This window comes from Borostomias antarcticus (genome assembly GCF_949987555.1).
Source record: "Borostomias antarcticus genome assembly, chromosome: 5".
In the NCBI taxonomy this organism is placed as follows: Eukaryota; Metazoa; Chordata; class Actinopteri; order Stomiiformes; family Stomiidae; genus Borostomias; species Borostomias antarcticus.
The window spans coordinates 17489666-17610047 of NC_140238.1; the positions used below are offsets into that span (position 1 = coordinate 17489666).

General features: G+C 45.0%; 7 protein-coding genes across 20 annotated transcripts in view; 2 read left to right on the top strand and 5 right to left on the bottom strand.

Moving 5' to 3' along the window:
• The window catches only part of fgfr3 (fibroblast growth factor receptor 3), a gene marked incomplete at both ends in the record, with an annotated part of 15122 nt that extends 4339 nt beyond the window's left edge, over positions 1-10783 (top strand). The window contains 12 exons of the mRNA XM_084439157.1: positions 65-255; positions 2993-3137; positions 4217-4395; positions 5669-5814; positions 5979-6100; positions 6392-6502; positions 6717-6907; positions 7123-7245; positions 8254-8324; positions 10179-10316; positions 10415-10520; positions 10619-10783. Of these exons, the coding sequence (XP_084295283.1) occupies positions 65-255; positions 2993-3137; positions 4217-4395; positions 5669-5814; positions 5979-6100; positions 6392-6502; positions 6717-6907; positions 7123-7245; positions 8254-8324; positions 10179-10316; positions 10415-10520; positions 10619-10783 (1688 nt within the window). The remainder of the gene's footprint in view (positions 1-64; positions 256-2992; positions 3138-4216; positions 4396-5668; positions 5815-5978; positions 6101-6391; positions 6503-6716; positions 6908-7122; positions 7246-8253; positions 8325-10178; positions 10317-10414; positions 10521-10618) is intronic.
• Positions 10784-35999: 25216 nt separating this feature from the next.
• Positions 36000-55835, bottom strand: letm1 (leucine zipper-EF-hand containing transmembrane protein 1). 4 transcript variants are annotated; one of them, XM_084438783.1, is made up of 15 exons: positions 55624-55835; positions 51693-51750; positions 51049-51517; positions 47072-47215; positions 45631-45768; positions 45324-45527; positions 44926-45045; positions 44690-44821; positions 44192-44362; positions 43856-43987; positions 43559-43591; positions 40862-40996; positions 39732-39925; positions 38625-38763; positions 36000-36312 (listed from the first exon to the last, which is right to left on the bottom strand). In XM_084438783.1, exons 1-15 carry the CDS (start codon positions 55700-55702, stop codon positions 36163-36165), a joined length of 2298 nt encoding a protein of 765 aa, XP_084294909.1. In that variant the 5' UTR covers positions 55703-55835; the 3' UTR covers positions 36000-36162. The 4 variants fall into 4 exon arrangements, with proteins under 4 accessions (XP_084294909.1, XP_084294908.1, XP_084294911.1 ...); XM_084438782.1 differs by having other exon boundaries at positions 38625-38781; XM_084438785.1 differs by lacking the exon at positions 43559-43591.
• A 2653-nt stretch (positions 55836-58488) lies between these two features.
• Positions 58489-66248, top strand: nsd2 (nuclear receptor binding SET domain protein 2; the record flags this gene model as incomplete). Its single annotated transcript, XM_084438977.1, has 20 exons — positions 58489-59100; positions 59578-59749; positions 59843-60006; positions 60119-60467; positions 61001-61113; positions 61206-61308; positions 61405-61520; positions 61837-61929; positions 62076-62202; positions 62321-62521; positions 62807-62986; positions 63530-63686; positions 63847-64049; positions 64161-64264; positions 64373-64642; positions 64758-64874; positions 65235-65376; positions 65503-65609; positions 65717-65915; positions 66025-66248. The coding sequence occupies 20 exons, from the start codon at positions 58489-58491 to the stop codon at positions 66246-66248; spliced, it is 3753 nt and encodes a 1250-aa protein (XP_084295103.1).
• A 2267-nt stretch (positions 66249-68515) lies between these two features.
• On the bottom strand, positions 68516-77164 carry jade1 (jade family PHD finger 1). 3 transcript variants are annotated; one of them, XM_084438559.1, is made up of 11 exons: positions 77056-77164; positions 75905-76008; positions 75065-75135; positions 74776-74933; positions 73281-73465; positions 72931-73142; positions 72598-72765; positions 72079-72195; positions 71343-71933; positions 70463-70580; positions 68516-70259 (listed from the first exon to the last, which is right to left on the bottom strand). In XM_084438559.1, the coding sequence occupies exons 2-11, from the start codon at positions 75951-75953 to the stop codon at positions 69370-69372; spliced, it is 2559 nt and encodes an 852-aa protein (XP_084294685.1). In that variant the 5' UTR covers positions 75954-76008; positions 77056-77164; the 3' UTR covers positions 68516-69369. The 3 variants fall into 3 exon arrangements, with proteins under 3 accessions (XP_084294685.1, XP_084294684.1, XP_084294683.1); XM_084438558.1 differs by having other exon boundaries at positions 77052-77150; XM_084438557.1 differs by having other exon boundaries at positions 75905-77144.
• Positions 77165-79546: 2382 nt separating this feature from the next.
• Positions 79547-88480, bottom strand: asmt2 (acetylserotonin O-methyltransferase 2). Its single transcript, XM_084438871.1, has 9 exons — positions 88378-88480; positions 82673-82764; positions 82326-82500; positions 81274-81403; positions 81104-81172; positions 80861-80979; positions 80498-80635; positions 80244-80366; positions 79547-80116 (listed from the first exon to the last, which is right to left on the bottom strand). The coding sequence occupies exons 2-9, from the start codon at positions 82751-82753 to the stop codon at positions 79905-79907; spliced, it is 1047 nt and encodes a 348-aa protein (XP_084294997.1). The 5' UTR covers positions 82754-82764; positions 88378-88480; the 3' UTR covers positions 79547-79904.
• A 1740-nt stretch (positions 88481-90220) lies between these two features.
• pgrmc2 (progesterone receptor membrane component 2) lies at positions 90221-94039 on the bottom strand (the record flags this gene model as incomplete). Its single annotated transcript, XM_084437981.1, has 3 exons — positions 90221-92130; positions 92239-92394; positions 93697-94039. 3 exons carry the CDS (start codon positions 94037-94039, stop codon positions 92033-92035), a joined length of 597 nt encoding a protein of 198 aa, XP_084294107.1. The 3' UTR covers positions 90221-92032.
• A 2099-nt stretch (positions 94040-96138) lies between these two features.
• Positions 96139-119154, bottom strand: larp1b (La ribonucleoprotein 1B). Of its 9 annotated transcripts, XM_084437650.1 has the most exons (20): positions 118978-119154; positions 118380-118755; positions 117274-117335; positions 116614-116670; positions 116221-116479; positions 115285-115392; positions 114897-115050; positions 113838-113982; positions 113271-113451; positions 112472-112683; positions 112243-112314; positions 111631-111996; positions 102199-102319; positions 101747-101937; positions 99176-99282; positions 98910-99070; positions 98618-98762; positions 98012-98121; positions 97676-97824; positions 96139-97480 (listed from the first exon to the last, which is right to left on the bottom strand). In XM_084437650.1, the coding sequence occupies exons 2-20, from the start codon at positions 118741-118743 to the stop codon at positions 97190-97192; spliced, it is 3255 nt and encodes a 1084-aa protein (XP_084293776.1). In that variant the 5' UTR covers positions 118744-118755; positions 118978-119154; the 3' UTR covers positions 96139-97189. The 9 variants fall into 9 exon arrangements, with proteins under 9 accessions (XP_084293776.1, XP_084293781.1, XP_084293778.1 ...); XM_084437655.1 differs by having other exon boundaries at positions 116260-116479; positions 118380-119154; XM_084437652.1 differs by having other exon boundaries at positions 112243-112311; positions 118380-119154.
• Positions 119155-120382: the final 1228 nt, after the last annotated feature.

Sequence of the window (120382 nt, forward strand, 5' to 3'; positions counted from 1 at the left end):
AACTGAGAATTCTCCCCTCTTCAATAAAGTATTTTTCCCACCTTCCTCCCTGACCCCCAATCAGAGCGCGCCCCTCACAGGCCCATCCTCCAGGCAGGCCTGCCAGCCAATCAGACGGTGGTGCTGGGCAGCGACGTGGAGTTCCACTGTAAGGTGTACAGCGACGCCCAGCCGCACATCCAGTGGCTGAAGCACATCGAGGTCAACGGCAGCCGGTTCGGCCCCGACGGAGTGCCATACGTCAACGTCCTCAAGGTGGGTGTGGCTGCGTCGTCCACCGGGCCAATAGGACCCGTCGGAACATACGCTCAGATTTTTCTTCTAACGTATATTAGGTATTATGTATTTGAAAGTCGTCGATATCATGAATACCATTTCAGCACTGGCCTTGGATGTTTTTGTCGATTGTTTTCTGTGAATGAGGACAGAGACCACAGATGAGGTTCTCCGTAGCCTGCCAGGCAGCTTAGAACGAAGCAGTCTAGAAAACATTCCACCGTCGGGACAACACCCTACCCACCCGCGCTTCAAAACCACCCTTTTATTTCAGCACCGAGGAAGACTCCCATCGACATAAAGAATGGTCTCGCTTTTTCATTTTGGTCTCTCTCTCTCTCTCTTTTTTTTCTCTAAGGCGAGGGAATAAAAGTAAACATCTGGTTTGGACTAAGTTAACTGCCGTGGTGGCGGCACGCAGGGAGAGAGAGACGGGCCTGTTAACCGCCTCGCTCGCTCTCATTCCCCTCAGATGTGCTGCGTCGCGCGGTTTGATGGAGGAGGCAGAAGAGAGAGAGAGAGAGAGAGAGAGTGGAGGGGGGGGGGGGGGTGGAGGGAAGAGGCACCCGAAAAAGCCATGGAAAAACTGAGCGGGATGGAGGAACGCGGGGAAGGGCAGAGTCAGCAGAGAGAGAGAGAAGAGAGAGAGAGAGAGAGAGAGAGAAAGAGAGAGAGCGTCGGGTGCCCAGACCGCGGCTCCACACTCTATTTTCGACTCCCACATAATTGAAACAGTATTTACTGGGATCTGGGATCTGTGTGCTCTGAGATTTTTTTTTCATGGCCCCACCACAGTTCATTCTGACATCCTGCGACATCTCATGTGTGGCATAGAAGCTAAGCAGAGGGGGAGGGGTGGGTCGAGGGGCCGGTGGAAAAAAAAAGTTTGGTGGGGATGTTTTCAAGAAATGTATGAATAACATTTTGATGAATGGAAATAATTAACTCTACGTGATTAGCTAAGTAGAAAGCATTCAGTGTGTCTGGTCCATGACTTGTTGAGAGTCAAGCCCAAGGTTTTAATTAACCAGCCATAAAAACATGCTATGTTTTTTCTGTGTTCCACATGCTTAATTATTTATCAACAGTTTTTTTCATCTGTATCACTCTCATGTATAATTTGTTTAGTGTTTGCGTATGCTCTGTGTGTGTGTGTGTGTGTATGTGTGTGTGTGTGTGTGTGTGTGTGTGTGTGTGTGTGTTTGTGTGTGTGTGTGTGCGTGTGTGTGTTTACTGTGATTTCTTTATGCCTTCTACAAGCAAATAGCGAGCGTCACTGTCCTTTTTTAATATCCTTTTTGCAGAACCTTGTCAGTAAGCGAACCGAAGCCCATGATAAGTTGACTCTGTACAATGTGACAAAGAAAGACGCCGGGAAATACTGGTGTCGAGCGTCTAATTTTGTAGGACAGTCAGAAAATGCCTTCTGGCTTAAAATCCACCAACCAGGTAAATCCCACGCTACCTACCAAAAGTCCAACCTCCTCTCCTATCTGTCCCACCCCCCCTGGGCTGTCCTCCTGTCCTGTCCTCCTCTGTGTGTCCCCTGGGTCTGGGGCTGGGTCTGGCGGGGACCAGGGCTCCTGTCTTCTTGGCTGAGTTAGGGCTGAAAGCCGGGGCCACACCGAGTTACTTAACATGCCTCATCCATTACCTCCCCAGTCTGTCTCCCTTTTGTCCTCCCCCACCAGATCAATAGAAAACACAATATCACGCCTCTAATTACGGCTGGGACTTCAAAAAGGCTGCCATCTCCCCCGCTGAGCGCACGCGTGCACACGCAAACAAACAAACACACACACAGGAGTATTGATTTCCCCGAGAGCACATTCTTCAGCCTTATTAATGTTTCTTTATATGAAAGCGTGCAGCTGAACCCCCTGATTGATGACTGTGGCTGGATGTCACTGTTCATTACCGAGCTGCGAGAAGGAGGCAGCGACGCTGCTGGCGTGCCCCTCCCTCCCTCCCCGCCCCTCCCCTCCCTCAACCGCCAGTCATACGCTGCAGAATGCCACAGCAATGACGCCCTTCCTCTGAACACATTTGCGGTGGAACGTGTCGGGGCTGTCCTCCCTCCCCCCCCGTCCCCCGTCCCGAGTGTCTCCCTCTCCAGACCCCCTGTCTCTGAGCCCAAAGAGTGACAGGCTGCAGAGCGCTCCGGAGAACGGGCCACGCCCCAGAAAGCCGTTATGAATCGGCGCTCCCGGGATTTCCAACCCCTGGCCATTAAAAAAATAAAAATGTAACATGAAGTGTGAGATCTGCAGCATGAGAGATCTGCAGCAGTAACGTAGTTCGCCTAGCGTGTCAGCGTAAGAACTCTCACGGGTCTGGCGTTGAGACTACCCCGTCCCCAACCTCAAACCCCTCAACCCCGCCCCCAGTCCTCGCTTGGGTGGCCTTGGTGGCGGCCTGGCTCTGGTGAAGGGACCTCTTTGCTTGGGTGTGTCAGGTTTTCAGGTGGTGGTTATCGTCGTCTCGGTGACGAGGGTGGAGGGGGGGCGGGGGGGGGCGCTGCGCGGAGGGTCCTTCACCCCGCCTCCTCCTCTCTCCTCCCTCGTCTGGTGACTTCCTGGCTGGGGCTTCTCCTGTGGGACGTTTGGTGTTGGGATTTCCTCTTGGATCTTTGGCTTTATGAAATCTCTCTCTGTCTTTTCTCTCTCTCTCTCTCTCTCTCTCTCCCTCTTTTCTCTCTCCCTCTCTCCCTTTGCAGACGGCTGGTATTAACACCACTGATAAGGAGCTAGAGATTCTCTTCCTGACCAATGTGTCTCTGGAGGATGCGGGAGAATACACTTGTCTAGCGGGGAACTCTATTGGGTTTACGCACCACTCTGCTTGGCTGACGGTGCTTACAGGTATATGTTCTCTCTCTTCCTGGGTCTGTCTGTCTGTCTGCTGGTTCTCTGCTCTCCTCTAGGTACTAGCCGTTCAATTGCATTTGACTGTCAATCAAACATGTTGCACCGTTTCTTTAATTAGGAATGTGTTGAAACCATGCATAAATCTTCAGCCGTACTGGTGTGAAAATTACTGGCTTCATGTGATTACATAATTCTGAATTACTGTGAATTACAACAGTTTGTTACCTCATTAGTGCCCTTCATTTGTAAGGGGAGGTATGTAATCAGGCCTCACAAGAAAGTTGTATTTTTAATCAGAGTTAATCTGTGGTACCTTCAGGCTACAGAGCAGTTTAAGGTGTGTGTGTGAGGAGTTCAACACAGTAATCACCACTCCGGAGAGAGAGGTATAGCGCCTCTTTGGTAGGGGAATGTGGAAATACTGTAGTTAATTACATTACTGAAGATTTGTCAAAACACATGCAGTATATTGTGGTTGGAACTCAAATTTGAGGTTTCTGATCACTGTTGTAAACTGTTTGTCATGGTTTCAATGAACAAATCCAGCTTTTTAACTGATTAAAGATGATATAGATAACATTTTTATGTAGACAAATCAACAATAACAAAAAACATCCACAGAGCTTTTAGAAAGGTGCAGAATAAAAGTGTTGCTTTTCCCCCCAAAAAAATATTGGTTATGATTTATTTTATTTTATTGACAGGTCCTAAATTAATTATGTGTTTATCTTTGTGCTTTCTGACACGTCTGAGACTTGGTTCCCACCTCTAACCAGGCTTGTGACCCAGTAGTATCACGACGTTAGGTTAGACGGGGTAACCCCGTGTAACAACGGGGTATCAGGAGCAATCAGGAATCAGAATGCTATTGGCTCATAAGCCTCATTAAGAGTATTTTTTCTTTTATGATTAATCTGCATAAAAACGTTATCTATATCACCTTTCAAAGCGAATTAAAAAACATGATTCAAACTTTGCCAAACTTGGTAAGCGGTGTGTCTATTCGTGGGCCACCTCTGTTGGCTGTGAGGATGGACTGACGTTTGCTCCTCTCTCCCTGCGCACCCCGGTAGACATGGAAGGCGCCGACAAGGAGGACGACTACGCAGACATCCTGATCTACGTGACGGGCTGCGTGCTCTTCATCCTCGCCGTGGTCATCGTCATCCTCTGCCGTATGAGGATGACTACCCAGAAGACCCTGCCCACCCCGCCTGTTCAAAAACTCTCCAAGTTCCCCCTCAAAAGACAGGTAACAGAAAGTAGATACAAGATTCGTTGAAAACTCGACCTTTTTCTCACTCTTCTCCTGTCCATATGCTACCAAACATTCTAGATCAATGTAATAATTATTATTTCAGTGGCTTCAGTACAACTTGTTCATTGGGGCCTGTGTTAGTCAGTTGTGTCCAAGTGGATCTCGGTGTAGCCAGGGCTGGAAGGCACGGTGACATGTGTTCACATTTATCTTGGAGCAGATTCAGGGGGGGATATTTATGCCCTGCTGTGACTGTCAGTGTTAGTGTTGGATTTCACTCTCTGCGTAACACACTCGCCCGTCAACTGTTTGGGGCGAAATGTGAAGTGGAGCAGCTGCACGTCGACGGAGATGGGCCCGGGGCTCGGAGAGCGCCGCGTTTGTCACGCCGACCCGCTCCAAGCTGCACGCTCGTATGACGCACGGCGTGGCATCGAGCCTCTTCCCTCTCTGCTTTTGTTCTTCTGTCAGAATGAATGTTTTTGCCCCTCGTCCTTGATGTTAGTCCAGAGTTAACATGTCCTACCTTTTTTACATCGAGGTACACGTTTGTTATGCTAATCTCATCGTGCCTTTTGTAGGTTCTCATGCCTCTGACTCAGTCTAGCATAAAAGCTGATGGCGTGGTATGTCATATCATCATACTTTCAGCCCTTTGAAATCGTGGCCAGGGATTTTCTTTCCCAGCAGTTGAGAAGCTGGGGGGTGGGGGGGTAGGGTGTGGTGGGGGTGGCTATCAGGTAAGCGGACATGTTTGTTTCCAGAGCATCCTGGAGGGATGGAGGTGGGAGACACGTTGACAATAACATTCATCAAGCCCGGCTGGCCCATCAGCCTCGGGCAGACTGACAAATGGGGGCGGAGATGTGGAGCCCAGGGGCCTGGCGGGAGCTACAGTTGTGGAAATGGACCTCGCTGATCGATAGACACATCTTCTCAACCTACCACACACTAGCCCCACCACCTGTCTCCTTCTCCATTTGTCTTTGTTAGCGGGTCCGACCGCCTGCTCCCAGCTATGGACCGGCTCACTAGAAAAGAAAATCGACCGGTGTTGTGAGAAACATCAGTCAGTTTTTCATGGGATTTTTATGGCTGTGAAAAGAACTAGACAGTATATTCTTTATTAATAGCATCCTGTCTGTTGTCTCTCTCTCTCTCTCTTTCTCTCTCTCTGTCTCCCTCTCTTTCTCTGCGAGTTCTCTTTCTACTCTATCACCCTGGCCTATTCAGAGACTATAACAGTCTGTCTTTTGCACCCAAGCAGGTGTCCTTGGAGTCCAACTCCTCCATGAATTCCAACACCCCATTGGTCAGGATCGCCCGCCTGTCATCCAGCGACGGGCCAATGCTGGCCAACGTCTCAGAACTGGAACTTCCTTCCGACCCCAAATGGGAGTTCTCTCGAACGAGGTGAGACAGGACGAGTCTTACCAACAAATCTGCAATCATTTACAATCATCGGATAATCACATCAGAAAGAACGAAGAAGTACTTGAATGAATGGCGTTACTGTATAGAAGCATATCCAGTATGGGTGTGTTCTGTCCCTTACGTGGCATTGTCCTGTGTTTCAGACTGACCCTGGGGAAACCACTGGGAGAGGGTTGCTTCGGTCAGGTGGTCATGGCGGAGGCCATTGGGATCGACAAAGAGAAACCCAACAAACCGCTCACTGTTGCTGTGAAAATGCTGAAAGGTTTGTCTGAATACCTCCGACGCTTGGCCTTGGACATATGTCTGCCGAGAAGAACATGGCTGCCAATAATGATGTTTTTGTACTCATCATAAGGGTGCTTGAATGCCAAGGCCACTGTCAGCACTTTTTCTCATGTTTCTCTCTCTCTTTCTCACTCTGTCTCTCTCTCGCGCTCTCTTTCTCTATCTCTGTCTCTATCTCTCATTTTCTCTCTCCCTCTGTCTCTCTCTCTCTCCCTCTGTCTCTCTCACTCTCTCTCTTTCTCTCTCTCTCTCTTTCTCTACACCTCAGACGATGCCACCGACAAAGACTTGTCAGACCTGGTGTCTGAGATGGAAATGATGAAGATGATTGGAAAACACAAAAACATTATCAACCTACTGGGAGCGTGCACACAGGAGGGTGAGTTCACATATAGGTCAACAGTACATCCACTGATAAGCTACCACATATGAAGCTCATCATCGTGTTTTATCCAAAACCTAAGGAATGCGAATGTTACTTGATTAATATTAAAGAGTATCTGTATAAATGATCATTTATTTCCAATTGTCTGAGAGTGGTGAGATACAACATGGACCTGAGGTTGTGTGGTTGATGGTGTCGTACCTCGCAGGGCCCCTGTACGTGCTGGTGGAGTACGCCTCCAAAGGCAACTTGCGGGAGTACCTGAGGGCCCGCCGGCCCCCGGGCATGGACTACTCCTTCGACACCTGTAAGATCCCTGACGAGCAGCTCACCTTCAAAGACCTGGTGTCCTGTGCCTACCAGGTGGCCCGAGGCATGGAGTACCTGGCCTCACAGAAGGTGGGCAGCGCCCTGAGCCCGGGACGGGGGTTTCAGCGAAGCGGGCTGGGGGCCAAGCGGCCATTTTTATAGGCTTCACATGGATAACAGGAAACCCAATAGGGCGGTAGGAAATTGAAAGCAGCACAGTGTTAACTGTTATGGTCTGTGTGTGCTGTTGTGGTCTGTGTGTGTGGTGACGCATGTTTGATGGACGTGTGTCCCATCTCCCTTAGTGTATCCACAGAGACCTGGCAGCCAGGAACGTCCTCGTGACCGAGGACAACGTCATGAAGATCGCCGATTTCGGCCTGGCCAGAGACGTGCACAACATAGACTACTATAAAAAGACGACAAACGTGAGTGGGACACGACGTGCACCTCAGTGTTCTGCCACGCTGCAAATCATATCCATAGACGACCTCATGGACACATTCTCACACTCAGGGCTGAGGTGTTGGTCTAGAGCGGGCAGGACAGAGGGTAGGACAGAGGGTAGGACAGCGGGTAGGACAGAGGGTAGGACAGCGGGTAGGACAGCGGGCAGGACAGAGGGTAGGACAGCGGGTAGGACAGCGGGCAGGACAGCGGGCATGACAGCGGGTAGGACAGCGGGCAGGACAGCGGGTAGGACAGCGGGTAGGACAGCGGGCAGGACAGCGGGCAGGACAGCGGGTAGGACAGCGGGCAGGACAGCGGGCATGACAGCGGGTAGGACAGCGGGCAGGACAGCGGGTAGGACAGCGGGTAGGACAGCGGGCAGGACAGCGGGTAGGACAGCGGGCAGGACAGCGGGCAGGACAGAGGGTAGGACAGCGGGTAGGACAGCGGGCAGGACAGAGGGTAGGACAGCGGGTAGGACAGAGGGTAGGACAGCGGGCAGGACAGCGGGCAGGACAGCGGGCAGGACAGCGGGCAGGACAGCGGGTAGGACAGCGGGTAGGACAGCGGGCAGGACAGCGGGCAGGACAGCGGGCAGGACAGCGGGTAGAACAGCGGGTAGGACAGCGGGTAGGACAGCGGGCAGGACAGCGGGCAGGACAGCGGGCAGGACAGCGGGCAGGACAGAGGGTAGGACAGCGGGCAGGACAGCGGGCAGGACAGCGGGCAGGACAGCGGACAGGACAGCGGGTAGGACAGCGGGCAGGACAGAGGGTAGGACAGCGGGCAGGACAGAGGGTAGGACAGCGGGTAGGACAGCGGGTAGGACAGCGGGCAGGACAGCGGGTACAGTACAGTGGAGACGCTTCTCCTCGATGTGGACGCAGTGATGGGCCGGCCACGAAAACATCCCAGGGTGGGCAGTGGGGGGGGTTGCAGAACGGTCCTGCTGACACTGCGCTTCTGTTGTTCCTCTGTTGTTGCAGGGTCGTCTGCCCGTGAAATGGATGGCTCCGGAGGCCCTGTTTGACCGGGTCTACACGCACCAGAGCGACGTGTGAGTTTGCGCAACCCGGCCCGCCTTGCATGCCACTCCTTCACTCATGTGGAGAGAGCAAACGCGCCGGAGGCGGGGTCCGGGGCGTCCAAACGCGTCCGCCACGTAGCACGGCGTTAGCCTCAGACTCAATGTCCCGCGTGTGAATATGGATTCACGGCGTTCCACCGGCGTTTCCCACCCCTGGCATCTTCGCCGCCCGCTCGTCCCAGGCCCCTTGTACGGCAGCCAGCGCCACATTCCAGCGAGTGCTTGTTGCTTTAATCTTCCTCCAGAGAGAGGGAGACATGGCACACCGCCGCTGCCTCTTAACTTTGTTTTATCAGTATAAATCCACACATCATTGTAATTCCCTATCTGCCTCCCCCGGGGCCATTTTCAGGATAATTTCAAAGGCTGGGCAAAGCGGTGACCCCAAAGCGGGGCTCCTCACGGCTGCTAGGTCTCTCTTAATCTCTCCCGTGTTGACTGGTGATCAAGGAGGAGGAGGAGGAGGAGGAGGAGAGGGGTGCGAGGGCCGAGGGGGTCACAAAGTCAGCCTGTACCCGGCGGGTCGGGCCTGGGGTCATCAGGGCGGCTCCGCCCTCGCCCCCTTCCCGGGGCCAGACTCGCTGTCCCCAGCGGACCCGTCCAAGTCAAACACAGGCCCTGTCAACACTGGCTCCCTCTCCCTGTGATTACAGTAGGCTGGGAGAGGGCCGGGCAGAGAATCGGCCTGCTGTTATTTCAGCAGGTCCGGATTACAGTATTAGCCTTTTTATACAGTAGTCAGTCACACTCTGGCCAGTTTACACTCACGCCCATGGGAGGGGGGGGGGTGAGAACATTGTCTGCAGAGATCATTTGACCGCGTTAGTGCGCACACATTATTTTTGGACAGTCAGAAAATGTCAAGCATCTCCCACTGTAGTGTTATGAAACAGTAGTACCAGACAGAACTCGGGCAACTAGCAGAATTCGTTTGGACGAGGATTTTTTCCATGTTTTTTTTCCAGCGCACTAGTGTGAATAAAGAGATTCTCCATGATGTAAATCTAACCAATAAATTATGCCAAGATATCCTTAACTTTCTACTCTAAAATAACTTTGTAAGCCATCATTGCAAAAAACATTTTAAAAGTTAGGGTTAGGGTTGTCCTCATTGCTGCATCAGTCTAAGTGGTTCGCTGGCTGTGAATATTGATTATTTTGGGACAGCTTTTGAATATAAATCCCGTACTGTATGATGTGTATTTGGCTCTGTGGCTGGAGTGTTTCTGGTGATTCTAGTGGTGTTCATATTTGGGAGGAGGGGGTTGTGACTCACGGACATGCTGTATTTATCTCCACCTCACAGTGATAATGAGCATCTACTGAGTGTGTGTGTGTGTGTGTGTGTGTGTGTGTGTGTGTGTGTGTGTGTGTATATATGTGTGTGTGTGTGTGTGTGTGTGTGTGTGTGTGTGTGTGTGTGTGTGTGTGTGTAGCTCCTGTTTTCGGCCTCTGGAGCGGGGTATGGATAATTAGATTAGTCCCGCTGAGCGGTGGAGGAGGGAGGAGGGGCTGGATTGTGGACAGCCAAACAATAGAAGGCCGGCTTAATAGACTGGCCCCTTTTCTGATTATATACACTCACTTTAGCTGCTGAGCAGGAATCACAAACACCCACTTGAAAATGTGCTACTGGGGAGACAGGAAAACCACATGTTGTTGTTGTTGTTGTTGTATAGTACATGTTGTTGTATAGTACAGTGTCTGAAGCGTTGTCTTGTTGTGTTGCCGTAAGACGGCAGCTGACCTACCATGTCTGCATCGAGTAAAGAACCGTTTGACACCTGACTCCCCCCCCCCCCCCCCATTCTCTGGTGTGGCCAGGTGGTCCTACGGCGTGCTGCTGTGGGAGATCTTCACCCTGGGGGGCTCCCCCTACCCCGGCATCCCCGTGGAGGAGCTCTTCAAGCTGCTGAAGGAGGGGCATCGCATGGACAAGCCCGCCAACTGTACTCATGAGCTGTACGTCCAATCCGCACCGGATATCCCCACATATTTGATTTAGGTTTGAGTAACAGTGAGCAGTCATGGTGAATGCTCCGCCCCCTCTGCCGCTGCAGGTACATGATCATGAGGGAGTGTTGGCACGCCGTTCCCTCCCAGAGACCCACCTTCCGACAGCTGGTGGAGGACCATGACAGGGTCCTGTCTATGACCTCCACAGACGTAAGTGGCAGCCAGCTCCCTACCCACCTATCCTCCACCCCCCCCCCCCCCCCCCCCGTTCACCTGTTAAAATGGCTCCATGGTGTTTTGTTTAACAGGAGTATCTGGACCTGTCCGTTCCCTTCGAGCAGTACTCCCCCACCTGCCAGGACTCCAACAGCACCTGTTCGTCAGGGGACGACTCTGTGTTCGCCCACGACCCCCTCCCTGACGAGCCATGTCTTCCCAAACAGCACCAGACTAATGGGGTGATCAGGACATAGACCCAGAGGGAATCAACCCCCCCACACCCATCCCAGAGTGACTCCTCAGCTCTCAGTGACGTCCTGCGACCTGCTCAAGATATGGGGGGGACAATATGGCATGCAATACTACCAGACGGCTTCAGCGTCTTCCTCATGTTCCAGCTCTTTTCGTTGAAGGATGGATTATTTTTTTTCCGTTTGAATCACATTTTCCTTCAAAATGAACAAATCTATATTTTTGTACTTGGCCAGTCTTTTGTTATTGACAGAACGTAGGGTCAAACCATTCCGTGCCTACAGGGAAGCTCCTCAGACTGAAGGGCGCTGGACTGGAAGAGGACAAGGGGCATTGGAACAGTTCTTTTTACAAAGTTGTAACATACCAGCAGAGCCAGAAACAAAATGACGAAATGAGTTCTTCCGATGACACCTTGCTCTTTACCACAAGAACCCTCTGTAGAAGTGGAACCGGCAGTTGGATCATCTCAACTCTTACACCAGACAGAAACATTCATGTACAGAATGAATGATCACATGAATATGAGTGAATTAACAAAGGAAACCATAAAGAGAATCCCAAGTCGTGGGAGATCATACTTCAATGTTTCATAGTTCAATGTTTCAGTCAAGGTCATTAAGTGAAAGCTTTGGGGGTTTAATATGTATCTAAAAAGTTTTTTATTGTAAATATATAAATCCAAATATGTATAATATTGCTGTCAACAGCCATGTACTTAAAAGAAAAAAAAATACATTTTCTAAAATATTGTTTTAGAATCAAAGCATCGCAATCTAGAATACACTGTCTTGATCATGTAAACATTTAATCATTTAAAGTGATACAAAAGGTTTATTTTATTGATTAACATGTATATTTGTAAAGATATTTATAGACTTAACATGTGGTTCTTAAGTTTGAGAAATCCAGTTTAGAATTTTAGTACTGTAAGCAAATATTTTTATTTCAATTTTGTAACTTATTTTACAACAGAAATTTTCACAACTGGCAGATTTGACTTCTCTGGTTTTTGATCCATCTTTTTGTTTACAGTAAAAAGAATGTATGAAAACTTCAAAGATGATTTAGATGATGGTGTATGTGAAGGTTGTGTAAGCATGTGATTACCAGAGCAGCACTCTTTAGCTGAAACTGAGATGTAAATCAAGAGAGTAAAAAAGATGTGATTGAGTGTTTACCATGGTTGAAAAGTTGACCTTTGCAATATCAAAGCAATGATTAACTCTTGCTGGGCAAGAAAAAGCATCCTGTATGCACCAAGAGTTCTATATACACCCAAGATCGTTTAGTTACACTGAAGCACGCAAGGACATAATTATCAGTTATCAATTACATCCATTAGATGTCATCATTAACAGCTTGGTTACCAAATTTCAAACATGACATGAAATATTTCTTCAACACTTAGATGGATAAGATTGCCAACATTGGCACCTCACATATTATTCCAACACGTGGTCTTGTGTGCTGTCATGTATCTGAATCGTCTGCCCAGAAGATCAAGATTTATCGCTGCTCTTTAGTGCTAATATGAAGGCATGCTATGTGGTTCAACAATAACAAAGCAGGTAACTGTTGCTATAACAGTGACTATGAATCGTGTATTATGTATGTATGTCTGTAAGTCATGGATGTACAACCGTAGTGGAAGATTTTTAAATGCAAAATGTAAAAGTGCAAAATTCTGAAGCTTAGTTTGTCAAGAAAGTGCCAAATTAGTCTCAATTCTATTTCATCTTATTCTTGAGATCTCAGAAGCGAATCCTGCACTGTCATGGAGAATATCGGCAGAGACGCGTTGTGGCTTGATGTGCAGGAAAGAATTATGAGATTGCCAAATACCCCATATGCAGTTGTCTCTTCAGCTGAGCCCAAATGGCAAGGGTTTAAATGTATACAGAGTCTATATTTAGCTTAAGTCACAAAAGGGAAAGTGATGTTCAAGTGGCAGTGAAGGGTACAGTAATATGATCCACTTGCTGCTAGAAAAGAAGCCTAATGCTAAAGCTAAGCCAGAATGCAATTTGTTGTAATTGCAATGTATTTGTTTTTCTATTCTACAGTATCGTTTTCGGCCCTATTCTATTAAGTGCCTGGAATCATTGAGAGAAAAAAGGGGATTAATTGATTAAGTTTGATTGCATTTGAATGTATGATTACAAAAATAACCAGTAGTTGCAAAAGCAGGTCAATTTAGTGAGTCCTGAGATTATTTTAGTGAACAAGATGGACTAATGGCACTTCTCTAGTGATGGATGGATCCAGTGCTCATGATGTTTTCTTATTTATTCTTCCAAGCTGGGTAAAAGCTTTCCCTATGGTGAGAGTACTTTACTCAAATCTGCTTTTGTTGTTTTCATGAAGAGCCAGCCGTAGATTAGTAGAGTAGTCCTTTATTAGTTATATATGTGTGTGTGTGGGGCCTCTGGTCTCACAGCGGGTAAAATTGAGACTTGTAGAGAGTTTAGTTGTCTTCCTATCTTTTGGTTTTACCCCTCTGGCCTTCGTGTGCCCAGTTTAGCTCCTTCCTCTGCTACTGATGATGGCCTCTGCAGATGAGAGTCCCTTCGCGTGGAACGGAACAGGTCAGGAAGGGACTCACTGTCTGAGTGGATCTGTCACCCTGCTGTCTCAGCTCGGACACCTTATTTATTGTGTTTCTATTTAACAAACTGAAATCAGGATTGAAGAGGAGTCAGGTTTATCCTGGTTCATCAAAGGTCCTGGTCATCTGAGATACAGTAAGCCTATTCTTCGTCTCTGGAAAGTTAGCAAAACATTTTTCTCCTGTTTATCATCAGGTCACATGGTTTTGTCTGTTCTTTTCCTGTTCATTTTCATAGTGCCATGCAATTCTAACCAGATGAGATATTATAAATTAATTTATAGTTTGACATGTCTGAAATTGTTTATGTACAGTAGATTTTATGTAGTTGTGTGACTTATTTTGTAAGAATCATAGAAAGGAAATCCTTTTTCTTTACAGTATTTTCTTACAAACTACTCAAATAATTTGCATTCCACATAGGGGTTTCCAACAATTGAAGAACTCAACCATATTCTGTATGTGAGAACATGTTTTCATGGAATTAATTTAGCTACCAATATAATTTATTTTTTCCTCTGTATTCCTGTCTTTAACATAAATGTAGAGCAGGGTAACTAATCATTTGGTTAAAGTGCTTTTTTTTTGTAATTTCATGACTTTTTTGTGTCACCTTCCTGATGACTCCTCTGTAACATTCCTCCACAGAACTCCTTGGGCGACCACTCCCGCAAAGGGACAAAACTCCTTATTTTCATATCTCTCTGTGCCTGACAATGCTGTCAAAGTTTTTCAATAAACATGTTACAAAAGTATTCCATGTCACGGTTTTATTTCTTTCCACACATGCATTTAGTGTAGATTTGAAAATCTCCATTGCTACCCTATTGTTTCAGTGTGTTAATTAAACTCCCTGGTGCAGATGATCTGAACTGATAACCGAGGCTCAACGGCCTCGCATCACTTCACCTCCTAAAACAGCACGCCGCTCCGGTCCCTGCTAATCCTGCCATCCAGAGAACAAATGGCCCTCTCTGAGCGTCTGAGCAGCTCCTTCGCTGTGGAACGTGGCTCGGTGCGGAGAGGGGGGCGAGCCCTCTCCTGACGCCTCTCTGGCTGCCTGATGACGGTGTGGGCGCGGGGTTGTCAGGGCGGCTTGTATGTTTTGGGGAGCCAGCGGGCTGATGGTGTGGGAGCTGGCTGGTCGGGGTGGGTTGTATGTTTTGGGGCAGCAGCCCCCCTGGCGTCTGGACGGTGACAGAGAGAGGCCCCTGTGTTCGGGCCCTTGGCCCCCGGCCCGTCTGAAGTGCGTCCTGACGGGAACATCCTGCCCCTCAGTGGAACTTCCTCGGCCGGCTGAAGTGGCCTATTCACGGAGGTCTTGTGAGGGGGGCTTGTTTTCGCTGCTAAATGAATGTTTCTGTTTCGAAAGGTGTTTGCGCTTGTGGAGGCTTTCCATGCCCCCTCCACCTCCCCCCACTGCCCTCTCTCCTCCCCATCCCCATCATGCCCCATGCCTCTCCCTCTCTGACCCCTCCCCCATCCACCACCCGACCTTTACATCACCCTACACCCCACAGAGGGAGGAGGAGCCAACAACACAGCCAGATGGTTGGTGCTGTTTGGCTCTTCTACTGTAAATAAGAACCAAGCTAGTGCTCTAACGAGGGACTCTAGGGTACATGACTCTCACATGACTCCTAAACATTTTTAGAATGCAAGAGCTCCTTAGTTTGATAGATAGCTAGATACTTTATTTATCCCAGCGGGGGGAATTGCTGAAATTGTTGAATTGTTTGGTTGGGATGTTAGCAAAGTAAGGGTAACTAGAGATGCCTGGGTGATGGGCTCCTGGGAACCTTTCTGAGTGACAGCAATGTTTGCATTTAGGGTGGCATGCACTCTGATTCAGTCCTATATGGGGGGGGGGCAGAGCCCACCTCAATTAGAGCACACAGTATGAACATGTTCTATAGAAATAAAATTGAATTTGACTTTGACAGGACTGGGGACAGAGACGGGCTGCTCCATGAGCACCGCCTCGAACCTCAGTTAACAAAACAAGTTCTATTTTTGACAAAAGAGCAACAAAAGATGAATAAGAAAACATAAATGTACGCTGACTTGAAAATAATCTCATGAAAAAGATTCTCATAACTCAGCCCAGCCCAAACTGAGAAGGCTCAGCCCAGTTTTGAAAAACACGGCCCTTTCGATCAGTACCCAGCTTCATGTGGTGCCGAGTAGCACTTTAATTGTTTCTTGTTCACTCTGAACCACGCAGACTTGAGGTTTCCCTCAACATACACACAGTCTCCGTTTCAGAGAAGTGAAAATAATTACTAGTTTCAACCTGGCTTAAAAAGGGCAGTCCTTGACTCCTCGTTTGCAAGGAGAATATTCAGGGTTCTTCTAGAAGAGGAGGCAGAGGAGAAGAAAAACACAGAGGGAAATGGCTACATTGTGTTTAAAATCCTCTCTAAACTGGTTATACTCTATAATGATTTAGAAAAGGGGATGCTGCCAGCTCAGAGCTGTCAGTTTTCTTCTTCAAATACTGTACAGTACATACTGATGTGATTTCCTCTTTAGGTTCAGGTGGACAGAGCTACAGTACTGAAAGTCACTGTACTGTACTGTGCTCAGCTACTGTGTGTTTGTGTGTGTATGTTTGTGTGTATGTTTGTGTGTGTGTGTGTGTGCGTGCGTGTGTGTGTGTGCGCACGCGCATGCATGCATGCGTGCAAGTGTGTGCATATGCGCAGAAGGGATAAGTTCCTGAAATCGGACCTTGGAATGTTGTCACTGTAAGTGTGCCAAATCAGCGATTAACTGCGCTCTCTCCAAGACAGGCGTGTAGCTCCGTGAGCTTGGGCAACAGGTGCGTGTAAAACAATCCCGTTTTCAGGACCCTCTGAGTGGCCTGAGCCCCATCAGGCCTCAGCAACGGGCAGAAATAGAACTGATGATGGTTTTCAGACAGATACAGAACTGTTTATTGTTTGTATGCACTGGCTTTTTCTTACATTGCCGCAGCAGCATCGCAGTCATCAAGACCACCTCAGCTGACGAGTTGTGCTCTGAGGGACTGTCATGAAGACTTGTTTATCACACGGGGCTCTGGGTAAGTGGAGTTACACATTCTCTCTCTCTCTCTCTCTCTCTCTCTCTCTCTCTCTGGTCTCATGATGACCACAGTTAACGGCCCCTGACTGCCTGTCCAGCAGGAGTCGGGAGAGTTCTCCCCTATCCTGTATTGTCCATGGAGAGATTAGGAATACCGCTGCCAGCCAGGACTCCTGCTCACATTCCCATTTATGGAACATCTGTTCCATCTCCCTGGCCTTTTCCCTAATTGCTGGATTAGGGGGGTGACGGGGAGGCCCTGGTTGTCGAGAGCTGTCTCCGAGCTGTTTTGACATGCCCACTCATGATGTGTGATCATAAGGGAAAAATGTCTGTAGGTCATATTGTCTTGACGTTCAATAGTACTACTATGAGTGGGTTTTATGCTCAGACCGTGAATGGGGTGAATGGGGTGAGGGTCACAGAACATTTAGCACAAAGTGCACAGTATCGGCCACGTCTACATATTTGACATTAAAGGAAATCGAGATGAAAGTATTTGAGATAACAAATGTAAAAACAGAGTGCTGCGTGTGGCACCTGATGCTGGTGGCTGGAGGTGATACACGCTGTCGAATCATTGCCATATGCATGAATATGTGTGTGACGGTAACACGTATCAATGTGGTGAATCACAGAGAAGCTACTGTGACCTCAGCCTTGTTGATGACCGGTGGCTGGTCATAGCATGAGAGGGGGAATATGTTTGTCTTTCCGAACAGACAAACGAGATAAACAGTTCCCCTTAAAAGGTGAAAAACAAAAACCACATGAAGCCAGAGTGCATCCACAGTGTGGTGGTAATTATGGTGATAAGAAAAGGGACAGGCTCTACTTCAGCTCTAGTTAAACTGGAAAAGAATGCGATTTTATATTGTGGCCCTTCGTAAATGGGGCAAGATTCAAAGGCATCGTTGTTGACTTTATTTGCCATGAAATTAGAACTCATTAGGTTAGGGAAAATGGTTCCACATGCTAAACCTGTCCTCCATTTCTCTCAAGGTAAACAGAAAAAAAACTCTCTCTCTCTCACTCTCTCTCTCTCTCTCTCTCTCTCATTCTCCCTCTCTCATACAGAAGTTACATTTCACATTTCTGCTACGCCGTAGGTGTGCATCGGTCATCCAACAGGGAAAACCCCACCTTCGCGGCCAGATGAACATGACGGACGACACCGCGGGACAGCTACAATGTGGAATTTGAAATGGACACGTGAAACTCGTGTGATAGTCATCCCTTATGTATACAGAGACAGCAGAACTCTGATGGTGTGAACAGGAACTCACAGGCGGCCACAGGCAGCGGAGAAATCTCTTTCAGGGTAAACTAACACACCCTACAGCCTACACATAAGCATCTTCTGTACTAACACACCCTACAGCCTACACATAAGCAGCTTCTGTACTAACACACCATACAGCCTACACATAAGCAGCTTCTGTACTAACACACCATACAGCCTACACATACGCAGCTTCTGTACTAACACACCCTACAGCCTACACATAAGCAGCTTCTGTAGTAACACACCCTACAGCCTACATATAAGCAGCTTCTGTACTAACACACCCTACAGCCTACATATAAGCAGCTTCTGTACTAACACACCCTACAGCCTACACATAAGCAGTTTCTGTCGGAGAGGATTTTGTTAAAGACTGAAACCAATGCAAAGTTTCCTCTTCCCATAGAAGGCTTCCATATAGTAGAATGCCTGAAAAGTAGGGTCACAATTTTGACCCAAGTGTCGTCACTGGGTACCACAGCCCGACTGTACGCATGGGGGGTTACCCTGTTGAGATTAACACCGTCTATATGTAGCATGGCAGGATAAGCCGTACCTCAGTGACCCAACAGCCTTATAACCAAGCTCTGTGTTTGAGGTTCTGTGTGAGTCAGGGTCTCCAGGGCTGTCACAGGGGCGCTATCTGTGTGATGGATGGTCTGTGGGAGAGATTAAACAACGTTCAGTATTGCATGACAGGTGTGTCCAGGGGCCTCTGTGCTTCAGACTTTAAAAAAACTACAAAGACCCTCTGTCTCCTCTGTTCGATCAATATGGTCCAACTGAAGCAGGCACTGTTTGGTTCACCCAAATGTGTTATGGCATTTTCAGCGCAACCAGCGGCTGGTTTGCTAGTGTGCTGGTGTCTATATGGACCAGCATGCACAGCGTGCTTTCTTTTTTCTTTCTGTCATGACGAACAATGGCACAAAACAAATACGTACAACCACAAAACGCCTCGCAAAAAGCCAAGCGGGCCTGTGTGTCAGCCAGAGCGCCCCAGAGCAGCCCGAGGGCCCATTGTGCGGAGCCCCGGCCCCGGGAGCGGGCGGCCCAGAGGCCCAGCTTGTCTGACGGCAGCCAGCTCCCCCAGCGGCACCGCTGGGCCCAGTCAAAGGGCCACGGGGGGGGGAGGGACGTCTCTGGCCGCCGGTGTCCCTCTCCCGGACAACAGCAGACAGGCCAGAGGGGCCCCAGCCGGCCCCACTCAATAGTCCCCATTCAGCTCCCACTTCCTGCTGGCTGGGGCGGCCGGAGCGGAGGAGAGGTGTGGGGTACGAGGAGGCCGGAGCAGAGGAGAGGTGTGGGGTACGAGGAGGCCAGAGCGGAGGAGAGGTGTGGGGTACGAGGAGGCCGGAGCGGAGGAGAGGTGAGGGGTACGAGGCGGCTCTGGGGAGAGGAGGGGAAGAGTCGTAGCTGCAGAAGAGTTCGGTCAGGCCTCTCCTTCCTCCATGTCTGCTGTGTCATTTGCTTGTAACCCCACAAAGTCCCCCCCCCCCCTCCTCTTCTTTCCTCCTCTCTCAGTGTGTCCGACCACGGCCCCCTCGACTGTGAACAATTACCACATCTGGAACATTCTCTCCGACATCCCTGGGCTCCTGTATCAACAAACATCCGGCAGCTGCTCAGTGTTTCATCTGACCAGCTGACCTTGGAGCAATTACTGCTGATATAGGGGGCATTCTCCTCTCGTTTGTTAATTACTTTACACACAAGCAAGAAAGCATCGCACACAGGTTCATCAGACATCTAAGCCCGTTCCATCAGGAGGAGCTTGCATTCTTCTCACCTTCTCCCTGCAGTGAAGGGGAAGAGGTTGTGTGCTACTGTATTTACTTCCCAAGAAAAAAAAAAGCTAACTCTGTGGAACGTTTGGTCCAATATCTGCCCCGTACTGTTTAGTCTGAATTGCTTTTGAATAATTCCACACCTGATTCTGCATGGCTATAAGCGCCTCGCTGTTCATCTGTACGGCGAAAGAGGGAAGAAAGGCTTCAGTTCTACCCAGTGTGGCACCAGGCTGTCCACGCCGTAAAAACATACCTTTCCCCCGAGGTAGTAAAAAGCCCTTCGCTAAGCAGAACATGGTTGGTTTTTCCGAGGCATGCAAAAGCACTTTCAGGGATGAAGAGAAGCACAAAAGAGGACAGGGCCGAGCTGTTACCTAGCAACCGGCTGGGCCTGACAGGTGCTTTGTCGGGATTGGATGTTGGGTTCTTCTAGTTTTTCTTGTTTTTTGCCTGCCTCCCTTAAGTGCAGCTTCTCCTGTCTTATGAACACAGCTGTGTCCCAGTCTGGGAGCCAGACCATAGTAAAGAACCATTTGCATTCTACTCCTCCCCCCAGTTTAGATCACTTCCAGAACACCTTGATTTGAAAACTTCGTCTAGCAGAGAATCTCTAGCGCAGTTTCCCACTGTAGGCATCAGTGAAAAGGGCTTCACCTAAATGATGCTCCTTAATAGACCTATCCAGCAAATGGATGAGCAAACATGAAGTAATCCTCGACAATCTTCAAAAAACAAATTTCAACCACTGAAATGCCTTGACTTTTTCACATTTAAATCATTCTTCTGCCAAGAAACAGAGTAGATCTCAGACAGCTGGCTCCATCTCAGCACTTTTCATTCAGCTGTAACACCTCATCCCCTTAATGAGTTCCCTTCAGCAGCCTAGAGCAGAGGTGCTAAAAATACCATCACCATGATAACCATAACAAGATCATAACTGCCACTGTCATTAACAAAAATATGTGCGCGTGTTAAAAATAACACACGTTGCTCACATGGCCCTCTGGGCTGCTTTTAATGGGGGATCCTCTCTTGGCAAAAAACAGAATAAGGGGATGTTGGGGCTCGTGAACACTCGCCTGCTACCCCACGATGGAGGGGGATGGGCCGCCTCCTCTGAGCGGCGGGGTGAGGGGGTTAAGGCATGGGAGGGGTGCAAGGTGAGGGGGCAGGAGGGGGGCGGAATTGAGGGAAGCTGGGGGGGGGCTCAGGTGAATGGGAGAGAGAGTGGAGCACATGAGAGAGAGAGAGAGAGAGAGAGAGAGAAGCCCTGAGGTCATCCTGACTGCCAATACACCGCCTTTCATGCTCCCCTCATTCTCCCTTTCATCTCGGAGCGGAGAGCAGGAGCAACTTCCCGAGGGGAGAGGAGAGAGAGAGAGACAGAGAGAGAGAGAGAGAGAGAGAGAACCAGTGACTGAGAGAGAAAGGCTACAGGGAGAGATATGGGGAGTGACAGAGGGAGCGTTGGAAGCAGAGCGCAGAGGCAGGGAGGGATGAGGAGTTGTGTGGAACACAGACTGATGTTTCACATTGTAATAACGTGAAGTTCATGTTTTTTTGCTGTCAGATAAAGGGTGCAGGATAATCTGTCTTGACGAGCATAAATCAGACCCGCTCTTGATATTTCATCTCTATATTTTAAGCAAATATCTACAGGAGCTGGATGCCCCTTGTTCCAAACTGTAGTACCACTTACAAGTTGAACGTGCGTGACCTTTCTAGGAATACATGATGCTTTTTTCAGTGTCTGTTGGAAAACCAAAAGCAAAGTATTTCAGGAGAGCAGGTGGGAGCTAACCTTTAGCACCACCGTATGATCTGTGCTGAAATGTTGGGAGGAGTGTGCTGGTGGGGTCGGGGTGCTGTGGGGTGGGGGGTAGAGGTTCATAAGAGGCACAGCTGGACAGCTGTTTGAGAGAGCTGAGGGTCCCTCAAGTCCTTTAAAAGGCCTTTTCATACAACACTCACTCCAAGTACTCCAAGAGAGCGAGAGAGAGGAGGACAAGCGGACGGGAGAGGGGTATGTGGGGGGAGGGGGGTGGGGGGGGTGAGAGCAGAACTTCACAATAAACCAACCCTAAGTTAACGTTAATATTCAATCTTCTTTCATGATCAACACAAACGTTTTTCTTCTTCCTCCAAGTGGCGTCTGGCTCTTCTCCCAGGGCCAAGCAGCACAGGGAGAGAATGCAGACAGGAAACCAAAGCTGTGTCAGGGACGGAGAGACAGGGAGAAGGTGAAGGGAATGGAGGGACGAGGAGGAAGGGAAGGGATCCAGAGATTATGTTTATGAAGTGCCCTCATTATGTAACCCTATACGGCCACATTACAATCGCGGTCATTCCAGGAATTTCGCATGGGATTCATCGGGAGGAAAAATGGCCCCCGTTGTTTTCCGTCTTGGCAGCTGTCATCCTGGTCTACCCTGTGGTCGTTGAGTATTGAGCCCTGATGAGGCATCACATTGTTGATCGAGGAAATGTGCGGCAAAATCGCAAACCCCCTAAAATGGAACTCCGTCCCCGTCGGCGCTGGTCTCTTAACACACATGCTTACTCATCCTGGGCGTACGGTACACAAAGACAGAACAGCACTTGCACCAGGCTGTGATGTATGAGTCTGAGCTTCATATGCACACGCATTAATCAGTAAATTAAGTATTGAGGCTACTGTATAGCAGCACCCATTCAAAAATACTGAGACAATATTTACATGGCCATGCCATTTATCACCCTGTGCTTTTAACAGTCTACAGTAATTAGTTAGTTACATTTCTCAACCTAGTCCCACAGTTTGTGTCTTCTGTTCTTCCTGCTCTATGAATGGGGGTTTTATTCTCCCCCCTGAGCCTACAGTACTGTTTCCCAGAATGATGGCACTGCTGGTGGGTTCCAGTGGCACATGATATTGTGTATACTCCCAGAGATATCAGGATATTGTGTATACTTCCAGAGATATCAGGATATTATGTATACTCCCAGAGATATCAGGATATTGTGTATACTCTCAGAGATATCAGGATATTGTGTATACTCCCAGAGATATCAGGATATTGTGTATACTCTCAGAGATATCAGGATATTGTGTATACTCTCAGAGATATCAGGATATTGTGTATACTACCAGAGATATCAGGATATTGTGTATACTCTCAGAGATATCAGGATATTGTGTATACTCCCAGAGATATCAGGATATTGTGTATACTCTCAGAGATATCAGGATATTGTGTATACTCCCAGAGATATCAGGATATTGTGTATACTCCCAGAGATATCAGGATATTGTGTATACTCTCAGAGATATCAGGATATTGTGTATACTCTCAGAGATATCAGGATATTGTGTATACTCCCAGAGATATCAGGATATTGTGTATACTCTCAGAGATATCATGTGAGGCCCCTGCTGGACGTGGGACCTGCATATCGGCCCCCTCCCCGCACCCCCCCTCCCCCTCCCTCCAAAAGTCATGGCTAATCCTTGCCCCTCGGCCCCCTGTCAGCTGTCCCGACCCCCTTCCAGCTGTCTGCTTAATGATATAGCTAATGAGACATCTGGGGGGTCTCTCTCGCACCAGGACAGTATGGGTGTGTGTGTAGGGGGAGGGGGGGCACATGAACAGGACAGTATGTGTGTGTGGGGTGGGGGGGCACATGAACAGGACAGTATGTGTGTGTGGGGTGGGGGGGCACATGAACAGGACAGTATGTGTGTGGGGGGGGGGGCACATGAACAGGACAGTATGGGTGTGTGTGTGGGGGGGGGCACATGAACAGGACAGTATGTGTGTGTGTAGGGGGGGGCACATGAACAGGACAGTATGGGTGTGTGGGGTGGGGGGGCACATGAACAGGACAGTATGGGTGTGTGTATGGGGGGGGGCACATGAACAGGACAGTATGGGTGTGTGTATGGGGGGGGCCACATGAACAGGACAGTATGGGTGTGTGTATGGGGGGGGGCACATGAACAGGACAGTATGGGTGTGTGTATGGGGGGGGGCACATGAACAGGACAGTATGGGTGTGTGTATGGGGGGGGGCACATGAACAGGACAGTATGTGTGTGTGTGTGGGGGGGGCCACATGAACAGGACAGTATGTGTGTGTGTGTGGGGGGGGGGGCACATGAACAGGACAGTATGGGTGTGTGTGTGTAGGGGGGCACATGGACAGGACAGTATGGGTGTGTGTGTGTGTAGGGGGGGGCACATGAACAGGACAGTATGGGTGTGTGTGTGTGTGTGTGTGTGTGTAGGGGGGGGCACATGAACTTTCCCATGTCCTACTCCACTCATCATCTTCTCCTGAGATTTCATCAGCTGTTCTTTGAGGTTTTTTTGAGCTGTGACGCTTTAATTCAGAAGAGAGGGGGAATCCATGGGTGGAGTAATGTTACAGTGTTGAGGGATCCATGAAATCATCCAATATTTGAAATTCATGAACGACCTCAGAGATATGAGACTACATATAACAGATATGAGAATACATCTACGGCAATCAAATCAACCCCAAGAGTTCTGCATAATATCATGGCAATAAAGCCTTAGGCATTTTGTCTTATTACAAGTACTTTTTCTGAGACACGTGTGTGAACACTTCCACTAAAGCAAATCAGGAAACCTGTGTGTTTGATCAGAGTTGACTGTTTATACAGTGATAAAAGCATACAGCCCCTTAAGACTTTAGAAAGTAGAGATCTGAAGAGAGTATTTGAAGGTGCTCTTTCTCTCTTGTTCTCAAATGAGACAATATTCCGGTGTGTTGTTCCTTTAAAAAAATAAAAAATAAATCTTTCTAATGGCTGTTTGCCCATGTGCACAGATGAGACATGTCCTCTTGAGTACAACCCCATAACAAAAGCTGCAAACAGAGAATGAGACACTCTCCCAGTGAAGAGGATGGGGGTTGGGGGCAGGGAGCAGGTTTCGCGGTGGGGGGTGGGGGGGGGGTTGCGACACGTCCTGATGGTGGGGACATTTTGGAGGAGATGGTTAAAATGGTCACTCAGTTTGCCCAAGGAAATTGCATCGGGAAATCCGCTATGTATTTTCTGCCCCACTGGCCATGTCTGGGCCGTGACAGTGATGGAGATTTAGACTGGGCTGGCTAACATGTGACTGAGATTAATGAGGTATCTGTTGAGGGTGTGTCATTGACTGGGCGACACTTGCAGATTAAAGTCAACACTTGCTCGCATAGTAAACCTTGTGCTTTGACATGACGTGTGCTTTGTGGGAGAACTGCCCTGTTTTAGCACTTGGGATTTTCTTAAGCTTTTTGCCTGTTGTACTGTAGCTTTACTTTTGCTGTGGTCCAGCCTGTCTGTCCAATTGTGGCTTATAGGCTGTGTAATGAAAACAAATGGTGATGTAGTCAGGCCTCAGCAGATCCTTATAGTCTCATCTATCCCCATCTGAATGAGATCCATTTCTCATCGCAGGGAGAGTTCCTGGAGTTACAGGGTCCCCCTAACACATTACCATCCCCAACCTCCAATGTATGTGTGTGTGTGTGTTTGTGTGTGTGTGTGTGTGTGTGTGTGTGTTCTTCATGTGTCACCGCCCTTGTGTTGGAGTATCTAATGACGAATAAACAATTATTCTCTCTCTCTCTCTCTCTCTCTCTCTCTCTCTCTCACTCTCCAAACACGGTTGGGCGAGGTAGGAGGTGTGAACAGTACTTTTTCCCAACCTGAATTAGATCTCACAGACCATCAGTCGCGCAGTACCTGGGGAACGAGAGCTTGATCGGGACCAATCACCGCCTCGGGAACGCTGCGCACTGGTTCGCCTGAAGAGCCCGAAAGCCCCCGATCTATAAAATGAGTCCCATGTGAAATAATCTGACACGTATAAAGCAGATTAGGTCCAGCAGAGATTGGGTCTGCAGTACGAGCTGTTTACCACGGCTGCAATATCGACGACGGGGCTCCAGAGAGACGGCTGATTCATTTTGTTTTTCCGAAGGTAAACAACTGGGTGGTGTCCGTCTGTGTTGATGTGGGGGAGCTGCCTCGGGACCGCGCTCGACGCCGAGTCTCTTCAAGAGCAGAAATCTGGCACCTCTCCACAGGCAGAGCGGGGGAGGGGACGTCCTTCAAACCAGCCTTCTGCGCTGGGCGCAGCACCATAAATGAAAATGGATTCGGACAGAGAGGGCTCTCACCTGTCGCCTCGTCCCTCTGTACACCGTGCCAAACTGTGGGGGAGGGGGGGAGGTTGATGGCGGTAGGGGCTGAGGTAGGGGCGGGGGCAGCTGGAGAGACTACCTCAGCCCAAGGTGAGAGTTCCTCTTAGAGGGTGTCGTGTGTTCCCGTGCCAAGGTGCCAGCGGGTCGTCCAGGGGAGCTCTGCCAGGGCTGCCACTGCCCGCCGCCAGGCTCCTGTGAAAATACAGCGGAACTAAAGTGTTTGCGTCCCCTGTGGCTTCCCCGGGGTTAGGCCAACGCTGGCCCGTCTCACCACAGACAACTCTGACGTGCGCGTATGAACTACAAAGAGCCGTGGGTAGAGAGAGGTTTGTCGTATTCTACAGTGGGCGCCCCTTTTTAGCCCATCATCAGCCACACAAAAGAGCCCAGTACTGAAGACGGTCTGATAGAATTCATGCCCGATGCTGCCTGGGTCTCCGCTCCGTCCAACTACACCACTCACCTTTGATGATCCTGATACTACTGATGGAGAGCCCAAGAGTGTCTGCCTTTGAAACAACGCTACACTGTTGCATCAATGCGTCAGTGTGTCGTTGAATATGGGCTCTTTTAAGATCTCTGATTTCAGTGTTAGTTTTTTTCTTTTTTTTTCTTACCCTCTCGTCTTTCGTCATCGTCAAATTTGAACACATCAATCACACATTTGTTTTTCATTTAACTGAGCAGCTTTTATAAAGATGGAAATATCCACTTGGCAGCGCATTTGAGCTCTCTTCCTCTTTCGAGACTTCTTATTTAGCTCGTTTTCTTTTCCCTCTACAGCAGAGATCCACCACATCTGTAGAGTGGTTCAGAGAGGGAGAGAGAGGGACAGGGTTCAGAGAGGGAGAGAGAGGGACAGGGTTCAGAGAGGGAGAGAGAGGGACAGAGGAAACCATCCTCCCCTGACTACGAGGCCCACCATGCTGCTGAGAAGATGCTAGCTGCAGCAGGAGCAGCGTCGGTGCAGTTCTGTGTCTGATCCATTCCAGCCTCTCTCTGACCCTGACCTGGGACCTGTGGATGGAAGATCCATGGCCTTATGACCTACAAAAGTCAGATGTAGACTATCAATATCTATCCATGAAACTCACGTGTAACTGTTGTAGCCTACTTTTGAGCGTTGAACACTGTTATCAGTCGACGCAAATAGAAAAAGTCAAACTCAGCTTACAACATATTCCACAGTAGACTACAACAGGCGGTACTGTATATCTGTCGGCCTCCTAACCTCTGTCTGCCTTCCGATTGGTCAGTGATTATGTCATGGGAAGCTCTCTCTTTTATTTACATATTTCCATCTTGCTGATGACTCATCTTTCTCACCAGGCTCCCCAGTGCCAACCCAGGGCCAGAAACTGAATGCCCAGACGCCAGCATTGAGGAATGTGCTTATAAAACCCCCGCTTGTATCAGGAGGAGGGCGTGAATTCTCTCACTTCACCTGTGCTGCCTCTGCCTGCTTCCTCATAGGACTAACTGGATATTCATACTCTCTTCCCATCTAGTCAGGAAGTAAAGCAGGAATTATAAAAATCTAGTCTTTCCATAAGACAGCTCAACCAATAAGGATTTAGAAGCAGGGATTGATACAATATATTTCTTACAAGTAAGTTCCAGTACTGAGTACTGACAAGACAGTTTACTATAATGTAGCTTCACAGTTGAATCCCAATTGTATGTTACAGCCTTATTCCGAAATTGTTTTTTTTTTATCCTCAAAATTCTACACAATACCCCATAATGACAAAGTAAAAAAAAAGATTTTTGAAATTGACATGTGCACTCATATCACATCTGCACAATGTATTCACACCCCTTACTCAGCACTTTGTTGAAGCACCTTTGGCAGCAATTACAGACTCAAGTCCTCTTGAGTGTGATGCTACAAGCTTGGCACACCTATTTTGGGCAGTTTCTCCCATTCTTCTCAAGCTCAATCAGGTTGGATGGGGGCGTCAGTGCACAGCCATTTTCAGATCTCTCCAGAGATGTTCAATCGGGTTCAAGTCTGGTCTCTGGCTGGGCCACTTAAGGACATTCACAGACTTGTCCCAAAGCCACTCCTTTGTTATCTTGGCTGTGTGCTTAGGGTCGTGGTCCTGTTGGAAGGTGAACCTTTGCCCCAGTCTGAGGTCCAGAGCGGTCTGTAGCAGGTTTTCATCAAGGATCTCTCTGTACATTGCTGCATTCATCTTTCCCTCCATCTTAACTAGTCTCCCAGTTTCTGAATTTTTCTGCTGAAAATCATCCCCACAGCATGATGCTGCCACCACCATGCTTCACTATAGGGATGGTATTGGCCAGGTGATGATACCACCATGCTTCACTGTAGGGATGGTATTGGCCAGGTGATGATACCACCATGCTTCACTGTAGGGATGGTATTGGCCAGGTGATGATACCACCATGCTTCACTGTAGGGATGGTATTGGCCAGGTGATGATACCACCATGCTTCACTGTAGGGATGGTATTGGCCAGGTGATGATACCACCATGCTTCACTGTAGGGATGGTATTGGCCAGGTGATGAGCACTGCCTGGTTGACGCCTGACATTCAGGCCAAAGAGTTCAATCTTGGTTTTATCAGACCAGAGAATTTTGTTTCTGATAGTCTGAGAGTTCAAGCAGGCTGTCATGTGCCCTTTACTGAGGAGTGGCTTACGTCTGGCCTCTCTACCATAAAGGCCTGACTGGTGGAGTGCTGCAGAGATGGTTGTCCTTCTGGAAGGTTCTCACATCTCCACAGAGGAACGCTGGAGCTCTCTTAGTTTGGCCTTGCGGCCAGCTCTAGGAGGACTCTAGCCTGGTACGACCATTCCGTTCTCGCGAGCTCACATTCTGTTTCACTAACGCAGATATTGCGGAGCGAAGCAGTGAGCTCGCTAGATCGGGATGGTCATACCAGGCTAGGAAGACTCCTGGTGGGTCCAAACTTGTTCCATTTACGAATGATGGAGACCACTGTGCTCGTTGGGACCTCAAGTTCTAGAAACATCTCATGGATGATCAGTGGAAACAGGATGAACCTTCGCTCAATTTTGAGTGTCATAGCAAAGCCAGTGAATACTTATGTACATGTAATATTTTACTTTTTTTTTTTTTTAAATACATTTGCAAAATCTTCTTAAAAAAACGTTTTCACTTTGTCCTTATGGTGTATTGTGTAGAATTTTGAGGAAAATGTGAATTTATTCCATTTTGGAATAAGGCTGTAACATACCAAAATGTGGAAAAGGTTCTGGATGCACTGTCACACGACTATTACTCTGAAAAATAATGAATAAATAAATGAAATCTCACATGGATCCTCCTGTCATGAAAATCAAACTTTGTTTTCAAATAGACACTTTCTATTTTCACTGATCTCTTATGGTCTGAGATAAAGATGACGATTGATTGATTGATTGATTGATTGACGACCCTAAAAGGCGCTCAGGTAAAAAGGTTTGAGAATCACGGGTAATGATCTGCTTTGCCGCTGGTGTTGAGGCTGCCTGACTGGATCTGCTGAGACTCAACGTGTCCTGCTGCTGCTTCAGTTGTCAGCTGTATAGCTATTTCTCTGTGTTTGTCAGTAAGTGCATAGTGATGGTCACCAGACACTGAATGCCACTGTGAGTCTTAATGAGTCTCTTAGGGATGTCCAGCTGCCTGGCAGCCAGGAAATCCCATTTTAAAATATCATTTCACCCTGTTCTCTTGCACTTCCTTTCCAGACATGCCAACACTGCACCCTGCATCAGACCCAACCACCTGCTGAACAACGCAGCATTCTCCCTTCGCTAATGCTAAACACAAGGGCGGCAGAACGCCTGGCCCTTTTTCCCTAGTAAAACATCATCTACATTTGAGCTGAATATTACAATTTAGAACTTCAAATCATTATGGGGAATGGCAGGGTTGGTGGCACACATATTGGCGCCTGCAGAAAATATTTAGTGGGGGGGGGTCAGATGGGGCCAGTGAAAATCTTGGGCTCGCACACTGAAAAGGCTTAGGGAAGATTAGAGACCGGCTTGTCAGTTGGGCGGGGCCTGTGGGATGGCCCTTAGGGGCGCCCTTACATGAACTGTTTTTCAAATTGAACTCATGTTGTTTGTGCTTCGCCCTACTTAGTTCCTGACAGAATATTGATCGAAGGGATTGCAATAAAGAGATAAGCCACTCAGTGACAAAAGAGCACAATGGTGAGGGTGAGGCAGGGAGCTTCAGTAAATATTTATTTAATTTTTTTTACACTGAAACCAAACAGCACATGGTAAAGTGCATAAGTGCAGCTTTGTGCATTTGTTCACAGGCATTGATGATGATTGAGAATGAGATCATTCCCCAGCGCTCACAGAGGGGAGATATATCATGAGGCATTATTACTTAATGGTTGCTGTAAGGTGGTTGCGGTTCACATGGTGCCCTAATGTCACAAATATTCAGCCTTTAAGGACACAGTACAGAGAGAGCAAAGCATCTACGGAATGGTCTAGAAACTATCCAATCTAGACATTGCCATTGGATTCAGAGATGTGTTTCTTTCCCCCACTTTCTCCTGTAGGTCCTCACACCTCTTAAACGCTCCTCATCGTCAGCCAATAACAATCCCTGTTACTGACCACAGGCGCTGGGTGGCCCCCGAGTGTTTATAGACGCCAGAGAGATGCCAGATAGTGGAGGTCACCATGAGCCAGGGACTGAGATGGATCTGTGTTTGAGAAACAGACCTTCATACTACTGCCGCTCTCCCATGGGGAAGACTCAGGGCAGCTCAGAGCAGATATACAGACAACGGACCTCTATGTCCCCATACACTAGCTGAATTATGACCAGCCTCTCACTCCATGATCATGAAACTCACCTTAATGATACATTGCTACCTCTCTACTCAATGTGTACAATAGAGAGCCTAAAGTGTGCTAATATTGTCACCTTATAAGTCACCTAATCTAAATTCACATGAATTCACCCTGTTAATCATCATGCTTCCCCCTATAATTTCAAACATATTTCTACACCCTTGCATCATCTCATTATACAACTGCACAGGAAACCCCAATTTAACCAATCCCTGCAAATGAGATGCAATTGACAATCAGAGTGTTTGTGTGTGTGTGTGTGTGTGTGTAGTGTCTAGGGGACAAGTAGAGCCTGTTTGGTGAAGGAGCATGGAGAACCAGAGAACAGGAGCACCCAGAGATTTGCTCCAGCCGGGAGCACACAGAAGCTGTGGCATACTGCCACCTGGTGGCAGAGAATGATCACTGCTGACAAATCCATTGGGTTTGCCTCATTATTTTCAAAGAACAAAAAGAGAAGAACCTATGAGGAAATTCTAAATGAAATACAAGACAGGTTGTTGTTGTTGATGATCATTTTTATTGCATCTTACAAGCATTGTGAGTAACAGCTTAAATAGGATGGTGTGACAATCCAAGTGTCTTAATGTGTTGATGTATTTCTTCTGTAAGTGGTTTACACCTACAACCATTTACCAACTACCTTTTCATACTAGCATCATTATAAGAAATCCACTAACTGGCCTCATGCCATTCTATTGTAAATAATACTGTTCTCCCTGTGACTACATTCACCTGTTGTGAGTGATGAGGTCGACTATACATGAAGATCTAAGTCATTAGCAAAGTTTAAATCTGCATGAATGCATATAATCCACTAATAGTCTTCTCTTTCCTTCCCACAGTCTTCCCAAACAGAGCCTTCAGCAGTGAAAAGATATATTGCTAGATGCAGTTTAGAAACATTCTAAGCATTTTGTGAAGAGAACTTTGTTTTATAGTACATTTGGCAGAAAATTACGTCTCAAGTCTGAGTCTGAGATGATATGGTGTAAGCTTATAGTTCCCACAACAATATGCTCTGCATGAAGATGATACAAGAACTGATACCTGTATGTTCTGCATGCTACACATGCGTTTCACAACTAGTCTAAAACTAGTTTAACCAGTTGGCACATTTATTACATATTTCACAATAACAACACTTAATCATCTCTAAGCCTCTAAAGGGCTTACATTAAGTACACAGAAACTGAGAGAAAGTCTTGAAAGAACCTAAGTCACATAAATATATAACACATAGTCTTTCCCTTGAATTTTCCTTGTTTCAATACACAAGATTCAGTTATTGTAATCAAACATTATACATAGGCCTAGATCTTTTGAATATATCTGCCAACTGCATGCAACCCCCCCAACTATAAAGACTTCACTATGTTTGGTAGTAAGTTTAACTAAACTAATGGTTCTCTATGTACACAGTGGGCAGTCCCACACTAGAGCTGGACAATTCCAATGGAGAATATCCATTGAAGAGGCTTAGTCTAGGATTAGGCATGACCCAGGTGTCGGAAAACAGCCCTATAAGTGTGTATTCACATTACTGAATACGTACATACTAGTATTTACATATATGTACATCAGAACGGTTTATAAATCATGTTTGAACAGATCAGTGAACATTATACAGTTTGATATAGACTAGAATCATCTAGCACCTTCATGTTTCATATTAAATATCATTTGACATTCATTTGTTTGTGAAAAATGTGTCTCAAGTGTAACAGGACACATATCAGAGCAGAAGTGACTGGGTGGTCAGCTGATACGGGACTATCTGTCTGGGGTGAAGCAATACATTGAGGAAACTGATGTACACGTCATGGGATCATTTTTCATATCTCATCTACATATTTATCCATTAATCATACATATGGTATTCCACATCCTGTACTAATAGTGCTTTGACCTGTTAGTACATAGTGGTCTAGCAGTGACTTATAGAACCCTGTTTCCATCATAGAACCCTGTTTCCATGCAACTATTGAATAGGTGCTCATAATTATTGTAGAATAGCAACAGTCCTGTCCAATATTCAGATCCATAGTTGGGGTCAGTTAATTTCAATCCAGTTATTATTGTATTTGGCCTCTAAATCATTTCCTGAATTTAAATGCGATGTACCCCAACCAATTTCATACTTGAGTATACACGCACCCAGTATTCTGATCTTGCATCATTGAGGAGAATGCTAGCGATGGACGGTGCAGTCTGATACCCTACTAGACACATTGTCCCATTTTCTTAGAGACTTAAAATTCTCTTAAGCCTTTTTATCAACATCTTAACATCTGAATACCTCAAAAGAGCCAGTGAAAACAGCCAGCTCTGTCTTCCTGAGAAAAAAATTCATGCAAGACTTTTCTAAGTGTGCTTCACAAGTACAAGGCTCTACACATCGCCGTTGGCTGGTTTTGAGAGACCTACGTATCAATTAAACGTTCCGACAGGTAACCGAGGCAAACTGTTATTACATATTACTACAACACTGTATGTCTTTGTTTCTCTTGATCTGTGCGTATGGACCGGAGTCACAGAGGGATCTACGGCTCTGGTCAAACTGTTTCTCCCCCGTGGGGGGCAGGGACAGGTGTGGGAGTGGTGGTGAGTGTGGAAAGGTAAGGCAAGGTAAGGCGTGGTTATGGCACTTACACATGGTAGGAGAAGCACATGTGCGATGAACGATGAGGATGTGAAAATGTAAAATTAAAATAAACATGAACAAAAACCAAAGGCACAACTACTCAGGGATCAACCACATTTTATTCAACACCAACACGCCATTTTATGTAAATGTTATTTCTTTACATAAATGCTTGATTCGTGACACAAAAAGCTTTTCAATTTTTACAGAATTTTGTGATTCGCATTTCAAGTTAACTAGTATCAAATTCAATATATCTACTCAGTTACATAAAGTGTCAACGTTTCTTAAATGTCAAGTTGTTTTTTCAAATACTCAATTTGATCATATGAATAAATAACATGATATAGTGTCAGGAAATGAATACAATGATTCTATATTTTCCATATCTTAGGAGAAGGCTAGTGAAACCTGTGGATATAATACCATACACATTCTAAGCAGTTAATTTGAATATACTGCAGCATGTCTTGCCTTTCAAACCAGATTTCAAAATTTGATCCTCTCACCAAAGTTTGGTGTTATCCACCAGCACGCACAAAAAACAAAAGCAGAGTGCATTTACTTAGTTACATCTTATCTATGGAGATGTCTGCATAAGACAAGCTTCCAGTGAGTTCTCCATCATGCATTCCTGAAGCTATGCTCCATCAGTGCTGATGCGTGCTAATCTTCTGCTCTCTCCTCCTGCCAATCTCCATAAGTGCAGCTGCCATCTTTTCACTTAACCTCTAATACCTCCTTCTGAAAAAGTAAATAAATAGCTTTTCCTATCTCATAAAAACACTTGTGATGGGGAAAGGGCCTGTCCAATAAACCCTCTCAAAATGAAGAACATATTGTACACACCTCATTATTCTCCAAATAAAAACAATATCAAACTTAAAATTAAACTGTATGCTGAGTTATTGCTTCAAATATTGATGCATCTTATACCTATACTGCTGTCCAGTGTGGATAACCATGTTCCCCTACCTCATAGGACTTTTGGAAAGGCTTTCATTAAAGAGAACACCACCCTATCCTGCTAGTGGTCCCGGTCACCAAGCTATTCCAAACACATGAAAACAACTACTCCACAGTCCACAGTCAAGAAACATTTAGCAGACAAAACTACTAGTGCAATTACACATGGACACTCTCCTCTCCTTGAACGATTGAATGCACACTGAGGCCGAAACAATGGTGCAGATACACTTGAGCAACCGGCCACTCTACTCTTGCCAAGGTTAAACTATGACCTTGGCTTGACATGTCCAGAAGCGTTTGCACTCTGCTAATATACCTCCGAAACAAGCCTGTCAGACACCAGAATACAAACACCTCTCTCCCTCCCTCACTCTCTCTCTCTCTCTCTCCTGCAGGGGAACGAGACTCTCTCCCTCCCTCACTCTCACACACTCAGTGACATGTTTACTTTTCGTGCATGATTTATGCAGCAGCATGCATGCCACGTAGCTCTAGAGCACGTCTTCTAACCTAAACACAGCCCTCCCGTGTGGCTGGCTCTGGCCCATGTATGGGGCGAGTGTTTACCCTCCAGCCATCTGACTGACTGGTCTCAGGCAAACACAGCCAGTCTAGGAGGGAGTGCTCTGTCTCAACTCTCGACTCGGGACTACCTGATAGAAGACCGACAACCCTTTATCTTCATTACAGAACACCACTGACTCCAGGAATGGATTGAATCTATCACAACATCCATTTCAACTGGCACCTTCTCCCCTGTGCCTAAAACATGCCAATGCCCCTCTCTGACTCCAATAGCACCTAAATAAGGAGGGTCCAACTTGTACTCAAGACAGATCACTTCCCGATGTCTAATGCAATTCATCCAAATGCTGGACAGTTTAAAAAAAAAAACTTGGCATTTAGTTACAGTGTCAAGTGTTCAAGTCAAAGGTGGGAGGAATATCATAGCTTCACCTGAAAAACAAATAATATTCAACACTTTTCTGCAACACATTTTGACAGTATATTATTCATAACATAAACCTGGGTCTATTCAAGGCCACGTTGCACAAACTGGTCAAGCTCAAAATTATTCATTATTAATCTGTGCACATCCAAATGAATGGACCACTTCCTCAGATGACGTCATTCAATATTGGTTTGTTAATGAAAAGGTTGTGGTGTACAAAGGCATTATTCTGGGTCAAGTCTACTGAACCTCCAAATTTTCAAAGAGACCTATAGATAGATACCCCCTAGTTATGCGTATGTACAACCATCCTCTTTGGTTCCGAGCCCCTCCTAAGCACATTGTAGATTGCATACACAATAAATAACAAGTCAATTAACTACATCGCAATGAGGAGCTCTTAAAAAGCAAGTTATAATAAAGCCGAACAAAATAAAAGTGAAATAAACTTTAGTGGAATGATGAGATGATTGAGCGATTTAGTGTGCAAAGTCAAGAAATTATGTCCCATTTCTTTAAGATGGTTGCGTTTGAATGAAATGAAAGGCAAGATGAACATTAATCTCACTTTCAAAACCCATTTGATTTCTTTTTCCTTCTCCAGCAAATGTAAGATAGAAGAACCCTGCTTTCATGTAATTGTTTCCCCTATAAATAATACTTATATAATAATTAAAACCACAAATTAAGCCATATCTATCACCATAACTAACTATGACCAGTCTCAGATTTGACAGAATTGTAATAAAACACTTTTTTCTTCTTTTTTTTTTTTTTTTACATTTGTGCGCATACAAACTTGTTTTCCATTTTTGGGAGAAGTTTAAATAATTTTCTGGCAAAATAGCCTTTCTTTGTTAATAAAAAATAAACCCAAACTTATGATGGAACAAAATCTAGCTGGTAGCTGGTAGTGGTGGTTCGGCTCCAAACCTTTCAGTCATAGGTTTGGACCCCAAAACCAGTAGCTTACAGGGGATTCCTCTACCCCCCAAGGACCACCTTTCAGGCCCTAAACTATAGCAGTTTAGCTGCCTGCTCCTTCTCTGCCTTCTCCTTGGCTTTCTCCTTCTCCACCAGCTTCTCCTCCTTCTGGAGCATCACCATGAACTCGGCCACCTGGTTGGTGGAGATGTCTATGTCCTCCTTATCAATCAGCTCCACAACCTGCACATGGAAACCAACCCATGCAAGCACACACAAAAGACCGTCAGTACAAAGAGAGATGAGTCATTAAGAGAGCATTCCTACCCAAAGGTGCACCATTCCACAAGCCGCGACAGGCTATTCTCTCGACCAAGTTATTCACGCGACATAATGATGTGCATGGATGGGGGCGTCATTTGCAGAAGCCGCCGTCTTGCAGTTTTAAGATAGCACAGTACATTCAATAGCTTGTCGAAGCAATATTTATCATGCTCATATCAGCCGTTTTTGCAGTCTGCACATTCATTGAAATAGGCAAAGCAATATTAATCGGAATGCCTTTAATAGCTTATAGTGCTTTATAATGCGTTAATCCGGCCATTCGAATTTTGGGTTCATATGAAAGTCTGCAGAAGGCGTTCATTGCAGTCTGCACATTCAATTACTTGGCCATTTGTTCATTGTGAACGTTGGGTTCATATCAAAGTAGCATCCATTGAAATGTCTGTAGTTTATAATCGGTCTAGTCAATGACTGCCATTAAAATAGTGCGTTTTAAGAATTTATTTGTCTTCGTCAGCGATCTCTGAATCCATCCATCTCTGAATTCACAGCCTATGGAAATTAGGGTATATTAAGATAAAATAAGACTTTATTAATCCATCATTAATATAATGGGTGGACTATTTATACAGTTGTGGTCAAAAGTTTACATACACTTGTAAACTTGAGTTTCAAATAATTTCTCCAACTCTTATATTTCTGTGATAGAGTGATTGGAGCACATACTGTACTTCTTTGTCAAAAGAAAAACCATGAAGTTTGGTTCTTTTATTAATTTATTATGGGTCTTCAGAAAATGTGACCAAATCTGCTGGGTCAAAAATATACATAACGCAATGCTAATATTTGGTTAACCCTTGGCCATTTTCACCTCAATTAGGCATTTTTGGTAGCAATCCACAAGCTTCTGGCAGGCTTCTGGTTGAATCTTTGACCACTCCTCTTGACAATCGGTGCAGTTCAGCTAAATTTGTTGGCTTTCTGACATGGACTCGTTTCTTCAGCACTGTCCACGTGTTCTCCAGGCGTTCATTGCACCGAGTAGGCTGATAGTAGGCTGATAGTAGGCCGATAGTAGGCCGATAGTAGGCCGATAGTTTGCCAACAACAGACACTGGATATAGGCTTAACTATCTAATGCTTGGACATAAACATCTGTTGTTTTTACATTACATATTTAGAGAGAAAATTTGATTTAGAAAATCATTTGACTGTGCGGCCACCATTGTGCAGGCTATTTTGTTCTTATAAAAAGTTTCAGTCCTTTAAAAACTGGCCTTTTTGTTTAAAGGAGTAGTAAAGGGAAAATGCATGTTTAGCCCTGTTTTAAGGTTACTTATGATAATATACAATGGTTCAGATCAAAACGTTGACAAAACTAGCACTTTTGAGAAAGTCTGATAATTGCTCTACCACCATTTAGGTCATACAATGGATGTGGATGGGCACCTTGAAAAATCATTCAAAAACATGTTAAACTCGATTTCAAAGACAAGAAGCTAACAGAGGGGGTAATTGGTGTCCGTTGGTGTTCTGACATCAAATTCACCGCAAAGTATGAATCTTGTAGGGTTTTATTGATAATTTTATGAAATCCATTGACTTGTATTGACGCGACCGTTGTACTGTAGATGTGTAGATCAATCCGCAGAGGGGATTCAGGAAGCGGAACTACTTACGGTAGCTACTGTTATTGTTTATGGTGCTAGGCTACCTAGTTTGCGGAGGTTTACACACGTATGTGCTGCGACTAAATAGTTCTATGCTAAATATTTAAAAAAGCCTTTCCAGATGAACTAGAATCTTACTTTATGGCGAATAATATGTCAGAACGCCAACTAACACCTTGGTGAGTTTCTTGTCTTTGAAATTGAGAGTTTAACATGTTTTTTGAATGATTTTTCAAGGTGCCCACCCACATCCATTGTATGACCAAGAAGGTGGTAGAGCAATTATCAGACTTTCTCAAAAGTGCTAGTTTTGTCAAGGTTTTGATCTGAACCATTGTATATCATATGTAACCTTAAAACAGGGCTAAACATGCATTTTCCCTTTACTACTCCTTTAATAAATTGTTTGATTCATTGATTTAAAACAGATAAACACAGATTTCAGTTTTCTAAAAAATCAGTAATATGTCAAAAACATGGCGTGTGAACAGACAGCCGCTAGAATAACAGGGTCACGCGGTCACCGTGGCACACCTACAACAAAGAACCATCAGACAGAGGACTCAGACCTCAATCTGCATATCTGACACGAAAACATACCTTGATGACATCATCAATGTCAATCTTCCCGTCCTTGTTGTCGTCAAGGGCGGTGGCGATGCTACGCAGCTTGTGCTCCGGAATGTTCTGGATCTGGCGCATGACGCTGATAAGCTCGTTGATGCTGATGAGGTTCTCACTGTAGGCGAAGAACAGACTGCATACAGGAAACGGTTACTTGGTTGGACCACAGGTAAAATGGCGGAGGAGGAGGAGGAGCCTTTAATTCTGACAAGCCATGGCTTCCATGCAAGGTTCCCAGATCACACCGATCAAAGGTCTTTTATTTCTATGCTAGATGGACATTTTGCTGAAATATTTTCTCAGACTCAGTGCACATTGCTCAATGCTGTAATTTAAGGGAGCACAAGTTAAAACACTGTGTAATATCATTGCGAAAATATAAAAGGTCTCCTAATAAATTGCAGCTTTTAAACATTTAAAATGATATATAGGTCTATAAATGACTATGATTTCAATTGTTTTGGACCACATCGCAAATTCAACTCTATTATCAAGCAATTTAACTCGATTTATTTAATTTGTTAATAAGAGCCGACAGGGTCAATGCGTTTTTAAGAGCAAGGCATTTTTGAGTGCAAGGCAACCCAAATGAACAGCTCTTTCATGAAGGGAGGGAGCAGTGTAATTTGTGGACTGGATGGTTGAGACGACATGATGCAATGTTAATGTCTGACAAGCAAGGAACGAGAGGCATTAAAACCCCATCTCATCTTACCTTTTGGGGCCATTATATTTCTCTAAGAATAATCTGTGAAATTTTAATGTGTTAGGCTCTGATTTTAAGAAGTGTAATAGGACAATGACTATGAAACTTTTTGTTCTGGGAAACCTCTCTCTCTTCTCCTCATTTAGACACCACCATTTTACTACATATACTCCGGTACATGTCACTACATCCATAACCTCGTACAATAGCACATCGCTGAGGGTGGAATGTACAGTAGAAGTCATGGAGGGAATCAAAGCTGTGCCTCGTCAGCCAATCAACCCATTTTATATTAACGTTTTGAGGGTTGCTCTTGTATGTAGGCACAGCTATGGTTCCCTTATTGAGTGAGAGAGAGTGGTGGTTCTAGGCCTTACCTGACAGGTGGGGTGGTTCCGCTGTCCATCTGTCCGTTCAGCACCTCTTTGTCCTTCTCCAACTCTGTGATGATCTTGTCAATGCGCCCGATCATACGGTTGACCCTCTTCGACAAGCGTTTGCTGGCCTTAGACTCCTCCACTTCCCTCTCCTGGCCAGATTTAGACAGCTCCTTCTTCAAATCCTCCAGGTCCTAACACACACACACATAAACCCATTTAGTAAGAACAATCTTAATCCCTACAACAATAAAAGTATTACGACGGAGTTATATAAAGTGAATCGGCATCAACCATTTCACTGAGTACCCTGTACGCTACGTGACAAATAAATCTGAATCTGATCTGAATATAAATTAATGAAATTACAAGTGGACGTGTTTGTGGTAGGGCTGTCAAATGAGCTCAGAAATTATGTTCCACTTTATCTCAAATATTTTCCGAAAATCGAATATATTTGATTATATAATTTTGCATAGAACATGACATGCATGGAACCACTTCTAACCACAAGAGGGCGCTCGCCGCCTATTGTCATGAACAAGCACCAACGGAGCTTTCGTGTCCGTCTTTGTTTACAGGATTCAAGTATTCAGGATTCAAGTATTCAACTAACGTACCCAGTCAACATGGGTGACATTTAGAGCAAAAAGGGTCCTTTTATCAGGCCTATATCCTAGCCAACTGAAAACAAAACAAGAGGAATAGCCTATAGTGCCAGTCCACTTAATCAGATTTAGTGCTTTACAATGTTGCCTACCGGCTGCCGAGAGGACGCGCTCAGATTTTAAGGAAGTAAGGTAGTGCCATTTCCTTGCCACCTAGATAGATACTGTATGTGGTTTGTTATATAATGTATACAGTGGTTTTGATGATTTTTTGCCATTTGAAAAGATTTAATACTAATGTAATGTGTTTTGGCATGATTGAAGATGGGCGGAACTTGGGAGGCTGTGTGATGCTCGCTGCTTTCCGGTAGCCTACTAATCTATTCGACATTTTGAAGATCGAATATACATTTCCCCCCCCAAAGTCGACGACTAGTCGAAGTTTGAGTATTTATTTTACACCCCTAGTTGTGGATTGTGCTCTTCTATATCACACACATGAGCGCGCACACACACACGCACCTCACTGTACTCTTGGACGTCGTCCTTCAGATCCTCCAGCTCTTCCTTCTCCAGGGTGAGCAGTTTCTTCTGCTCCTTCAGCTTGGTGCACGCGTCACTCAACATGTCAATCTCCTCCTTGGTGATCTCCTCTCCCTTTTGGTGCAAAATGACAGCAAACTCTCAACTCCAAGATAAATATCCCCATGTCCACACAGCAGGCAGGGGAAGGGGGCCTACACAGAGGTCCAAAAAAGGGGGAAATGTAACTTTATTGTAAGGGGCGCTCCAAGATTTGAAACATTTACATTATGATCAAGATCCCCATACTTTCCACTAGCATATATCTACACGGCCTGTATGTATGTATGCATGCATGCACATTTATATATATATATATATGTGTGTGTGTGTGTGTACTCCTAGACTTATATAGTTATATTTAGTTATATTTATACATACAGTGAGGGAAATAATTTGATCCCCTGCTGTTTTTGTACATTCGCCCACTAACAAAGAAATGATCAGTCTATAATTTTAATGGTAGGTTCATTTTAACAGTGAGAGAGAATAACGAAAAAGTCCAGAAAAACACATCACAAAAGTTATAAATTCATTTGCATTTTAATGAGTGAAATAAGTATTTGACCCCTTCGCAAAATATTACTTAGTACTTGGTGGCAAAACCCTTGTTGGCAATCACAGAGGTCAGATGTTTCTTGTAGTTGGCCACCAGGTTTGCACAAATCTCAGGAGGACACATCCCACTCCTCTTTGCAGATCCTCTCCAAGTCATTAAGTTTCAGGGCTGACGTTTGGTAACTTGAAGCTTCAGCTCCCTCCACAGATTTTCTATGGGATTAAGGTCTGGAGACTGGCTAGGCCATGACCTTAATGTGTCTTGAGCCACTCCTTTGTTGCCTTGGCTGTGTATTTTGGGTCATTGTCATGCTGGAATACCCATCCACGACCCATTTTCGGTGCCCTGGCTGAGGGAAGGAGGTTCCCAACCAGGGTTTGGGCCTGTCCATCTTCCCTTTGATGCGGTGAAGTTGTCTTGTCCCCTTAGCAGAAACCCCCCCCCCCCCCAAAGCATAATGTTTCCACCTCCATGCTTGACGGTGGGGATGGTGTTCTTGGGGTCATAGTCAACATTCCTCCCCCTCCAAACACAGCGAGTTGATGCCAGAGCTCGATTTTTGTCTCATCTGACCACAACACTTTCACCCAGTCCTCCTCTGAATCATTCAGATATTCATTGGCAAACTTCAGACGGGCCAGTACATGCACTTTCTTGAGCAGGGGGACCTTGCAGGCGCTGCAGGATTTCAGTCCATTATGGCGTAGCGTGTTACCAATTGTTTTCTTGGTGACTGTGACTGCCTTGAGATCATTGACAAGATCCTCCTGTGTAGTTCTGGTCTGATTCCTCACCCTTCTCATGATCATTGAAACTCCACGAGGCGAGATCTTGCGTGGAGCCCCAGACCGAGGGAGATTTGACAGTTATTTTGTGTTTCTTCCATTTGCGAATAATCACACCAACTGTTGTCTCCTTCTCACCAAGCTGCTTAGCATCTTCCAGCCTTGTGCAGGTCTACAATCTTGACGTCCTGACCTGACGTCCTTGGACAGCTCTTTGGTCTTGGCCACACTGGAGAGTTCGGAATCTGATTTGATTGATTGCTTCCGTCTGTCTGCTTCTGACAGGTGTCTTTAATACAGATAACGAGCTAAGATTAGGAGCACTCTCTTAAAGGGAGAGGACTAATTTGTGTGCCTCATGGACATAACCAGTCTGTGGGAGCCAGAAATCTTGCTGGTTGATGAGGGATCAAATACTTGATTGATTCACTCGATCAAATGCAAATCAATTTATTACTTTTTTTAAATGTGTTTTTCTGGATTTTTTTTGTTATTCTGTCTCTCACTGTTAAAATAAACCTACCATTAAAATCATAGACTGATCATTTCTTTGTCAGTGGGCAAACGTACAAAATCAGCAGGGGATCAAATACAGTAATTATTTCCCTCACTGTATATATCTTATTTTATACTGCACAGTTACTGCATGTGTATAGTCTGTTATCCCCATTTTTAAGATACTAACCCCTTTGTGTCTTTTTCGTTACTCTGTATCTAGTGTCCTTTTCTCTCCAACCTTGCTGTAATTTCAACTGCTCAAATGCCAAATTTCCCCAAGGTGATCAATAAAGTATGTATGTGTGTGTGCATGTGTGTATCTATCATGTCTGTTTTGTTTGTTTATAGCATCATGGATAATGCTAACCGGAGATAGCATGGCTTCGCCAAAGTGTCTGGATGTAGATTACAATCAGAAACATCTGCATCCTTCTACTACACTCCCAGCAAGTAAGTGCAAAAACAAGAAAATCTTGGAGAGCCCCTTTGAGACTTCTTCCCATAAACATCAACACATGACCAAGGCCCTGTCAAACTGAAAGCTTGTTAGTTGGAAGGAGAGAGGGATAGATGATGCAGGTTCGTTCATCATAATAACGGACACCAGCCCAAGGAGGTGACAAGCACAAGAGAGAGAGTCCGGGGTACTGGAGGACGCTATGGGATCACCTGCTCGATAGAGACTAACAGTATTCTAGTGTTGACAGACAGACTAGGAAAGGAGACTGGACACATGCAGGGGTGGACTAGCATGGACAGGCGGAGAGTCGTAGAGAAGTCAGCGTCGAGTCTAACCTGGATGCGCAGGTATCTCTGCCACTGTTCAAACTGTGCAGCATGAGAAAACAAGTGTCAGACACCCAAAACAAGTGAGAGCAAGACAGACAACATTGTAAACATTGAGCATGAGGCACACAAACAAACCCACACAAAAGACCAGTGCCGGGCTGCCACTCTGTGGTAGTGCAATAACAGCCCCACATTTAACAGTTCAGTGATTTTTTCTTTTTCTGCAATTTAGTATAGTTATAAAAGTTATACACGTATAATGTAGACTCCATTAGCTGTGTGTGGGGGCCAAGGTGGCGTTACCTTGATGTCCTCTAGGACAGGTGCCGTGTCTCTCAGTGTCTCTGAGTGGATGGCCATGTCCACGCTGGCCAGAGCGTGTTCTACATCCACCTGGCTCCTCTTAGCATCCGAGTCCAACAGAGCTTCCCTTTCCTATGGAGGAAAACAACACACTATTGTAGTCTTCTACATACGCTTGACTGTGAAGGTGTGTGATACTAACGCAAAGCTGATATGTTGAAGAAACAGGACCAAAATGTCCAAAACGTATAGTGATATTCTAAGCATCAAATAAACATCCTTGACTCCTTGAATCCATGGTTGGAGACGAGGCGTATTGTGTCCCTCAGTCCTCACCCTGGCAGCAATCTCCTTGGCCTTCTCTGCGGCGTCGGCCAGTCGCTCCATCTCCCTCTCCTTGTTGTCCTGGCGGATAGCGGCCTCCTCCTGCAGCGTAGCCTCCACCTTGGTCTTGTTGTCCACCTTCGATAGCTCCTGCTCAGCCACCTTAACCTGGGCTTCCTTCGCCTGGAGACAGACACTGGAGTTAGGAAGGAAGGAAGGAAGGAAGGAAGGAAACACACACAGACACACAGACACAGACACACACACGCACGCGCACGCGAGCGCGCACGCACTGATGGAACCCACATCTGGGACGCATCAAGTAGTAGTAAAAGAAATGGGTAGTTAGGTCTGAGACCGCCCCCCCCTACCCCCCCCACCCCCCAAGCCCCTGGCGGCCTGGCAGAATACCAAACAAAACGCTGGCTCCTGAAATGCACCCGGTGACACCACCAATCACAGTCAGAGACGGCCGATAAAAAGGTTAAGGACGTGTCCTTGCAGACGTACCACTATATCAGGCAGGTTCTGCAGAGTGGTCTTGAGCTGGTCGGCAGGGGACAGGGTGTCAGGGAGGAACATGGCTCTAGACAGGAGCAGCAGAGAGGTGGGGATGTGCTGGTTCAGGTGGAGGTCCAGCCACTGGATGGAGCACAAATTGACCGGGTTAGAGTGTTGGTTTTTTTCTGTGCTAAGATTGCGCAAACCAATAATCAGTTAGGTGTGTTGCTGGGAGTTAGCGGTACCTGTTTGAGCTGTTCTTTTAGCCTCTCCTCAGTCACGCCGAGAGCTCTCATACCTCGGGCTCGGCAGGCTGCCTGGATCTCATTCACGCTCATGCTGTCCACCCCCTCCTCGGCGATCAGCTGTGGTAAACAAAATAATTAGGGGTAATATTCACAGTTTCTGAGACAGGTGGTAATACAGTGCAATTTCCCTGGCAGCCTGAATGGACATTTGAATGAGTGTCAAGCCTATTGACAGCATGAGACAACAATGTGTATATAACTCAATTCGACTCATTATCTGAATAATCATAAACAGAATATTATATTATTATATTAATATGTTTCCGTAAAGCTACAACGCAGCGCTCCACTGAGGTATCCCCCTGTGGGGAGCTGAGTGCCCAGGAGGGGCTGACCTTGTCGTCGGCACGGATGGCCCGGAGCTTCATGATGAGCTGGAATCGGAGGAAGTTGTTGGTTCCGATAGACTGGAGCTCCAGCAGGCGACACAGAGCCACCAGCTGGGGTCGGGTCAGGTTGTCCAGAGTCAGCTCGTCCTCAAACAGCTTGGAGAAGCGGATGATCTGCTCGTTACTGGGCCTCTCTCCGGAATCCCGAATCTACATGGGGGGAAAAAAGATGTGTGAACGTGAACATGCATGCCACATGAGATCTTTTCCATCAATGGTGTGCTTGATGTTGGCATCTCCCCAGGACAGGTACCTTCTGGAAGAAGGTGGAGAACTCCTCTGTGACGTTGCCCTTGGCAGCCTTGTTGCGCAGGGCGATCTCCTCCACAGTGTCCTGGAGAAACTTTGCCATCTCCAGTTTGACTCTCAGTTCCTTCTTCAACCTCTCCTCCTAAAACACGGGGGGATTAAAATAAGTTGTTAAACATAGCCAGGGTTGGGCCAGGGTTGCCCACTTTTTTACAATAAAATTCCAAAACCTTTCCAGGATTTTTCCATAGTTTCACAACAAATGTCCATGACTATATTTCTGCATATAATGGGTAAAGCAGCCTTACAACTACTATAATGTAACCTTGAGATGTTTATGGAATTGAGAGCATAAATTATAAACAACTTGAAGAATGACATAATGGATTTGAAGAGTTTACAGCAAAGTAAATAGCTAGGCCCATTCCAGGTCTATTTCAAATTCCATGAATTTTCCATGATTTCTGTATAATTATGCAATCAGAATAAAAAAAAAAAACTTGGTTCCATTTTGTGCAGTGATCCGGGGTAAGGGTAAAGTCAAAGGAAGGTGAGGAACAGATTATGGTTCCTCACCTTCAGTCCCTTACAGTTCAAAGTACGGTTAAGGATTATGATGGGATTAAGGCGTCTAGGTGTGGCAGCCCTCGTTCGTAGGTCAATCAATCAATCAAATCAAAGCTTTATTTGTATAGCGCATTTCATACCCAGAGGCAACACAATGCGCTTTACAGAGAACAAGGGAGGTGGGCATACGACCCACTCTCTACATATTCCAGAGGGAAGCAAAAAAACAGTAATCACCCGGGGGCCAGATAAGTGAGCTGTAAAAATTCTTCCCTGACCCCTCTCAACGAGGCGATCGAGCAAGCTCCAGGAGTATGTTTGTCTACCGGCTAAGAACATTTATGAAGCAATACATTGCATTGAATTGCATTTCAGAGTGAGAGAGGCTAAAAGCATCATAGGAGAAAGAATATTCTACGGACATGCTACATCATCCACAGTAGACACAGGGGTATCTATCGGACTTCGGGAGGTCTGCTGGTGACAGTGGGGCATGTAGGTGATGACCTCAAGACTAGAGGGGTTAATGGTGCGTTCGTTTGTGGTCGGAGGTGGCAAGTCGCAAGTGGCAAAATACCTACCTCCGACCTGTGTGCATTCGAGCTATATACCATTATATCACAGTTACCTAGTTATATCTAGTGCATTCGAGCAACTGGGGGCTGAGAAACATCCGAATTTGCGACGAGGAAGTGTGAGTTCATGCGGTGTTTTATTTAATAATTCCTAGTAGCAAGTCGCAATTTGCCACCTCCTAGTTATAAACGAACGCACCATAACTCCATGCCTTTGGGGGAGAGCTCAGGTAGTATTCCAGACTAGAGGGGTTAACTCCATGCCTTTGGGTGAGAGCTCAGGTAGTATTCCATTGAACATACCTTCTTTGACTGTGTTTCAAACGTGGACGGCAGCATGTTGGGGAACAGCTTCAGAGCCACAGGAAGCAGGAACTCCATAAAAGGCACGATAATGAAAACCAGGAAGGGAAGGAGTCTGAAGACATCAGCACAGGTCCTCAGGAACTGGGGAAACATTTACAAAGTGTGTTGCAAGTGACTGATAGCGTCACTTCAGTTTCCTTCCTGTGCGTCTATTCTTTGAGTGCCGGCAACGGTTTTCACATAACAAGTATCACAAGTGTTGTTAACCATGCATTCCACAAATTTCCAGCCACTTGTGGCATAGGTGCAGTGTGCATATTCACCCAGCAGAGGGCAGCAATAGAGCAAACAGCTGCAGAACAAGGCAAATGCCCCCCACCTGCCTTTGTTCCACTACTACTGTACCATCACCCCTCTCTGTCCCCTAATAGTAGTTTCTACAGTCAGCACTTTGGACCCAGTGACCATACATCACCAGGGCAACAGATCGCTCGTATTTCATTGGCCAGCCATTATGCGCGGTACAGTGAACGCTCTCGTCCTGTGACGCTTGTAAATCAACATCAGACATGTTTTCAAACCAATCTTAAGATAGAGAAAAGCAGTATAAACACAATGAATTCCTCAAAGTTTGGAACAGGCAGTGCCACAGATTTCTCCATTACATCTCTGCAATAACGTCTAACACTGACCAGTAACTGAACAGGGGAAGTATGAACTCTTCCAGAGACCATCGATCACACACAGCAGAGATGGCTGGGGGTGAGTCAACCCCAGTTTTCCCTGACTCTGGCTCTCCCCTCTCCACCTGCATGTCAGGGGACCAGAGAGGGAGAGGGATTTCAGCCAGCACCAGTGAAAAGCCCTTTGTCTGCAGGCCCATTGACATGTATATCACCTCCCACAGTTCCACATCAGAGAAGGAAGGGGGGGTAGTTAAAATAGGGGACTCCCTCGGTGGAGGGCCTGAGTGAGAGAAAGTGAAGAGAGAGGGATTAGTGCCAGGCCAGGTTACATGAATGGTGTGGATGTGAGACTCTGGAGGGAGTCGGCCGCATGAAAAAAGGTGCAGATGTGGAGAGACCAGCGTAACTGGAGAGCCCAGCGGCCGCTGTTCCATTTAGCACTACTATTGTGATACTTTCCTCCCGAGGACATGAGCGAATTGCAAATCAAATTCCTGTTGTATTGTGAAAGAGATGTGGGGGAGAGAGAGAAGAGGGAGAGTAGAGAAAGACGGACAAACAGAGAAAGAGAAAGTATTATTGGTGTGGCCTGAGAACCTCTTGCCCTCTCTGTGAGGACACAGTCCATATCTGTGATATGGGACCTGCGGGCTGGTTCTGTATTACTGAAATAGACACTGGGCTCCCGTTCAACCGTAGCGTCCTCTGGAGGCAGCCTGCTACCGGGCACGGGACTGGGGACTGGGGTGCCTCTGACTAGCTAACAAGGCTCAGTTTACCACTCTGCCAGATGACAAGAGAGGTGGTGATGAGTGCATTCACTGGCCAGCCAAAACCAACCCCTCCCCAAAATACAGTGCAGTACCAGAGACTGACCAATGGACAACCATAGTCATCATAATCTGCCTTCTATGCAGGCAGCCTAGATCTGAAAACGACTTAAGAACTAGTCTGAGGTCAAACCATGCAGGCAGTCTGGAGTGGAAAGCTTCCGTCCCAGTCTCAACGCCAGACCAATGAGAGCTCTCACGCTGATACACTACGTAAGCTATGCTTACTACTGCACTGCTCTCTATGGTCTGGACACTTCTATCACTAAACTTGTTTTGGAACCCTGGCCAGTGATTGGTAGCCCCGAAATCCCACGGCTAACAATCAGTAATGACTTTCACGACATGGTGTTCCCACCAAACCTGGCCCCGCCCATCTTACCTGGGCTAGCGTCTCTCTTTGCTGCCAGACTCAATAAATATTACGTTGAATGGCTGCGCTATGCATAACCACGCTACTACATATAGGCCTGCACTGACACTATCTTAACATTACATCATGTAAGTCAGGGGTCTCAAACTCAAATTGGCTTGGGGCCACTGCTGGTATCGTCAACTCATAGGAGGGCCACTTAAATGTCAATTTCAAGTACTACTAACTATAAGAAAGTACAATATTTATGAAAATGTCATTTTTAATTTCCATAACTAGACTCACAAGTCAGTCTCTAAATGTTGTTGAGACTATTCCATAACTAACATTTTCATCATACAAATTCAAACCGGTTTCTATACATTTTAGTACATTTTAACAGTTAGTGCAAATCTTTTTTCCTTACTTTTATTTTATCTTGAATATTATTATTATATTATTATGGATTGGATTTATATAGCGCCCTTCATGATACCCAGAGCGCTTTACAGAGTCCAGTATTCATTCAGACACAGTCATACCGGTGGTGGTAAGCTACATCTGTAGCCACAGCTGCCCTGGGGCAGACTGACAGAAGCTTGGCTGCCAATCAGCGCCTACGGCCCCTCCGACCACCACCAACATTCATTCATTCATTCGTTGCATGTCTTTATGATGGTGGGAAGCCGGAGTACCCGGAGGGAACCCACGCAGGCACGGGGAGAACATGCAAACTCCACACAGAAAGGACCTGGAACGACCAGGATTCGAACACAGGACCTTCTTGCTGTGAGGCAACAGTGCTAACGACTGAGCCACCGTGCTGCCCGATAGCCTACATTTGTACTTTATTCTATTTTAGCTGCAAGATGCATCACTACTGTAAGCCTGCCCTGGACCTGTACTTGCATTTATTAAAGTTCAAGTTTGTTTCCATTTCTTGCCAGACAAGTGGATACATTTGTAGGCTACCATTCTATTACTAGCCTCTCGGTGGCGAGCTGCATTCCGTTCACAGTTCATAAGTCGCGTGTGGATTGATTGCACCTGTGACTGTATGCAGCATTCACCTCGCACGCTGCGCACAATAACAGCATATCGCCCCACGTTTGAGCGACTTGAAATTCGCATTGTAGGCACGCCTGCCGGCGCTGTGTACAAGAAATTATTTTGTGGGCCGGATTACATGTTATTTCTGACATCATGTCCCGGGCCAGATGGAGGGGTGGGGCGGGCCGGAAATGGCACGCGGGCCGGGAGTTTGAGATCCCTGATGTAAGTGGAAGAAGATATTTTAGACCGTGCACTGCTAGAAGTTTGGAGTTTCTTTCAACAGACTGAAAATCGGCAGCATCTGTGTTTGAAGTACTTGGTTCTCATTGCTGCTATGACCTGTCACTCTTTCAATCTTGACCCCTAGGCCCGCCCTCAGAAGACTCGCGGGGCAAAGTGGCACAGACTCTATATGTAGCATGCAGAGCGCATCGTTTCTACGCAATACGAGTCTGAAGAGAGATTACTTATGTCCTAGTCTTCTGCTTGGAGACCAGAGCAAGGTGATGAAATAGGTGAGGGGATAATGCCTTTAGCTAAAAAGCCGTAATCCTACTGCAGTGTCTACAGTGACCACTAAGTACATTAACAGTGAGGGGCTAATACCCATAATTGATCCTCCTGTCAGGACTAAGAGGGTTAGGGCTAACTAAGACGAACGCCAGGTCTGAGTCCCAATCCCTGCTCAGTCATTCCTCATCCTCGACACCCAAATAGGCCTGCTTTAACCTTTACATTCAGGCTGCGTTATAGGGTACTAAAGATGTAGGACAGGACAGACTTATAATAAAGTTCAGCTTGTACACAAACTACACATTGAAATAGTCAATATTTTAATCTATAGACTATAATCTAAAAATGTAATCTATACAATAGAAATGATCTATTATTGATCTTAGATGACTCGACACAGCTACCATCTCATGATTTAATACCAAGCCACTGAGATACTCAGACTAAACCATATCTGAACTGCGTTAATCAACTCAATGATTCTCCTACCAAACACAGAGGAATGTCTCATCTCCTGTTGGCCTGGAGCGGCCGCCTCACCTGTCTCCTCTCCCTGCGGGACAGGCCGTGTCCGTTCAGCACCCTCCACAGCATGCGGGCCGAGATGGTGGTGTCCACCCACAGCAGCCTGAAGCCATGGTAGTAGTGTTTGACCTCGTCCACCACCCGCTGCCCGATGCTCCTCCTGACCGGCTCCACGTCCACCGCCGGGCTGTACACTGGCCCGCCCTCCTCCAGCTTCTTGTTCTTGTCCTTCAACGAGCGCAGGCACCTCTCCACCTTGGAGTCGTCCCGCCGGCGCCCCGAGGTGTGTATCCACCGCAGCCGGAAGTCCCCCGACCGGGCTGTCGTCCACCTCGCCCCTCCCAAGGCGGAATATGGCGAGGAGGAGGAGGAGCCCGCCGCCATGGCCCAGTAGAGGCTCTGGGAGGCGGGGCTGTGGCCAGGGCCCTTGTCTGTGGTGAGGAAGGAGGCCTGGGCCAAGCCGTTACCTCGGAACTCGTTGATCCTACGGAAAGGAATTGGTACAGAGTTAGGGGGAAACACTAACACAACAACAGGTGTGAGATAGCTAGTCCACGGTCCTCTCAAGCACATACACAAGCCTTCGAGCCATGATGCCTGATGAGGATGTTAAGTTTACATATTTTATGACTGTTTGTGCAGCTTCTCAACATGCGTACCTTCGACTAGACAGTCTGAGTGCTGTACAGCTGAAACAGGCACCATCTTGCAGCTTTCCTGAGAGCAAAAAGAGATAGAGCACATAGTGATACTAATGACTATTTGGACACACTCACATGGGGCTATTATTATATAACAATCAGTCCCCAAAAAGAAGGGCTCACACATAACCATGACAGATGTTTAAAATTGACCTCTACTGTGAACAGTAGAAGTTGCTCACAGGCCTGTGTGATAAAGTCTTGGGACAGGATATTGACACTAGGGCTGCAAAATTAATCGTGAATTAATCGAAATCGCGATTATGACCTCCGCGATTAACTAATCGCAAAAGGCCGCAATTAATGTGATTAATAATTTTGCTTTGAATTGAGTGTGCTAGGACACGGACGAATCACAGGCGCTTATGCTGTCTGACCAATCACATGCGTTCCCGCTCAGTGCGCTGTGCGCAGCAATTTCACTGAGAAGACAGATAGCAGTAGGCCAAGACCAGTGTCACAAGATTACCTGCAGCCGTGAGTAGTGAAAAAATGAGTGAAAACAAGGTCAGTGAGTTAGTAGCAAGAAAGGGATCAACGTCTGTGATTTGGGAGCATTTTGGTTATTATATATTAAATATTAATCACAATTATTAATCGCAATTACCATTTTGAAGCAAATAATCGCAATTATTATATTTTGTCATAATCGTGCAGCCCTAATTGACACCCACAGAGAGGCCAAGGAGACCCAGGGGAGAGTACACCTGTCAGCATGATGAACATGAGTGGGTGAGACAGTGTTCCAGACAGTCAGCTGAGACTAGGAGGCTAGGAGGCCGTGGCTCTGTGTCCCATGGCTGGCTGGAGCAGGCCCAGAAAAGCCTGGACAGGAAAACCCCAAGGTACAGCTGACAGCCAGGACGACACAAGAGCTTACTGGAATCATGCCACCTTTTCACCGTTGCACGGAACAGTTGGGTGTTACATGTGCCACAGAAAGCCCTGGAAATATGTTACTGTACCAAACCCACTATACTTGAGCCGTATTAGCTCAATAACATCATAACACAGGAGAGCTAGGCTATGTCCACAAAACACAAAACCCATTGAGCAGACCAAACACAAAAAGATTTTGTAGAAACATAGCTTCTGTTTTCACACAACGTGTACCCTACAGTATATATACAGCAGTCAAACAATAACATTCAGAGTTGATGAGAGAGTCAGTGTGCTGGTTTCAGTCTCTGGGGGGGGCTTGGATGTGCAGCCCCATGTGTGACCCCCCACACTGATACTACAAAGACTCAACAACAGGAACACGATAAAACAAGGCAGGCATCCATCACAAGTAGGGTTGCAAATTTCAAGGAATTTCATTAATCGATAACTGTTAACCTTAACAAACGATAGTCGATTAATTGATAAGAACGTCCCGCTTTGCTCGCTTAATTTTTTGGTCTTCTTCCGCTGTGTCGTTGAAATTTCCCAGCATCCCAATTAGCCTTCACTACATGGCAGGGCGCCCTCATGTGCAGTCAGACATTAAATCATGATTACATTTCACGCAACTCCCGTTGATAACATTTGTTCCCCCAAAAAAAGTTATGTTCCATTGACAAGCAATTAATCGAGTAACCAAATCTTACTCGAGTAAATTCTTATTGGCAATTAATCGATAGTCGATTAACTATTAACATCCCTAATCACAAGCTGCTAGACCAGGACTGGCTGTGATGTGCTGTTCAAAGTGTTTGGATAACTTTGAAGCACACTTGTTGTCACAGTCCCTGTATTATTTTACCACAGCTGTGTAGATTGCCTATCATTAGCCTATTATTCAAGACAAAAAGTGACTTGCCTGCCTTGTGCACAATAATGCTACCTGGCCTGTTATCAGACCATTGATGGCCATGCTGTTTGACTGTTATACTACTGTAAGTAACCTGAGCAAAATAAGAAACCATTTCTGCAATTATGTCGACTCCTTTATCTACAAACAGGTCTATGTTTACTCTGACCTATTCTGTACCTTCTGTACTTTCTCGCTGCTGTAATGCCCCACGCCCCAGGATTATTAAAGTTTATCTGATCGTAATCCATTCCTTAAGCATTTCCCCTTAAATGAGTGAGGGAACCTAACAAGTCCCTGGTTGCCAACGAATGACAGGTCAACGGTTATATCAGCCAACCCTGATCAAGCACTTCCCTGATCTTTACTCCACTGCGAAGTCTCAAAGGTCTATGATCCTCCGTCTGTCTGTCTGCGAATCCACTGCAGGTACAATCTTGTGCAACCTACCACTTATTAACCAAAGCCAAGACCCTCGCCTTCTCCACAAATGTAATTCAGGGCCGAAACCATGTCATATACGCTGCCATGAAGCCCAAGCCATGCCATGAATGCCGTCATCAGAAAGCTGAGTGACCGCAGGACTGTACAGTGGGAAGGGATCCCCGATCTAAGATTTTTTCAGTCGTACAGTGTACAGAAGGCTTTAAGCCAAGAAGCATGATCTCCAGGGGCACTCCACTGCACACGAAGCCCCACTCTCTATCACTCCTTCCTTCTCCAATCTATTAATACACAACCTTCATAATGAAGAGAGCACTACTACAGTCAAGGCCTGCAAATCATGCTGCATCACATACAATATAATGTGTGTGGCATCGTTCTGCATGACTAGAGTAATGTCACAGTGACACTAACATTATTGTGTTAATGAGGAACGTCTGAACGGTTTGGCAATGGCAGCTACAGTACACAAACTAAGCTACACCTAGGCCTATATTGCTGCTCCTCTTTCTGTAAAACCTGGAAAACACTTGTAACAGCGTTACAGAATGTTTAAAACTAAGATGTTTAAAACGTATTACACTGCTGTTGACAATACTGATGCAAAGCAAAGTGTTAAATTTCAGTTTTTATGGCCTCGGGCAAAGAGTGAGGTCAAGAAGAGGTCAGACACCCAATATCAACAGGAACCAAAAGATAGCAAGCAATGCATCGAGCCTATCAGTTAGCATAGCGGACGACACACTTGAGACTTCGATCTCAGAGTGTTTAGGTGTACATTTCTTGTGGCACAGCGGTTCTCTCAGTAAAAAATATTATATGCGCAGCAGCCAAACAGTGCCATAGCAGACTGCAGTGGCAGGGGGGTGGCAGTGTAGCACAGAAACCAGGCTGTCCTCAAATAACCCGGCCTCGAATGACGTATCCTCCTCAAAATGAAGATTCGAAAGGTGTGGTATAGCCTACTCAAAATGAAGATTCGAAAGGTGTGGAGCTAGACATTCAATTTTACGACCACGTTACAGATTAAACATATAACGTACGTTTACAAACAGCCGAATAAATATGTATTCGGAATTAAAGCAGTCAATGCTGCGGAGCTGAAAAGCCCGTGGTTTTGGGACTGAGGGTAATTGTTAGCTATAGCAAGCTGGGTCGCTGCGAGTCCAGGGGAAAAATGAAATGACAGGAGCACATAGACATAGGTCCTAGCCTGGACAGGAAAGAGCTCATAGGTCCTAGCCTGGACAGGAAAGAGCTCATAGGTCCTAGCCTGGACAGGAAAGAGCTCATAGGTCCTAGCCTGGACAGGAAAGAGCTCATAGGTCCTAGCCTGGACAGGAAAGAGCTCGTATGGGCCGGTCAAACCATGATGACGCATAGCACGTATGGCCACGACACTGTAGCCTACTTTTCTGGAAACTATCCGGCTCTAGCTACCGTCAGCTCTCAACCATCATCTTCATAATGTCATGACATTCAACATCAATATCGGCCGTAGCTAGTCAAGTCTGGCTAGCAAAGCTAGCTAGCTCCTACGGGCGAAGGGGGATTCAATGCTAACTTACCTATATTAAATGAACAGTGGGGAAGTTACTTAAACATTTCCATATAACGTTGGCTAACATTAACGTTATCCATGAATGTACTTACCTATTCGGAATTCGTTCTTTAATGACCTAGATGTTTTCATCAATGGACAACGAGACCTCGTAAACAAGATTAACGCCATGTCGCTGAACCAGGCTGTCAATTAGCGTGCTAACTAGCGAGATTAGTTGGCTATGCTAAAGACCAATTAGTCTACTTAACTGATATAAATTCAGAAATCAATGCGTTTGAGCGCTTTTAACAACTTAACTTCAATAACTATCTGAACTTCTTGCTCCATGCCCTTGCCTTCTCCATAGATGATACTGGCGATGAACTGCGTAATTCATTGGCTTCCGTCTTCCTCCCGTTTTGCCGGTGACTCGTGGGTTTCTCGTCGGTACGGGTCTCATCCATGCGCTGTCTAGCGCCGCTAGGTTATGGGTAAGAACGTTTTATACGCTGGGATCGGGCGGTTTTTGAGTGGGCGCGAACAATTTTCTTTGCTACAGTTTGAGGGGTGTCTACATTAAAGCACAGGTGAATACATAAACATTAGTAGTGTAGTAAACCAGACTTAATGCGAAAAAATGTCATAAAGTCACTTTTTTTTTAACGATGAGTCTGGTTTATAGGGCTAAAACCTTAGGACAAGATGCCATCTTTCGTTTGAACGTATGGTGGGATTAAATTCATGCCCTATCGTCGACTAAGTATACACATATACTGTGTATTATGCCATAGTCGGTATAAAGTGAATAATATTGATCAAAGCTCAAAATAAGTTTTTCAGTGTCGGTGAATTCCACCCTCGCCGGTAATGTTCTTTAGGCGAACGCCGGCGTATAAAAATGTGAAACGAATTTTATGTGATGACCGGCCCACGGACCGGACTGATCTTTGAGCGGCCAGTGGAACCGTCAATCAAACTGATGCCCGCTGGCTACTGCACTAGTTGGATTGGAGTCTTCGACATAATTATTTGGTAGAATAAACTGTTGCTTAAACCACTCAACTCAGGTATATAATGTTCACAACAGTTAACATCCACGACATTAAACACATTATTTGAAACCATTACAAATACATATAGTCGCCTAACTACAAATGTAGGCTATATTTTCCGATGCTTGTCAAAATGAATAATGTCGTACTGCAAAATTTATTTGCATGTCGTCTAGTATTTCACGTGACGTCATTGATGTTGTCATCCGCTTTATCTTCTTGGTTATTTATGATACAGTAAAATGACAACATATGCAATTTAAACAGTTTGTATTGTATATTAAAATGTTCCCGAGAGACAGAACGATAAAGTTCTCCCGCCATAGAAAAATACGTATTTTGAATGGTGTTCTGAAGTGGAGTGGGGATACGGTTGGTTTTTGAAAGGTCCCGGTTGAATTTACAGCTGCTCCTAACCAATCGCGAGTGACTATTTTTCGCGCTGATTGGGAGGATAGTTTCCCGCAAGCTTTGATTCGAGTTGAATGAAATTCGTCGTATTCAAGATGTTTGAACCAACATATTTTCCCATTTGATTACTTATCGGGAAACTCAACAGGTAATTAAATAAATCGTTGGGCATCCGTTGTGCGAAACGTAATAGTGTAATCTTGTTTCAACAAACTTGTCTACATTTAGCAAAAGGCTAACTAGCCAGCTAAGTTAGCATTTAGCAAGTTGGACTGTATGGATGTTGGACTGTAGCTAACTAGCGAAGTTAGCTACTGCTGCTAGCTGGCGAGCGAACGTGTTGGCTGGCTTGCTACCTAGCAAGGCTTGAAATATTTAGAGTCGTGACGCTAACGTTAGCTAATTTATGTTTAGCTAGCTAGCGTTAGTTCAAATATGGCTCGGGATTAAAAACTACGAACAGTAGCCAGCTAGGGAGGCACTGAATGTTATCTAACTTAACTGTTCTGCCAGTCTAGCAACATTCTTCAGTAATGTAGAACTGCCCGTGCCCATTCATACCCAGCAATTAGACAGACCCTCACCCTGTCGTACTCTGCACTTAGAAATTATCTAACGTGACCAACTAACGGGTGTCACAAAAATCGACATTCATGTTGTCATCAACACTTCGTTTGGTAACCAACGTTAGATAGATTATTAACGCGTTAGCTAAGAGACATCAAGTGATCTCAAAATGTGGTGGATCATGTTAGCCGGCTAGCAAGCTCCTCGCTAGCTAACTTATCCGATTAAAGTGGGATAGGTTACTCCGAGCCTATCAATGTAGCTGTTTTCAAATTGTATCACATTGAAATTATAAGTAGCTAGCCAACGTTAGCTTTTTAACTGGACACGAGAATTTAAGAATTATTCTGGCGTCGCTGGTCTGTCAGCTGTCTCTACATTTCCGCGGCTTTCTAGTTTCTATTGCTGCTGGTTTCTAGTGATGGCGTCAACGCACATTCTATCCTCTGGACATTCAGTGCATGTGGCTCCTCGCAGCTGCACCGCTCTCTGGCCATTCTGCAGTCTCCTCAGCATGAGACTGTAGGGTGCAGCAAGTTAAGGTTTAGAGACAACTTAGAAGCCCCTTTGTTCATTTGGTAAGAAAATGTGCTCGCCGGTGTCGCTTTATTTAAATTGCACGCGTGTTCATTTTCATCCGTATGTTTTGTAATAAAGTCATCATGTATTTGAGGTGAGATTTGCGACCACTGTTAGTTATCTCTCGACACTATTTGAACGTACAACTATCCTATTGTGAAACTATCATATTGCGAAGATACTTTGTTAGTTTTAACAATAATGTTATATTTGTAAATTTTTGATGGGAAGATTGATGGAAATACTTGTGTTAGTAAAGTTTGTCTTTGTATTGTCAAGTGCCATTCTTGTCTCTGAGTGTCTTCATGTTGTCATGTCCTACTCCTTGTCTTGCAGCTCAGTGAGCCTCGGATTGGATTGGAGGGGATGGACAGTAAGGGTGGATCCCTGCCTTTGATGCCTGAGCCCCTAAGTCCAGTCAGCATGAAGCAGCCGCCTGAGCCGCTTACCGGACGCAAGAGCCGGGGAGACATGGGCGCTGACCCCGCCCTGCTAATGGATAAAGCAGCTGTCCAGCTGGCTGCTACTTTACAGGACAGTGTTCTACAGAAGATGACCAGTCACAACCACAGTCACGAGAGGCTCAAAGACCTAACCTCTCGCGTGTTGAACGGGGACCAGGACAAGCTGCCCAAGATGTGTGCCGCCGAGCCACCCACCCTGAAAGGTGCCGAAGCCCCCCCGACACACGGCAGCCCCCAGCGAAAGGGTGCCTCTCCCGAGCTCAAGCTAAAGATCACGAGGAGGGTAGCCAACGGCAAGTCGCCACGGTTTGAGCCCTGTTGTGCAGAGGGGCCTAATCTAGCCATGGCCCCTGCTGATGTCATGCTGGGTGCACCCAACAAAGGGAAGGATGGCCAGGGGAGAAAGAGGCGGCCCGTTAAACCAAAACCTCAGCCCAAACCCGGCTGCTCACCTGCGCCTCTGCAGCCTCCTGTCAGTGTGCAGCCAGAGGAGAGCTCTGCATCAGCCAATAAGGTTAATGGCTCCTTTTTATGATTTTCTTTGTTTGCTGAATAGAACGTGAACTTGTCGTCCCCCACCTAGATGTGTGTCGTCAGCACGTACAGTGGTTGACTGTAAGTGGAGTGGGCATTTCTAGATGCATCTATAGAGCCAGGATATAGGCCCATTATATTTTTGGTTTAGTCTAAAATGTAGGCATTTAAGTAGATGGCCTCCTAAGTAGAATAGACTATACTTTTAGTTTTACTGAGACACCAAGCATTTTTTATGTACAAACTCAAAGCAAAATGTACTTGTCACTGGGAAAAAATGTGTGGTATGTGTGTGCCGGATGCATTAGCGTACAGAGGTCAATCTAAAGTACCCCCCTTCCGTTGCAGGGTGGGGGACAATGACATGTTATTGAGATCTATGGAGCAGTGTCATGAAATGATCGTGATCCATATAATGCGATACGATTTGTGACAGCTCTGATGTTTTCTGATACAGGTGCCTGTTCCTCTTCCGGAGGTGAAGGGGGCAGAGAAAGAGGACCCCCCCCTGCAGATCTGCTTCTCTGTTGGCGATGTCGTGTGGACCAAGGTGTCTGGGTACCCCTGGTGGCCTTGCATTGTGACCACAGACCCTGAACTCAATGAACACTTTAAACAAAAACAGAAAGGTACATACTCCCCCCCAAAAAACGTAGACAAATTGCTTATGAAATAGGGAAGTAAATTTCAGGATTTGATGTTTTATATGTTTTGTTCTGCAGTGAACAGCCGGACAGGGCTGCTGTACCATGTACAGTACTTTGGAGATGCTCCTGAGAGAGGTTATATTTTTGAGAAAAGCATGGTGTCCTTCAATGGCGAGGAGCAGTACCAGGAGCTCTGCCAAGGCAACAAACAGCCAGCCTCCCGAGTCATCCACAGAGAGGTAACCTGGAACCTTCATACAGGAATCATAGCCACGAACCAAATACAAACAGCAGTATTGCTGTTACTACTAAAGTAGCATGTTTAAAATATATATTTCCTGTGTCTAGCAGACCACTCCCTCAGTGCCTCGTAAACTCCGGGGCCAGTGGAATATGGGCATCGCCCAGGCTAAGCAGGCTGCCAGCATGGCACTTGAAGAGCGCATGGCCATGTTCACCTTCGTCTACGACAGCGACGGGCCGCACCTGAACCCCCGCGTGTTAGAGGAGCTGAGGCCAGCGCCAGCAAAGGCAAGCGGGGAGGAGGAGCAGGGACCACAGGAGGCATCCAGACTCGGCCCACCACCACTCCCCACAGTCCAGCCTGCTCCCCCCACCCCTGACCCCAAAGACAGCACTTCAGCGGGGAAGAAGGCCCCGACCCCCAAAACAAAAACCACCACGGCCAAACAAGGAAGACGCAAGACCACTGCTTCACCGTTAAAGAAGAAAGCAAAGGTCCTGAGCCTTTCCAAAGAAGGACCACATCAGTCACTCTCACAGGTCTGTATATTTACATTTCCATAGGACTTGAAGTATGGTGAGAATATTTATGATGATAGGGATTTTGGTTTTGCTTTACAGGAAGTTGTATGTTTTGTCTTTTCAGGATCCTGCCACTTTGACAACAGAGACAGAATTACTTGAATCTCAGAAAAAAAACAAGTCCAAACTGAAGTCTCAACCACCTACCAAGAGGGTGAGAAAGACGTCCAAGATAATTTCTTCTGCAGCCAACATGACAGAACCTACCAAGAAAGCTCCTAAGATGAAGAGCCGTCCGATTACTGAGGAATCGAAGTCCAAAGGTGGTTTTGTTTTCTCCTGCCTACTGCATCTCATCACCCCCCAGCTCTTTTGCTGCATGAAAGATCCGCCTCTCATGTACTATGCTAATGGAAACTCACTGTGATCTGCATGTATTTACTTGGTTTGCTCTCGCTGTGTTTCCAGGTCTGAAGGCACAGAAAAAGTCCTCTAAAAGGGCATTAGATAAAACCGATGAGGAGAAGGAACAACAGCCCAAGAAGAAGCGTAAATTGGGAAAAGTTGGTGAAAAGCAGGAGGTGAGTTATCATAGCTATCAGACCTTCCACTATTGTACGCAGTATGTGTCGTTGTAGACGACCGTTTAACAAGTCTGATTCTCCTTTCTCAGACCCCGGCTTCAGACAGCTCTTCTACCACTAAGCAGAGAAAGACAAGGAAGACGAATGCAGAAATAAAGAAGGGAACCAAGGGTTCAAAGGCATCGCTGTCTGGTAACCGTTCATGTTTCTGAGCCCTACCGTCTTGTTGTTTGTGACTAGGTCTCATCTGAGCAATTTTGAGCCTGTTCTTACCCCGCACATCTACAGAGGTAAATGTCCCCGAGAAGCCAAAGCGTGTGTGGAAGAGGAAACAAGATTCAGACGACCAATCGGCTCCCGCTCAGCCCAAGAAGAGGAGGTCACCGCCCAGTCCTGAGCCAGAGGTAAGTGGGTCCACGCGGAGCCGGGTGGAGATGGTGACGGAGAAACGGGGATGGAGAGCAGCAGGGCTGAAAATGAACACCTGCCACCAGCCAAATGCAGGTAAAATTTCCAATTGGCGACGAGATTTCGGAAGGCTATCTGAAAAAGAAAAAAAAACTTGGCCGGTAGATTTTTTTCATCTACAGTCCCCTTGGCAGGTGACTCACCGTGAGCCAAAAAGTTAATTTTCACCCCTGGAGAGCAGGTTACTTTGCTGCGTTGAGATCAAGCTGTTGCCTCAACTTAAGCGGTTGTCCGGTGCGCTGTGTTCTCCAGGGCTCTGGGAGCGAGGGGCGTCCCGAATCCCCCAGCGACAGCATCGATGGGACCAAGAAGAACGGCGGCGCCAAAAAAGAGAGCGTCTGCCAGGTGAGACCCCCCCCCCCCCCCAAAAAAAAGACCTACATTTCTGTTCTCCTCCTCTCCTTTGTGTTCCTGTGTGTGCAACACTGCTGACAGCGTGGTCAGGCGGAGGTGGATGACTGGCCCCTGAAGCTGTTCCTGTGCTGTCGCAGGTGTGTGAGCACGCCGGAGAGGACGTCCTCCCCTGTGAGGGCCAGTGCTGCGGGACCTTCCACCTCCAGTGCCTGGGCCTCTCCCTCAAGCCCAAGGGGAAGCTGCTGTGCCACGAGTGCAGCTCAGGTGAGGGCTCTGCAGGGCGCCAGCCAAGCTAGTAGTGGATCGGTGCTTGATACCGACGCACACGCTCACTCTTGTCTCTCTTTCTCTCTCTCTCTCTCTCTGCCTCCCTCCCTCCCAGGCGTGCACCTGTGTTTCTCCTGTAAGCGGTCAGAGGGGGAAGTGAGACGCTGTAGCGTCCAGCACTGCGGCAGGTTCTACCACGAGGCCTGCGCTCGCCTCAGTGCCCTCACCGTGTTCGACAACAAGGGCTTCCGCTGCCCACTGCACACCTGCCTGAACTGCCACTATAGCTGCCGCTCCAAACCCAAGTCCACTAAGGGTGAGGGGCAGTGCATGACAGGGGAATACAAGCTTGTCGTATAACTTATTAAACTGAAGTTATTATATTCTTTAGTAGATTCCTTTTATTTGTCACATGTAATGTATGCTGTACAGTCACAGTGAAATGTTGCTACCAGTTCCAAGATTATGCTTGATATAGATAAACTCCTATAGTCGGTTCCGAATTCCAAGTTATAAATTACGAAAATTACAAAGTTTACAGATGTAAAAGAAGCATGGGATGTGGAGTTCATGGTGAGTGTGGCGTTTGCGCGTGTTGCAGGGAAGATGATGCGCTGCGTTCGCTGTCCCGTGGCGTACCACACCGGAGACCTGTGCGTGGCGGCGGGCAGCGAGATGCTCAGCCCCAACGCCATCGTCTGCACTAACCACTTTGCCGCCAAGAAGGGCTACAGCCAGCACAGTCACGTCAACGTCTGCTGGTGCTTCGTCTGCTCCAAAGGTGGGTACCTCCTCCCTCCCGTCTCCCTCCCGTCTCCCTCTCCCTCCCGTCTCCCTCTCCCTCCCTCCCGTCTCCCTCCCTCCCGTCTCCCTCCCGTCTCCCTCTCCCTCCCGTCTCCCTCTCCCTCCCTCCCGTCTCCCTCTCCCTCCCGTCTCCCTCTCCCTCCCTCCCGTCTCCCTCTCCCTCCCTCCCGTCTCCCTCTCCCTCCCTCCCGTCTCCCTCTCGTCTCCCTCTCCCTCCCTCCCGTCTCCCTCCCTCCCGTCTCCCTCTCCCTCCCTCCCGTCTCCCTCTCCCTCCCTCCCGTCTCCCTCTCCCTCCCTCCCGTCTCTCTCTCCCTCCCTCCCGTCTCCCTCTCGTCTCCCTCTCCCTCCCTCCCATCTCCCTCTCCCTCCCTCCCGTCTCCCCTCCTCCCTCCCTCCCGTCTCCCCTCCTCCCTCCCTCCCTTCTCTCTCCCTCCCTCCTGTCTCCCTCCCTCCGCCGGCCCGGGCCCTCCTCCCGAGTCGGGCGTGACGGGCGTTTTGGCGTGCTGTGCTGTGCTTGTAGGCGGCCGGCTGCTGTGCTGCGAGTCCTGTCCCGCCGCCTTCCACCCCGACTGCCTGAACATCGCCATGCCCGACGGCAGCTGGTTCTGCAACGACTGCCGGGCCGGGAAGAAGCCCAAGTACAACGACATCATCTGGGTCAAGCTGGGCCTCTACAGGTCAGGAAGTAACCCCCCGGGGACGATCTACGGCGTTTGCTTGAATTCCCCCTCCGCCGTCAAGAGGCCATGGGAAAATAAAAAATAATTTAGGGAGACGCGTTTGAGTGTGTCCTCACTCCTCTCCCTCTTGTCCTCTGTCTGTCTGTCCTCTCCTCAGGTGGTGGCCGGCAGAGATCCGCCACCCACGGAACATCCCCACCAACATCCAGCACCTGCGGCACGAGATAGGAGAGTTCCCCGTCTTCTTCTTCGGCTCCAAGGACTACTTCTGGACCCACCAGGGCCGGGTGTTCCCCTACATAGAGGGAGACAGGGGCTACAAGCACTCGAAGACCGGCATTGGGAAGATCTTCAAGAGAGGTAAGGTCAACAACCACACATTACTGTATCCATCTACAGTACACGTCCCGTCTTTAGCATGCGAATGCCAGTGAAAGAGCCTATTAGGCCAGCTGAGATCTGTTTCTTTAGCTCTCATGGAGGCCGAAGCTCGTTTCAAGGAGATCAAAATGGAACGGGAGGCCAAGGAGACGCAGGAGAATAATAGAAAACCATCTCCGTACAAGTACATCAAGGTCTGAATTCTCTCCCTCCTCCAATTTCGTCTGTATGCTTGCAAATTCCAACAAAGTTAAAGATGGCGGCACAGTGTATAATTTCAGAAACGTCTTTTTTCCCTGTAGATCAACAAGCCGTACGGCAAGGTGCAGGTGTACACGGCGGACGTGTCTGAGATCCCCAAGTGCAACTGCAAGCCCACCGACGAGAAGCCGTGCGGGTTTGAGTCGGAGTGTCTGAACCGCATGCTGATGTACGAGTGCCACCCGCAGGTGTGCCCCAGCGGCGAGCGCTGCTGCAACCAGGACTTCACCAAGCGCCTCTACCCCGAGACCAAGGTCATCAGGACGGCCGGCAAGGGCTGGGGCCTGCTGGCCCTCCGCGACGTCAAGAAGGTGAGGAGGGAGAACTGCGTTGGTCAGTTGACATACTCACCAGGAGGGGGGGGGGGTCAGTTTGTGGAGAGGGCGGTGTCGGTATTCTGACCGGACGCCGCGTCTTCTCCCACAGGGGGAGTTTGTGAACGAGTATGTGGGGGAGCTGATTGACGAGGAGGAGTGCAGAGCCAGGATCAAGTATGCCCAGGATAATGACATCACTCACTTCTACATGCTCACCATCTACAAGGTTAGTCCCGCCTGCCTGGGTATAGCTGTCAAACAAGGACATTGGCTGCTCCACTACGAAGAGGTTCTGTCCACTCAGTGGCAGTAACTGTCGCTCTGGAGCTAGACAAACAGTATTGCTTTGGGAGTGTTACACTCAAGTCCTCTGTGACATTATAGAAAACAATACAACAGAACAACTTGAAGAAGATCGCACATATTTAAAGCATTGTGTTCTTAAATCTTAAATACCTTGCAATGGTTTTCATCCCTCCACAAATGTTTCAGCTCTTCTCTGTCACAATTGAAATAATTGCATGGGCTTATAATTTCAGAAACAAAGTGCTCCTCCATTGCTCTAACCTGCTGTTGTTGTTGGCAGGACCGGATCATAGATGCAGGTCCGAAGGGGAACTACTCTCGCTTCATGAACCACAGCTGCCAGCCCAACTGTGAGACCCAGAAGTGGACTGTCAACGGGGACACACGAGTGGGGCTGTTCGCCGTGTGTGACATCCCTGCAGGTGACTACTGGAGGGCTGGCCCTGCTGCCGCGGCCGCCTCTGGTCCTCATTCATTATGTGAACTGGAATACACATGTTCAGTCTTGTCTTTGTTCCAAATGTGGCTCTTGCTTTCCTGCCCTCCAGGAACCGAGCTCACATTCAACTACAACCTCGACTGCCTTGGTAACGAGAAGACGGTGTGTCGCTGCGGGGCACCCAACTGCAGCGGTTTCCTCGGAGACCGGCCTAAGGTGAGTAGGCCCTTGGCGTGAGTAGGCAAACTCGGACGTGTTAAAAAGACATCAGGTTTGTAAACCCGGGCCCCGCTGACGATCTACGGCGTTTGCTTGAATCCCAGAACTCCAACGGCCAGACTGCAGAGCCCAAAGGGAAGAAGGTGAAGAAGAAGCCGAAGAAGCGGCGGAGTGAGGGGAGGAAGCCATCGGAGGACGAGTGTTTCCGCTGTGGCGATGGAGGACAGCTGGTGCTGTGTGACAAGAAGAGCTGCACCAAGGCCTATCACCTGTCCTGCCTGGACCGCACCAAGAGACCCTTTGGTAAGAAGTCTAAAAACATGTATTACCAGGAAAATATTGAACTAGTAACAGGGTGTGGTGTGGCGAGGTGTGTGTGTGTGTGACCATGGTCTGGTTGTGTCCCTGGCAGGCCGTTGGGACTGCCCCTGGCACCACTGTGACGTCTGCGGAAAGAACTCTGAGGCCTTCTGCCAGCTCTGCCCCAACTCCTTCTGCAAGGCCCACCAGGAGGGGGCGCTGTGCCTCTGGCCTTCCACCGGGCAGCTGTGCTGTCAGGAGCATGAGCAGCCGGAGGCAGCGACCCCCGAGATCCCCCGTCCCCCCAAAGGCTGCAGGAAAGGTCAGGAGGTGTAGAGCTGGGGGGGGGCACCAAACTCTAACAGCCAGTCCCAGTATGAATGGAAAGCAAACTCCACAATTATGTCTTCAAGATCAGAAACAGAAGGCACTGTACATCAACAGCCTCGTCAGGGAAATCCTGTTTTAGCTCTAAAGCGCCAGGGAGTCCAAAATCAGGTCCAGCTACTCTCCGCGTCCTCATGTTGTTGTTTTTTTTTTTGTTTTTTTTTTATTTTAGTTCTTGTGTTTGTTTGTTGTTGGGGTTTTTTTTACATTTTTTTTATTATTTTTTTTACTCGTCTGCACTGAGGCAACAACACATCTGTGGTACAGCACAAGGCACAGGACACCTCATTTTAGACAGCATTATAGTCAGCAAACTTGAACCTCAACACACATGCCCCCCCCCCCCCCCATATTAATGATCTTGAACAATAGAGGTTTATATATCTATATATGTGTGTATAAAAAATACCAAAATTAAAATAATACTGGAATGTTGTTAGTACTGTAATGTTTGACAAATCGAAGCTGTTTTTTCTATACAAGCGATCTCATTAAACACAAGACACTATGGGTAGGCCCTGAATGGCCTGTCTGTTTCCTTTAGTAGGCTGTAGGTTACATTTAGCTATAGACAAATACATAACTTTTCCCCCCCTCAATTTTATTTTATTTTGTAGTAATGCAAGGGGCCCTAAATGAATGTTTGGCAAACTCATAACCTACCTGATGAGAAATAGAGATACTGAAAAGTATTAAAAGTGCCGAGTTGAAACATTATTGTTGGCTTTTACTCCATCTTGAAGACCCCCCCCCCCCCCTACACACACCGTTTCTAGCCACCACTAATTACTGTCTCTCACAAGGTTATGGGCTGCTATGGCACAAGCACAGGCTGGCTCTTCAGCAGACCCAAGGTCAAGAAATTCACCTCTATGGGTTTAGGGTAGTGTGTTTTTATTTCCTGTGTCTGCTAGGTTTTATTTTTCAGTTTAGTATTTTTGTAAAACAAATTTTTAGTTCTTTTCAGATTAAAGGTCTTTTATATTAATTTGATTTTTGATCAGTCAAGGTGCCTAAAAAGTTACAAATTTGTGTGATTCAAAGCAAAGCTTTACGTACCCGGTTAGCAATAAAGACAAGACAAGTAATTGTTGAGACCCTGAAGTCAAAATGGTGAGGATGGTGGTGGTGATGAGAGGGCACCAAGTTAGCCTGGATCTGCAGGCTCAACATGGTGATAACAACCACCCCATATACCTGTGCCTTTTTTACATTCAGAAAGTCATACTATATATATACATATATTATATACTCTTTTTGGGAATGTGTGGTTTAGCCGTTCCATGCTGTTATGAGGATTGTTTAGTTTAACCTCTGCATTTTGATTCAGCCTATGGGCATGCTGAAAGATATCCAGTTCCCTGCTGAAGTTCATGTAACTTTAGGTGTAGACCAAATTGAGACGATTTAAAACTGCACCTTTCTTGTTTTTCTCCCCCCAATGGAAGGGATATGTTCACACCTATTCCTATGGGGGCAGGTCTTGGATGAGTATTTTAAAGTTCACATGCTTAAGTATTTTGATCCTAGCAGTGATTATTTGATGAGTGAATGTAGTTCAGCAAGTTATTTTGTGAGCACTGTAATTCCCTCTAGAGCTTAAGTATAAGTGTGATTAGGGGTATTGTAACTACTGTCCTAGTAAGAAACTAATATGTACATAATGTATAAGTGGGAATAGTGATGCATCTATTGTAAATACCGTACAGTTTCTAAAGATGTATGTTTGCAGTGCTAATACCTTTTTTTGTGCAAGATTTCGTAACTGTTGAATCATGCAAAAGTTTACTGCAGTGCCTATACCTGCAAGACTGTTAAATAAAGGTTTACTGCATCCATCATGTGGCCTCAGATCATTGGTGGTTCAGAATAATCTACATTACTCACCTTGAGTACGCAATGATAAATTGCTGCATTCACTCATCACAATCACAGATCAAAATGTCCATACGAGTTCTGAGTGAGCTGTCCATAAATGAGGGTTAATCTTTTTTTTATATATATATATATACTTGTTGTACAGCACGGGACACCATTTTATACAGCATTACAGTCACCTGAACACACATTTCCCCCCACATAAATGGACTTGGAACAATAGATTTAATTAAAATAAAGACCAAAATTATAATACTGGAATGTTGTTCTATGTACTATGACGTATTAGGTATGATGATATAATGAAAAAGTAGTCAGGAACAAATAGTGCCGCTTGTATATACTTTTATTTATCTTAAAGACATGACATGAAATGAATTTGCTTAACTAGTACAGCAGCAGCAATAATACAAAATGATTCAGTGTAAAAATAATTATCTTAACCTTATTCAGTGCCATCCTCTCTTAGTGCAAATGCTTAAAATAAGATAGGCACACAATGATGATATCCTTTCACTATTCAAATACACGACTGTTCTAAGAACCCATTCTTAATTCTACATCAATTTCAGATAAAAAATAGGTTTTCGGTCTCCACAGGTGAAGACAGATCTTGAAGGTGTACTGAAATTTTTATGAGATCAAGAAGTCCTTGCTGACATGAATATAATGATTTGAATGATAGGCACTCCCAGCTGCTTTCACAGAATACCTCAGACATCTAGTTCAATACTAACCACTTGATTCCAAAAAGGTAAAGGTTGGTTAATCTAATGATTAGATGACTAGATTAATGATCTACTTAATGATTTTTTTTTTTATAATGAAAATTGCTTGATAGAGTGCTGTTACCTTTTTCAACTAAGTGCAAACAATTGACTGGCTTGCTGCAAGTACTACAATATGACATCCAAACATAAAAATATTACTATCCATAGCTTATGGTCCCAAGCAATAATCAGAACTTTGCTTGTAGTTGCTTGTTTAGAGTAAGTGGCAACATGACACCTTTTCAACAATATTTTTATGAAAAATAAAATATCACTATAAAATGTTACAAATTAAATAAATATTGGTTCTGTGAATCTGACATTTCCTTGATTTTGAGAAAAACAACCATCAGTTAGCTCTGTTCTCAACTACCACGGTATCCAGCTTCACTTTCAAGTTACCCTTTTTATCGAAACATCAATCAGGAGGCTAGAACCCCGCGCCGGATTATGTCAGAGCAATAGTGCCGGCAGAGCGAGTCGCCGCCCCTCAGCTGGTGAGAATGACATCTTTTCACACAAGGCTTCTTCTCCTCAGGGCTGCTAGGCTTCACGTTGCTCTCTGTCCCTGTGCGCAGGCGGGTCCTGGGGTAAGAGGGCTCGCTAGTGCTGGTGAGAGGCCTGAGCAGTGGCTTGCGTTGCTGGGCGGCTGGCTCTGACACCTCCTGCTCCCTCACCTCCAACGGTCTCCCAGTCCTCTTGGGGATTCTGAACTTCCCCCAGTTTTTAAGATGGCTTCCCGCCGCTCCACCAGATAAGAGGGATCCATTAGCTTGGGTGCAGGGGTCCTTCCTCAGCCAACCGTTGGGTCTTGTGGTTGTGGAAACGCGGGTCGGTTGAGTTCTAGACGCTCCGTCAAGACTGTCCTCCGCACTGGTCCCCGGTCTGGTTTTGGTCTTGACGGGGGACGTCTCCTCGAGTCCGCTCTTCTTCTTCCTATCCTCTGTGTACAGGTCATTGCCTGGTTTCAGTCTGGTCAGCACCACACTGACCCTCCTCTGCTGGAGGTCAGGGAACGGGCCTCCCCTCCCGACGCTTCGCCCCTCCTCTGGCTTGTGTGGTCTGATGCAGTTGACGACCTCCTCGGCCTTGGGCTGCTGCAGTCTGGCGTGGCCGACCACCTTGTCCTCGTTCTCCAGCGGTCTCTTGGGATCCTCCCCCTCACCGTGATTGGGTGGCACGTTAACGACACTTTTCCTGTGGCCTCCCTTCTTCCTGTCCTTTTTGAGGGAGCCCCGTTTGGTCACGGAGCCACGCGCAGGCACCAAACTCAAAGACGAGATGTCTTTTACACTCGTGGTTGACACCTCACCTAGGACAAAAGAGGGGGGGGGAAATGATGGCCGTCATGACTGGAACAACACAAGACCAAACCCAGGGAAGCACAGAGACAGAAGTGGGAGAACGTCTCACAAGACCAAACCCAGGGAAGCACAGAGACAGAAGTGGGAGAACGTCTCACAAGACCAAACCCAGGGAAGCACAGAGACAGAAGTGGGAGAACGTCTCACTTACCGGACAGCAGCTCTTGCTCCAGCAGTCTGACCTGGTGGTGGAAGATCTGCTCCTGGACACGCCACAGCGAGCGCTTCATCTTCTCCCTCCGCGTAACCATGTAGGTCAGATTGCGCACCTAGAGGAACACGGCACAACAGTGAGGAGACGAGTAGGTGGTGGTTCTGCACTTGAGGGAGAAGCACATGTTGGGGGGGGGCCCTTGCCATTTTACATCAATAAGAGGTACCATGATTAAGGAAGGCTGACCTAACATTTCACTATCTGCTCAAATTAAGTTAGCTAGGAGTCTGTTAGATTATCAATAAAAGGTACCATGATTTAGGAATGCTGACATAACATTTTACGATATTGCACTTCTCTTTCAAAGAAAAACTGCTCAAATGAAGTTAGCTCAGAGTCTGTTTTATATATTGAAGGAGCTTTATCTGAGGCTTCTTTCTCCCAACTACAGCTTATCTGGTGAGTTGGATTCCTGCTTCTGTGCCTGTCTGGGTCAGGCTGTTCCTCTTACACTCCTCCACAAGCATTTGCTCACCAAGTAAAACTACTTCGGTTTACAACCAATATCTCAGCTATGTACGTGAAAATAAATGTAAGATACGCATAAGAACTCTAGGGAGGAGTGGGGGTACATTCCAGGTAAACGTCTAGTTAGTTAAAGTACAAAGATAGCAGTCGAGTATTTTGTAGCACTTTACACTGTGTTTATTGAAACTCTTCCTAAAAGAAGCTAGAAGGTTCGTCCCCCTCTCTGCCTGCTCCTGTTGTCGTCTTCCTCATCCACTCTGCGGCCAGAGGCCGCAGCCGTCACCCAGCGCCTGCTCCCTTGGTGCGGCTGCTCCCTAGTGGAGGCACAGGGCGGAGGCGAGGAACCTACCCTCTCCAAGTCCTGCCGGAGGTGAGTGAAGAGCTGGAGCCGGCGTCGCAGGACCTCCTGCTCCCGGCGGGCCAGGCTCTCCTCCTCGTCCTTCTTGGGGGTGAGGAGCAGCTGGTTGAAATTGGCCTTGCGTTTGAGCTTCCAGTACTGGTAGAGGAAGTCCACTGCCTCCTTAGACAGCTTCAGGTGCTCCGCTACCTCCCCGGCATCCACAAACTGGAAGAACTCCTCCTCCAGCTGCTGCAGTTTCAGTTTGCGGAGGTTGACCCTCTTCTCCTCCTGCTGGCAGCCGTTCAGCCCCTCAGGCTCCTTGGGGCCTTCGGCGGGGAGTGTGGCTGGGATGGCTTTGTCAGTGATCCCTCTGATTCTCCCCCTCCTTCTACTCCTTTTGTCTTTGGCCCCCTCCTCCTCCTCCTCCACCTCATCTCCGGAGTCAGCATCTCGGCCTTCGCTCCCCTCCAGTCCTGAGTGCTTGGGGCAGTAGGACTTGAACTTCACCTCGTCCTCCTCCGTCAGGATGGTGTTCATCTCCAGACTGCAGTGGAGGCCACATGTCACGTGGAAAGCAGTCCGACAGTTCTTTGCCGAGCACTGAGGAGACAAAGGTAGATTTGATCAATTTTACAAAGATAGAAATGCATGCGTTGTTTCTCTAAATCCGTTTTCTTGATCTTGTTGTAGCCATGAGGCTGGTAGCATTATGTATCATCAGAAGTGCCTATTGAAGGGCCTCTACCTGTATGCATGCTCCAGTCTTCTCCTTACACAGGCAGCAGATCAGGGCCCACCTGTTAGTGGGAATGTGAGACACGTTGGTTATGGGTTCCATCTTCTCTGGGTTCCCAATGCTCACCTACAGAAGAGCCAAAGTAAAGAGGAGAGAGATAAAAGCAATGTATATTGTATATACTGGGCCAAAGTGCCTCACATACAACCATCAATAAAATTAACTTTGTGAGGTCAAGGTCAACTTTATTTATAAAGCACGTTTAAAATCAACCGAAGTTGCACCAAAGTGCTGTACAATATATAAAATAAACTAAAACAAAAAAAAACAGAATAAAGTGCACATAATTACAGAATAATAAAAGGACAGGACACAAAACAGGACAAGGGATGTAGGCTATCAGGCCTCAAAAGCCAGTGAAAACAAGTGTGTTTTGAGCTGAGACTTAAAGAGCCCTTGTATAGACAGCATTCTATACAAGACTCAAGCACACACTCCCGTTTAGAGACATGGGAGTTCTGCAGTCACCTCTGGGATCCACAAGGCACAGCTGACATGGACCCATTTTGTGCCACTCCGGGTGGGCTTCATGGCTCCACCCTTCTTAGGGCACAGTTGGCACTTAGGCACGATACCGAGGGCACAGATCCGGCACAGCCAGCTCCCTTCAGGCACTTTCTGGATGCCATAGCAGGCCTATCAAGAGAACAAAACAGTCACGCAATGGCACAAGGACACCATACATCTGTGCTCACCTAAAATTGAACACACCCGTGCATGCATGCAAACACAACCAAAGAATTATACCACTGGAGCAGCCCTCTAAAGGCCTGTTCCGTGTGCGATGTCAGAGCAGCTTACCTGGTGCACACAGATGTTGCACTTGTCACAGAAGACCATTTCATTGTTGTCCTCCCCATCGGGAGACTGGCAGACATCGCACACCACATCCTCGTCATACTCTATGCCCAGCCCCTCCTCTGTCTCCATGGCATGGCTCATGTTGTCATAACAACGTCTCTCAAACTCCTCCATGACTCTCTCCATGGTCATCTCATCCAGCACTGGCATCCCTATGGCAACATTATATTCACACACAGTTAGATACCATAAATGTATGTACAATGAGTGTTAACAACCAAATTTTCTTGTTCTCTTTAGTGAGCAATATCTTATTGGGTCTAGATCATAGTGCCGTGGCAACTTCTCACCCATCTCACAAAACTCCTCGTTGACCAGCTGCAGCCAGGCGACGTCCTCCTCATTCAGGTCATAACGACACATCCCGTTAGCCAGGGTGATGATGTCCACATAACCCAGCGCCTCAGAGCCTGATGTCCGGATCAACTTCTTGGGCTTCGTGAACAGGACCTCCTTCCCCTTGTCAGCTATGACACTATAGTACGTACAGACAATTTGTATCAAAATGTAACTTAGCACTAGGGATGTGCGCGACTAGTCGTTTAAACGAATAAACGGCGCAGCTTTTGCTAGCCGTTTAAGAAATAATAGTCGATTAAATGAAATATAATAGAATTAGATCAAAAATAAAAATATTTATAAAAATACTTCAATAATTAGTCACCTCATTCATTCATCTGCGCAATCTCTATTATTCACGCCTATACACCTATACGTAGCCTATCGTCTGACATCCGCGGTCTTTAATACTATAGTAATTTAACTTATGCTATTCAATGATCAGGGGTGCACGGCACATTGCCACTAAAGTGTGCTCACATTAATTAATGTAGCCTAATCATTTGGTTTGTGAAAGTCAAGACGTGACGGAAATCTGTCCAACAATAGGCTATGACTAGATTCCAAGAGGCGCGCTCGCTTTCACAGCCTAATTGCTGAGTTGAACTCTGAAGGAGGCAGACCATTACATTTGCAAAACATAGGTTTATGCATACTAGTATACATCCAAGCAACTGTCACAAAGTACTCTGTGTTTTAAATAGCCAAACCAGACTTGGAGCGAGATGCGCAACGAGTGAAAATTGGCTTCCGCTGAATGTTGGTTAGAAAGATAGAGGAACTTTATTGCAGACATGCAGGTCCATATAAAACGTTATATTTGCACAGTAGGCTATTATTCTTTCACTTTATTATTTGCATCATTCTTTGTGGACCAATGTTTGAATAAATTTGCCTTCAAACGTTATTGCCCTCTCCGACATCCGCGGTCTTTATGTGAAATCTAGTTTTAGCCTACTGATACATTACAGGCTTTAGGCTAGCCTACTCTCTTCAATTAAACAAAATAAATCACATTTATATATTTTCTAAGTAATAAGCTGTAAGGACAGGCTGAACTACTGTTTTGCACTTGCAAACAAAGGAGTGTGTGAGACAGCCCTGCGCAACGCGTGCAAATTGGCTGCCGCTGAGTGTTTGGGAAACATCAAGAATAGTCCTGCATCTTAGCTTGCAGAGTTTAAGAAACATCCTCAATTTTTCTAACTAGCACTTTTTGTAGAAACTTGGGAATCCTGTTTTTAGACTAGTCGTGTAATCGGTTACAAAACCACCGTCTAGTCGTCAGTGAAAATAGTCGCTGCGCACATCCCTACTTAGCACCCATGTTGCGAGTTACTATGAGCTCTTGGCTCAGTCTAGTGATGGCACATATTTTAGGGTTGACTAGTACAATGAATGGCAAAGATACATTTGGGGAATTACAGTTTTGGGGGGTTCTCTTACCGGGCAACAGGCTGAGGGATCGACTCAGGGCTGACTGGGACCTGGACTCCTTTCTCCCACTCCTGCCTCCAGGGGTCAGCTAGAATGTAGAAGTCCTCCAGGTTCAGCTGGTAGGAGTCATGGACCTTCATGGCTGTGATTAAGTCTGTCCTGAATACCTGCAGCATGGGGTCAGACATATCATCTAGCTACTCACTGAGATGGACATCCATCACAGCTACTGGGGTAGTGTGAGCCCTACCGTAGGAGGATATTAGGATATTAGAGAGGGGTTAAAATCTTGACGTACCTCAGAGGGTTTCTTCCCCTTCACTCTCCTGGGGTGTGATTTAGAGTGCTGTGACCACGAGGTTGAATTGCCTTTGAGGACAGAACATACCATATTCATTGAATTTCATTTATACTATATTTTCTACCTTTCTAACCAAACTGACATTAAAGGTACCCAACGAAACGTGAATCAAAACAATCAGTTATTTGTTTATTTTCGAAATTCCTCGATTATATGGTTCCTTGTAGTCTAATAAACATGTTGAATCACTTGAATGTCTTTCCTACTTTGTAATTTATTCGCAAAATGATATTTAGCTAATGTTTTGAAAACAACAAAGATGTGTGAAATGTCACTATTATGTTCTCCGTGTATTGACGCAATGACGTAGTACGTGATTTTCGGGAACCACCTTCTCAAATTTGCTCTAGAGCGCATACTAGTGGTTAAAAACTACATTGGGTACCTTTAAGAGTATGTAATTGTGGCTTGTTCTGATTTTCACCGACATGATTGTGCACTGTTGACGTTCATTTCTCAGACCTCATATCTGCCCAACCTGAAAGTGCATCTTTAAATGTCCAAATGCTGCCCCTGTCCCTACTCCTTAGGCAGTATGCCTCCGCTGTCCTGTCCTTACTCTTTCCTTGCTTGGGAATCCCTGACCAAAAATAAAGTATACATTCATAACTGCATTCGTCTTATTGTGAAATAAATCATTACCCCAAGCAGGTTTATTTAAATTATTATGGGCTAAATTCTATTAAAATTATATTTTATGACAAAGAGGACAAATTTCCACAGTGACAGATTTACATTTCCACCACTGATGGCAAATACATGCAGAGGAATGCTTACTTCCATTGTCAGAGTCTTCACTGCTGCTGGGATGCCGTGTTCTCTTCATGGTCACAAGTCTTGGCAATACTGTGATGTAGGGGTAGTAGGCCTATTTTGTAAATCTGCAAATGAAAGGACTGATAAGTAGCTCAATACTCACCATATCACACAATACAAAGGCATTGGTTCCTGATGATTTGAGCCAGATATGCTCACATAATTGTTTTACTACAATAATTTTTCAAATCAATCACATTTGAAACGTTAGCTAGCTAACATCTGCACATCATGGATGAACATTACTGCATTTATATAATCAACAGATGAAAACAACATAAAATGTGACGTTTAGCTATATTGCTGAGAGCTAACTTAAGTCACTAACCTGACATCAGCGGTTGTTTCCTGCAGAAACATCACTATAGTGATGCACCCTTCACTTTGCTAGCTAACCCACTACACAGCTATCTGATGGCCATTTAGACTAGACAGCATTCAGACAGCGTACCACTATCCCCCATCTGAGAATACTGCAATAAACACGTGTAAAGCAAGACGTCATAATAATAGCATCAGATGAACCTGCAACATGAAAACGTAAACAAGCGGCGCTAATGTATAGCTAAGCCATTAATTCACCACCCGAATACATGTAAAAACATGAGAAACCACAACAGCACATACCAGCTACCTTGCTGCCACACAGACACTGCTGCCATGCGGATTCGCTGCTTTGACAACACCACCACTTCACATTGCAGCTAGTTAGCTAGCTAGTGCTAGTACTAGCAGGCCAAGCTCCCTGATGATGCAGGAGTTTTGGGCTAACGTTAGCTTGAAGCAGCAACTTCAGCTAGTCTGCTAACAAGCTATGGTTGTGCGGTTAGCTAGCTTCCACCAAAACAATATAGTAGCTAGATAATTTACATATGCATTTTCTGTCGTGTCTTCTAACTTCGCTGTTATGCTAATTGGATACACACTCACTGAACGGAACTTAATATTAGCGCCATTTTAAATGACGTTGCTGCCGTTTCACTCTAGCGACGCGGCGGGTTGCCCGCTTATTTAGCTACCTCGCTCGCTAGCTTCCCAAATGAACTGAACACAGCTGTTGTAAATGGCAGTCATTTAAACCCATATAAATATATTAAATACACAGTACCTACAGCACTTCGGGCAGCGGCAGGCGGTTTAAATCGAGCAAGTAGTTTGTACAGCAGGGGATTCTGTAAAGCAGGGTTATGTCCGACTACCATTCCACATGTACACAAACACGACGGTGTCGTGTTGGAGTCACACTGACGTCGGGGCTGACCTATTTAGCTGCAGCTGGGTAGCTTACCCAGCGTTACTGTTGGTTGGCGCTAGTGTACACTGAGTACCTTTAGAAACATGGTATAGGCCTACCTGTGACCAATAACTTGATCAATGACCTAAAATGTTTTCCCACAAAACTATGCTGCAGATATTATTTTTTTGGTAGGCAAACTTGAAAAGTTGGCGATTTATATACAGAGCGCGAGAATAAGTCTGTCACTGACGTCTGGACCGCGTGACCACATTCCACCGAGGCCCATTATTGCTTATATCTCATACTCCACCCCGCCCCATTATTTCTTATCTCATATTTATTAAGTCCTTAGCTCGTTTGTAAATAAAAAAAAAAACACATCGTCAATAGTCCATCGCAATGCATGTTTGCTTTAATCCCAGCCCAAGTGCTATTCGAAATTGTGGAAATCAAAGGTTTTGAATTTTCACTATTCAGGTTGTTTCTCTGGCGGTAAAATGTTTAGATTAACTGACTGGCCACTCCTTGACCTAATTTATAACGACAACAAATATCAGCGCTTTATTCAGGCATCCTGTAGAATATGATCGGTGATCAGTGGGCGTTCCCATATTATTTACTTACTATATTTAATTACTATATATATCACATATAGGCAACATTTAGCACACCCGAGGACTAGATCAAGTACAAACATGTTATTTTTCAAAGCATTAGCAGCACTGACAACGGGTAGGCCTATAGAGACAGAATGTTCAAATGGAAACTGTGAAGGGTTAACGGTTGAAAGGGCTGGTAACAGAAAATATTGAGATTTAGTACAGTATTCTTAATGGTATAGTTACATTATGTCTCAATGGCACACATTTAACACTAGAGGGCGTAGATGGGCTATCGCCAAGCACTGTCAACATCAATAAATCAATTAGTGAGATAATTGTTTTAATAGGAAATGCATGGCTGAACCTACATTCGTTTGAACAAAATTAAGTAATGATACATATACACATAAGATCACATAAAATAAATAAGTTTTCTTTGAACAAAAATGCACCATATTCAAATCAAACTTTATTTGTATAGCGCATTTCATGGACATAGGCAACCCAAAGCACTTAGAGAGCAATGGGGGGGAGGGGGCATAGATCCCACCTCTACATATTCCAATGGGAAAAAAAGTGAGCTGAAAAAAATCTTCCCTGACCTCTCTCGAGACAATCGCACAAGCTCCTGGAAAATGTTTGTCTATTGGCTAAGAATATTTACAGAGCAATAAACATGGGCTTCATAGGAGAGACATTACTATTAGTAGAGTATACAAATGGTTACAGAGAGTCTTTACAGTAAATGAGATGAAAGGATTTTCAGACGACAACAGTGATAGAAGTCATAGTAAACCTCATTCAGAACTAGTGAGTGATATGAGTTGGAAGGTACTGGTTGATGCATGCTGCTACATAATATTTATTGTATGACATGGTATTATCCTTAAAAAAGGCAACCTAGTTGTGCGCACATCTAACCTGTTAGGCCAGGTGCTGGATAATCATAGAATACATACGTGTGAGAAATAGGAAAATCCGCACACTAGAATAAGAGCTCCCGGTTTCACTTTATTGATAAATATGCAACTTGGAAGTTGCCTGATTAAGATCTAAAGGTCAAAGTGTTGCATATTTATCAATAAAGTGAAACTGGGAGCTGTAATTCCAGTGTGCGGATTTTCCTATTTCTCACATGATGGTATTATCCTTCACTGGCAATTACAGTCAAATATAATGAAAGGGTTTTCATCTTTCACTTCTTCATGGTGACACACAAACTAATTAATGTAAAAAAAAAAAAAAAGAGGCTAACATTACAAGTGCCATCACAAGTTGGGATGTTTGCCACTCAGTCAAATGGAATTTTGTTGTTTAAACTCATGTACATGTTAACTTATATATCCTGTGAAGTAATGTCTAAATCTGAGCGACCTTCAGGAATATACCAGAATAATGATGTGAAACTATATATGACCTTTCTCTCACACAATGACAGTGAGTTGGCCTATGTTCCCAAGGGTTGGTGCCCACTTCCCATTGAGGCCTGTCTAGAAGATTTAACACATGCTATGCTTAGAATACAATAATGTCTTCACTTGTTTTAGAAAGAAGATGCACTTGTGAGTTCTGGCAAGTAGTAGTACATTGGCTTTTCCTACGTTAAATACAATTATTGTTAGTCGCTTTGGATAAAAGCGTCTGCTAAATGACTGTAATGTAACTGTAATGTAATATCTGTCATAACCAAACTAACCTTCTGATTGTCTAAGATGGGTGGGTACACCGTCCAAGATCCTATATAAACGAATGTAACTTGGGGTCTCAGGGCTCGTTCTCTCACTCTTGCTCTGAGAAACGAACCTTTTCTTGAGAAAACCATTGTACCGGTATTGCTTAATAAACTTAATCATTACTATTTGATGCTCGACATTCAACATCATTCCTGAGAATTTCCACCACATCAGACAACTGAGAGGGTGACAGTGACTGAAACGCTAAGGGCTAAAATTAGGTTTGTGGAGGGAGATTTACTAACTCCAGTCCCACCACAACCCAAAAGGCTAGGGTCAGGCAAGCCAGACATCTAACAGGTTTCACAGAAACAAGGTAGCGGGAGCTAACTAGACGCCTTCACCAGATTTGTAAACTCCTCAGCAATGTCCCCGTACCCTGATGGGGCTCATTTAATGGCAAGGATAGCGTCGTAGGTCTTCCCTCTTCGGCAGACTTGGATGTTGTTGAAGCCTGCGGCTGAGAGCATGTGAGAGTACTGGGAAGGTGGATGCTCCTTCCCCTCGGTCTGGACCAGCATGTTGAGGGAGAAGATCTGAGCCATGACGGGGCCACGTCTGTTCGCCAACAGCAAAGACTCCACCAGGAGGACCCCACCACCTAAAGGGAAAGAAAAACAGAGATGTGTACTAGAGACATACATCTGTTTTTGTTTACATCTGTTTGGGGATTAAGGATTTAGTGTATTGTAGAGGTCGCTGTGTAATGTCAGCACACACACACACACCTGGTTGACAACAGGCATAGATCTTCTTCAGTAACCGCACACACTTCTCCTCCTTCCAGTCATGAAGAATTCTTGCCAGAATGTACAAATCAGCAGGTGGTATGTCCCCATCAAAAAAATCTCCTGCATACACAGCATATGTGTCGTTTATGAACACTAGAGCAGGCTTTGGCTCTCATTTGTTTGATTGTGGACAACTGGAGGTTAAGTTGTATTTTGATTCATATTTTGATTCATATTTGAATGACGCTCACCTTCCTGGAACACAATGGTGTCCCCTTGTTCATAGAAGTGCTCCTTGGCAGTTCTAATCACTTTGGGAAGGTCAAACACTGTGACTGAAGAAGAGGGGTAGGCCTTAGCCAGCTCCCGGGCCAAGGCACCAGAACAACCTGGAAAAGAGAAGGAAATCAACAGATGATCCATTAAATAAGGAAGATATCACAAACTAACACATGGTGACCAAATTATTATATCTTATTCAGTGTATAATTATGAAGACCGCTGCAAGAAGGTTAACAATTTAGGCAAAGACTACACCTAAAGGTTGAAAAGAGTTCACCCTCTAAATATGTTCATCTCATTTAGAACAGGTGCTTCTGTTTGAAAATACATACCCCCGAGGTCTATCATTGTCTTAAAACAGGACAGGCTGAACGCTGTCACAATGTCATGTCCATCAAGGACCCACGATGAGTTCATCAACCCCATGAACTTCAGCATCTCCTCATCAGATCTGGAACAGAAATACTGCAGTAGCATTATAAAACATAATGAATGTGACATAGAATTTAAGCATTTAATATACATGTGTTCAAGTTTTTTATTCACATACTATATTAACTAGTCTATACACCAACCTATAAATGGTTTGGAAGATGTCCTCAGCTGAAAGGCCAAAGGTCTTTTCATTTTGGTTCTTCCCTTCCCTGTACAATATAATGGGACCATCAACCATTGCTTGATATTGTACATTGAAAGCTTTATTTCTATGCATACTCAGTTTGCTGCCACAGACTTTCCAACCCACCTCACCGCATCCACAAGGTTGTTCCAGAGTGGGTAGATGGTTTCAGACTGGTAGACTATCATGTTATGAAGAGATTTTGAGCTGCCTTTGGCAAGGTAGAGATTTGCCACATCGGTATTACTGTAGAAAACTAATACAAAAATGGATTAGATAAGATTCTACTTCATTGTCGTTGCACATAGTACAAGTACTGGGACAACAAAATGTAGTTTAACATCTAATCAGAAGTGTGAAAGAACCAGTAAAGTGCAGTGCAGTGTAATGTACAATATGTATAATAGAATATGAGAGATATGAAAAAGCTATGGTATATAGCCTACAGTATGAACAGTATTGACAGTATGAACAGAGTGATATAAATACACTTATACTGTCTACTGTCTACAAGTAAGACACTATCTATGCTAAGAAACTATATACAAATGTGCAAAAGTTCAGTCACTGGAGTAAGTCACGTTGGTGCAGAGTTCAGCAAGGTGACAGCTGAGGGGAGTAAGCTGTTCCTGAACCTGGTCCTGGGACAGAGATTCCTGTTGCGCCCAGAGAGGAGGAGGGCTAACAGGCTGAGGCTTGGAGGTGTCCCTGACGATGCTGCGCACCTCCACAGACACTGCTTGTGTTGGACAGCCTCAATTGAGTGGAGTGGAGTAACAGTGATGCGTTGGGCAGTTTTCACCACCCTCTGCAATGTTTTCCAGTCTGAGGCAGAACATTTGCCATACCAGACTGTGATGCATTTGGCGAAGATGCTCTCAATGGTGCAGCAGTGGAAGTTCACTAGAATCTGAGGAGACAGAAGGGCTTTTCTAAGTATCCTCAGGAATAAGAGCCTTCTTGACCGGGATTGAGGTGTTGAGGGACCAAGAAAGGTCCTCAGAGATGCTGACACCCAGAAACTTGAAGCTGGCGACACGCTCAACCTCCATCCTGTTGCTACAGATGGGGGGGCTTTGGTCTTTCTGAAGTCCTACAAGTGTACGTACGTACACAGGATATGAATATAGTTGATAAAGGCGATGCTACTGCAGTTTAATACGGGTTGAAGACTTTACCTGTCCCCTCTATCGTCTCCACCTCCAGTATCTCAATGCCCACCAGCACATCAAGAAGCCTCTCCATGCCGTCTGAGCTGGTGCCCAGCTCCCCAGCCACATGCTCCGCGCTCAGGGGCTTCTGGGACTGCAACAGGAGGTCAAAGACCCCCAACTCACAGGCTGAGAATATCACCTAGAAAGACCGGGGTATATGATGAAGGAATAATCACACACTCAGACAGACTGGTGGAAGATGAGTAAAATCATTTCCTTCTTTTTTATTTCATCACCACTCTACATGCATAAAGAACATATGGACATCACATAATAGGTAAGTAAATAAAGTCTCAAAGGTAGGCCTTTACCTTTGAGATTCTGAAGCCATTGATATACTCCAGAAGTTTGAAAGGATAGTCCAGTTCGCTCTGGGACAGATGCTCTGCCATGTTATTACTTCCTACCAGGATACATGCAAAACGTTATCAAACAAAGTTTTATTTTCAAGTAAACATTTAATAGAGTAGAACTACGGTAATCAGTGTTAGGTAAGTCACTTTTCAAAACCTTACACATCACTAGTTAGGTTCATTTGAGTGTAACACGTTACTATTTACAATATGTCTATAGTAACTTGTTACTAGTTACTTATTTGAGTTCATCGAAATAACCGCAGAGGTATGACCATGGGCATTATAAACTGGAAGAGTGTACAATACAACACAAGACCTAAAGCCTTCTAATGTAACATAATGACATGACAAGACACAATCCGTTGGCAATAATTTTCTATGCCATTTTTATTAATATTAGAACAATCTAGGACATATTAGAGAATGAAAATAAAAGTATACAATACAGCAAACCAGTAGCCTATTTGATGAGCTAAGCCTACATCAATCTTTTTTTTTAATGTGCAGATGAATTGAATTCAACCAGTTTTCTAATTCAAAACCATTTTTGTGTCTTCAAAGTATCAAATCGATTCAATATTGGCACAAAATGAATGCTTAAATTCTGTGAGTAGGCCTTTTAAAAATCACTGTATTGTAGTTAGGGGTGCTCCAAAGAATCGATTCTTGAAAGGATCGCGATTCTTAATGCCACGATTCCTGAGTCGATTCCCAACTCCCAAGAATCGATTATTTTATTGCTTTTTGTGCGTTGGCACAAAGGGAGAGGTAATGCCGCTTTATCCCTCCCTCAGTCCTTCCTTCAGGTTAGTAGTAACGGTACGAAAACGTACCTCGGTACGGACGTCTCAGTTCGGTTCGGTTCGGTTCAGGAGCGGCGCGCCAGTGCTACTCTGATTCCTTTTCTATTCTTTAAAAATGAACTTGAATCAATCTTTTTTTTTTTTTTTTACAAACAGCAATACCTTTCAGGCTGCATCACTGCCCCCCACCCAAAAAACAACAACAACATAAAACAAAAAAACAATGTTGACCAGTGGAATAGCCTACAATGCTGTGTCAAGTAACTTTTTATTTTTCTTTTAAGTGTTTCCCCCTCATTCATACCCCATTTACCCCACTTCACTCGACCTTCATATTTTTGGCCAGAAAAATCAACTTGTCAACACTGTGAGCAGACAGGGAAGACCTGCTGGCAGTGACGATGTCCCCAGCAGTAGAAAAGACCCTCTCACCTTGTCGCAGGTACAGCAAGATAGTGCTTTGCCAACTTGGCCAGATGAGGGAATGTGGGCTCATTGGTCCTCCACCATACAAGTAAATCAAATTAAATAAAAACTAATAGCCTACTTAAAAATATGATTTTGAATCGCCTATTTAAAACGAATTAAATGCAATAAAAAATGAAACGAAATAAATTAAAATCTTTACTAAAAAATAAATCTGCCTTTTTCCCACAGAGATATAGACTATGTGTGCAAACGTGCGTGTACAAACGAGCGCGTGCTGTGTGCAGCTTCAGAGTTTCATTTCTCTCATTGCAAGGACTATAGCCTACATTGGGACCTCCGTGATATAGAAATGATTCCCTTAGCCTACCTGTGTTTCATTACGGTGCATTAGGCTAAGTCAAACGAACAGAATGAATAGTTTTACCTCAGGAGGACGGTAATGAGGATGACTGAATATCAACGCGAGCCCACTGACAAATGTGAGTTCTGCTTTCTGCTTAGCCTACTTGTTACATTATACATGTAGTCTAGGCTACAGTTGCCCAATTGTTGGTTTATAGGCAAGATATTTCTTTTATGAAGCACGGGATGCAAAGTCTGTAGGCTATTTAATTAGGCTACCATTATCCCGCTGATTTGATGACACTGCTCACCTACTCGTTTCCAAATCACAGACACGTCGCACGGGACTGTAGCCTATATCAAATGACTTGTGCTTGGCAAAATATGGTAGGCCTAAGTAACTTGCGGTACAATTAGTAGCCTACTTGACAAATTACAGACATGGGAGATGGATTACAAAGGTCCCCATGTATAGCCTATTTCGCTGTGTGAGCGAGCCGAACTGAGGGAGGGGGGTGGGGGGACGCACACACACGCTTGCGATGCGAGGAGACTCGTTTTCACAGTGACAGAAGCGATGGCAGAGAGAGTGAAAGGTTAAAAGTGTGGCTCTATTTCACAAGAGTCGATTAAGAAAGCCCATTGTCACAATTGTGACAAATATTTTGCGCCAGTCTTCTGAAAGGGATCTGCTCGAATGCTCTGTCAGGTCGCTCGGCACGTCTGTACCGTTCGGTTCGTTCGGCACATGTCTGTACCGTACCGAAAGCCCCTTACCGTACGGTACGAATACATGTACCGTTACACCCCTGCAGTTCTATGTTGCTACCACAAGAAGCAATGGTCCCATAACATCAAAATAAAAAGACTCCACTGATTTCCCAGGTCAGCGGTGGCCGAGTGGATAGTGTGCTGCCTATCACTGTAGAGATTGTGAGTTAAATCCTTGGTGTGGACATACCAAGGTACTGTGACGTATTTTGTCACTGGATGTTATAGAAGTTATTTAAAAATGCGGTTACCTGGTGGTTCTATGTCAGTTATTGAATTTATGTGGTAGAGCCATCGGCCATAAATAAACGAGCGTGGGTCATATTTGTTAATTATAGACCCTTTTACAGCCTAGTCAGCACAAGTATGCGCGCGCATTCTTGAAACAGTAGCAGAGGAAGACAGACTAATTCACCTGTGGCTACAAGCCATTATTAAGCGTACGGACTGGACTGAGGACATCATCAGAAATGCCCGCATTTGTAGTGCCCATTTTGTATCAGGTAAGTTATTTTGACTACCTGGTTTCGCTGGAATGTCTGGTTGAAATGTAGAGTAATATCTGAAGTAAACAGTAACCCATAACCTGGCTGCACGCTAAGCTAAAGCTAAGTTCAGGAAATGAAGCCCAATGATAGCTAGCTAACGTTAGCTAGTGCTAGCTAACGCGCTAGCTAGCTAACTCAAGGCCCGGGGAGTTGGAGATACTGTGCACTTTCTCTCAAAGTGCTTTAGCTAAGGTTATCTACTACAAGCTAGCTAGTCCTTGTTACCAACCCTTGCCTCACAACATACGTAGCTAAACTATTCACACAGCAAGCAAACTTGTTGTCATCTAAAGCTATGCTACGTCAGCTGACTGGGACTGTCTTGTGACTAGCTAATGTAGCTAACCATATTGTGCCAGACAGCCAAAACAAGTGTCACATATAGAGGGTTTTCACGGCCGGCCATGTTGGAGGTTTAAGCTTAGGTTTAGCAGGTGTAAGCTCGGGTTTAGGCTAACGACTAGATAGATAGGTTGATAGATAGGTCTATCTACCTGTCTATTGATCTATCTATCTAGCTAGCTATCTTCATTCAGTAGCGTCAACCTCCAACATGGCCGACAGATGACGGGCCGTGAAAACCCTCTATATTTGACATTGTTGGCTAGAATAACCAGTGTTGTGAAATACATTTTCACAACTGGTCAGTTGATATGTTGCACAGCAATCGAGCAGGAGAATATCATTAGGGCTAGGTTAGGTAGCTAGCAAAATCAGCTTGCTCAGCTGGTATGGTTCTAGGCTCATTCCTATGGGATAGCTTAGTAGTTTGTGATTTAGCAATGGGTTGACTAATCACTAGATCAATATTTTCAGTTGGGGATAGGACTACAACACCACCTGTGCTGTGGCACCAGGAATCTGCTCTGACCACTGTTTTTATTCACCACCATATCATGTTATTATGCAGATTAAATGTACTGTATGTCTACGCGACACAAAAAAGGCTTTATGTAAATGGTATTTTTGGACAATATTTCAATGCACTATTTTAATGCACTATCTCCCTTCAGTTCTGTTGCAGCTTTGATGCTGGGATGCCTGGTGTGGTTGAGACCAGAGAACACCGTGATGCAACACTAGTCAGGTGTCGGCTGCTGTGCAACGCTGATGTCCAGCCCCCCCAAAGATGGTCTTCAGGTGCAAGCCCCACCCGGACAGGACATGGCCAGACAGCAGTATCTGATCATGGATGGCTGTAACTGTGTCCATGATACAGGCAGTGCAATTACATAACATGTCAAGTATACTGTACAGTAGTATACAGTAGTGCAGAGTAAGTTCTCTATTGTATAGACAAGGTGTTCAATTGCTCAAGTGTTTTCGGGTGTTGATTCAAGTGATAGAGTGTACAGTAGTGCAGAGTCAGTTGTCTATTGTATAGACAAGGTGTTCAATTGCTCAAGTGTTGTCAGGTGTTGGTTCGAGTGTACAGTGGTGCAGAGTCAGTTGTTTATAGTACTCTGGTTGTACTATACATAGGCCCTCACTCTAATTATAACAATGGCACACATGCCACCCCCTGGACCAACAAGTGAACACGTGACACCTTGCACCTTGTCTATACAATAGACAACTGACTATGCACCACTGTACACTCAAACACTCGAACCAACACCTGACAACACTTGAGCAATTGAACACCTTGTCTATACAATAGACAACTGACTCTGTACTACTGTATACATGTGCATTACATGCCTCTCTTCTTTACAAAGATGGTCACAACCACAACATGTCCTGAGAGCACATGCAAAATAGCCACTTATGGCTACGTTTAATGTGCATGTCTGTATGTTTAATAAAGCATTTAGGAAAAATTTCAATCAAGACTTGAGTATTACCTATTCTGTTGAGTACTATGTTTACAATTGTTAATTCATGATATTATTACAATTGACCTTTCAAGTCTGCCTACACTTAGGTTACTTAGTTAAGAACCATTTTAATTACAATCTACTTCTAAGGGCAAATACTTTACTTTCATATCTTCATATCAATATAATATCAAGATCCTAGTAGATGTCCAAATAACCCACTGTGTCCTGGGTCTACTTATTCACCACCTAAAGGGAAGTGCAAAACAGCAAGTCATGACCTTTATCCAGAAACAAAAGTTGAACCCATTGCAGCAAAATAGCTAACATTACAGGAATCATCAGTGTAACTGCTTTTTTGAGCCCATGAGCTTACTGGCTATCCCGCTCTCATTGTGCTGGATTAGCATTGGAAGCATTAGAACTGATGTGTCCAGGTGACAAGACCCATCTTTATTTATCAGACATTACCGTCCTACCAGTCCCGCACAGAAACAAGCCAGCCAACACACATAAGCCAGGCTTGACCTGCCCTGGTTCGCATGAGTGAAGTAGGCTACATAAGCGCGCCTGGTTTTGTAGTCCATTTATGAAACGTATGGAGCAATTTCAAAAATGTGAAAGAAGGCGAAATACTGTTTGAAATTCTCACAGTTAGTAGGTTATTACTGTAAAGACACTGACAAGTTTTTGTTTTGATAACTTCACCGAAATGTCTTCGTAGTAGGTCTAATTATTAGAAAATCTGGTCTATGGGAGTTTACATTGAAACTACTCTCCGATAGGAACAAATCCGCTAGGGGCGCATGTTTTCACTTTCCCTCCCTATGCTGTGCCCTTTTAGAAGAGGAAATGAATCCATACATTAAGCTTCTCCAGTTGATTTGGTTGCAGGGGTTTTAAAGAATCCCATTCATACATCCATACATTGACAATGTTAGCTAGCTTACCTTGTTGGTTTTGCAAGGAATTTTCAATCAAGCTTTCTAAAAGTTGGTGGTTCTATTGACAGAGGTCAAAAATCTTCGACAACATGCTCTGCCACAAATCTCCTTATGTCTCAGGGTTCAAACATGGTTTCCAGAGAAATACTCTCTGCTTTTTCGCCTTAGACACTTCCCTCGTCTGTCCTAGACGTAGATTGCACTTCACTATGACGTGATTGCCCTTTTCTTTGATCAACTCAAAGTAATTTGAGCTATATCCATTACAAAAACGCAGCCATCGTTGTGTTCTCTTCGTGGGATATGCGTGCGTTGCGGTGTAGCAATGCAGATCCCAGGTGAGCTGTGGTCAGAGGTCTAAGTTGCAGGCTCTACTCCCACCCCCTCAGAACCTCTTTACCAATCAATCATCCTCCCCTCTCAGTCTCCCTTCCGTGGTATCAATGACAGCAATCAACATACAAACACACAAACAATACACTTCCTTCTTCCCCGAGCTCTTAGCCACAGTGTGGCGGTCAGAAACGCATACGTAACTGTAACGACATAGTAACTGTAATAACATTGCCAAAATCCTATCTGTAACGCGTTAGATTTCTTAGTTACTGCCAAAAGCAATAGGATATGTTACAGTAACGCGTTACTTTCGAAGCGCGTTACACCCATCTCTCACGGGAATACTCTGCCTCGCTGTTCAGTGCTATGTGTTGACTGCTTGTCATCATAGCGTGATGGTGAATGGCATCTAGCGTGAAGAGAGAGGATACTTCTCAGTAATATTTCATTGTATGATGGTAGCCAGTGTTATGAATGATCGGGTCCTCCAGAACTTAAGTGATAAAGTTGATGAATGGATCCCCGTGCAGCGAATTGGGAACTGTGGCATTGGCATCATATTAAACTACTCATTTATTGCATTATACTTTCAATGATATGCAAAGAATGATGTGTGCTAAAGCCTGCCGTTTTACTCACCCTTTATGATGCAGAAACCGCCAACTCAGTCCACCCAACGAGGATTGTTATTACATAAGAATGACCCAAACGTTGATCCGCAAACGCTATCACTAGGGCTATTGCCCACGCCAGCCCACCTCTTTCTAGTCAAACTGTCACTGCGAGGACTGAAAAGACTAACTTTTAAATTCCTTCCCACTGATATCGGAATAAATGTTGCAAAAATGGTAGGCACACAACTCAGAAAGTGCAGTTCAGCGATGGGCCTGAACATGATAGCAGGGGCGCTACTGCGCAGAACACTATGCTGCTAATCCTGCTGAATCTGATCCTCGGCTGCAGGGGGGTGGGGCTCAAGGTTCCTCCACTGTCATAGCCTCGCATACCACTGTCCTTCTGCAGAGATTGATGGATGACTCTTCCACTTTTAGTTTTAATGGATCCAATCTTCATCCCACCCGGACCTTAATGCCCCCCACAAAACCAATAAACTGGTTAAATGGTTATGGAAAAGATGAATCTAGTGTGTTGGCCTATTATATCAAACATGCATTTTAAAGGGGACTGTCCCAAAATGAGATGAAAAGCACCATTATTTTCTGCTATATAGAATGTTTTCACTTCACTTTTTAAATATTTTATATGCCATATTCTTTTTCAGAGCTGCAATAACATCTGCCCAGGGACTGCAGTTGAAAACTAGCCACACTGGCTAACACTGGCATATTTACATTAATGTAAATTAATGTGCACTGTCCCTCTAATTTTAAACCAAATAAGGTAAATGTTCAAAAGTAGGTTAAAAGGTGGACTTCTCACCAAATCCATCAAACTTTCAAATTATTTTTTGCATTGTCATTGCACACAAAAAGTAGCACAAAGAACACAGGTGTATTAACCAAATCAGTTTATTATGCATGAACAAATCCCGTCCTGTCCCTGGCGCGCAGACACACCCAACATTTACTGTAAATACATGACATGGCGGGAATTCAGCATAGCTCACAACTGTTGCACATGCTTTAATAAAATGATAGATATATATTTACAGGATAAGCAACTGCTCCCAAATTTGATCATATCCCCATCCCATCCCACAGCACTTGAAACGTTCCTTGTGAAATCCACCCACGTTTAAAAAGAACTTCAGCAAAGAAACAGAAAAAAAGGGGGCTTTTGGCCAATACACAGCAATATATGGAGTTCACCAACTACATAAATATGGCAGTAACACTGAGTACTTTGGATGGTCTATTTACAAGGTTGTGATGTGCAGAAATATTACGATCTCTGAGTGGACTGATGAAATCATGCCTTTTTAGTCTGACCTATTCTTAAACTGTTTTTTTAGGAACACTTCCATGAAACAAAGACATCATGGGGGAGATCGTTCTTTAACCAGGGTTCCCACTCATTTTCTTTCCATAAAATGTCAACGTTTCCAGGATTAACCCATAGCTTCTTGAATTTCCATGACTATATTTCTGCATAATGGATAAAGGTAAACTTGCGATGTTTGTGGAATTGAGGGCATACATGTGGACTACAATTTGAAGAATGACAAATATATATGAATGTGATGAGCTTACAAACAAATTTAATAGCAGGACCCATGATCATTTCAGGTCAATTTCAAATTTCCATGACTTTTCCAAAGATTTGGGGATATTTTATAATATTTCAGAGCATTTCCAAGCCTGGAAAATGAAATGTCAAAATCCATGATTTTTCCAGAATTTCCATGACCGTGGGAACCCTGTCTAACTCTTTTTAGACTGGTCAGGATTTAAGTTGTATAATACAAACAAAATAAGGCACAATTACTACTTTGACCATTTTAGGGGGGCTTCTACAGACTTGCAGCTGAATCAAGTAAACAGTCGATTTGATTATTAACTGTCGTTTGACCTTCCCTTTGTATTCCCAATAAACAATTCAATCTGAACTGAAGAGTCTGAATATTTTGTTTATGGCAATGACCTTTACTGCCCCCCCCCCACCCCCAAACACACCCACTATGCTATCCCACAAATACAATCACATGGTGACAAACAAAGATGAACTAGTAGTGCATACACTACAAACAACAAAAAAGTGTGACTCCCCCCCACCCCCTACCATTGCCTTTGGTTAGGCCACAGCACTGCCTCTCCAATGGGAAAAAAATGAACATTTTTTTCTTCAAAATGTCCAACAGGCAAACGATTAACTGATCATTTGATATACTTTCAAATTGAATGCTAAAGCGGTTCAGGTGAAGGATGTGACAGATAAAACAAGATACGTTTCCAAACTCACTCCTTGATTTCTTTGACAATTGTATTCTGACTGTCAAGCCCCTCTACACAAGCTCCACCAAGCACTATGTGACAACCATAATGTTTGTTTCACATTAATACAACTGTGACGTCCCCAGAGAAATTGAGTAAAATGGTTTGTCTTCATTTTCCTTTTTTCAATATTGGTTTAGCACAGAACCCAGGCTTGTTATTGTCATTAAAATCCCCCATTAACAGTTTCTCAAATTCTGTTGGTGGTTATCAGTAAGATGGAACAGGAGGTCTAGGTGCCAGGGCCTCGAGAGACTGTCCACCCAGAACAGCTGCGGTTCCTGATAGAAGGGTAGAATGACAGGGTGGTGGTCTGGGAAGCGCAGGCGGTCGCAGCTGTTTGGGTTCTGGCTTTGGTCGCACGGGTAAACAGCTCAGTCGTGTTTCAGGTGATCCTTGATGTCCTCCTCATCAGTATACTCGGACGGTTCATCCCCAGGCTTCAACAGCCGGCCAACATAATCATATTTTTCTGTAAGAATAAATCAAAGGGAAGAATAAGCCCAAACCAACAATAAGCACCGGTCAATCGTGTCACATGACAATTTAACTTTCTGCGAAAAGAGGGGAAAAAACTTACCCATGAACTGCATCTCCCACTCTCTGACACTCTCCATCTGTACAGCATTTAGGTCAGACAAATCATCATAGTCATCCCTAAGAGTTTCCTTCTCCAGGCAGAAAGTAGCCAACCCTCTTGATGCGTCTCGGCCAGCGAAGATCCCATAAGGGCCATCTGCAAAGACAGTCAACACAGAAGTGTCAGAAGTTGCAACTCCTGTGATCTACACTAAAAAGCAGGATCAGTGTTTTGAAGTAGCAAATAAATGTATCATCTGATCAGCATGTGAGTATATGATGCCTTGGGTGGGTCAACCAGCTTTTAAAGAAAATGTTGGCAAACTACTACCCTTATCCCCCAAAGTTGACTGTGCATACATGTAACCCTCAACGTTTACTGTGTTCCAAAATAATAATAAAAAATCTCTTTATTTATGGATCAATTACATGTTGTTTGAATATGAATATACCTTGCATTTAGTTTGGCTTGCATAATCCGACACTAATTCTATGATGTTGCAGATTGTTCTTACTTCGTGATCATGTTAACAAGGCCATTTACAATGAATATTATAATGTCTGTAGTCAGGAAGCCATTGTTGTGGCTATAGTTACAACTGCTGGTTCCAGTGAGTCTGCAAATGCATTTTCAGCCAATGTTAACTTCGCTAAAATTACGCTGTCCAATGCAAACTGGACTAGTTGTGTATCTGCACGTAGTCGATATCTGCTCTTCTTGCAGCTACAACGTAGCTAGCTAGTTGGCAAAATATCTAGCAAGCTAGTTACATAACATTAGCTAGCACTCGATTGTAAGCTAGCTGGCTAGTAGCTAGCTAGCATGAATGATTCTGTTTAGACATATAACGTTAAAGTTAACTAGCTCGCTAACATTAGTTAGTCTAGATACTGCTAGCTAGCAAACTTTGTTTTACAACTGGTCCCCTAATCTGAAGACAGCTATTACTAGCTATGTGGTGACATTAGTGCTACCTACCCACCAAGCAAGCAGCTAACGTTAATCTCATCGGCTAGTGCTAGCTAAGAAGTAAGCAATGAAAGGGTGCTGCTAGCTTGTTGATAGTACAGTTCACAGTACAACCACGCAGCTTGCGAGCTAGCCAACTGTGTAGCAGTTATCATTCAGGTGGGGAGCTAGCCAGCTAAATTAATCATAACGTTAGCTACTTGCTTCGTTAGCGAAACCAAGCCAGGGTCCAACCCACACTAACTGTAACGTTACGACATGCAGTTTATGTTTGAACGTAACGTTGGGTATCAGAATGTCTCGCATCGCTTAGCACGATTAGTTCGCGCTTTTCTAACGTTAGTTACAGCTTGTACACAATAGCTACCACAGCTAGCTGCAGGTTAGCAAGCTTTATTGCGCCCAAATACTGATGGTATCCATGGAGTTGACAGCTATAGCAATCTGCAGTTGAAAATGTTAACCCCGTCCTATCCCCCGCGCCCTTACCTCGTCCATAAAACTTTTTGCCAGTGGTGACATCGAAGACTTTCATGTTGACTGCCAACATGATTCGGGGATTCTGAAGTCCATCATATTCCCTCAGTTGTTCCAAAGTGAAATCACGTCTTCTCATCTTAGGAAGAGACGGGGCCTCGCTTCCCTGGGCCCCGTCAGCACCGATTCTTCTACCCCATCGCCGATAAACTGCATAACAGACCCCAACTATTAGAACTAAAATACTGAAATTTAACAACATCCCTCCAAGACTGAGCCCGTCCGACTCATCTGATGTCCCCTGTCCGCCACTTGTGTCAACTGGTCCACTCGAACTGCCTCCATCGTCCGCCATACTGCACGATAGCACCTACCCACAAGAATAAACCCGCCTACTGGGCTTCTTATCAAATATGATTGGGCTGCGTCAAAATCTTTCTCATGCTAACTTGGGAGGCGTAGTTCTTTATGCTACTGTCTGCTGACAAAAACACGGGGCAGACGACTGCCTGCCAGACAATAGGCCATTTGTTGAGAGCCAACAAATTATGGGGACTGGCTAGCCAACCGACAAGGAAAAATATAATTCTACAGTTGCAGAACAATTCAAATCATTCCCAACACCTTTCCAAACTAAGTAATGACAATATATATTTACTCAATACCGTGGCCTTCAGCCAAACTGTTTATTTCCCTGTTGGGAATCTAAATATACCTACACCGATCAGCCACCTACCTAATATTGTGTAGGTCCCCCTTGTGCCGCCAAAATAGCTCTGACCCTTTGAGTTTTTAAAGTTATGAGGAAATAATTCACTCTAACAATATATTAGCTTTTTATAGGCCTGTAGCAACTAATGGCCTAATAATAGTGAAATAACTCCCAATAATGTAATCCATTTCAAATGTATAATGTAATAAAATCGTAATAGGTAGGCCTAGTAATGCCTACTTTATTGATCCTTGCATCCGTTGCAGCATCAATCAAATACAAAGAAATCCAAAGATACAAATTTACAGTAGATACAAATATATGCAGAAATCCAAATATACCAGAGGACACCTTCCGAGGTGGAGTCCATACCTCGACGGGAGGGGGACCTACACAAGGTGGTTTTAAAGTCGCACTGAAATAAAAAAAAGCATTCTGTCCCATTTTGGTTCACATAATTGGTCATAGTGTTCATCTATTCAACGATGTATGCCAAAATCCTACTTTTGTTGTAATCTCATATCAAAGTACAGTATATAATTTCTTACTTCCTGGAAAACGGTAGGTCACGTGCAATGACAACAGGTACCTTAGATTTTAGGCCAATAATCTCACGACATCCACCCGTCAATCAACGCTATCCTTCTATCGAATCTGTCTGAAGTTCTTAAAACCTGTCCACTTGTCAATGTTCCAATCAAATTCCTCTAAACTATATCCCACCCTCATAGCTTGTTTGCGTTGGAAATACGTAAAACTACGGAAGTTAGATGATCTCAAACGTCCATTTCTGTGCTACTTTAATGTAGGTGTATGCCTTTAACTTTTATTACTATGCACAACCACATTAACAGAAGATGAATCTGCTAATTCACAAGACAATGTTGGCTACAAATGTTTCTGTCTATGTTAATTATGATATTTACCTCCTCCCCAGCGACAGCGCAGGGCAAAAAGGTAATGTGGCGTGTGTTGGTAACCTTATGTAAAAACGACCATACCAATTTTCATTAAACTGTGGAGTGGTGTAGCATGGGTCAAGTAAGAACCCATTACATTTTGGAGCGGATCCGAATCAGAGGGCGGATTCATGAATTAAAACAAAACTGAACGAAGCCAGCTCCTCATGTGGGGGTGTTAGAGACTTGAGCTGTGTTCGGAATCGCTCCCTCGTTCCCTCACTCCCTATTCCCTATATAGGGTTCACATGTAGTGAACTACCTAGGGAACTAAGAAAATGTAGGGTACATGCACTGTTCCCTGCAAATCAAGGTGAATTGTGGGTAATAAATAGTGGACTATATAGGGAACAAAAATTCCGTGGAGAATTCGAGCACTACAAACGAAATGGCTGACGCCCTATATAGTGAATAGGGAGCGATTCCGAACACAGCTTCAGTGTTTGGACTGGGGTGTGCGAAGGAGAGCCCGGAGTGCACCGACTGCTGGCTGTGATCAGAGGGCGGCACCACAGAGCCGCCTAAACACGGCCGCCCATTCATCTCCATTCATTTTTTGGACTTGGGCTTGTTTCTCTAGGGTACAAATAAGCGGGGGAACTCCACCCATAAAACAATATAATTGTTTTAACAATAACATTCCTTAATCCCTGAACATACTGAAAAATGACTGTTGTTCAAAACGCCCAATAGCCATTTTCAAACTTTACAGTTTGAATATGCTGACTAATGAAGTTGAATTATTAGCAACACAACACTCAAACAAGTGTGTTTAGACAATTATGTTACTTTATATGTATTTTCACATTTTACAAGTCATTACAATGTCTGGCATTAACATGCTTATCTGCTCAAAACTACACTCACTCAAACAGTCTCCAATTCACACACACCCAAAAACAAAAAATCCAATCAAACCTATCAATTTCAAATTATTTGTATAGTATGTACATTTCTCAAAATATGATACTTTAAACTTAAATCTCTAAATGACTGGGATTAATTATGGTTCTAAGTTAGAATGCACACATAATATATGAAGTTAAGAGAGCATTTAAAATTAGCTGATTGTTGGCTCACACGCATAATTGCAGCTGTCATATTTCCCCGTTTAAAATTCAAGCATTCAAGCATTTAAGCATAAAAACGACTGCAAAAATAAATTATCCTACTTCTGATAGATTTCAAATCTAAGGTAAATAAAATGTCTTCAGAAATATAATCTTTTTAAATTGTTTTGAGCTCACAGTCCTAATTATAGCAATTCATAAAAAATTGCCACCAGTAAGTTTGATTTGGCCAATAAAGTCACACATTAAAAATATAATATTTCTCATATTATCTATCCCTTATGCCTATTTTTCTGGTAGTAGGTCTGTAAAGGCAATTTGGTTTATTAATCTGTCACAAAAAGTATGCAAATAGTGTCAATTTTCAAAAATGATACTTATAAGAACATATAGTTATATACTAATGTCCTTGCAAATCAAGACCAGGCACCAATGATTTTTAAGCACTATCATGGCAAACTAGCCTGAACCTTACAGTTTATTGGCTGTTTAGATGTCAATAGACACTACAGAATAAACACAATAATACAATGCAGGAATGCATTCTTTTGTAAACGTTTGAGCTGTCGAGAACCATGATAACTTCAAGCCTACGGTCTATGCTTGCTCAAAAATCAAATGCAAATGTTCAAATAATTAAATCAATCATCCTAAGCAGTCTTTTACCAAAGCAGTCTTATGACAGCACTTATTCATGACTGCTTAGTTTCCCCATTCTGTTGAGCAGTGCTCTCCTATTCTTTGCCTAACAATATAGATGGCATTCATTTGTTTGGCACACGCGTTTCCTTTTTGGTGTTGCCAGCTCCGGTCTCACCCTTGCGCCTATCAGTTGGTGTAACTCTCTTGGTACTTTCCTTGGGGGCTTTCTGCACTGATGTTGCAGGGGCAGTGGTGGCACTGGAGGGTGGGGCCGCAGACTGACTGGCGCTTGATGACTTGGAGGCTTGGCTGGGTTTTGAGGTAGGGTTGGAGGGGTGTCGTCTGCGCCTCCCTTCGTCCCCTGCGGAGGAGGAGTGGCGGCTCCTTCTTCCGCCCTCCTCTCCCATGGGAGGCTGCAACACACGCACAGACACATGTCAGGGCCAAAGGCTGAGCACACAGTACAGCGGAAAATCTCACAGTCTGACTCACACTCTCTCACACATACTCTCAGACCTATCATCACACATGAATGCATAATCTGACAAAAAAAAAAAGCACAGCCAGGGCCTCTCCTCCTCTCCCTCTCTCTCTCACATCTGTAATACCTGCTGTGTCTTTACACTCACATCAACTCTGAAGTCCTCTAGAGTTTTGAATTTCCCAAGGTGTTCCTGAAGCTTTGGGTCAATGCGCTGATTCTTTATCTTGGAGTATTTCAGGAATGCCCAGAACTTCTCCAGTCCATACAATTGCCCTAGACAAATGATATCCAATGCAATACACAGATTAAAATTATATTTGAACTAATGACAGACATAAGCACTTGTGCCCATATAGCCAAAAACAAGTTCACACAGTAAACGAGGGCAAGTGCTAACACCACAAAATATGACAAATTACATCTTATAGGGTTGACAGAAAGAAGTGGAAAAAGCAGTTACCCTTCTCATAGTCTCTCAGAGTTTCCTCCTGGAAGTCCTTGAACAAATCCAACTTAAATCTTCTCTCTAAACCGTAGCTGTAGTACCTGAAGAGACACTCAAGTCCATATCTGAAAAAAATAAAATAAACAGCCACTGTGTTAACAAGTACACAATTCAAGATAAATTCAAAGTTCAAAAAGGTAAAAGTAACTTATTTATGTTACACATTATTTTTAATATTTATATCTACTGTTTGTATGTGTGAATTCAGGCAGCATCAATCATGTATTAAAACATTACTATATTATCCAACTGATAAAAGAAAACCGGTTAAACAATTTCTTCAGATTTTTTTTAAGGGCGTGAGCTCTTAACACTTTCCAGACCTATCACAACGTTCTCTAAAAACTGGTGTGATGTTGTACACCTACATATTTAGACAAGAATGTTGGCTTGGCAGGTGTTTCTATTTGCCTCTGGCAAAAACACAACAATGCTCTTCGGAGACTGCCGGCCCCATTAACTCTCAAACTGCCAAACAAGTACATATGCTGCAAAGAGTTTGTGGATATGGACACTTAACATTACAACATCACTGATATTTTCAACCTCCTTTGTGTTTACCTATAATTTTCCTTTGCATCTTCAAGAGCAAACTGTTTGAACTCTTCATACATCTTCCTGTTGAAGTTATCTCGCAAGAAGAATGACCAAAACCTGAACAGGGTGTTCATTTCCTGAGATTGGCCAACACCCAAACGTTTTCTCTCTAGAAAATATATATAAAAATATATAAAATTACATACAAGTACACCATATTTAGACATCTTTAGGTTAGATGTAAATCATTCCCATCTCACATGCTGGGGTAATTATCAAGTCTAGTTGGTCAGTTGGGCATGTGCTGGTGCTATACCGTTCAGGCACCGTCGGCGGTACTTGTGGTACCCCTGCTGAGTGAAGCCACTGTCCCGCAGAATTTCATGGGAAGGGTGCCAGAACTTTGGCAGAGACTGGGGGGTACATCCATAGCTCCCTGACAGGGGGGCTCCTTCAGAGGGAGAGGCATTAGAGCTGCTGTAGGGTGACAAGAGAGGACAGTGAGTTAGGCTTGAAAAGTCTGTTTTTCCAGTTAGAGAACATTGTTGTCTCTGGTCAGTGTGGCTAGAGAGTCAACAGGACCTGATGGACGAGGTGCGAGGCCGGTGCTCCCGGGAGTCCATCACCCAGCCCACATGGCATTCCTGGGGGGGATTGGAGCTGTGGCGGGTCTTCCTCTTCCTGGGAGTCTGAGACCATCGTGCAAGAAGGAGACACAAGTAGTTCACACCAAAGCAAATAACATGTACACAAGCAAGCCCACATACTGCACAAACCCAAAGATATACAGTATAGTGCAGCCGGAAAGTATTCATATCCCTTCACTTTTTCTGCATTTTGTTACGTCAGCCTTATTCCAAAATTGATTAAATTCTTTTTTTCCCCTTAAAATTCTACACACAATACCCAACTTTATTGGAGTCCACCTGTGGTAAATTCAATTGATTGGACTTGATTTGGCTATGTAAGGTCCGTCAGTTGTCAACGCATGTCAGAGCACAAACCAAGCCATAAAGTCAAATTAATTGTCTGTAGATCTCAAGAGACAGGATTGTATCGAGGCACCTTCCTGGGGAAGGGTACAAAAAAATCTGCCTCTGTAGAGATGGGAGAAGGACAACCATCTCTACAGTACTACACCAATCAGACCTTTATGGTAGAGTACCCAGACGGAAGCCACTCCTCAGTAAAAGGCACATGACGGCCTGCTTGGAGTTTGCGAAAAGGCACCTAAAGGACTCCCTGAATGCCAAGCGTCATGTCTGGAGGAAACCAGGCAGTGCTCATCACCTGGCCAATACCATCCCTACAGTGAAGCATGGTGGTATCATCACCTGGCCAATACCATCCCTACAGTGAAGCATGGTGGTATCATCACCTGGCCAATACCATCCCTACAGTAAAGCATGGTGGTATCATCACCTGGTTAATACCATCCCTACAGTGAAGCATGGTGGTATCATCACCTGGTTAATACCATCCCTACAGTGAAGGATGGTGGTGGCAGCTTCATGCTGTGGGGATGATTTTCAGCGGCAGGAACTGGGAGACTAGTTAAGATGGAGGGAAAGATGAATGCAGCAATGTACAGAGAGATCCTTGATGAAAACCTGCTACAGAGTGCTCTGGACCTCAGACTGGGGCGAAGGTTCACTTTCCAACAGGACAACGACCCTAAGCACACAGCCAAGATAACAAAGGAGTGGCTTTGGGACAAGTCTGTGAATGTCCTCAAGTGGCCCAGCCAGAGACCAGACTTGAACCTGATTGAAGAACTCTGGAGAGATCTGAAAATGGCTGTGCACCGATGCTCCCCATCCAACCTGATGAATCTTGAGATGATCCGCATAGAATAGGAAAAACTGCCGAAAAATAGGTGTGCAAAGTAGAGGGCGGCCGATTAATAGTTTTTGCTGATTAATCGGCGCCGAATGGATGTTTTTAAAACTTTCGTTATCGGCCGAACTGGGCTCCAACAGTGGCCGATGCCCATTGTAAATGGGCCATATTCAAACGATGTAGGCCTAATCCACCAAATCACACTTAAGGATGTTCCGTTACATTTTTTAGCTATTAGCTATATTGAAGCCACCCATCAATTAGTCTCTCTCCAGACTCAAATATTACATTGAATCGTTGCGCTCCGCATGCTATATAATAGAGTCTGTGCCACTTCGCCGCCCAAGATGGTGTTCTGAGGGCGTATCGACGGGTCAAAATTAAAAGAGTGACAGGTCGCAGCAGCATATGAGATGCTAGCCCAGTTAGATGGGCAACATTTATGTGTGGGAACACCTGATCACAAAAGTCGTTCCGGCGCTACCAAAGAATTGCCAGGATTTGAGCACCAGATTTTTGCATGAATTGTCCCAGACCCATAGAGATCTGCAGCATGCAGTAATGAAGTTAGCGTAGCTATGTAGTGTATCAGCAAAAGAACTCTCATGGGTCCGGCGTTGAGACTACCCATCAACTGACAAAAAGGAGTAGGCTACTTCATTTGCGCTTGATTAAAGACAAAAATAAAGACAAGGGGGGATTTTAACAAAATGTCCTGGATATAGTCTACTCTTGTGTGCAAGGAAGACATTCTTGGAGATTCTCCTCAGCGAAACACAATCATTCATAGCGGAAATGAATAGTGAAGGAAATATGTTATGCACTGTTGGACAGGAAATATGTTATGCATTGTTGGGCATATAGGCCTAACAGGTGACAAAGGGCAGGTGATTGCAGGTAGTAGAGGCTTTAACTTCTAAGGCAAGAAACATGAACGGTAGGCCTGATTCCTCTGAGTTTTCATTACTCTTTGCTTTTTAGCCTACTTTGAGCTTGATGATCCAGATTTATTTATTTATTTATTCGACAGTGGCCTTTTTAAAATCTTTTTTTCTATCAGCAAATTAATCAGTCATCAGTTTTTTCCTGCTCTATATTATCGTTATTATATTGGCCTTTAAAAATCCACTATCGGTGGACCTCTAGTGCCAAGCTTGTAGCATCACATGAGGCTGTAGCATAACAAAATGTGTAAAAACTGAAGGGATATGAATACTTTCCAAATGCACTGTACATGAACAGAACATACAGATCCACACTGATAAATAATTAGAATCAAACATTAGACAAAGACAATAGAGGACCCTTGCTCACCTGCCCATCAATATTGCCACTCTCCTTAATGACAGGGTAGAAGCGAGGGGTCTTGTTGGGGTCCTGGCGCCCAGGTGTTCGCGGAGTCCTGGGGGTCCTGGGTTGGTGGGCGGTGGGAGAGTCTGGCACAGTGGTGGGCACAGTGGTGGGCACAGAGTGGGCCATACCCTCTGACACCTCCAGCATCTCCTCTGGAAATGATCATGGGTAGAATTCAACAGGGCTGCCGGACAATAAAGCATCATGCAGCATGCACAGCACAGCAGAGACAGTACTGAGACTTATGTCTGGTGAATGTTCTTCTTTAGGTGCTGAGATTACACTCTTTGTATTACTTTGTATTACTACTGGGTTGCACATGGAGTTATTATAATAGGGTCAACCAAAGGGGTTGTGCTGGATTGGATGGATAAAACAAATGTAAAAATCGACCATCATGAATGACCACAAACCTGTGGGTGGAGGAGGAGGAGGTGGGATTTCCTGGTTTGGGTCAACAGGAAGTTTGGGGACGAGGGTGTCAAACTCATCTTTACTGATAACATTCAGCTTCTTAAAGGGCTCCACCTCCTGCTGGGGAAAGGATATTCCATGAGAGTCAACTATAAGAACATGGCAATGCCATAATTCAACATGGCAATGGCATCACTATTGATTGTGTTTTTGGTTTGAGATGAAGTCTCTCAAAACTACCAGCTGTCACATGAAAAAAAGAGAGGTGAGAAAAAAGATGCTGGCGGATGTGTGACAAACAACAGATGTGACATGCTGCATGCTTTATCAAGAGACAGTACTTTGAACTTTAGACAGTAGCGTAGAAGAAAAACATGTGCCCTTAAGAGTATAGACTCAGCTGGTCCATTTCCCACATATTGGATTGAGGACAGGATTGATCCACCCTTGAACATGAGCTGACCTTGCTAAAATTCACAGTTGACAACATAGTAGATTAGGGGCAAGACTTAACTGTACTGTCCCGTTAAGCATGTCATTTACTGTACTGTATATTCATTTTTATAAAAAATCAGACCTCAAAGACCCTTGATCATGATTTTCTATCTTTAATGTCCTGGCTTTTAAGTTGATAAGGAGGATGAAGTGGAAGAGTCGAGGAGTCTCTGAGGCCCAACATACTGCTGCAGCGGAAACACGTTGCTCTTTATCACGGCTCAACAGGTGGTTCTTTCTCTCCTTCTCACTCTCCCTGCTGTCTCTGTCTCTGCACTCCTATCCTATCATGTCCCTTCCCTCACTCCTCCTGTGGCAAACACACAAATACACACAAGCTGGTGATGACTAGCTTGAAAATTGCATTAGTCATTTAGCAGACGCTTTTATCCAAAGCGACTTACAATAATTGCATTTAACGTAGGTAGCCAGTTTACTACTACTCGCCACAACTCATAAGTGCATCTCCTTTCTAAACAAGTGACTAAGAACATAATCTAGTGCTAAAGCCAAAGTACAAGAGTAGCAAAATATAAAATAGGACAAATACATATACTTAATGCCAGATGAAGGCAGTGGGTATTGGAGAACCAGAACTTTGTAATCCACTACTTTCTGTAATGGTCAGGATATTCTACCATATCCATGCATGAGCATGCACAATGACGACTACAGGGTAGTCACACACCAGGGGTAAACAAAGGACCCCCTTACATGTAGTGCTAAGGGGTTATAGTTGGTTGATAAATTGTGGTCTATTTTGGGAAGATGTAGAAGTCTGGGGCGGAGGGGGGCTGTGCAGCCGCTCTGTTGTAAGTACTGTACATTATGTACATTCCAACAGAACACACTAGAATTACACTGATCAGCCACAACATTAAAACCATCTACCTAATATTGTGTAGGTCCCCCTTGGGCCACCAAAACTGCTCTGACCTATCCAGGCATGGACTCTGAAGGTGTCCTCTGGTATACAGATGTGGGAACATAAGAATGTAGCTTGACCCGCGGTATTCTAACAGGCGCTTTACGTCATTCCGCACCACCGCTCGCCTGCCCATAGGGGCGCAGTAATACCACTCATTGACCCATTGCTGTAGCTCATCTCGCACATTAGATGAGCCTACCGTTCTCAAACTCCTTGTTCTCTGTCTGGTTGTAATTTAATTATTACGAACAAAGCCTATCTATTTATAGTTTCTATCTCTGTAACTGTCGCCGGGTCTATATCTGTTAACTGTCGGGACAAGTAGAAGTTTAATACATTAGGCTGAGTGTTCTCATATGGAACATGGCATCACGACGAGTAAGATGGCTAACGGAGCTGACCAGAGATGTGTTTGAAATGGTTCACTCACTCCCTCCCTATTACCATGGATGTATTGAGTGCGACTCATAGTGAACTACATGGGGAATGATTTAACAGTTTTGGGACACATGGAATATAACTGCGTAAGATATTCATGACAAACAAGCAGACGCGCCGATCAATGCTGGCAGCAGGTTGAAATATCAGGTAGTATTCAGGTTCCATGTTTAGTTGAATGATACATCCCATATAAATGGTTGGAATTCTAATGATGTGCAAGTATGATTTTGTCAACTTTAGTGCTGTCTGCTAGCTACCGTCTTCTTCACTTCTCCTTCGGTAAAACATGACACCGTTGTGTTGTGGTATTGTAGAGGGCTTAGGCAGAAGCAGGAAGAGAAACTACTTTTGCCCCATATAACTAAAATAATGGTCTCATAAGCATTTTTCGATTGTAAAATTGTGTTCACTTGTTTTAGTTTGCAAACATATGCAATTTTCTTAGCATATCTACTGGCTACATGATAACATAGGTTTCAAGTTTCGTGCGAGCAAGTCGTGCCTGCAAGCCAGGGAGAAATGACAGGAGACCGTGGCGGGGCTTAGAACCAGAGGGGTGCGCGAGTGACATTTGGGCAGAATGAACAGGTGAAATGAAAGCTCTCGAAGAGATCTTTCTAATGCTATTGATCAGCTTTGTATGTAGTTTTAATGTGAAAGATACATCTTGAATGCAGTCAAGACAAATTATTTTGCCTCTTAACTTTTGTCAAACCCCCTGGTTCCAGTCAATTGGATTATAGGCTATAGGTAGCCTACAATGACGTTACCTTATGAACACAAATAGCTTAACCTATAGGCCTACATAAAAACAATAGCCTAAAACCATGTTTATTTACAATGTATTTTCTTTCATTGATAGCATGCCAATAGTTAGGGTGAGGAACGACACGCGGTCTCTTTAGCCCTGAGACCATCATCAGGCAGGCAGCTCAGGAGGTCGTTGGCTATATATATTATTATGATATTATGTCTAATAATACATTCGTTGAAAGTACACAGGCTGATCTACTATACGGAATTGGACCGAGGAGTGTTCTCATATGGAACTAGGCTGCGCGCCCGCCCGCGACAAGAGCTGAATTGTAGTCAGCTTTCCCCGCTGCGCGCAGGACGCGTGCGTCCCCCGCTCCGAGCGAGAACGCAGTCGGAATGTCGCTCCCCGTCTGAAACGGCCTTGACTCCTGGAATCCCAAGGTCTTTCATATTGAAATGCTCTTGATGGTCTGGTAAGTTGCGAGACGTGTTAAGGGAGTGCATCAGTCGTGAGCCTTGACAGTAGGCTACCAGCCTGCGCTGCGCTCAGCACAAAGTTGGATGAATGGATGGACTTATTGGAATCCTGGAAAATGTTTATTGCGCTCTAAAATCATGAAAGCATAAATGTAAAAATGCAGCAACAGAAGTAGTCTAGATGAGATGGTGGTTTAAATCAATGGCAACACATAAATTGAGACATAAATTGAGACTGGTGATAATGCTGATAATCTACAGTAGGGCCTACCTCTGGCTGAGTTCATGGTTACAGCCATTCATCTCTTACACATGGGCCTATACAATACTTGCACAATCTACTTTGGACGTTAATCCATCCATCTATCAATCAATCTAGCAAATTCAATGGCCGGTCATGGCAAAGCACCCGCTAACGCAGGCTACCCCCCTCCCCACGATCCAGGGCTAGGAAACCGGTTCATCCAGTTTATTTGAATATAAAAGCATTTGGGGGGGGGGGGGTTACAATAGTCTAGTCCAGGTTCGCTGGCGAGTGACGAGCTAGTCAGATGGCGCATGCATGTGTGGACATTGTAGGCCGATTCTGTGAAACCTAAAGAATAAAAGTAGGCTACGTTCAACATTCATTGGAGTGGTCCAGTTGGATAGGCTGAAGATTTGAAGATGTAATTGGTCATTTTAAATGGGCCTACTTTATCTTTTGATGCCTATTTGAACGGACTGCATCGATCAATGCAATGACTCTCCATGTTTTTAAGTTTTACCCTTTTCATCAATAAAACATCATTTTTACAACCATGTCTCATTGATTGGGAAGGCATTTAGAGCTGCCGGTCTATTAGCCTACATTCGGACTCAGAGGATGACATAACTGTTTATTGAGAAACAATTGCAGGCTGGCCTATATAAAGAAATACCACAATGCATGTAGTCTAGATATATTACATTATGTTTAGGCTATAGCCTACACTTTATGGTAGACTGCCCTCTCGCTCGCTAAGCAGGCTACATTGTGGCTGTTTTGTTCATCGCAGAAGCCTATAGCCTAGGCTACACATTAAAAAAATGATTTTTTTTATATAGACCTAGAAGGAATCAGAATGTGGAAATTTAATTTTAGCCTATTTTAATACAATTCAAATTCTGCTTAGAGGGAATTATTTTCAACGGACATTATGACCTGAGCATAATTAATAATTATCTAAGTTAATATAGGCCTATGAGAACGCTTTTTACGATAGGCTAGGCCTATGCGTCTTGTGATTGTTCTGTAGCCTAGGCTACAACTTAAGGCTTATTTGGCCCTATTGAATTAATTTATGCCTACTAGGCTACTCATTATTATCGAATTATCTAGTTGATATATGAATAAAACAATAAGCCGTTTTAATGGCTATGGGCTACTAGTTGTAGCTATACACGAGTTGATGCGCTCTGCTCTTATACGCACGGTTGAGGCGGCAGCTCAAATACACTTCGCACATATCCTCTGCTATAGCCTCTCACAGACAGCTAGGTGCACTTCATGCATTGGTAGACAGTTCGGCAGCTTGTCTTCACCATGCAGGTATTTGGGTGGGGGTATTCTTCTGTGGACACTGCGAGGGGCGCAGCCGGTGGCTGTTTAAAGGCCAGAGCGCGCAGCTCTTCAGCCAACTGGAGATGTCGCGTCTGGGGAGGCTCTGTGTCTCTCCACCAGTCCCCAGCGAGTCCAAGCTCCCCCAATGAATAATACTTATTTATAATAGCCTACGTAGCGCGAAACTGTGCATATAATAGGCTGTAGCCAGCGCGAAACTGCGCATTCCCTATAGCCGTTCATGGAACGACTGGCGGACGGTATAAATAAATAAAAACATACACAATATTTTCTTATTTGAATGATCTTGAATATATATATATTCAAGATCATTCAAATAACAAAATATTGTGTATATTGTGCATGTGAAGGCACTCACTGTCAAACCTGCCGCTATCTATGCACAAGATAGTTAATGTCCGGATATGATTGGCATATATGATTGGCAATGAGTGATCTTTACTCATGGCGACTATGTCAATTTTGTATAGATCCACAAGTCGATCAAGCTTATTTTTTCTTTGTATCGTGCTGAAGCCATATAGCCTACTGCGCTCAGACTTGGCTACATTAGCTGGTGCCGTCTTCAAATTTACTTCCGGGGTTTACGAGTAGCTACCAGTTCAAGTTCAACTACCAGTTGAATGCGTTCCAGAAACAAAACGCAAAACCCCCACGTTCACCACATCTTTACTAACAAATATATTTACAATACTGTTATTTTGCGCATTTGACCTAACAGCCACCACGTCTTGACCCGACGTCAGTTACCGAGATAGATAGGCTACTGTAGGCCTAGATATAGGTGTTCGTAATAATTTAATTACATCCAGATGGCGAAAACATGTGTTTGAGAACAAGGTAATAATAACAATTAAACGTTATTTGTATATCACCTTTCATACAGATAAATAGATTACATTGTTGGGAGCTATTACACTATTGGTAGTTTATTACATTGGCCGGGTTTCCCAAAAGAGTTAAGAAGCACGTAACTCCAAAGTACTTCTTAACTCCCATGCAAAGGGTTGCTTAAGATGGGGTCCTTAAGAAGGTTCTTTATCGGGAAATCCGGACATTATTAGTTGCTACAGGGCTATAAAAAGCCAAGATATTGTCAGAGGGTGAATCATTTCCACATGATTCGGGTCAGAGCTGTTTTGGGCTGATCGGTGTATGTACTTTCTGAAGAGCGCACTCGACATACTGTTCTGTTGGAAAGTACAGTACAGGTCTTGCCTGTGGGGAGGCATGTGTCTCAACAGCGTCTAACACCGTGAGGGACAACCACTGGGGGGGGGTCCTGGCAAAAACATTACCCCTCTTTCTCACAGCTAGACACACAGTAAATCATAAAATAAATATATAGCTGCAAGCAGCAATAACCGGGGCCAAGCGCAACAAACGCATCAAAAGCAAAAAGTGAAACACACCACAGCTACATTTGAGCTATGAGGCCATTGAAAATGTCAATGAAAATACCATGAAAGCGCAATGGGTGACTTTTCACAAAATGTAATTTATATCCACATAAAAATTGAATCTGGCATTTCGAATCCAATTACTAAGTTGTAGATAGGGCTGGGTATCGGTACTCGATACCTTGTAGTACTGGATCGAAACAAACTGATACCAAGTAGCATCGAAACGTCTTCAGTCAAACCAGTACTTCATTCGATCCTTTTTGTATTGAGATCTAGGAAAAAAATACATTGTTATATGGTCCAATCACCGCAAGCGTTCTTCAATTTAATGCGACGCGTGATTGACCCATTACGGCAGACAGCTACAATCCGTCTGGTGAAATCGACTGCAAATGCGAGTTGACACAGTTTAGCACGCTAAGGAAATGCCACAAAAACGCTCAAAGGTATGGTTATACTACACGCCTATTGCGTATGGTAAAAATAAATGCAAACAGTAAAAACGCGAATTTCCCCCATTACCTAGCTAGCTAGCTAGCATTAGCAACCCTACTGTAATGCATTGCTTAGTGCATTGGTTACTTAGTGGTAGTTTTAGCTTCTGTAGCAGCGAAATATGTTTAGGCTAACGTTATTAACTAATGTTATGCTTAATGTTAAGACCCCCTAGGCCTACTACCACCACAAATGCTACTGCTGATGTTGCCACCCCCAGCAGCAGCCTTGACACACCGTTCACATTAGCTGCAAGGTCTCGGATGACAAAAAAAATGTGTAGTCAGTCAGTAGTTATATTGTAATAAATGCAGTTTGATACTCTTTTATACACTTTCAAAATGTATTCTTGTAAAAATTATTTGAATGTGGGAGGATTGAAGGAATTTTACACAACTGAATGCTTCCATTCACATGATGGTTATGGAAAAAAGAAATTCAAAGTATCGATTGAAGTATTCAACTGGTATCGGTATCACTTTAAGGGTACTGGTATTGGTACTGGTATCGTAATTTTTGAAATGATACCCAGCCCTAGTTGTAGAGCATGCCATGACCTACTTATACTACAAGAAATATGAGCCCCATTTGGTCACAGGGGTGCCACAGCAACTGATTGCGTTTTAGCCCCTTTTAAACCTGTTGGCTTGTTATAGCGCCACCTTGTGGCCAATCAGATTCATATTTCTCAAGTGACCATTAGGCATGCTCTGGTACTAGTCTACCAAGTTTCAGAAAAATCGGATGGTTAGGCCTAAACCGGAAATTAGCTCTCTAGCGCCCCCATTTTGTTTGAGAAGGCCAATAATTGAGGTTTAGCCTCATTTATATGTGGCTATATGCCTACAAAGCTTTGTGGTGTTCCGTCCAACCTTTCAGAACTTACACATCTTCATGTGAAAAGCCACGCCTTCTGCAAATTCATTGGCTCAGTTTTATTCAACTTTTTAAACTTTTGCTGAAATTGAACTTTAGATATTGGTCCCTAGATTGTGTGTACTGAGATTCATGCAGATTGGCGAAACTTCCTAGGAGGAGATAGATTTTAAGCGTTTAAAAAAAATAAAAATATAAAAATAAAAAAGGTGGAAAATCTACAAACCGAAAGTTGTGGATTCTTGAGGCAAATGTGTTCTTTGTGAGGAGAGACATTTGTGTGCAAAGTTTCATGACATACTGAGATATGCCTGTTCAAAAGTTTGCAATTTCAATCGGTTGCTATAGCGCCCCCCCCCCCCCCCCCTCTGGCCAATCGATGTAAGACTTGACTTGTTCCATTGCCTCTTCTCATGATCCTCTACTATTGTGCAAAGTTTTGTAAAAAGTTGCCCGTCGGTTATAGGGGCTGCCATAGACTTCCACTGCAGAATAATAATACTACTAATTAAAGCTGCTACGCAGCGATGAGGCGGGGCCAGGCAATTTCCGACAAGTTTAGGAGCAATAAGCGAGAGAATAGGTGTCCAATGTTCATTTTGTACATTCGTATCGTATGGTAAAACATTTTGATGCATTGTAAGCTTGATTTTGATAATTCAACAATCTGGTCAATGAGTTTGTGAATTACAGTCTGAAGATCCAGTGTAGCAAGTTTGGTGTTAATTGATTGAAAAATGTGGGATGAGATATGTTTATTAATTTTTACAGGTTTTGTTTGCTTTTCTTCATAATTGAACATTAACTTCAGCAGCTGTGTACTCAGTTGCCAATCAATCGATTTAGTCATTGTAATCCTCGGCGGGGGTTGGGTAGGGTTGCCAACAGCGATGTCTCAGATTCGTGGAGCTTGCGTTGGATTGTGGGTAACGTAGTTTTCTCTGTATGAAGTGTTGGTTTCAGAGGACAGAATTAAACATATTTTTAAAAATTCAATTTTTGAGATAAAATTCTGAAAAAAATCATACTACATCTTGGATATGTGGCCAATGTTGTCACTTTTTATGAGGATGATCAGACATTGATTTGGCGAGAATTAATAGGAACTGTATACAGAACTGTTAACAGTGAAACTTTTTGATGTGCTGTGGGCTCAATTTTTCATATTTCAAAAATCTGTGAGGATCCTTTGGTAAGGACAGTCTGAAGATATCAATTTTGGTGTCAATTGAACAAAAAATGTGGGACGAGATTGATTTCTTCATAAACTGTAAAACCTGAGTTATGGACTTCAAAATTCCTGCAAGGTCAAAGCGTATGAAAGTTTTGTCTCACTTGGGACTACATTCACGTGGTGGTTTTACAGTGATAGCACCTATGGCTGATTTGTTATGATTTTTTTAAGTTTTAAACTTTAGACTGTTGCTGTAGCGCCACCTTCAGGTTTATTGACCTACAATGCAGGTTGAGGACTTTAGGTATAGTACTGGAATTTGGGTGTTTTTTTGTCCATGGGAAGTTAGACTTCAGTGGAAGATGGAGAATAATAATAATAATAATAATATAGGCAAATACAATAGGGTTCTGGCAGCTACGCTGCCTGGCCCCTAATTACAATAGGGTGCCTCGCACTTTCTTGCTTGGGCCCCTAAGAAAAAAAGAATCCCAGACATCAAGTGAAATCAGATGGACTGTAGAGCATAGACGATAACAGCAGAGGTGGCAAAGTACGTCATAGACAAGCCACCGGTCAAAAGTGGCCACCTGGAGGCCAAAGTCCCCTGTGACACAGCAGGAGGATCGTTCTGCCCTTGCCCTTCTGTTAGACTGACAACCTAATCAAATAGCTGGTTCAGACCAGACACTCACTAACTAGGCCGTCATCTTTTTATGGCCTTAAAGTACATTGCCTGCACCGACATGTATCTAAAAAGATCCTGCTCTATCTCTGGCTCACCTTGGCGGTGGTAACGTCTGCCTGCTCCTCCCCTGACCACAGGTCCTGCTCGTAGTAGTACAGTCCGTCGTTGATGGCTTTGGCCAGGTCGGTGGTGATCTTGGCCCGGGACTCGTGGTGGCCCGTCCTGTCCCCGCCGGGGTGTTTGCGCAGGTGAGGGGGCGTCTGGGTGACGATGAGGATCTTGTTGACGTCCTGATCATCCAGCTCGTAGTCGGAGTCGTCGTCTGACCAGTCGGTGAAGGTGTTCTTCCGCGGGGCCAGCTGCTCCATCTCCTCGTCGAACAGGAAGTCCAACTCCTCCTGGTCAACAGGCTCCTGCTGGCCCGCGGCCTTGGGGCCGGCCTGGAGGGGCTGGCTACACTCCTGGACAACAGCGGCGGACAAGAGTTAACAAGGCTTCGGAATTCACACACACACACACACACAACGACATCTGCGGTTTCAGTTCATACACAACAACCGGAACATATTTGCATGGTTGTATTGGAAGTAAGAAGAGAGTAGGATGGAAAAGCAGTAGAGAACAGTAGAGTACCAGTAGAGCACAAGAGCGAGCGATGAAGAAACGGAGGCAGAGAAACAGAGGAAGAGGAAGGGAGAGTACTCAACTGCGGAAAGGGAAGGGTCTAACTGACGTGCTGGGGAGCAGGTGCCATCAGGTGGCACGTCACTGATAGGCTGCTGAACGACAGGTGGGGAACAGGAAGATGGATGAATGAAAAGGGGAAAAACAGATAAGAGACGGCAGACAGATACAAATGGGAAATGAAAAGAGAGGAGTAAGCAGACAGGGTAGGGGCTTTATAGTGGTGTAGGCAGTACAGTGTCCGCCACTGACCTTGTTCTTGCCAGATGTGTTGCGGTGGCGTTTCTCCACCTGGATCCAGGGCTGGGCCTCAGGGTCTGATTGACTGACTGGGAGGTCCTCGACGTCATGGTTGGAGACCTCTTCATCCTTGGAAGACAGGGTCTGTGACTGGCTGTCAGGCTGGGACTGGCAGTCGGACTGACTGGTCTTCTGCTTGACGGGTGAAGTCCCCGGGGACGATCCTGTCACAACAAAGAAGACAGAAACATCCAATGATCAAAACATTCCTAGTTCTATATTTAGGGAAAAGGACGGTTCATTTATTTCCGTTCAACATCCACATCATGAGTTATGCTGGGCTCAGACGACAGGATTTTTAGGCCGATTTATCCCCGATTCACCCCTCCCGACAGTCGGAGGAGAAATCTGGTCTGGAACGTTGGTCGGGGCCGATGATCGGTCCAGATTATCTTGTAATGTGAGGGATTTACATATCCAATCTTATACCTCCCGATCGGCTTGCAGACCCATCGGGGCGGACCCGATAACATCAAACATGTTTGATATTTAAGATTATTACGTCCCGACTTTACAAGTGAAACAACGAGACCAGTGGTTCGTTGCTCCCTCGGGCACGATAAGATCCTGTAGTGTGTGATGAGCCGTTACTTTCAAATCTTGCTGCGTGTGCTCGTATGAGATATCTGTGAATATCTGTTAAGATTCTCCTTATGTGCGTGATATAACCCGATTTCGAAATTGGTTAGGATTTTAAATATCCTGTAGTGTGAACCCGGCATTAGTGTGAGCAGTGGTGAGTGTTACTGACCGGCGGTGGTGATGGAGGTGAAGGCTTGTCCAGGAACAAACTCAGGACAGTGGATGAGTTGGGAGAAATCAGTCCGTGGGGAGCCCACCGTGGCAGGCATGGGGATGGGCCAGCGCTCTGGGTCAACCTTACAGCGGATCTTCTCGTCGGTCAGCTCCACCTCTGTGCTTTTCTTCAAGGCCTGGTGGACAGAGTTCAATACTTACAGGCTCCTCCACAAGCGACAGCAGGATCAATGGTTCCCCTCTCTCACAACAAAACACACTGTTTTTGGTGGGCTATAATGGTGCGTTCGTTTATAACTGGGAGGTGGCAAATTGCGACTTGCTACTAGGAATGATTAAATAAAACGCCGCATGAACTCGCACTTCCTCGTCGCAAATTCGGATATGTTTCTCAGCCCCAGTTGCCGGCTGACGTCAATATCATATCATATCATTCGCTATAGCTCGAATGCACACAGGTCGGAGGTAGGTATTTTGCCACTTGCGACTTGCCAGCTCCGACCACAAACGAATGCACCATAAGTTAGACACACTAACTGTAAATGACGGTAGCTTGATTTACCTCTACGATGAGGTTGATATCAGTGGTAAGGGCCTGTACCCTGTGGAAGCCGGCGATGAGAGAGATAGGCAGGTACCCCTGGGCGTCCATCTTCCTCCTCAGGAAAAAGTCTCTCTCCAAGTTGTGGAGGCTGAAGTAGTACTCACTGGAATAACAAACATAACCCACATCAGTCAATTTTTATTTTCATTGTGCACTCTGATGATATAGGACTATCTTCATGTGTGTTGCATGTCACCACATCCCAAACACGTGCTTGTAGCAGGTCTGAATCTAAACCTGTGAACATCTAAACCTTCATTCCCCTTCAAGAATAACTTTTAATGTGTCAAACTAATTCAATTCACAATGCAGACAGTGCATGATGAAAGTCCAAGGTGCGCGCACGCACGCGCACACACGCAGCCTAAGGGCATAGGGGAGTGGTTGATTTGGAGCTACTCAGCACGACAGCACAACGGCTGGGTTAGAAACATGAATAGCACTGAAGGAGATGAGAGAGGAGCAGACAAGAATGTCCCTTGCAATCCCTTCCTCCCTCTCTCTCTCCCTCCCACCTTCTCCATTCCCTCCCTCCCTCTCTCCACATTCCCTCCCTCTCTCCCTCTCCATGCACAGAGCCACTCAGTTTCTTTCACTTCCGTAAATCAGGCTTGCAGATCATTTTCACTCTCCTTCCCTTCCCAGGCACTAGGGCTATATTTAGGAGGAATACAACGCCCTCCCAGCCACTATTCTAGGTCTGGCACAGCAAGGAGGTCGAGGCTGCCGGTCAGCCACAGGACAAACACTGCCCTCTGCAGGACTCATTCTCAAGACATGAAAAACAGAGCTATAACATTGCATCATACTACACCCCAAGGTGGCACTCAACAAGACAGCAACAAGACAGCATTGTCAATGTTAAACTCAACGACAATTAAACAGGTAACCGGCGAATAAACTATTGTAATGTGTTGACGTTCATATTCCTTGTTTAGGTCAGGCATTTGATGACTATGGGGTGTTACTGCTACAGGAGGCAATCGGTAGGGGGCGCTGCACTAGTTGAGCTCTCACATTTGGCGTTTGATGTACTCTTTCAGGAGCTTCTCTTCCACCGTGTACATCTGGACCCGGTTGCCATCATCGTAGTAGTAGACCATGTTGGAGCCAGGTGGGACCGACAGACCGGACCCATCTGAAGAGTAGTCTCGGAAGCCGTCATAGCGCCCTAATAAAAGGGTGGAAGGCAAAGACGCAGATCTCTGTAAACCTTAGTTACTGGCAATTCTATGGCTTTGTTTTGTTGGGTTTCCTTTGTCAATTCCGGCCCGTCAACTGAACACACACCTGTGGATAACAACCATTTTAGATCAGCCAACATCCGTCCCGAGGAGGGAGCGGTACAACTTAACAAAGTGGCTGCCATGCACAGAGAGAATATAATAGGTATTTGGAGATGTACCTCGACCACGACCTCTCCCTCGGCCGCGACCCTTCCCCCGGCCCCGAGGACCTCCGCGGATGCCGCCCCCCTCACTGTCCACGTTCTCCCTCGGCTCTCTCCTCCAACCTGGGGGGGGGGGCGAGTCCATAGAGAAAACAAAAAACGCACCCATTCGGCGTTAACACCTGAACTGTGCCAGTACATGAGACGGTGGACCTATAGCACCGTCACTTATTTGATGCAACCTACTCGGCAGTGTTTTTCCCTAAACCGGCAGTTAACACCCAGAGTTGTCAGCGAAGCTTTCAATGCTAGCATAAGGGAACAACAGGGAGAACAGAGTTCAGTGCATCTTGAAGAGACAGCGAGTGGCGAGGGGAAGGATGTCGTCGGCAGAGGTGGGGGGCACTGGAGAGGAGACAGCAGACTAACCAGTGGCACGGTGTGGGAAGGAGCACAGCAGGCTGCAAAAGTGGAGGCGGGAGAGCACGAGCGAAAGCCGACTTACTCCTGCTGCTATCATGCGCTCTGTTACTACGGAGCGCGGGGCCGGGCGACATGGGGTCGGCTGGCTCGTGGTTCAGTTCCGAGCGCCAGGGCGTTCTGCCGGGGCTCGTCGCCTCCTCGCCGTCCCGGCAAGTGTCTTCCAGTGGTAGCGAAACCCACTTACGTTTGTTACCTAGCGATGGCGCACATCGGAAACAGCACTTCATCTCTGGTTGGGACAGGTGCCTCAGGGCGTTATGGAGCAAGTAATTGACAGCTCCAACTAAAAAGTCACTGTTGTACCCATTCCTGTGTGATTTACCTCTTGAAATGTTAAAGAGAGGTGGTCTCTGCTCTAAACATACATTTTTCACAGTTGAAAAAAAAGCATCCACAAACTCCCTGGTTGTTTACTTTGAGTGAGAAACAAAAGGGGAGAGGAAGCTACATTTTCAGGGACGTTCTCACCGTTACAGAGCAAGTGCTCCACCTGTGTCCAAGTCTCACCTCCTCTCTTCCTCAGGGCAGCACTCTGAGCGTCCTCCCCCTCCTCCGTCTCCCTGTCCTGGGACAGAACAACTAGAGGGTCTTGCTGGGCCTCCTGGTTCTCTTTGCTCTCGCCCTCATTGTTGTCCTGCTTTTCCTCCGTCTTCTCTCTTTTCACCTCCCTCTCTTTCCGTGGGACGGGCTGATTCCTCCCCTGATCATTAATGACATTCTGCTGTTGCTAGAGGACAAGAAAATAAGGCTACATCAAGGCTGACAATCTTCACCGCAGTACCTTGAACCATGCCAAAATACTGAACAATGTGTCTATTTCTGCCTTGAATAAACAAACACTGGTCCAGCCACAACTCATACCTCTTTGGCCAGTTCACCTGGAGTGGGCCAGTTTGTGATATCACTGAAATCGCTGGACTGAAAAGTAGAGAAGAAAGAGGAGATAAGAGATATTGTATTCAAACAGTTTCAGGACGTTTCCCATTTGTTGTGAAACTCTTATTGTGAGCTTCTATGTCGGCCCATGTCCTAAAATATTTCTGTGTCCCAAGAATGTGTCCTATTAGACAACACCAGGAAAGACTGCATTCAGTCTTCCATGACTATGTCAAACAGCAACTTCTACCATGGAGAAGGCTACTCCACACGGCCTTCAAAATCATCTGATAAAAGTTCTACAGGTTAGTCAGCTGGCTGTGTGTGTAAATATTGACATATGAGGTCAAGGTCTGGGACGAATTGAGAAGCAGTAGCATACATGGAGAAGCACAGAAATTACTTGCAGGACCACTGCCAATATTGTCATCACAAGTGAACCATTTCCCAAAAAAACAAGGTTGGGGAAACCTACCTTACAGCGACTTTCACAAATTAGAAAATGTTGGCGAACATGGTGTGCAATATTCATTGTCCTACATTTAACATTTAGAGTACATAATCTGCCAATAATGGGGTTGATGACAGATTAAGCTAGTCACATTCAATTACTCATCAAAGCTGAACAGAAAGCCCATTCATTACCTTGCTGGTTTTTCTTGTTCTAGGTTTTGCTGCATGGACAACTTTCATAGGATTTTGTTGCTCTGTGGAAATAAGATAAATTAAAGAATGTGACATCATGCTGAAAAGATATCAGCACAACGAATAAATTATCTATTTTATAATTCCATTACATAAACACACATCTTATCTTTTCTGTCAAACCTGTGATCTGGAAGTTGTTTCAATGTCACAACTTGTTAAAATTAAAGAGGCTGCAGTACAGCCTTTGCCATTGTGGGATAAAATGTATGGCTGGCATGGTGAAATGCTAATTATTTGTGTATGCCTCGTGTAACCTACTCATTATAAGGATATTCTTTACAGTGAGTGTCAGTATGTGACAGAATTTGAACAGGCAGCTAGCAGGGCTACTGTTGCCTGGGAGTGGCTGGGCCTACGATCCTATCATTGCACACAGAGGATGATCTGCTTGGCCGGCCCTAGCATTGGGTGTAACCAAAGACCTCTGGTGCAACTTTTTACTTGAACTTAAACGCTTTATTGTGAAGGGAGCCTAGCTCCCTAGAAGCTTAGCTACATTATAACATAAGGTTTAGGCTAACATGTCCAGTGTATCAAATATAGCACTGAATCTTTTAGTTGTAACCTTTAAGCAAACATGCTAGAAAACATTAGGATTAGGCACATATCATTATATAAAGACCTTTACGGTTGAGTTACCATTGTTCTAAATAGCAACTAGTGCGTGGGCTTCGCTAGCTAAGCTAGTAGCTAGTAAGCCACTGAAGTAGCAGTTGTCAGCACTCCACGTGCTCCAGTGCAATTTGATCTAACGTGAGGGCTGGGGGATGGTAGGGCAAGGTGCGCAACCATCAGCAAGCGGTTCCAGAGCTACTTTCCCTGCGAACCCGGGCCAGATAAATGTTAGGTACCAACCAGTAGTTATTTAGCTAGCTCAACAACTGTTAAAAACTAGACTAACTAGCCAACTTGACTAACAATTGGCAAAAGGCTCACCTGACAGCAGCGAATATCAAGTCACTGGTCAAGCTTGCCATATGTTCTGCACAACTTCAATCCTACGTAGCTTATCGTTTCACATTCCCCATATTACCCACACGTACCTTTTTCAAGAAGACCAGAATTTGTGTTGCTTGACACACGACCTGTATTCCTTTTAGTCCATGGGTTTACTTTCGGCGGGGGTGCTTCTACAACTTTTTTCTTCACCGTTTCACTCGAGTCCACATTGTTGCTAAGAGCGTTGTTTTCTTTGTCGTTAGCTTTACACTGATCTTGCACATCCATCGGACCCTTCAAGACCTCACTGCTTTGTTTTCCATCAAGAACCTCGGGGCTTTTCTGTGCCTCCTCGGGGTGGTGCGTTCTATCTGATTTCTGTGGCTGCTGCGCCTCCGAGTTGTTTTGGTTCTCTCCCTCGGAGCAGTTCGCTGTCAACCCCGAGCCACGTTTAACTTCGGCGGACATTCTGCGAGTTTTCTAACAAACGACAATTTAAATCCAGTGTGACTTAAATGTCTTAGCTGAACTTATCACTTTAAAATGTAATCGAACGTCCTAAAGAAATGTTGGGACTCAGAACCGCAACTTGTAAACAACTCGAGCTACCGTTGGATCTAGCTAGCCAGCTAGCTAGCTAGCATAACTGCATGGCCACCATGCAGGAGGAGTCAGCAAGCCAGCAATAAACGTTAACGTTACCTTATGCTGCCCTGGTCAGTTGTTTTTTCATATCAACAAACAGCTAACAGTTCACTTTGTGTAGCCATCATGCAAAAGAGAAACATAAAACAGTGTACTTGCTATATCAACTTAAACAACAACACTGATATAACGACCTCTTGGCAACCTCTGATTTCAACTTTCCACGCTAGCTACTTGACAGAAAGAAAGTAGCAACTCGTGAAAGCTGCAGGTCAACTACAGTCTCATCAAACAGCAAATTGATGCTGCCCCTTGCGGATAAACGACGCAATGACAGCAGGCAGGACTGAAACGTGATGTAAAACTGACGTGGCCAACGTGCACAAATTATCCTTATGCGTATTCATTGTGATTTGGGGTGAAGAATAATAGGCTAGTAAAACGAATAGTCTTATTGTTGTGTAATAATGTGCCTTTCATAATTAATGATGTGTTATGGTATTCTAAGTACCGAGGTTGGTTGGCAACTGGTGTTTGTTTGTCACACAGCTATTTTCTGATTCTTTGAAGATGGTCACAGAAACAAAAACGTAACATCAAAATGTTTGCTTTCTTGACCTGCATTCATCTACTTTGTTAAAACATTTGAAAGTCACTAACTGCTCTGATGAGGGGAACATTTCTGTGGACTAAACATATAAAACTGTGTTATAGGGATATTGTTAATGTGTTCTAGTTAATATACATGGGAATCAGCTACATTTTGATATACAATTTGTGATGAGTGACAGTAGCTGTCTAACATCATTTCATCACAAAGGTCAAATGTGAGCCTGGTTGGTTGGGGCGCTACTGGGGGGTACTTGTGGTCCCTTTAAAAATATTGTTGTCACTGCCCTTTAAGACAATTGTTGACTCTCCGGTCATCACACTTCCTAAACATTACCACCCAGTTAGGCAAAAAATAAAACGAAAATTTAATGAATCACGTTTTACAATCTACTCGATTCCGGTCAAAAGAAACTTTATGTCCTGACGTGCACACCCCGGGATGGTAGGTGGCGCTATGCACCTTACGTCGGTTCGCGATCCGCCATTAAACTGTGAGAAGAAGAAGATACATTGTGGCCAAAAGCTTCCGGCTCCCGCCGTCTTTTTGTTGTATTGCCCACAAGAAGTTTGTCAATACCATTGTTGTTTGTCTGTAGTTTCTTCGAATTTAGTATTTATAAATTCCAGTACTGTCTAGCTAGCTAGCTAACGTTAGCTGGAGGTGGGTAATATTAGCCATGAAGAGAACGAAGAATTGCACAATGATGAAGAATACCGTGATCAAACTTCAGAGAAGAGAGATTGGCTCCTCTGTGTATTGCTGTGTGCCGCTGTGTAGCTCCTCTACGAGGTTCTCCAGCCTTTCATTTCACTGTTTTCCTGTCAATGAGGATCGAAGAAAGAAGTGGTT

Bases quoted from the DNA above. Each gene is read 5' to 3' on its own strand.
- letm1 (XM_084438782.1), bottom strand. From the start codon at position 55,702: ATGGCGTTAATCTTGTTTACGAGGTCTCGTTGTCCATTGATGAAAACA. The intron at 44,822-44,925 runs GTACCGCTAACT...TGCTCCATCCAG, and splicing joins TAAAAGAACAGCTCAAACAG to TGGCTGGACCTCCACCTGAA. The intron at 38,782-39,731 runs GTAAGGCCTAGA...TCCTGTATGCAG, and splicing joins GGAACCACCCCACCTGTCAG to TCTGTTCTTCGCCTACAGTG.
- jade1 (XM_084438559.1), bottom strand. From the start codon at position 75,953: ATGAAGAGAACACGGCATCCCAGCAGCAGTGAAGACTCTGACAATGGA. The intron at 75,136-75,904 runs GTAAGCATTCCT...CTGTCCTCAAAG, and splicing joins TGAAGACTCTGACAATGGAA to GCAATTCAACCTCGTGGTCA. The intron at 70,581-71,342 runs GTAGGTTCCTCG...GTGTTCCTCTAG, and splicing joins TCCGGCAGGACTTGGAGAGG to GTGCGCAATCTGACCTACAT.
- asmt2 (XM_084438871.1), bottom strand. From the start codon at position 82,753: ATGGCAGAGCATCTGTCCCAGAGCGAACTGGACTATCCTTTCAAACTT. The intron at 81,404-82,325 runs GTAAAGTCTTCA...TTTTTGTATTAG, and splicing joins GGAGACGATAGAGGGGACAG to TTTTCTACAGTAATACCGAT. The intron at 80,980-81,103 runs GTTGGTGTATAG...TTTCTGTTCCAG, and splicing joins ATCTTCCAAACCATTTATAG to ATCTGATGAGGAGATGCTGA.
- larp1b (XM_084437650.1), bottom strand. From the start codon at position 118,743: ATGTCCGCCGAAGTTAAACGTGGCTCGGGGTTGACAGCGAACTGCTCC. The intron at 116,671-117,273 runs GTAATGAATGGG...TCTACTTTTCAG, and splicing joins GAACAAGAAAAACCAGCAAG to TCCAGCGATTTCAGTGATAT. The intron at 112,684-113,270 runs GTCAGTAACACT...TTGTTGTGACAG, and splicing joins CACCTCCATCACCACCGCCG to GATCGTCCCCGGGGACTTCA.